This window comes from Mercurialis annua, linkage group LG7 (genome assembly GCF_937616625.2).
Source record: "Mercurialis annua linkage group LG7, ddMerAnnu1.2, whole genome shotgun sequence".
In the NCBI taxonomy this organism is placed as follows: Eukaryota; Viridiplantae; Streptophyta; class Magnoliopsida; order Malpighiales; family Euphorbiaceae; genus Mercurialis; species Mercurialis annua.
In genome coordinates this window covers 38493406-38615812 of record NC_065576.1, presented here as the reverse complement: position 1 = coordinate 38615812, position 122407 = coordinate 38493406, and the positions used below count along the sequence as shown (strand labels likewise).

Sequence of the window (122407 nt, the reverse complement as noted above, 5' to 3'; positions counted from 1 at the left end):
GAGACATCAATTGGTACTACTCGATGTGATATATACTAGGTTCCAATTTGATACAGTATGAAATCTTTAATAGCCAATGTTTTTATACTAAATTTTGAGAAAAATAGACTTTTTATAAACTATATAATTTATCTTAGAACTCTTTCAAAAAACAAATACGAATATTGTTTAACATTTAAAATATTTTGAAAATTTTATATAAACTTTTTAAAAGTTAAATGTTAACGTTAATTAAATAATAAAGAAATGTTTATTTGTTTTCTATTTAAATTGTAATTCTTTTTTTTTTTGAAAACTTTTAAAGATTTGTCTATTATAATTATTTTTTTATTTTTGAAACTTTATTATTCCCCTGTTTTTTTAATTGTTCATTTAGCTAAATATATTTGTCTATAATTACTTGTCCATTTAAATTTTTAAGATGATTTTAATCCTTATCCTACAAAATTGCCCATTATTAATAAATGATTTTATATTTTAATTTAAAAAATATTTATTGACTAATAGTGATATATTAGTAGTTTTTTTATAATCGAAGACAAAAGGAGCATTATTTTTGCTAGCACAATTTTAATTAAATGAACAATTAAAACAAACGAATGTAGTAATTTTTATTGGTTAATGAAGGTTTAAAAGAGCTGCTCCAAATAAAGATTTAATAATTTCAAAAGAATCTGAATACTTTATACTCCCTATCTATAATATTTATCATATTTCGCTATTTTACCTAGATTAAAAAAGTAATAAATATATCTTGATTAGTATACAGATTTACCAAATTGTTCATATTAATTAATATTAATTTTATGTTTGACTAGTCTTTTTAGTTTTATTAAGTTATTTAATGTTAGGGATAAACTTGAAAAAATAGCATCTTTTTTAAAATTCTAATGTGATAAATATTATGGACCATAGATAATTCTCAAATGCGACAAATATTATGGACCGGAAGGAGTATAACGAAAGTTTAGAAAGTGATTAATCGATCAAAATTTAGGTGTTGGAATGTGCACTTTCCCCTCTCATTAAAGGTTAAAAGGGTAAGGACGTCAAAAGTTATTGTGGCGGTCTGCGTCAAACAAAGATGACATTATGGTTCAAGATTCTCTTATCCATTCAAAGCAGCTAATTAATTGAAATTCATAAAGAAAAAATAAAATTACCAAATATAAACTATACACCAAGTGGTAGAATATATCCTATACATTTTTTTTCTTTTTTTGAGAAAATATCATATAACATTCTTAAAATAAAAAAAATACAAAAAGAAATTATATAATATTCAAAATTTATTTATTTATTTCCTTTAACGTAATTTTTCTCATTTCATTCATAATTACAAATAATCAACCTATCTTAAAATGAAAATATAACTCTCTAACAAATTATTTATTTTAAATTTATACATGTACTAATATTTTATTGAAACTTTTTATTTCTTAATAAATTTTATACTCTTTTATTGAGTCTTTTTATTACATCAATGCTCTTATTTTAGATTTTTAATTTAAAGAAACAAATCTTACGTTAATTAGAAATTTCAAGTAATATCAATTTGTCAAGAAATAATAGTTGATATATATATTTATATATATGTATATATATGTATATATATAATCCTTTATTGAATATATCTTTTTGAGATGCTCTCATTTTAGCATCTTGATTCAAAAGAACCAAACTAGATTACATGATTTATGAATCTCAAAATGAATATTACTATATAGCTCATTTATTTTTTTACAAAGGTAAAATTAATTAAGTAATGAAAACAGTTCTGCGCCTTTGTATTTTTCACTCACGGACAGAGCGCCTATTTAAAAAATGTCTAACATTAACTCGCGCTAACCCCCGCTAACAATTAGAGGAGGCTATCTTTGACCAAAAAAAATATCGCTAAAATTACAAAAATGAAAAACCGATTGAGATGCCAAATTTCATTTTCATTATCAACGTCAGCTAAATTGAAAGCCAATGCATGGCAGTTCACATAAATACATGAATCAACATCTTTAGCAAAGCAACCTAAGCTTGAATTAGTATTTCTTTTTGAAGAAACAAGAAAAGGAAAAAAATACATAAACAGAACTATAAGTTGCCAAGAAAAATCTCTCTAGCAATGCTAGAAGTACAAAAAAAACGTGAATTTAACACTATCAATCATAGATATTCTTGATAAATATTCAGACTTTACCTTCTCCAAAATACCTGGCAAAATCAAGAGAAGCAAGCCAGGAACCTACAAGGAGTGGAGATTTACATGTTTCAAAATTGAGAAGGGGCAACAAGAAGCCACCACCACCATTTTACAAATCTACAAAAGAATGACAAAATCGATGAAGATATGTACGTGGTGCCTGAGTGCTGATCACTCTCGCGCCTTCAGACGAGCTTTTCGTGCTGTATGGTGTTCTTGGATCGGCTTGGTCCCCATATACGGATTGTTTGATCATCACTTGCTGATGCCAGGATTTGATGCCTTTTAGGGTTCCAGCTCACAGAGTTCACTGTCATTAGATGCCCGGATAGAACCTCAATTGGCTTAGGGTTTCCTCGATTCCATATGTACACCTGCCATTTAACATATTTTAAGTTTCCGTTTTCCTCGAGAAATAAAAAACTAACAGTATGAGAAGAGCTCATGCATTCGGTTCGAAATGAACCAAAACGAATTTGTTTTTTGTTCAAAACCAAACTGAACCACATTTTATGATATGTACAAACATTTGCAAACCAAACATGACTAGTTTCAGAGTTTTTGTTTGGTTAATTGGTTTGTACAAAAACTTAATTAAAACATTTTTACTATCAAAACCGAACAGAAAACTAATTCTTTTACAAAACTGAACCAAAAAAAATTTCGGTTCGGTTATTCGACTTAGTTCGGGTTCGCACACTCCTAGCTGGCATGCTCCTACTGTCAAACAGGTGCATCAAGCCATCTACTAAAAAACTGGGATATTTAACGACCCGCAATGACAAAATGACAACATTTTGAATTGTTTTGTTTAAAATATACTAGGACCAATGAACAATGTAGTTTTGGCAAAATGAGGCACACCTGTGAGTTTTCACTTCCACTGGCAATAAATGAACTATTCAATCCTCCAAAGCAGGAACGTATGACGTACTTGTGTTGTTTATGGCCTGTATATCTCAATGGTTTCTCCCATTTACCAGCAACATCCCACATATGGATCTCCTGGCTGTTGAGATTCACTATAAAGAACTTGCTATCATTGGAAATTGACAGAGAGGTGACCGGATGTTCCTCGGAGATGACGCGTTCGGCATTCGTGACCAAGTTGAATATCCGAATGTCCTTATCAGAAAATACACTTATAAGATGTTCCCCATCTGGGGTCACAGCAAGATCCAAAACCTTGGGCATACGCGTGCCCCTCCATGCTTTTATTTCGTTTCCATCACAATCCCACATGCAGATGCCCTTTTCCGGATCAGAACTGCCACATACAAATCGCTTTGAGTCTGGAAACCAAGCACATGTGCTTACAACGAAGCCAGGATCTCCAAATGTATGCTTGCATGTACCTGTTTCCACATCCCACAGCTTGAGAACTTCCGCATTTCCACATGTTAGCAACTTTGTATCATCAGGACTCCATGACACGAATGATACCGGATTTTGGTGGCTTCGCAACGTGCGCTTAGATGTTAGCCTCCCATCTTCCAGTACCTAGAAAAAGAGATCAAGAACTACAGAATTAGCCAAAACTAATAAATACATCTTTCAGCATAAACCCAAATAATAATTTCAAAATAATGTAAAAGGTGAGTTGCTTAATGTAAAGTATTTATTCAATGTAAGCTGAAGCTCTATAGAGTATGAAGCTTCTAAACTAAACATGAAACTTTGGAGCATGGAATTTTTTTCAGCAAAGCCACTAAAATGACTAGTCACTGGTCCTGAAAACTGACAGACCATTTACACTACCACCAGCCACTCAACTCAGGTAAACCCAAAACCAACTGTCCAATTTTTCTTCATCATTAGCTCTATGATGAATTGATTGGCGGAAGCTTTTTTATTCCATTACGCAAGGAAATAAACTAATCCGCTACCTCAACATGAGCTGCGTGGCAGCGTAGCCATATGCATGATTCTTTCTCATCTAGGATTACCAAATCTATGAAGATAAATTAAAAATACTAAGTGGTAACTACAAGAAAAAGTAACTTTTGTGGCTCTTTTCATGTCATTTAGTCTAAAAGCGAAAGATTTCTGGATAAATCAAAAGTAGATCCATCCAGATTTCAAACAGTATATATTCTCTTGCAAAATTTAGTTGCAAACACAAGCTTCTTTTAAGAAAAAATAATTTGAATCTGGTGCTTATGCTTCTTGTACGCATTTCCATGAAATAAAGTATAAGAAGGGTACCTGCCAGATGATGGCTGTGCAATCACTTGATGAAGAGGCCAAGTAATTTCCATTATTAGAAAATTGTATGAACCACACTTCATTCTCATGCTCAGTCAAAATCTACAAAACCAATAGACATTGAGGTTAAAAAAGAATAAGGTTGTATTACATCGTAGAACAACAACCACAGTCATCACCATAACATCAACAGCATGAACTATCATGCATCCCATCACAGCCTAAGTTTTGATGAGTGTTTAAACTTTAAAGCATATATGACGGTCAAGGACTGCTAAGCTAACACATAAGAAGAAAATATTCCAGAGCTATTATCTAATTTGGATGTGCACATCCTACCCCTCTCACCCAATCAAATAAAAGAAAAGTTTGCAATGTTGAAAAGGACATATGTGATCTAAGTGGTTGCTCACATGATGACCTTAATAACACTACTTACTAATATTCTCCAATACGGCTCTCCCAACTCAACTTCTTTATCAACATACCAGTCTTATTTTTCACCTTTAAGCACCTCATAAGGTTTGTAATGTCTCCAAAGGATATAGATAGAAGGATCTTTTCAAGTAAGAGCAACATAAACTTGCCACGGGTAATATTAAGAGTTAATTGCAAATTACTCAGGTAGTCTTCATTAGTTAAAAAGAAATAAAAGTATAGTCTTGATGATTTTTTACAGCAAGTAAAAGCTTGTAAAATGAGTCAGAGAAATCCCATTTTGCTAAGATAGAAAATAGCAAAGACTTAACAAGAGCTAAGAATATTCAACCAACCAAAGGTCTAGATCTACTAGTCACTTTGGTAATGATTGGAACCAAGCCTGCCCATCATTTACGTGTCCTCTACACTCTACAATTTCTATCATCTCCCACCTTTCAATATTAATTTAGTAAATAATGATCAATCTTTTTTAAAAAAATATACATAAAAAAACTGTATTAAGCATAAAGGGAAGACGCATTACTACTGCACTCTTTGCAAGCACAACTTCTTAGTTAGTTAGTTACTGTTTACATCAACATAACTTCTGATTTACTGTGTATTCTATGTACTTTTCATTGTTATAGATCAAGTACAAAGGTGAAATTCGATTTGAACAGTAAATTATGTTATTGTGACATAGATGTTGCAGGTTCACACAGCAGCAAGACCTCCCCAGCAAAACTAGGGAAACTGGCGTGCAACGAAAATGTCTCGCATTTTGCAAGGCATAAGACATGCCAATAGAGAAAGTTGACAGCTATAAACTAGCAACACTAGTAAAAATCATGGCTTGCCTTATGCAACTAAATTTCAAATGACAAATATGCACCGAGTGCACATATGAATTACAGACCTACACAGATACTAAATTTATAGGGGCAAATGAATTCATCTCATTTTAGTTCTCTGAAGTTTATTTCATGAAATGGAAGTTAGCATTAAAAAGATCCCAATAGACGCTATTAGAAGTTTACAGATCTAATACTTTGACAAGTTCAAGACATAAAAAAAATTAAAATTTTCACGATACTAAAAATAAATTTCCAGCTCCTATCTTAATCATTTGTTTTTGGCCATGGCCTAGGACAAAGACCCATGGTGTCCCACCAATTTTAAACCTTTTACACTATCAAACATTTGAAAACTCCAGTAAGTATGTTTAAAGCAGCAATTAAAAGTCTCTATGACTATGTAACAGCAGCAAAGTATATATATTACCTTAGTACAATGAATTGATAGAATGGATAATTTGTAATTTACTATAATTAGTTTTTAAAAACTAGTGTACACGACTAACATTTTTTAGAAGTAAAAATTCAATGGCAACCCAGAAAGCACACCTGAATAGTCTCAGTGGGAATCTGTTCTCTTGTACAGCAATGGTCTTCAAATAGTGAAATTGCCTCCTGTGAATTATGATACATGCATGAATCAACTTGAGCTGCAATAGCAGATTCAACCAAATGTTCTAACCTTCTTTCGGGCAGCACAGTTGGAGGAGGAAGCAATTTTTCCAGCTCAATCAACAACCGTTTCCGCATCTCAAAGATAGCATTTTCATCTACTTTACCTAGGTCCATTTCCTTCAAGCAAAGAAGACTATACGCAAGATTACGAATATTCTCCTTGCCTAATCGAAAAGCAGGAACCTGCTTCCGCAAGACAGCCAGCGCTTTAGTATCATCCCCACGACTCAAAGACTCCAATAAACATTGCTTAAACACAAGAAAAAAAGCTGAAGCTCTCGTCTCATCCACCAACTCCTTAACCGCATTAAGCGTATTAACGCACCCATTCCAATTCCCCTCGAGTATTTGTGACTCCAACAACTCGAAATCCATAGACTTGTATAAAATCCCGGATTCTAACTCCAATAAAGATGCGGATTTTCTATAACCCAGAGAATAAAGACTCTCAATTATAACTCTTACAAATTCACTTCTCTTTATCACACCTTTTCGACCAATTTTATTACCTGAATTCTCCATCAAACACCTTAATTCACATACGCTTTACCTCGATCATAAATTACGCCCTCTTGCCAGTAGATAGATTCTATTTAACAACAAGAAAAACAATCCATTCACAACATTATTCAAGAAAATTCAAGACCCAACAGTTCATTTATGATTTGTCATAAACCCAACAAAAACACTAAAAAAAATGGCTAAAGCAATAAACTTTAGCATTATAAAGAGAGCCCACATGCCTGGAAGACACTGATAAATATAGTAACATAAAATCTTGAAAACTTATATTTTCAAAATAAATACAGTACTTGGGAATTTAAAGCTAAAAAATGGGCAATTGTAGTTTCAAAAGAATGGTATTGTGTAGAGTGAGTGAGACAGAGAGCTGACCTTAACGGAGATTTTGAGAAGAAATTATTCATCCGTACAGAAGTAGTGTCCTGAGCTGGGATGGATTCGAATAAAGCCGAATTATTTTTGCAATTTTACAGGAAAAGCAAGAAGCTGGAAAGTTGATACCTAGAACAGTTTAATGAAACGATGTCGTTTTCTCTTTGTTTTTTTGGACAAAATGTTTGGAATTGGAATTGGAATTGTTATTCAATTTGTCTTCTATTCTTCCCATTCCAAAATACTAATAGAATTTATTTGGGCAAAAAGTACAAAATAACTATCATAATTTCTGATTTTGTACAAATATCACCCTATAAAAATAAAATAAAATATTAGCGCTCGTTTCAATTCTTTAATGCAAACAAATTCAGACAGTAACAAAGATTTAACTCTGTTATAGTTTAAGGTAAAATGTACAAAAAAAACTTTCATATATTTTGTTAGAAACAAAATTTTAATGAACAGCATTTACAAGCTTGTTGAAAGGAATATTTTTGTAAAATATTCATTTTTGCCAAAGAAGACACCTCATTTAGCAAGTGAATGTGTGCAACTTGATCACAAAGTCTAGTAACATGCTGAAAAGAACATTACTCTCATTCTAACTAGCTAAACAATCTTCAATAACGAGTTGAATATGATCAATAGCAACATTTATTTTTCTAAGTCGACCAATCACATTTGCAACATTAGATTCGCAAATGAGATTATAGTATAAAAGCATGGCGGCAATGTCCAATCCTAAATGAACAGCCCGAGCTTCAACAAGCTCTATGTTTGTAATTCCTTTCAAGAGCAACACACCACATTGAATAATCATGGCAAACTACACAAATAACGGAAAGACCACGCTAAAGTGAGAATGTTGCATCTGAATTAATTTTCAGAACTGAAGAGGGATGAGGCATCCATGCCTGGTACAAAGAAACACTATCCAGTATGTCAACTTGTTGAATTATAGAAGTACCTGAAATGAGGCTCTGAATACAGTTGAAATGGCCAGGGAAACCTGCTGTTATCATATACTAAATTATTCTGATCATTTAAGAAACCCTCCACCTTAGGGGGGATAGAGCAGAGCAAAATTTTATGCCAAATTATGTCTTCCTCTAATCCATTTGCCTGAATGGGTTGAGGTTGCCTTAACATCTCCACAACTCTTTAATATCAAGACTTAACGGAGAAGAAACCATCTTTACTTACAGGCCAAAACATCTTGTTTGGTGGTAGCCGATGACTTATAGGAAGTTAAAGAATATTGGTTATTTCTAGAGCCGGGAAGCAGTTGGTAATCTTTGCAACATCCCAGATGGAGTTGCCTTCGTTGTCTAACGCACCCCATTAATTTTCTTACAACTTTCTCAATTTAATGAGCGTTTGGTATGTATTTAAGATATTGTTTTTTTTTATCTTCATTGTATTTTGCTTCTATTCGTGATCAAAATCGATCCAAACTTTGCAAAATACCAATACTTGGATCTTGCGAAATTTCCATATAAACTTTAAATGAAAGAACATTTTCCGCATTGTTGATATTCGGATGTCTCGACATTTTTAAAGAGGTTAAACTGTTTGAGACAAAATGCGCTTGAAAAATTTAGAAGATGTTGCAATATGTTGTGAAATACTTTTATGAATATGAAATTTATTTACACAAAAAAAAGAAACAATGACAAAATTAACTTTGCGTTTAATTTCTACCGTGAAACAGTATGCATTATATTGTTTTCGACCGTTAAATTAAAAAGACGAAAGGTCGCATCACCTTTATGAAGAAATCATACAGGGACAATAATTACCTCTACATTTATTTTCTACCCTTAAACAGTATGCAAGATTTTTTTTTACCGTTACATTAAAAAGACAAAAGATCGCATCACCATTACGAATAAAAAAACAAAAACAATAGTTAATTTCGCATTTAATTTCTACCGTGAAACTGTATGCGAAATTTTTTTCGACGTTTAATTAAAAAGACGAAAGGTCGATCACCTTTATGAAAGAATCAAATAAGGACAATAAGTACTCTACATGGACAATAATTTTCTCTACGTTTATTTTCTACTATTAAATGATATGCATAAATTTTTTCATTGTTGCATTAAAAAGACAAAAGATCGCATCACCAATACAAATAAAAAAAAAACAAAAATCTGCATTTAATTTTTATCGTGAAACAATTTGCGGGATTTTTTTTACCGTTGAATTAAATAAAAGAAAGGTCGCATCACATTTATGAAAGAATTAAATAAGGACAATAATTACCTATACATGGATAATAATTACCTCTACATGGACAATAATTATCACTATATTTATTTTCTACTGTGAAACGATATTCGGGATTTTTTCACCGTTGGATTAAAAAGACGAAAGATCATATCACCTTTACGAATAAAAAAACAAGAACAATAATTAACTCCACATTTAATTTCTACCGTGAAACAGTTTGCGGGATCTTTTTTACCGTGAAATTAAAAAGACGAAAGGTCGCATCATCTTTATGAAAGAACCAAATAAGGATAATAATACTTCTATATGGACAATAATTATCTCTATATTTATTTTCTACTGTTAAACGTTATGCGGAATTATTTTACCGCTCGATTAAAAAGACGAAAGAATACATCACCTTTATAAATAAAAAAACAAGAACAACAATTAACTACATATTTAATTTCTACCGTGAAACCATATGCATATTTTTTTTGAAAGTTAAATTAAAAAGCCGAAAAATCGCATTATCTTTATGAAAGAATCAATTAAGGACAATAATTATCTCTACATTTATTTTGTACTGCTAAATGGTATGCGGGAGTTTTTCACCGTTGGATTAAAAAGACGAAAGATCGCATCGTTTTTACGAATAAAAAAAATAAAAAATAATTAACTCCACATTTAATTTCTACCGTGAAACAGTTTGCGGGATTTTTTTTCGAATGTTGAATTAAAAAGACGAAGGGTCGCATCTTTGTTGTGAATGAATTACATAAGGACAATAATTACCTCTATATGGACAATAGTTATCTCTACATTTATTTTCTACCGTTGAACGTTATGCATGATTTTTTTCACTGTTGGATTAAAAAGACGAAAGATCACGTCACCTTTACCAATAAAAAAATAAGAAAAATAATTAACTCCGTATTTAATTTCTACCGTGAAACCGCACGCATGGTTTTTTTTTTTTTTACCTTTGAATTAAAAAGACGAAAGGTCGCATCACCTTTATGATAGAATCAAATAAGGACAACAATTATTTTTATGAAAAGAAAAACAACAATAATAATTACCTTCTTATTATTGTATACTAAAAAGTCCTTATAAATTGGTATTATTTCAAAAATTAATATCTAACGCTCTACAACACTCTTCTTGTATACTAAAAGATCTTTATCAAAATGAATTTTAATTTTGGCGGTCCAATAAGCTCATCAAGTTCATCTTCTGATGATGATAATTCGCTTGGATTATCAAACGAGTGATATCAATCAATGTTACATATTCTAGCAACTAATAATATTATGAGCAACTATTATCTAACTACACAAAGCATGATATGCCTCAACATAGTGGATCGATTTCAGATCATCATGTGGTTTAACGAGATCGTGAATTGGCTGACATGAATTAATTTCATTTTTTTTTATAATCCAACATATGATGAGGAGTATTTTCGTCGTCGTTTTCATATGTCGGGAAGTTTATTTCTTCATATAGTTGATGTTGTCAAAATTCATAACTCATAATTTTGAACAACGACCTAATGTTATAGCTACTGGAAGAATGTGGTTATCGGGTCTACAAAAAATAACAGCGGCATTTCGAATATTGGCTTATGGCATACCCGCTGATGCAATAGATGAATATGTAAAAATTGGCAAGTCTGCAACAACTGAAAGCTTGAAGTTATCCTGTCGTGCTGTTGTTGAGATTTTTTCACAATAATATCTAAGAAGGCCTAATAGTACCGATGTTGCTAGGATGCTCCACATTTGTGAGGAACGTGGTTTTCCTGGAATGTTGGTTAGTTTGGGTTGTATGTATTGAAAGTGGAAAAATTGTCCAACTGCATGGGCTGGACAATATGCAGGTCGTAGTGGATCACCTACAATAATTTTAAAAGTTGTTGCTGATACTGATAATGATCTATGGATATGACACATCTCATTTATGATCTTACAGAAGGTAGAGCTCCTCCAGCACATTATGTGACTGAAGGAAAAGAGTATGATATGAGTTATTATTTAGCTGATGAGATATACCTAAAATGGAGCAATATTATTCAAACAACTCATGAACCTCGAAGTCTTAAGATTTTTTTTTTGCAATGAAACAAGAATCATGCTGAAAAGATGTTGAGCGTGCTTTTGGAGTTCTACAGTCACGTTTTGTATTTGTAGCAGGACCAGTACGTTTCTAGAGAAAAAACATCTTGTATGATATAATGACAATGTGCATTATTCTCCACAATACGATTATTGAGGATGAACGTGACTTAAGTGCACCAATTATTGATGAAATACAATCTTCAATTACAGATGTTGAAATGGTAGTCGATGACAACTCCCGATTTCAAAAATTTCTTACTCGTCATCAAGGAATTAAGATAAAACTGCCCATGCATTCTTGAAATAAATATTCATATTCTAATGTTTAATTTTAAAAATAATGCATATTTGTGTTTTTAAATTAAATTTGCGATTATAATAGACTACTTTAATTTTAATTTTAATATATGTTTGTGTTTTTTTAATAAAAGTGACAATTGTAATAGACTACTTTAATTTTAATATGTAATATTATGCTTTATAGTAAATATCTTTGAACTTTTTTTTAGTATTGATAAATTATTGCTATTTTGTAATAAATGTCTTCAATAATTTTTTTTAATTTTTTAATAAATATAGTAATTTAATATATTTAAAAATATATGAACATATTTAGAGAATATAATATTAAGATTAGTAATAACGACGGCGGGGGAACACGCCAAATAGAAAAACTAACATTGGGTTTAGAGATAATCAGGCTCAAAATATATTTTAGTATAAATAAATATATGAATTTATTTTATAAGTATTGAATAATTTATTATTGTAAATGTAAAATTTTCAAGTAATTTGTTGGATAGAAATATGCTGAAAATATTTTTTTAGTATAAAAAATAGAGTCTACTATTGGATATGATTTGTAAAAAAATTATATTATTTTGGCTCTTACTATTAGAAATACCATTAGAGGCTTATTTTCTGTTTTTTAGACTTTCAAATATATTTGCACCTGACTTTAAATGTTAGTGGTATATTTGTTTCCTTTTCTCCTTAAAAATAAAGATTCATCTAATTAACAACGATGACTCCTATTAAAAATGTCCTAAAGGATGTTTTAAAACATTTTGACAATTTTTTGTGATAAATTAAAATTTATGTTGTACTGAAAATAAGATAAAGTTTAAGCCTAATTACTTAAAAACCACTCACCTTATAACTTTTTTTTCATTTATACCATGACCTAGGAAAATTTTCAATTGTACCCTATTTTAAATTTTTATATTTCGTTTATACCCTAAAAATAATTTTTTTGATAATTTAATTAATTTAAAGATGAAAATATTAAAAACAAGATACATAAATGATTAACATTAACATTTTATTAGAATATAAGGACTAATTTAAACTCTTTTTTAAAAGAAAATAAGTCAATTCAACTCATTAGGGTAGAGATGAAATATAAAAATAAAAAATATGGTACAATTGAAAATTTTCCTAGGTCATGGTATAAATGAAAAGAAGTTATAAGATGAGTGGTTTTTAAGTAATTAGGCCTACAGTTTATCTTAGTATTTGTTAGTACATGTAATATTGATGTTCTTTTAGTAGTTTTCCCTATTTGCAAATATGCTATTTTTAGATCTATTTTTTTGTTTCAATAAGTTTTCTTAAGGTGTTTGTTTGGATTTTATTTTGATTGATTTTTAAGGTCTTTTGGCACCTCTTTGATCCGATGTTTTAGATCGCTCAAGAATCTTTAGCGTCCGTTCGAGTTTTACATCTATGTTTTTGTAGATTTAAGAATGGAGAAGTTTATAGATCTATCTTTTTAGAATTTTTTAGAACATGAAAACCGAAAATACTAGCTTTTGCGGATATAAGGGATTCTTTGTAAAGTCGGACAAAAATATATCCAAATACTCCGCTCAACGGAAGCATAAATCTTCGATGTGTTAAGATACGGGATCCATGTCTAGATTTTTCTCCTTTTCGATTTGTTTTTTGTTTATCTTGGATGGTGGCTTAGTCTTTGGTAGTTCGAGAATAAATCAGGATGTCATCAATGAAGACGATAACAAACTGATCCAAAAACGGCTTGAAAACCCGATTCATCATGTCCATAAACGCTGCTGGTGCGTTAGTCAACCCAAACGACATGACCAGAAACTCGAAATGCCCATAACGCGTTCTGAAAGCAGTCTTAGGCACATCGACATCCCGAATCCGAAGTTGATGATACCCGGATCTCAAGTCAATTTTGGAAAAGCACTTCGCACCCTGCAACTGATCAAACAAGTCGTCGATGCGAGGAAGAGGATATCTGTTCTTGATGGTAGCCTTATTCAACTGCCTGTAGTCGATACAAAGCCGAAGGGAACCATCCTTCTTCTTAACAAACAGAACTGGAGCACCCCACGGAGAAGTACTCGGTCTGATGAAGCCACTGTCCAAAAGTTCTTGTAACTGCTCCTTTAACTCCTTCAGCTCAGCAGGAGCCATCCGATACGGCGGTATCGAAATAGGACCAGTTCCAGGAACAACGTCAATGCAGAACTCAATATCCCGATCAGGTGGTAATCCAGGCAACTCCTCTGGAAAAACATCAGTGAACTCATTCACTATAGGGACAGTGTTCATACTGCCCACCTCAGCATCCATGTCTCGAACCACAGCTAAGAAAGCTTGACAACCCTTACTCATCATCCGCTTTGCCTTGATCGCAGAAATCAGATTCTTCGGTGTCTCTGCCTTTTCCCCTTGAAAAGAAAAGGGTAGATCACCTGGAATCCGAAACTCAACCGACTTCCCTCGACAGTCGATCGAAGCATAATGGCGTGCCAGCCAATCCATCCCCAAAATCACGTCAAAAGAAAGAACATCCAAAACAACTAAGTCAGCACGCAAATCTCTTCCATGGATAACCACGGAACACGACGGATACACCACGTCCACCACCACACAGTCAGATAAGGGAGTAGAAACAGATAAAGGTTCACTCAGACTTGTTGGTGTTACACCCAACTTAGCAGCAAAACACGTTGACACAAAAGAATGGGTTGCACCCGCATCAAATAAAACAAGTGCATCTACGAAAGAAATCTGAAGAGTACCTTGCACCACTGCGTTAGATGCATGAGCATCCTGAGGAGTCAAGGCAAAAACTCTGGCCTGACCCTGACTCTGCTGCTGAGAGCTCTGCCCGGTACCATAGCTGCTAGAACCTCTACCGCCGTTGCCACGGCCTCCAAAACCACGCCCTCCAGAACCTCGGCCCCGCTGGCCACCAAAAGAAGCAGCAGGTTGAGAAAACCCTGCTGGTGCAGAGAACACTGGTCTCTGACTCTGATAGGATGGCTGAGCGACACTAACTGCCGACATCTGCTGCCCAGATGCCTGACACTCTCTGGCAAAGTGACCCGGCTGGCCACAAGTGAAACAACCTCCTGGTGCTAAGCGACACTCGCCCGGATGTCGACGTCTGCAGTTCTGGCAGAAAGGAAAACTAGCACCTCCGCTGTTACCGCGCCCAAAACTGCGGCTGCTACCGCTGTTGCCTGAACTGTAGGTGTACGGCTGATAACTCTTCTTGACACCCCTCTTCTTGTTCTTGTACTGAGAAGGTGCCGATTGGTAGCTACCACCACCACTCTGCTGTCCAGGGCCAGAAGACTTCTTGGTCTGAGAAGGACCAGAAATATCCCCAAACTGCAGTAACGAGCTCTCCATACGCCGAGCATTGTCTACTACGTCCGTAAAATCCCTGCGTGTCTCAGTCAGCAAACTCACAAAATCGCGCCCTAAGCCTTTCACGTATCTGTTGTTCACCCTCTCCTGATCTGTCTGCAAGTCCGGCGCGAACCGACCCAACCTCACGAACTCTGTCGTGTACTCGGATACTGACCTATCATCCCTAGTAAGTGAAAGCAATCTGTCTCTGTGACCCTCTGTCACTGAAAACGGCAAGAAGAAAGCTCTGAATCTCGCCACAAACTGAGCCCAAGAGATGGTAGCCATGTCAGCATGAACAGAACTACGAAACCAGTCCCCAGCTGAACCCTTCATTGACATCTCTACAAGAACGACGGTCTGACGCTCCGTAGCCTGCAGTCGCCGAGCATTCTGCTCAACCTCCTCGAGAAAATCCAGCGCGTCTCCGGAACCGTCAAACTCCGTTGGCTTTAGCCTCATGTAAGCCAATACCAGATCCCTGTCAGTGGTTCCAACACCACCAACTACTGCACCACCAGCCTGTGGTTGCTGTTGTTGGGCAATCTGACCCAAAACCGCATACTGATCCTGCAAAGCGACCTGTCCCGCTTGCAGCTGAACCTGGTTGAGTTGTAACGCCGCGACTCCAGCCAAAAACGTGTTGAAGTCGAAGTCGCCCAACTCAGGTTGTGCCACACCTGGCGCTTGAGCACCTCCTGCAGCACCGCGTCCTACGCCTCTGCCTCTACCTCTGCCAGCTTGGCCTCGGCCACCACGACCTCGACCAGCTCGACCCCGACCAGCTGGGCCTCTGCCTGCTAGTCCTCTACCAGCATGAACCTCCGGTTCATTCTGATCCACCTCCATTGAGATCGCGTCATCAGCCTCAGCATTTTGCTGAGCCGCAGCACGAGTACGAGTGTTCATTCCTAAGAACGGAACAAGAACAATTTAAATAACACATAAGATTTCATACCCAAGCATGAAATAAAACAAACACCAAGTAAGATTTCCCGAGAAATCAACAGCAATATAATATATTCACCCAAGTGAAAATAGCAATAAATCAAGCAATAAAGCAATTAACATACATAATTGACTCACGACATTCCTATAGGAGTAGGCAGAAAGTTTTGAAAACAAAAGATGACGTTTCAAAGACAAGACTCGAATCCTAATTTCCGCAGTAGTTCCTAGGGTAAATTAATCACTTAACATGCCAAATAAATCAACACTTAACATTTAAAAGGCCTTGGTTTGAAACCAAGGCTCTGATACCAACTTTGTCACGACCCATTTTCATGAATCGCGACCGGCGCTAGGGTATGGGTATGGTTGTACCAAAACCCGTAGCTAGCCTTACGGATAACCAACTTATATCATTTAAAACAATGTACCTGCAGAAAACCACATGCTCGGGGGCAACCGAGACTCCAACCTAGTCTAGCAGTACATATAAACTACATATATTTAAAGTACGCTTAATCTCAAATAAACTCCAACATGGCAATATAATATAAATGCCATAAACACTGTAATCATGCCAAAAGCGATAAGGTAATAGTTGGACCAATCCAACAAACAATAGTCTAAAATATAAACGTATAAGACTAAGACATAAATACCAATCCTACTACTGCGGTCTAAGAGTTCAAAAATAGTTCGACTCATTTATTCTGAAATAAAATAAAGAACCTCCGAGAATGAAGAAACGGAGATCGACCAAACGCTCAAATCATAAACCTGGAAAATTTGGAAAAACAACGGGGTCAGATTTACTGAGTAGAATTTATATAACCATTTACATTTATTAAGTTAAAAACCTTTAAAAACGTTTAATAAAACATTTTCATTATGGATTATCAATGAAACCCTAAACCACAATTCTAAATCCATTGTCGTGTCGGTGAGACGTATCTCAATAACCGATCCCCGACTATCACTTAATAAATAGTGAGCCCAGGAGACGTATCTTCCACCGGTGCCCTCACTAAGGTGAGACGTATCTCAAACCTACCTTAATACCATAATCATTACCGGTGCGCACGCAGTCCCGATGATGCCCATCGAGTAGCACGTTCCAAATCAAATCCACAATGCGAGAAAACAGTTCGAAAGCTGTTTATACATATATATACATACAAAATATAATAGTTGCTTAATAAAGAGGTAAATAGAGATATAAACTCACTGCTTGCTAAATCCACGTGATCCTGACAAGCACCTAACTCTGGTTCGCCTCTGAAGTACGAACAGTCGACGGGTCTAAATAAAATATTAAAATCATAATTAAAATCAGACCCTAACTCTAAAGAGTACTAGACAACACATAGGACTAGCACAACGCAAAACCAAACCACATTTAATAAACACTTATCTTAAATGCATACCAAATATAATTCAAGTTATAGAATACAATCAAATTAATTATATATTAAATTACAATTTTAGTAATTTAATAAACAAATTAATTTAACCCAAGTTAAAATCCGTATCAGTGAGTCAGCCGAGTTATTAAAAACTACCAAGCTTCTTCCCACTTGTCGGGCGACCATAGTCTAACCCAAACAAAACTTATTAATTTTATAAATCCGAGTTTATAAATTAAAGATACTTGATAAAACAATTATCTATATTAAAATAGAATTTAATATCTTATAATTCAAGTAACCCAAGTTACACCCCAAAAACTTAATTAAATAAGTCATAAAAGTTTAGGGACTAAATTGTACTTTAGCCAAATAGGGACTAAACTGTACTTTAACCACTAAGGCTAAATGGTACTTTAGTCAATTATAAAATCCAATAAATTTCCCATTCTTAATTTACTAATTAAAAATCAATTAGAAGTCCCAAAAGATAAAACATAACTTAAATAAACTTTTAGAAAATTTTAGGAGCTAAATCGTAAATTTGCCAATTTGGCAATCAATCAAAATTAAATATAGTTACCCATGTAATTAATTTAATTTAAGTTATAAATTTTTTAACGTATTCAATTTGTCTATTTAAAATCAAAAGAGTTCAAGCTATTATTAAACAAGATTAATATGTTAAAACTAACTTGAATAATTCAATTGATTTAGGTAAAACAATGCAATGATCATTCATGATATTTAACCATCTCTTTTATTTCAAAAGAACCACTTTCCCTCTAACTTAATCTGCCAATTGCTACAACTTCATAAAAGCTATAATTCATAAACAAGAACAAGAACAGAAGCATAACAATGGCAGCGAGTTTAACATTTTTGACTATGAAACCGTGTCGCATACGCAAGCAAATAACAAAGAGATCCACGATATAACAATCATCCACCAACATGAACCAAAGACAGTATCAAGAACAAAAGAAACGGCAGAAACATAACATGAACGTTTCGAAATCGAAACGGCGACGAAACGGGAGTTTGGTACGTACCGTTTGGAGAATAACAAGCTTGATGATTCAGAGATGGGATGAGGTTCGAATGACAAGATAAACAAAGCCTAACATTAACAAAATTTCATGCTCATGAGATTCCAGAAAGCGGTAGTCATATGAATCCCAAAGCGATAAACCGAACGGCATTAAAAACAAGAGATTCAACGTACCAATTTGATATGAAACACGTAAGGATTAACAATAATGAAGTCGTCTGATTGTAGTTGCGATAAATCCACCGATACGATGCTAGAATAATGAGGCTACGAGTTAACAACGGCACGAGACGATATCGAACATCAATCAAAGAAAAGAACAAAGCGAAGATACTTACCGGATTGGAAAGGATGAAACGAATGAAGGTAGGTGAGGTCTCAGATTTGCTAAGGAGGAATGGTGGCTGAGTTTTTTTTTGTTAAATGTTGAAAGAAAATATTAGGTTAAAAGAAGAAAAGAAACGTGAAATCATAAATAGGAAGATGATTCTGCAAATGGTTTAGGAACCAATTTGTATGGGCTTTAAAGGCATGGCCTATTGGCCTATTATGTTACAACAAAAACAAATGGCCCATAGTTCACGTGAACCATAAGAAGAAGTTTGCATGCATGGCTTTTTCCTTTTCTTTTCTTTTTTTTCCCTTTTTTTTTCTAATCAAAATAAATACTTAACATATCTAATTTAGTAATAATAATGATAATTTAGATAAAGCTTGACGGAATGTAAAAATTGATAATTAAAATAAAAAAATAATTTAAAAAAAATAATTTAAAAATACGGGATATTACATTCTCCCCAACTTATTAAAAATTCGCCCTCGAATTTAAACACATAAACAAATAACATAACAACAAAAGTAGTATAGAAATAATCAACTAAAACACATAAACAACGATACACGTACCTCAAGGAAAGAGGAAAGGGTAACGTTTCCGCATATCGGACTCCGTTTCCCAAGTGCACTCCTCTACAGAGTGATTACGCCACAGAACCTTGACCATCGGAATCTCCTTGTTCCGCAACTTACGCACTTGCGTATCAACAACCTCGATTGGCTGTTCCTCATAGGACAGCTCCTGGTCAATCTCAACACTCTGAGGCACAATCACATGCGAAGGATCGGAAATACACTTCCTCAACATAGAAACGTGAAACACAGGATGCACCAACGACATGTCTGGCGGCAGAACCAGACGATATGCCACAGCTCCAATCCTCTCTGAAATCTCATAAGGACCAACGTACCTCGGTGCCAACTTTCCTTTGACACCAAAACGAACCACGCCTTTCATAGGCGAAACCCGAAGAAACACAAAGTCTCCCACCTGAAACTCGATGTCTTTTCTCTTCGGATCAGCATAACTCTTATGCCGACTAAAAGCTGTCTCCACTCTCCGTTTTATCAACGGTACCTTCTCTGAGGTAATCTGAATAATCTCAGCACCAGACAACTTCCGCTCGCCGACGTCTTCCCAGCAGATAGGAGATCGACACTTGCGTCCGTACAAAGCCTCATAAGGTGCCATCTCAATGCTCGCATGGTAACTGTTGTTGTAGGAAAACTCAATCAACGGCAAATGAGTATCCCAGCTACCCTGAAAATCAAGAATGCACATCCTGAGCATATCCTCCAATGTCTGAATAGTCCTCTCAGACTGACCGTCAGTCTGAGGATGAAAAGCTGTACTGAAATCCAACCGAGAACCCAAGGACTCCTGTAACGCTTTCCAGAACCTCGAAGTAAACACAGAACCTCTGTCTGAAACAATCGAAACCGGTACACCATGCAAACTGACAATTCTGTCGATGTACAACTGAGCCAACTTCGAAGTAGGATACGAAACCTTGATCGGAAGGAAATGAGCTGACTTGGTCATACGGTCAACTATCACCCAGATGGAATCGTACCCCTGTCGAGTACGTGGTAAACCAACAACAAAGTCCATGGCAATCCGCTCCCACTTCCACTCTGGAATAGGTAGTGGCTGTAGATAGCCAAAAGGTCTCTGATGTTCCAGCTTCACCTGCTGGCAAGTCAGACACTTGGAAACGTACTCTGCAACATCCTTCTTCATTCCGCTCCACCAATACGTACCCTTGAGGTCATGGTACATCTTGGTAGATCCTGGATGCACACTGTAAGCTGATCTATGCGCTTCCTCCAGAATCTGGTCTCTCAAACTATCTGAATCCGGAACGCACAGTCTCGAACCAAACGTGAGAACTCCGTCAACAAAAACAAACTCGGAATTCCCATCCAGATGGATCTCGTCCATAATCCGTTTCAATTGTGGATCCTCAGCTTGTAAAGCTTTAATCCTATCAATCAAAACCGGCTGCACTTGCAGATGTGCCAACAAACTCCCGTTCTGAGAAACCTGAAAATCGTAGCCCGAAGCTATCAAACCATGCCACTCTCTAACCATAGGTCTACGTCCAACCTCAGAAATATGGGCTAAGCTGCCCGAAGACTTGCGACTCAAAGCATCGGCCACCACATTAGCCTTACCAGGATGGTACTGAATAGTACAGTCGTAGTCTTTCAGCAACTCTAGCCACCTCCTCTGTCTCAGATTCAACTCTTGCTGATCAAAGATGTACTTCAGACTCTTGTGATCAGTGAAGATCTCACAAGTCGCACCGTACAAGTAGTGCCTCCAGATCTTCAGAGCAAAAACCACAGCAGCTAACTCCAAGTCATGAGTAGGGTAATTCACCTCATGCTTCTTCAGCTGACGAGAAGCATAGGCGATCACCTGTCCATGTTGCATCAACACGCAACCTAAGCCAATCCGAGAAGCATCGCAGTACACAGTAAAACCCTCAATGCCAGAAGGCAACGCCAAAACAGGAGCTGTAGTCAGAATCTCCTTCAGCTTCTCGAAACTTGCCTCACACTTGTCGGTCCACTCAAACTTAACACCCTTCTATGTCAGTTTAGTCAAAGGTGCAGATATTCGAGAGAAATCTTGCACGAACCGACGGTAGTAGCCAGCTAACCCAAGAAAACTTCTGATCTCGGTAACTGACCTCGGCCTTTGCCAATCCATAACCGCCTCAATCTTTTTCGGATCAACCTTGATCCCATCCTTCGACACCACGTGTCCTAAGAAGGTAACCTGTTCCAGCCAAAACTCGCACTTTGAGAACTTAGCATACAACTGATGCTCTCGCAAGTTCTGTAGTATCGTCCTCAAGTGATAAGCATGCTCCTCCTCGCTCCGAGAATAAATCAGGATGTCATCAATGAAGACGATAACAAACTGATCCAAAAACGGCTTGAAAACCCGATTCATCATGTCCATAAACGCTGCTGGTGCGTTAGTCAACCCAAACGACATGACCAGAAACTCGAAATGCCCATAACGCGTTCTGAAAGCAGTCTTAGGCACATCGACATCCCGAATCCGAAGTTGATGATACCCGGATCTCAAGTCAATTTTGGAAAAGCACTTCGCACCCTGCAACTGATCAAACAAGTCGTCGATGCGAGGAAGAGGATATCTGTTCTTGATGGTAGCCTTATTCAACTGCCTGTAGTCGATACAAAGCCGAAGGGAACCATCCTTCTTCTTAACAAACAGAACTGGAGCACCCCACGGAGAAGTACTCGGTCTGATGAAGCCACTGTCCAAAAGTTCTTGTAACTGCTCCTTTAACTCCTTCAGCTCAGCAGGAGCCATCCGATACGGCGGTATCGAAATAGGACCAGTTCCAGGAACAACGTCAATGCAGAACTCGATATCCCGATCAGGTGGTAATCCAGGCAACTCCTCTGGAAAAACATCAGTGAACTCATTCACTATAGGGACAGTGTTCATACTGCCCACCTCAGCATCCATGTCTCGAACCACAGCTAAGAAAGCTTGACAACCCTTACTCATCATCCGCTTTGCCTTGATCGCAGAAATCAGATTCTTCGGTGTCTCTGCCTTTTCCCCTTGAAAAGAAAAGGGTAGATCACCTGGAATCCGAAACTCAATCGACTTCCCTCGACAGTCGATCGAAGCATAATGGCGTGCCAGCCAATCCATCCCCAAAATCACGTCAAAAGAAAGAACATCCAAAACAACTAAGTCAGCACGCAAATCTCTTCCATGGATAACCACGGAACACGACGGATACACTACGTCCACCACCACACAGTCAGATAAGGGAGTAGAAACAGATAAAGGTTCACTCAGACTTGTTGGTGTTACACCCAACTTAGCAGCAAAACACGTAGACACAAAAGAATGGGTTGCACCCGCATCAAATAAAACAAGTGCATCTACGAAAGAAATCTGAAGAGTACCTTGCACCACTGCGTTAGATGCATGAGCATCCTGAGGAGTCAAGGCAAAAACTCTGGCCTGACCCTGACTCTGCTGCTGAGAGCTCTGCCCGGTACCATAGCTGCTAGAACCTCTACCGCCGTTGCCACGGCCTCCAAAACCACGCCCTCCAGAACCTCGGCCCCGCTGGCCACCAAAAGAAGCAGCAGGTTGAGAAAACCCTGCTGGTGCAGAGAACACTGGTCTCTGACTCTGATAGGATGGCTGAGCGACACTAACTGCCGACATCTGCTGCCCAGATGCCTGACACTCTCTGGCAAAGTGACCCGGCTGGCCACAAGTGAAACAACCTCCTGGTGCTAAGCGACACTCGCCCGGATGTCGACGTCTGCAGTTCTGGCAGAAAGGAAAACTAGCACCTCCGCTGTTACCGCGCCCAAAACTGCGGCTGCTACCGCTGTTGCCTGAACTGTAGGTGTACGGCTGATAACTCTTCTTGACACCCCTCTTCTTGTTCTTGTACTGAGAAGGTGCCGATTGGTAGCTACCACCACCACTCTGCTGTCCAGGGCCAGAAGACTTCTTGGTCTGAGAAGGACCAGAAATATCCCCAAACTGCAGTAACGAGCTCTCCATACGCCGAGCACTGTCTACTACGTCCGTAAAATCCCTGCGTGTCTCAGTCAGCAAACTCACAAAATCGCGCCCTAAGTCTTTCACGTATCTGTTGTTCACCCTCTCCTGATCTGTCTGCAAGTCCGGCGCGAACCGACCCAACCTCACGAACTCTGTCGTGTACTCGGATACTGACCTATCATCCCTAGTAAGTGAAAGCAATCTGTCTCTGTGACCCTCTGTCACTGAAAACGGCAAGAAGAAAGCTCTGAATCTCGCCACAAACTGAGCCCAAGAGATGGTAGCCATGTCAGCATGAACAGAACTACGAAACCAGTCCCCAGCTGAACCCTTCATTGACATCTCTACAAGAACGACGGTCTGACGCTCCGTAGCCTGCAGTCGCCGAGCATTCTGCTCAACCTCCTCGAGAAAATCCAGCGCGTCTCCGGAACCGTCAAACTCCGTTGGCTTTAGCCTCATGTAAGCCAATACCAGATCCCTGTCAGTGGTTCCAACACCACCAACTACTGCACCACCAGCCTGTGGTTGCTGTTGCTGGGCAATCTGACCCAAAACCGCATACTGATCCTGCAAAGCGACCTGTCCCGCTTGCAGCTGAACCTGGTTGAGTTGTAACGCCGCGACTCCAGCCAAAAACGTGTTGAAGTCGAAGTCGCCCAACTCAGGTTGTGCCACACCTGGCGCTTGAGCACCTCCTGCAGCACCGCGTCCTACGCCTCTGCCTCTACCTCTGCCAGCTTGGCCTCGGCCACCACGACCTCGACCAGCTCGACCCCGACCAGCTGGGCCTCTGCCTGCTAGTCCTCTACCAGCATGAACCTCTGGTTCATTCTGATCCACCTCCATTGAGATCGCGTCATCAGCCTCAGCATTTTGCTGAGCCGCAGCACGAGTACGAGTGTTCATTCCTAAGAACGGAACAAGAACAATTTAAATAACACATAAGATTTCATACCCAAGCATGAAATAAAACAAACACCAAGTAAGATTTCCCGAGAAATCAACAGCAATATAATATATTCACCCAAGTGAAAATAGCAATAAATCAAGCAATAAAGCAATTAACATACATAATTGACTCACGACATTCCTATAGGAGTAGGCAGAAAGTTTTGAAAACAAAAGATGACGTTTCAAAGACAAGACTCGAATCCTAATTTCCGCAGTAGTTCCTAGGGTAAATTAATCACTTAACATGCCAAATAAATCAACACTTAACATTTAAAAGGCCTTGGTTTGAAACCAAGGCTCTGATACCAACTTTGTCACGACCCATTTTCATGAATCGCGACCGGCGCTAGGGTATGGGTATGGTTGTACCAAAACCCGTAGCTAGCCTTACGGATAACCAACTTATATCATTTAAAACAATGTACCTGCAGAAAACCACATGCTCGGGGGCAACCGAGACTCCAACCTAGTCTAGCAGTACATATAAACTACATATATTTAAAGTACGCTTAATCTCAAATAAACTCCAACATGGCAATATAATATAAATGCCATAAACACTGTAATCATGCCAAAAGCGATAAGGTAATAGTTGGACCAATCCAACAAACAATAGTCTAAAATATAAACGTATAAGACTAAGACATAAATACCAATCCTACTACTGCGGTCTAAGAGTTCAAAAATAGTTCGACTCATTTATTCTGAAATAAAATAAAGAACCTCCGAGAATGAAGAAACGGAGATCGACCAAACGCTCAAATCATAAACCTGGAAAATTTGGGAAAACAACGGGGTCAGATTTACTGAGTAGAATTTATATAACCATTTACATTTATTAAGTTAAAAACCTTTAAAAACGTTTAATAAAACATTTTCATTATGGATTATCAATGAAACCCTAAACCACAATTCTAAATCCATTGTCGTGTCGGTGAGACGTATCTCAATAACCGATCCCCGACTATCACTTAATAAATAGTGAGCCCAGGAGACGTATCTTCCACCGGTGCCCTCACTAAGGTGAGACGTATCTCAAACCTACCTCAATACCATAATCATTACCGGTGCGCACGCAGTCCCGATGATGCCCATCGAGTAGCACGTTCCAAATCAAATCCACAATGCGAGAAAACAGTTCGAAAGCTGTTTATACATATATATACATACAAAATATAATAGTTGCTTAATAAAGAGGTAAATAGAGATATAAACTCACTGCTTGCTAAATCCACGTGATCCTGACAAGCACCTAACTCTGGTTCGCCTCTGAAGTACGAACAGTCGACGGGTCTAAATAAAATATTAAAATCATAATTAAAATCAGACCCTAACTCTAAAGAGTACTAGACAACACATAGGACTAGCACAACGCAAAACCAAACCACATTTAATAAACACTTATCTTAAATGCATACCAAATATAATTCAAGTTATAGAATACAATCAAATTAATTATATATTAAATTACAATTTTAGTAATTTAATAAACAAATTAATTTAACCCAAGTTAAAATCCGTATCAGTGAGTCAGCCGAGTTATTAAAAACTACCAAGCTTCTTCCCACTTGTCGGGCGACCATAGTCTAACCCAAACAAAACTTATTAATTTTATAAATCCGAGTTTATAAATTAAAGATACTTGATAAAACAATTATCTATATTAAAATAGAATTTAATATCTTATAATTCAAGTAACCCAAGTTACACCCCAAAAACTTAATTAAATAAGTCATAAAAGTTTAGGGACTAAATTGTACTTTAGCCAAATAGGGACTAAACTGTACTTTAACCACTAAGGCTAAATGGTAATTTAGTCAATTATAAAATCCAATAAATTTCCCATTCTTAATTTACTAATTAAAAATCAATTAGAAGTCCCAAAAGATAAAACATAACTTAAATAAACTTTTAGAAAATTTTAGGAGCTAAATCGTAAATTTGCCAATTTGGCAATCAATCAAAATTAAATATAGTTACCCATGTAATTAATTTAATTTAAGTTATAAATTTTTTAACGTATTCAATTTGTCTATTTAAAATCAAAAGAGTTCAAGCTATTATTAAACAAGATTAATATGTTAAAACTAACTTGAATAATTCAATTGATTTAGGTAAAACAATGCAATGATCATTCATGATATTTAACCATCTCTTTTATTTCAAAAGAACCACTTTCCCTCTAACTTAATCTGCCAATTGCTACAACTTCATAAAAGCTATAATTCATAAACAAGAACAAGAACAGAAGCATAACAATGGCAGCGAGTTTAACATTTTTGACTATGAAACCGTGTCGCATACGCAAGCAAATAACAAAGAGATCCACGATATAACAATCATCCACCAACATGAACCAAAGACAGTATCAAGAACAAAAGAAACGGCAGAAACATAACATGAACGTTTCGAAATCGAAACGGCGACGAAACGGGAGTTTGGTACGTACCGTTTGGAGAATAACAAGCTTGATGATTCAGAGATGGGATGAGGTTCGAATGACAAGATAAACAAAGCCTAACATTAACAAAATTTCATGCTCATGAGATTCCAGAAAGCGGTAGTCATATGAATCCCAAAGCGATAAACCGAACGGCATTAAAAACAAGAGATTCAACGTACCAATTTGATATGAAACACGTAAGGATTAACAATAATGAAGTCGTCTGATTGTAGTTGCGATAAATCCACCGATACGATGCTAGAATAATGAGGCTACGAGTTAACAACGGCACGAGACGATATCGAACATCAATCAAAGAAAAGAACAAAGCGAAGATACTTACCGGATTGGAAAGGATGAAACGAATGAAGGTAGGTGAGGTCTCAGATTTGCTAAGGAGGAATGGTGGCTGAGTTTTTTTTTGTTAAATGTTGAAAGAAAATATTAGGTTAAAAGAAGAAAAGAAACGTGAAATCATAAATAGGAAGATGATTCTGCAAATGGTTTAGGAACCAATTTGTATGGGCTTTAAAGGCATGGCCTATTGGCCTATTATGTTACAACAAAAACAAATGGCCCATAGTTCACGTGAACCATAAGAAGAAGTTTGCATGCATGGCTTTTTCCTTTTCTTTTCTTTTTTTTTCCCTTTTTTTTTTCTAATCAAAATAAATACTTAACATATCTAATTTAGTAATAATAATGATAATTTAGATAAAGCTTGACGGAATGTAAAAATTGATAATTAAAATAAAAAAATAATTTAAAAAAAAATAATTTAAAAATACGAGATATTACATTTTCATTAGTCGTTTTTAAAAAAAATTAATGACTTCGGGTATGGCGATTGAAAATGAAATTTGGAAATACATCTACGATCAGCACAAATCCAGCATATAGGTAGTTAAATCGACCATTAACACCAACGGAAGACTCATGAATGTGCATTACACCGATTTTGGCATATATGCTACTGGCCATATAATGACTTGTGCGCATGCTCTTAATATTGCACGAAAAACTACCATATATGCTCATAGAATGGATGATAATCAGAATTTCCAAGTTAAAGCTATTATAATATTTACTTATCCTCAGTGGGATATCGTAATACTAACGATTAAAACTCAACCTGGTATGTCTTGGGAAACCTTTGCAGATGATGGTTCATTAAGTATTGTTCAAAACTTAGGCCATATTGGAAACAATTGCAATTTGTATGGATCATTCTATCTCGGCAAAGTTACATATCCTAGCTATAACGATGCACTAGTTCCTAGCCAGGATTCTCAAAAGTGTAGTGATTTCAAGTTTACTCTAATAGAGTCCCCTGCCGGCCCCTAACACTAAACTGTTGGAGATTTATGGACTTTTAACGCACACATTAGTGCAATTTGCTGAGGTGCAAGTTATTTTTTAACTAATGAATGAGTGACACGTCAACACTGTGTATGATTTTGGGAAAAAAATGAAAGTGGGTGTATTTTTATGAGAAGTTTTAAAGAACATGATTAAATTTGGAAAACGTGTAAAGTTGGTGAATTTTTATGACAAAATTATTTGTAATTTGTTTGATAGTTGAGGTTGATATTTAGCGTTTTAATTTAAAATTTTATTGCTAATAATTATTGAACAATGGTAATGTTTATAAATATGAATTAATTTTAGACTATTAATAATTTTATTATTTTAATTGATTTTAAATTAGTAAATTGTGTTATAAAATTGGAATATTTGTATGATTTTGTTGAAATAGTTTATTTACGGCAAAAAAATTTATTGAGTTTTTATCTATGTCTATAAATTTTAATTCAAGTTCGACACGACAACCCGTATCAAGTTCGCCCCCCTTCACTTATTTTTCTGGCTACGCTATTGGAAGAATTGTCCTACACAATTGATTTAAAGCGTTTAAATAACATTCAAGCACTTTCTATACATTATTTAAAAATGGGAAAAGGTGCAAAAATGACCCTAATGTATAGCCCGTGTCTCATGTTGGCACCTCATGTATTTCGGATCTCAAAAAGGACCCTAACGTCTTGAAAAAGTGTCAAAAATGACCCTTCCGTTAACATTTCCGTTTAAGGCCGTACACATTTATGTTTAACGTCGTCCATGTTTTGTGTTTATTTGATACTTTTTCGCAACGTTAGGGTCATATTTGAGATCCGAAATACATGAAGTGCCAATAAGATACATGAGGTATACATGAGGGTCATTTTTGCACCTTTTCCCTTTAAAAATTAAGGAACACGCCCGAGTCATATTTACACTATCTGCGTTTGCGAGATATGTATCTCTAACATGTTTTAACATATTAACGTGAATATCACTTATTTCATTGTAATCATTTAGTATTACCATTCCTACAACCTTTCCTTTGTTATTATATAACAGACTACCTAAACAGCCAGCGCAAATCCCTAAACCGTTAACATGCATCAATTGAAGTAATATGTGACATTCTTCAAGAAGTGTATCATGATCTCCAACAATTGAGTGTCGGTGGGCGGACTGCGGACTCTATTAGAGTAGACTTGAAATCACTACACATTTGAGAATCTTGACTAGGAACTGATGCATCGTTATAGGTAGGATATATAACTTTGTCGAGAAAGAATGATCCATGCAAATTGCAATTGTTCCCAATATGGCCTAAGTTTTGACCAACACTTAATGAACAATCATCTGCAAAGGTTTTCGAAAACATACCGGGTAGAGTTTTTATTTTCAGTATTACGATATCCCATTGAGGATAAGTAAATATTATAGCAGTCTTAACCTGAGAATTCTGATTACCATTCATTCTATGATTATAGTAGTTCTTGATGCAATATTTAAAATATGCGCACAAGTCATTATATGACCAGTAATATCTATGCCAAAACCGGTGGAATGCATATTCATGAGTCTCCCATTGGCGTTAATGGCCGATTCAACTATCCATATGCTGGATTTGTGCCGATCGTAGATGTCTTTCCAAATTTCATTTTCAACCGCCATACCCGAAGTCATTTAAAAAAAATGGCTAATGAAAATAAAAAAGAACCAGCAGCCAAAAGCGGTGGCGGAGCCGGGCTTCCGCCCTGCCTCTGACGTCGATTTTCTTAAGAGACTACTGACCTTTTTGCTACTCCGCCATGGTCCGTCACTTTGCTTACAACCCGTATTTTTCTTTGGTTTTCTTCTAGCTATTTGCGCGGACATGATGCCGAAGAAAATGTTGTCATTTTCTGCTCAAGTGGTAAGTACATTCCTACAAGGGGTATGCATTTGGTTGGAACTAACCCGAACTAAAAGATTTAAAAATATCTCAAAACAAACCAAATCAGTTGATTCTATTGTGCTTTTCTTTTTTTTGGTTCAATTTGGTTTGTAGCAAAATTAAAATGAAACTGTTATACTTTTAAATTCAATCCAAATCGAAAATCAATTTTTTTCTATAATGTCAAACCGCACTAAACTTGACTTTTTGGTTCGGTTCGATTATTCTAATGTATCCGGTGAGTTTTTGATATGAAAGTGATTGCAGGCAGATGCTGGTTGTAGAGCCTTGGGAGCTCGAACAGGCATTCCACACCGCTCAGATCCACGATTGGCTCCATTTTTGCTCTAGGCGCTTCTCCAACTATTTAAATCTTTTCATTTTATCATCTCCGTGTACAATATTTACCACTAGACTCCTTTTGGTTATGACTTGCATATATGATAAATTTCTATAGAAACATAATAAATCGAGATGTAGTTAACTACGTCGAGATTTGAACGCGTCGTTACATGATAAAGATAAGTTAACATTTCGTTTGTATTTGTACTAATTTATGATTAGTATAACTTGATAAGTTGTAGTAAATCTTATATTTGTTAATTTAACTAGCCAAACTAATTGACCGGGTGAACAATACAATTTAAAGAGAAGAAAAAAGTTGAACTTTTGAAAGTACAGGCAAGTGATTTTTTAAAAAAAATTAGTAATCAATTAAACTTAAATGACGAGAATTGACAACTATTTTTTTTACGGGAGTGGCTCTCCTTAAGTTTTTAATTCCTCCATTTTTCTCCATTCCACGGTTAAATGATTTACACCACATTAAAATTCATCAACGGTATTAAAGCTTTTAAATAACATTTAAGCACTTTCTATACATTATTTAAAAATTAAGGAACACGCCCGAGTCATTTTTAAACTATCTGCGTTTGCGAGATATGTATCTCTAACATGTTTTAACACATTAACGTGAATATCACTTTTATCATTATGATCATGTAGTATTACCATTCCCACAACCTTTCCTTTGCTATTATATAACGGACCACCTAAACAGTCAGCGCAAATCCCCTAACCGTTAACATGTATCAATTGGAGTAATGAGTGACATTTTTCAAGAAGTGTATCATGATCTCCAACAATTGAGTGTCGGGGGGCAGGCGGGGGCGGGCTGCGGACTCTATTAGAGTAGACTTGAAATCACTACACTTTTGAGAATCTTGACTAGGAATTGCTGCGTCGTTATAGTTAGGATATGTAACTTTGCCGAGAAAGAATGATCTATACAAATTACAACTGTTCCAATATGGCCTAAGTTTTGATCAACACTTAATGAACAATTATCTGCAAAGGTTTTCGAAAACATACCTGGCAGAGTTTTTATTTTCAGTATTGCAATATCCCATTGAGGATAAGTAAATATTATAGCAGTCTTAAACTGAGAATTCTGATTACCATCCATTCTATGATCATAGTAGTTCTTGATGCAATATTTAAAATATGCGCACAAGTCATATGACCAGTAGCATCTATGCCAAAAACGGTGGAATGCATATTTATGAGTCTTCCGTTGGCGTTAATGGCCGGTCTAACTACCCATATGCTGGATTTGTGCAAACCGTAGATGTCTTTCCAAATTTCATTTTCAACCGCCATATCCGGAGTCATTAATTTTTTTTAAAACGGCTAATGAAAATAAAAAAGAACCAGCAGTCAAAAGTGGTGGCAGAGCTGGGCTCCCGCCCTGCTTCTGACGACGATTTTCTTAAGAGACTACTGACATTCCTGCTACTCCGCCATGGTCCGTCACTTTGCTGATTCGCAGTTGAATTGTTAATAAGGGTTAGTTTTTGGTTGAGGTGCTGTGTTTTTTGTGGAGAAGAAGAAGAGACGCTATAATTTTTTTATTTCTTTGGGTTAATCGACGTCGTTTTAAACAATTTTTATTCTTTTAAAATGAGTTAAAACGAACCCATTTTAAACATTACTAAAAAACGTGTAAAGTTAGTAAATTTTTATAACATTACTAAAAAAAAAGTTATTATTTTTATTTTATTTTTAAAATTTTAAAATAAAACAGAGAACGCCATCAAATTCTCAATCCAAAAGTAATTAAAACAAAAACAAAAATTTGGCGTTTTATAAAACGGAAAACCGTTTCTACATTGACGAAGACGAGAGAATTTGGCCACACTAGTGATCCAAGTCAAAATGAAAAAAACAATACGTCAAACACACGCACTACACAAAAGCGTGGAGGAGACAAGTATGATGATTTCCCAAAAGCAGCGTGTAGTAGTATTAGCTATAGCAACACTCTACCATACCACCAATTAATGCTCTTCTCCTACCTCTTTCTCATCTCTTTCCTCTTCTTCTCCGCTCTGTCTCGCCATTTTTAAGCTTACACTTCCACAGACGAGCGAGTGGCTTTAAAAAAAGTGTATAATTGTTATTATCTGTACTGTAATTGACCTGTTTAGATCTTTTTAACCGCATTTTATGGATCTGTAACCCTACCCCACGCGCATTCTTTTTATTCTGCTTCTCTCCTAGGGTTTAGTTTAGTCAGCGGTGTTTTGTTTTAGCTATGCTTTGTAATGTGAGTGCTTCTGGTGGTGGTATTAGTAGTACTGCGCAATGTGATGGGGAGGTTCGCCGGAACCCTAAGTACATTAACTTCTTCCGGTGGATCTCTGACGAGTGTTGTTGTGTTGAGTGGAGTTTGGTTTGAATTGATTGGAGAGAGACGATGGTTCCGTGTTTTACTGCTCTGGTTCTTCTTTGCTTGCTTACGTTTGTTTCTACTTCTTGTTTAGGTAACTAACTCTCGTCGTTTTGTTATTTGAAGCATGTCGTTTGTTGTTTATTCGAATGTCTTACAGTTTTAAGAAATGTAAGCTGCTTTGACTCGTGTTAGTGGCGACTTACTGAGCTTAGTTACACTATCTTAAGTGCAGTTGTGTTTGATTCTGTGTGATTGTGAAAGTGAAGCATGTGGTAGAACAATGTATAAGGTTTAGCTCATCCTTCTACTTTTCTTGAAGTTTTAATTGCATTCCTATGTTTGTTTGAATTCAGACTTAAATATAATTTATATGTACTTTTTCTTAAGATAGAGATATCTATGCTCAATTTAGGGAATTTATCGGATTCTTAAGAATTTTCTTTTGTAGGAACTTAGCAGAAATAACATTGCAGCTTCCGTTAACATTTGATTGCCTTTTCCCGTTCCTCTATTTATAATTGTTATTGTGTTCTTGTTTTGCATTTGTGGTATATGATATATCTATGCATGCATGGCCAGATATGCTTCTATGTTGCAGTCGCAGATATAATTGCATGTTACTCTTCTGCTTTAAAAATTTCCCAAAATTGTTTATCATGAAATTCTTGCAACTTACGTCATTTTTCATGCCTTTCAGGGCATCCTTTACTGCATATGCAGTTGCGTTCTTCTTCCCATCCAGGCTGGCACTTATTTATGAAGGAACTTTTAATTGAAAAAGGTAATTTCAGATTTCCTTAACTAAAATAGATGAAAGGAAGATAATTTTTTCTATGGCCCTGGTAGATGAATTCCTCTCTTTAGTTTTGACTTAAAGAGCTTTCTCTAGATGATTGGTGTTTACGTATTCTACAGGTTCCCATTGTGGCTTCAAAGTGTTTCTGGTTATAGTCTGACATACTATATAGTTATGCAATAATTAGTCTATGAGAGAGACTAGAAATGATGCTTAAGAAATTTCATTAAGCTCGGATACAAAAGGAGTTGATTTTGCTCTTCTCTGGCCGTCTATGAGGTCTTCTGGCTGTTTTTTTTGTTAATATCATACATTTGTTTGTCCTTGAAGTTTAATTGTTTTAAATTGCTTTCTGATGCTTTTGAGGTTGATCGGAAATGATGTACTCGGCATACCCTAGGACAGTGCTTTAACCAACCAATGCTACAGCAACAATGCTGATCATACTGGCTATGTTGTGCAAAAGGAATCATTAAATATATGAATTCTGCTTCTTTGTCTGGATTCTCTTTTGTTTGTTTGTTTGTATATCTGATTTCCCCTTTTCAATCATAATAATTGTTTTCAAATCCCAATTGATGACACTTGTAAATCTGCTCTATGGAATGATTTCAGTGAATGCACAGTTTGCTCGATCACAGCCACCTCTAATGCATGTGGTTTCGCCTTCATTTGGCCCATCCACTGCACCTGCATTCTCTCCAGCTCATCAAGGTAATACATATAATTAGAATTGCAGCATTGTGCTGTAATTTTAATGGTAGTTATTGCTAATATTACACCTTCTATTGCAGAATCTGGCTCCAGTCCTCGCATTGCCCCCTCACCAAGACGCCGTGGTCATCATCACCATCATCACCGTGTGAAGCCTATTATTGTTGCTCCATCCCCGTCAGAAGACCAAGGTAATATTTGGATGTGAAACTTAGTCGTATATCTCTGTCAGTTACTTAAACTTTGTAATAGTGACAAAATAATTTCTGGCAGGTTGTGATCAAGTTTGCATTGAGCCACTTACAGCAGCTCCCTTCGGTTCACCTTGTGGCTGTGTTTTTCCTATGAAAGTCAGGCTTCTTTTAGATGTAGCTCCTTATGCTATTTTTCCTGTTATGAATCAGCTAGAAATTGAGGTTGCAGCAGGCACATACTTGGAACAAAGTCAAGTGAAGATAATGGGCGCTAGTGCTGATAGTCAAAATCAGGGGAAAACTGTAGTAGATATAAACTTGGTTCCACTTGGAGAAAAGTTTGATAATACCACTGCAATACTGACATATGATAGATTTTGGCATAAAAAGGTGCCTCTAAATGAGACTCTTTTTGGTGATTATGAAGTGGTAGCCATTAGTTATCCAGGTAATAATCTTCTTTGTCCTATTTCCCAAAGTCTTGCTTGACTTAACATCATATTGTTGTGTCATGGTTATGATTGAAGATTTTGTATCAGGCATTCCTTCTTCACCACCCTACCCAGATTACATGGGGAGTGGCCCAAGTGGAAGTGCTGGCAATCTTCCCATCACTGCAAATTTTGTGGGCAAAAGCCAGAAGATGAATTTTAGAACTATTGCCATCATTGCCTTATCAGCTTTCGTAGTTTTACTGGTTTTCTTTGTGGCTGTCTTCGTTTTAATAAGGTGGAGAAAGATCGGAAGACCATCAAGTGCTGTTGGTCCTGGATTTGCATCTTCTATAAACAAAAGATCCGGTATGTCCTTTTCTTATATTTATCTTTAATGATTCAATGTTGTTACATCCGGGTATAATTATAAGAATTTCTATTCTCATATATTGTTATTTCTAACTCTTGTTTAGTCTAAAGTACTTCCTGCTATTATTGGATTTAACGTTCATCATTTGCAATAGGAATTATGGAGCACGTGTTTTTTGATTGTATTTAATGTGGATTCAACTTAGTCATAACTAACATAAAACATTAATACGGGTTAACTTGTTTCTCATTGATGGTTCTTTTGTTTCCTGTAGTGAAGAAAGGCCATTAAAAAAGATTATAAACCATGTAGTAGCAAAATTTTTGTTTCATAGAGTCCCTTTTGAGTTGGATCACAGTGTTCAAGTAGTTATGCTTCTCGATATATTTTTTGTACAAAATGTTGATGCTATAAGCTGCTCAAACCATGATGTTCTCAAAATTATAAAACAAATCACATGACCAAGTTTGTTACATTTTGGATAATCACATTAATGTAGGTATTGGGTCCTTCCTGTCAAGTAGCATTGCAAGCTCAAATTCAATGTCTCTCATGTCAACCATGCCTATGAGCGTGCTTTCTGTTAAGACATTTCCATATGCTGAGCTTGAGAAAGCAACAGAGAAGTTCAGTTCAAAGAGGCTTTTAGGCGAGGGGGGATTTGGACGTGTTTACCATGGCAGTATGGAAAATGGAGCTGAAGTTGCAGTTAAACTGCTTACACGTGACAATCAGAATGGAGACCGTGACTTTATTGCAGAAGTTGAAATGTTGAGCCGCTTGCATCACCGCAATCTTGTGAAATTGATTGGTATATGCATAGAAGGACGGACACGGTGCTTGGTTTATGAAGTTGTTCACAATGGCAGTGTTGAATCACACTTGCATGGTATGTTCCCTCAACATCAGTTGGAATGTTGGATGATTGCTCCATAATCATTTAATCATATCGACTGCAATTCTTCTTTTCGATGATATATTCTCCGAACAGTTCTTTTTCGTGAATATTTTTAGAACAAGCTTTACAATAAATTTAACTCTCTTGTGATTCCCCTTCATCACTACTTCAGGCTTGGACAAGGATAAAGGACCTCTTGACTGGGATGCACGGTTGAAAATTGCCCTTGGAGCAGCTAGAGGATTGGCCTATCTTCATGAAGATTCTAATCCTCGTGTAATTCATCGAGATTTCAAGGCTAGTAATGTTTTACTTGAAGATGACTTCACTCCCAAGGTCTCTGATTTCGGCTTGGCAAGGGAAGCTACTGAAGGAAGCCATCATATTTCTACAAGGGTCATGGGAACTTTTGGGTAAGTTAAAGTTCCAAGTTAACCGATCAGTTAGTTTTTTGTTTCTCTATGATAAAGTCATGGAAATTAAAAATACTCTTGTTTGAAATTTTAAAAACACCCATATGCAGAATTTAAACCTTTACCTATGACTAAATGTCGGAAATTTCCCCTTTCTAGGTATGTTGCTCCTGAGTATGCAATGACAGGGCATCTGCTTGTCAAGAGTGATGTATATAGTTATGGGGTTGTATTACTTGAGCTTCTGTCCGGAAGAAAACCTGTGGACATGTCACAATCTCCGGGACAGGAAAATTTAGTTACCTGGGCACGCCCATTGCTGACCAGTAGAGAAGGACTGGAGCAGTTGGTGGATCCTTCTTTGGCCAGAACTTATGACTTTGATGACATGGCTAAAGTGGCGGCCATCGCTTCAATGTGTGTCCACCCTGAGGTGACTAACAGACCTTTTATGGGAGAAGTTGTTCAGGCTTTAAAGCTAATTTACAATGACATGGAAGAAACATGTGGAGACTACTGCAGTCAAAAGGAGTCATCCGCTATAGATTCCGACTTTAAAGGCGATCTAGCTCCTTCCGATAGTAGTTGGTGGAACGCTGGTGGTTTATCTCCTCGATTAACCTACGGGCAAGCCTCTTCTTTCATAACAATGGAGTACAGTTCAGGTCCACTTGAAGATATGGAAAACAGACCGTTTTCAGCTTCAAGTTTTGGCGGTGATCGGTTGAACTTAGCTATTAGGCAAGGGAACAGATCAGGTCCTTTGAGAACAGTGCGAAGTAAACCGTCATTTTACAGATTAAGAGGGAGCATGAGCGAGCATGGAGGACTCCTTCCGAAACGAAATTGGAATGATGGATTTTGGGTATGAAAATTGTGGAGTGGTTTCAAAGTGTACAGAGCCAGAGGACCAGACTTGTCGTAACGGTCTTTGATTGATTGATTGATTGATGTAGTTTAGGATATTTGGGGAAAATCTATGCGAGTTTAATACTATTACTGCTGCTACTAGTACTCCATGTTTGAAGAGACCCTTCCCTTCTGATTTTAGAGAAAATCTGAATTCATTGTTTTACACAAATGCTGGAGATGTCCATGTATTATATAGTCGCATCTGTTTTTAATTGTTTCTGGTGCTGTATCAAACTTACAGTGGACTTTTGGCTCCAATTGTTTGAACTGGAAATCAATTCTAATTCTTAACAATATCTTTTATTATTATTTTCTGACTATGTGATGAATAATCTTTTTTAGGAATGTGCATTGGTTCTAATTGTAATGAATTTTAATTGAATGGATTTGAAATTTTTATATTTTTCTATATTGTATTAAATTTATGAAGTATTTTGTTTAAATTGAATCAAATTGGACTAGTCGGTTTGGTTAATTTTCGATTTGGTTCAATTTATATCAAAATCTAACTTATTTTTTTTTGTTTTTAAAATTGAATCAGAATGAGAAATTGTTTTTTATTTTTTAATATGAAACGAACTCATTGAATTTGCCGTTGGGTCAAATTAATTGATAATAACATTTTGCATTTTCAGGTCAATTAGCTTTCTAAAAGTTAATAGTACTGTTTCTAATTAATCTAAAGTAAATAGGGATGTCTTTAATTGATTAAATTGGTTAAATGTAAGTTAATCGATTGTAATGTATAAATTCAAGAAAGTTTTAGAAAATTTAATTTTTTTTAGTCGACCTAAAAATTTAGAGTATTATGCTTAATTAATTTAAAAATAAAAAATAATATATTTAATTGATTAAAATAGCTGAGAATGATTATTTGATTCCTGAGTCATAAGTCTAGGGACCAGATTGACCCCTTTGCTGATTTACCTATCATGTCACCAGTTTAACGGTAATTTACGTCCTCATCTTCCCAAAACGTAAAACAAAACCAGCAGGCGGCCACAGGTGTTAGTACTATCAAATCAACAGCTGCCTTCCATTTGACTTTCATTAGCCAGTGAAGTAATTAATTACTAAAATGCTAATCCCACACCCCACGCCCACCGTGGCTCTCAATCTCAAATCACACTCTTCTTCTACTGCACGTCAACGCACCAGGTCTTCGTCCTCTCTTCTTCTACTTGTAACGCTCCATTTTCCATTTACTTGCTGAAATGGCTAAGAAAACGTTTGTAATTTGCTTATTTTAGAGACATTACAATTTCAGGAGGATCAGAATGTCGTCGGATTCTCTCCCTCCGCTACCGGAGAACCGCGTTGTTGTGAGTAACTGAGTGTGACTTATTATTATTTGATGTTTTTATATGAATGAGTGAATTGAGTGTTTGTAGAGCAGTTAGGAATTGGAGGAGCATCGGTGGATTTCTTGGCTGCAGTGGCGTCTTATCCTAATCCCGATGACAAGATGAGAACCACCAGCTTGAAGGTCTTTCTTGTTTTTCTTGTTTTTCTTTAGTTGAAAAACGACGTCGTTTAATGATTTGGTTATAGGTTCAAGGAGGGGGCAATGCAGGGAATGCTATGACATGTGCTGCTCGTTTGGGATTAAATCCTAGGATCATTTCTAAGGTTCTTAATTATCTCATTCTTCTTTATTTCATTTAATTGCTAATTTTTTGTTTCTCCGAAAAATCATGAATTATTCTATTTAATTATTTATTTCTATGCTTGACTGTGTTTTTTTTTTAATGAACTGAGTAGATTGCAGATGATAGTCAAGGCCGAAGTATTCTGGAGGAATTTGAGGCTGATGGTGTGGATGCTTCTTTTCTTGTGGTGAGCTCCCAATTAATGTACTCAAATCTCAATTTTCATTCCATTTCCATGTTTGGTTTATCATTATTTATTTTTACCTCATTATCTTCTGTATGAAACTTTGTTTTATTTACTACTACTTTTTAATTGTTTGCTGTTCTTATTTCTAGGTTGCCCAGGGTGGTAATTCACCATTTACCTATATTATCGTTGATAACCAAACGTGAGCACTCTTACTTATATTAGTTATGGAAGGTAGAAATTTGTATTGGAGTCCTAGGTTCATTTACTCTAGATGGTTACATCTAGATAGCAAAATTAGGTTGGTTGTGTAGAATGCCTTGTTATGGCAATACACATTGCTCTTCTAGTATTTAGATTCCTGATGCTTCTCCAGTGCGTAAATTTAGCATGTGATAAACTGATATCTAGATGTCAATTTGATCACAAATTATATGGTTTTTACCCTGTGGAAGCTCTTTTCTTGACAGCTTATCAGTTAGAGCTTTAATCAATAGTCTATTTTTCTGCCAGTCAAGGTATCACTTAATTTTTTGAGGCTTTAGAATGTTGTCGGGCTGAACAGAGCAGTCCCCTTGCTTGCCTTTCGAAATAAGGCCATCTGGATTTGGTCAACAATGTAATTTTAGTCTGCCAATTTTTTGAAATTACTCCAGTTTAAGTTGAATTCAGAATGCATGGTCAAAAGATTTGCTTATTTCAATTTAATGTATGATTGTAATTATATGTGAATTTGTTAAGGAAAACTCGCACTTGTATTCATACTCCTGGAGATCCTCCCATGATACCAGATGATCTGTCTGAATCAAGCCTGTCCTCTGCACTGGATGGAGCAAGAGTTGTTTATTCTGACGGAAGGTTGCCTGAAACTGCTCTAGTTGTTGCACAAGAGGTAAAAACTACCATAATTACTGGTTGTGCTGGTGCTTTTGTTTCTAATAAATTGTAATCTTTTTTAGATTTGTATGTTTCTATCTGGAGGCCAATGATTAGTTACAAATGCAATCTCTCTTATTTGAGTACTGCAGTGTCTCCTACTTGATGTCATGTGGCTGCCTTTTAAATCTTACCTTGCCTTTAAAATTGGTCCTTGTGGGAACTGTTTTAATAATGCAATATCTCTTATTTGATTAGTGCAGTGTCTGGTATTTGATATCATGTGGCTCCATCTCATATCTTTCCTCGCCTTTTCAAAATTCAATTGGTCAGTCTTTGAAACTTCTGTAACAGGAAGTTGGGAGGTTTTGTTTTCTTCATGAGTATCTTTAGCTATTTTTGGACTTTCACATTTCAAGCAAATGGTTCCTAGGGCCTATATAATCAGGGAAAACAGCTAAGCAGAACCCTAAATACTTCACATATTTCTTATATTTGGTTATAGAGTTAAACCTTACCAACATAGTGTCTATTTCGCTAAACTAATGCAGTTTGCGGAAAAGGTTTTATTTATTGCATAAATATCATTGTCACTCTTGTTTTTCATTTGTGGAGCAACTTCATTTATACTTTTAGCATCACCTATTTGAAGGTTACTGTAAGTTGTATAATATATTCAGTGCAGGCAAATCGCAAGAATATACCTATTTTGATTGACGCAGAAAGGAAAAGGGAGGGTTTGGATGATCTTTTGAGTTTGGCTACTTATGTGGTGTGCTCTGCCAAATTTCCACAGGTAAGTTTATAATTATTAGATGAAATAACATTGACAAGTGACTCCCTTTACAAGGGATTATTTGAAATATTAGTGCCGGCAATCAAGTTTAACTTAGTTCTTACTTCTTCTAAACTATGCTAAAACTTATTGTCATGCATTTATCAGAAGAACTATGGTTTCATAGAGATGTTGAAAGCTTGAGACTAAATTTCCGCTCGCTCACCAACAAAGTTTATCATTTTTTGTTGTGCTTCAGCTAAAGTTTTTTATTTTCAATTAGGGCCTTTATTTGTTTTTCCTGGTTTTTGGATGGTCACGAGAGAGAGATTCCAGAGCTTTTTCTCTCTCTTTCTATTTTCACTACTATTTGACTGTGCATGCTTGATCCACTGTAAGCAACAGTTCAGTGTTTCATTCTTGTGTTTCTGTTTCCTCTTTTAATTCTAAGTTTTAGAGTTCTTATGAAGATTCAATATATATTTTAAGTTTAGCTTGCTTCCGCCTGCTTTTTCTGGAAAGCTGGCTTCTCACACAGTCTTTGTTGACTACATGAATTTGTTTATTTGGCAGGCATGGACAGAGGCACCATCTATTCCAAGTTCACTTGTTTCTATGCTTTTGAGATTGCCAAATATTAAATTCGTGATCGTGACCTTGGGTGAGGAAGGATGCATAATGCTCGAGAGAAGTACAAATGGTGAGTATATAATAATCACTACTTCTGATGAGGATTCTACGCCTTCAAGTTAAGGCTCAGAATACTGGCTGTTCATATTTCTATTGTGTTTTTGGTAGAGGCTTCTGCATCAGAGGAAGCAGATGCAGATAAATTATTGAAGTCGCTGAAGCAGAGAGTGGATGATTCAATTGCCATCCCAACATGTTTATCGTCGGTAATTTGCTTCTTACTAAAGCCACTTTGACTCTTTGTTCCCTAATTTTAGTCTTCTATTGCCACAATCAAAGTTGATGCACTATGACAAAATTACAGTTCATCATGAATTATCTGATGAAATCATGATAAATTCAATGATCCTTCCTGAGCTGAACCCTCCATATCAAATGTGGTGATGTTCCTGTTTCTGTATGTTCCAGAAATTTTTACTTGACTTTTGAAGTTTCTATCGAGTCTAACCTTTTAATTTTGCTTCTATATATATGTATGTTTAATTTGAACAACAGCTAACTTGAATTTAATATAGCGTTGCTTGCAAAACCTAAATGAATGCTGATCAACAACGCTGTAATATAAATTTCTTTGTTGAACCAATGCAAGCTTCTGAAAAATTATCTGTTTTCCTGAACTTAGAATCAGGATAATTTGCCTATGCGACCAAACTATGATTCTTTTCTTTTAGCTTGGTAATATTCTGACGGGCACTTTTAGAGTCAAGACAGTGAATTGTGTTTGCATTTGATTGGCATTAATGCAATTTCATGATCTCTTCTTTCCAGTCATTGACGAAGATAAGAGCAAATGGGATAGGAGCAGTGACTGGGAGGTTGTTTATAGGAACGGCTGAGAAGGTACCTCCAGCAGAGCTTATTGATACAACTGGTGCTGGCGATGCTTTTATTGGGGCTGTCGTTTATGGTATGTGAATATAATTAATGTCGGGATAATTTCATAATTTCCAAATGAAAAATAGATGATATTTATGGTCAGAAGAAGCTATTACCATGCATAGAAGTAAGCTGTTCCTTTCTCTGCCCCCTGCGGGTCATTTGCTTTGTTGTTATGAGTAATGTCGCATGGAAACAGAAAAAGAAACGTGAAACGGAAAACATTGAAATGGAAACACGAAATGGCAATTTTTACAAAAATAGGCTATGAATATAAAACGCTGAAAGATAAGATTCACCAAGTTTTCTATGCAGCATAGGTTCTGGGTTGTCCTTCCTTCCATTGTCGCGCACAATACTTCTAAGTTTTTTAGGATATCTAGCTGAAACTTTGACATTTAGAGACATCTTGTACTTCAAAATTTGTTCTCATAATTTACAATGATATAGTGTCTTATAGGTTCCATAGTTGTCAAGTTCTATTTTCTGCTCTTTTAGTTTAAACTGTACATTAGCGACATTTGCTGTTCATTCATGCACTTATAATTGATATGGCCCTGAAGGGTCTAGAACTTATTTTTCTTTGGTTTTCTTCTAGCTATTTGCACGGACATGCTGCCGGAGAAAATGTTGCCATTTGCTGCTCAAGTGGTAAGTACATTCCTACAAGGGGCATGCATTTGGTTGGAACTAAACCGAACTAAAAGATTTAAAAATATCTCAAACCAAACCAAATCAATTGGTTCGATTTTTTTTTCCGGTTCAGTTTGGTTTGTAGCAAAATTTAAATGAAACTGTTATACTTTTAAAATCAAACCAAATCAAAAACCAATTTTTTTTCTATAATGTCGTACCAATCTGAACTTAATATTTCGGTTTGGTTCGGTTATTCTATAGTGTATTCGGCGAGTTTTTGATATGAAAGTGATTGCAGGCGGCAGCTGGTTGCAGAGCCTTGGGAGCTCGAACAGGCCTTCCACGCCGCTCAGATCCACGATTGGCTCCATTTTTGCTCTAGCACTTCTCCAACTACTAAATCTTTTCATTTTATTATCTGTGTACACTGTACAATATTTGCCAGTAGACTCCTTTTGGTATTACCAAAGTCTATGATTTGTATTAGTGTATATAGGATAAATATTTACAGAAACAGAATAAATCGATATATAGTTAACTAAATTGAAGATTTGAACCTGTCGTTACATGATAAAGATAATTTCTGTTTTTGAGGAAATAATTAATTAGAAATATCCGAAAACAAAGAGAAGGTTAAAAAATCTGGTAAAGTCGAAATCCAAACTGAAACATCAGATATAGAATTGGACGCCCGAGCAAGAGTATGAACAACCATATTCGCTAATCTCCTGATATAACATAGCGAACTATCATTATAGTCCTTGAAAAGATTTCTGCACTCGTCAATAAACACACCAAGTACCAACATAAGAACGATTCTCCTGCAATGACGAGAAAGCCTGAACAAGAAGCAAATAATCTGTTTCAAACCAAACAGTGTGTTAAGCCAATGTTTTAACTTTTAACCCATGATAAAGATAAGTTAAAACCAGTAAAACTGAGAAATTACTCTTTCTAACTGGACTAATTTATATATATGGACCAATTTAGTACTGATTTGGTTTATATTTGGACTAATTTATGATTAGTATAACTTGATGAGCTGTATTAAATCTTATACTTTGTTAATTAAACTGTCCAAATTATTTGACATGGTGAACAGTACAAATTCAAGAGAAGAAAAAAAGTTTAAGTTTTGCAATTACGGGCAAGTGATTTTTTTATTTTTTTTAAGGTTTAATCATCTAAAAACATCTCACCTTTTTGACTGTTTTCGTTTATGGCTCCATCTATCGGTCAATTTCTTAATTTTATTTATAGCCATTTATTTAAACTGAAATATTAAAAAAAAATCAAATATACCATTCGTATTACTTCATGTTTTAATTTTTTTATGATCAAAATACAAATTTTACAAAATGAAGTAATACAAAATACATATTTGAATTTTTTTTCCACTCTAATTTGAACAAAGGCTACACTTAAAATTAAAAATTGAGAAAAGAGGTTAAAATTGAAGATTTTAAAAGGGGTGTGTGTGTGTGGGGTGGGAGGTCGTAGACAAAAAAAATAAAAAAGATAAAATATTTTTTGAATGATAGCACTTTTTTTTACTATAGTGATCAGTTAAACTTAAATTGAAGTAAATTGGTACCTATCTTTTAATTATATATAATAAGTTTGCTTAAAACAAAAAACATTTTCTCTAAACATTTTCATTTGTCATAAGCAAGCTATAAGCTCCAATCAGTTTAACAAAAGTTGGTGTAATTTACCCTCCAAGCATGCAACAGACAAACATAAAGGATTAGCTTAACATAACATAAAAGGTTACACATAAATTTCCTCCTTTGAACAAGCTAACAAAATACTCCTAATTAGACACCTAACATCACAAGACATCTTCATAATGCTAATTTTCCTACACAACAAAAGCCAAGCACTGCAAAACTCAGTCACAATTACAGCAAACTATCAGCCTTGGCAGGCAACCTTCGGAAGAAATTCAAAGCCCTGCAAGGCAATTTGTTCCTGAACCTCGGTGGCCTCAGCATATACATCCCCCACAAAATCACAACCACCCTTATAGGCACTGCATAGAACCCAACAGCAGCAAACAAACACATCATCACAAACAAGAATGTTGCTCTTGGATCTCTCCAGCTCAGCAATGCTTGTAACCTTTCTCCTTGTGTTGCCATGTCACCTACCACTGTCTGAATCCTCCCCGCCACGCTTCTTAGCCTATCGTACCTCATTCTTATTACCTCCGCGCTTCGACTCGTCGGGAACGAATCAAATTCTTCATCTAGCTCATCAGGATACACACTCTCAGCATGAGACAGCCTTGTATCCATGTGGGGCGGGTGACGCGGTCGCGATCGGTACCGCCAGAGCCCGATGATCGCCATGTGAAGCAACACAGCAGGGATAATGAGCTCTGGCATTGCAACCAGCAATAGGAAAGCTAAGAGGAACAAGGTGGAGAAAACCGGTCTCTGCCAGTTTCGCATCGACTCGAGCCACCTGCCGATGGCTACAATGCCGGAGAGGATATTTATTAGTCTAGCAAAGTTAGCCTTGCTTCTTCTCATGCTCCACATATGAGAGTCATGATCAAGCATGTACTCCACCACTTCTCGCCCGAGCGGCGGCTCTGTTCGGCTGAGCCGTGATGCAACCACATTCATAGCCTGATATCTCAAGATCTCCAATTGATTCACACTCAAGGGCTGTATATAGTGCATCTTTGGTAGCAGCGGCAGTGTGTACATATGAAACATGTTAGCCATATTTGCACAAGAAAACCTTACTGCTAAATGAAGCTCACCCATCTTCTTCACTCCAGTAGGATGTAACATAAGGAGAGGATAGGAGTGAGTGTAGACCCTGTCAGTTTCGAGAGTTGAAAGTCGAATTCTAACTTTTCCGATACGAGAATCACGAGCAGCGCCAACGTTGTTGATGGCATTCTTATCGACATGGCAATTATCAAACACCCCAATTGTGATAACTGTGCAAGGATCAAACACTTCCCAAGTGTATTGCTCATTCCATTTTGGTGATAAACTGTCTACAACTGTTCTTGTTCTCACCCATTTCTGACCGTACTTCGCGACGCAATAAGCGTCTGCTGTTTCTCTTTTCCCTTCCTTGAGTTTGGTTGGCATAAGTCCTGATGCACCCAAAATTCCCATCTCAAGCACACCAATGTGAGGCTTCCATAACTGTTTAGCAGTCGGTCGAACATCACTGCTATACATTGTGGCCTCATCAAGCACATGATAGCCCCCATCCAGAGACATCCTAAGGTGAATCCTAGACCCAAATCTCGTCATGATTTTCGACTCAACTGCACTACCAAAATGACTATCAAGATTGAACCACCTCGAAACCACTTGTTTATCGTCATAACGCCTCTCAATGGCAGTCATTGGAAGCAGAAACCTGCCAACAGCCTCTTCTCTGCCAGGTCCAACCCGATCCTCCACAGAAACTGCCAAGTAATCCTCAAACGGCTCAGCAACAACAAACACTAAATCTTCGTTCCAATAAGGACTCGACATGCTCCGGTTAGGGTTAGGCCCTGCTATTTTCGTCCTCAAAACCTGGTTCCCCACCAGAACTTTGACATACAGCTCCGGAAACCTCATCATCGCAGACCCTTTATCACCCGGAACAATATCTTGAGCCTCAATAACAGACACCCTCAAGTACCAAAGTTTAGGAGACAAATAAACCTTGGATTTGATAGAGCAAAGTCCATCAAAATGAACATTTGCAGCCTTAGAATGCCAAGCCTCACCAAAAGCTTCATCAGCTTGAGTCCCAAACCATATAGAAACCATAACTTCACCACCTTTAGATTTATCCCCTTTCTTATCCTCCATCCTATACCATTGAGGAGCTAACTGACTATCAGGCGGCACTCTTTTCGGAACCTCATTCAAATCAAACCAAACACGCCCCAAGTAATCATCTTTATTACCCTCCTTAACAAAAATCTCCACCATTGATGACTGTATGCAATCTTTAGAGAATGCAAAAACTTGGTCCCACTCTATATTACTCGAGCCAACTCTCTTAGTAATCCCTCTATAGTTCCCTAACTTCACCTCAACAACAATCTCACCACCACCAAACAACATTATCTCTCTAGCTTTCACAACTCTAACATAAAGATACTGCATTTGCTCAACAAGATCATAAGTTGCACTAGTCTTATCTTTATTCAAATGACCACCACCAAGGTGTGGGCTGGTTTCTTTCAGAGAGAACTCAGTACCACCACCTCCGCCACCGCCTCCGGCAGAACCATAAACAACAGGACCAGGACCAGTAGTAATAACAATAGGTTTAATCATCTCACCTTGATTTGGCTCCAAAGGTGGCAGCTTTGCATGGTTTTGCCCTTGGTTTTGCTGTATTTGCTTCTTGTTTTCTTGAATCAACTGCTGCTGCACTACAGCTTGAATCTGCTGCTGCTGCTGCTGCTGCATTTTCTTGTTTTTCTTAGACCCAGAACCAGAACCAACACCACCACCAACATTTTCCTTAACATCCTCTCTACAACTAACATAAACCTTAAAACTTATCTCACCTCTAATATGAGAAAACAAACTCCTCTTATCCAAGCTATGCAACTGAGCCATTTCCTCACCTTCTTTAGCAATACAAGAGCCAGAAACCCTCACCTTCCCCAAGAAATTCTTACTCGTAGCAGACCTCTTCTCATTAAACACATTCACATCAATGCTTCTGTAAGGAAGATCAGCCACATCCTTAACACTGAACACAAGCTTCTCATTCCAAACCGGGTTCAAATCTTTATACTTCACCTGAGTTCTCAGCTTCTGGTTCTCAAACTCAACTTCTACAAAAGGTGACGAGGACCCTTCACCGTCCTTTGGCATTAAGTTGTGTGCTGCTATCACCTCCACCACCAGCTTCTCCTTTGCAGCAGTGGGATTCTCCATGGCTGCTTGGTTCTTGAGTTTTTAGAGAGAGAATGGGTTTTAGAGAGAGAAATTGGGAGGCTCAAAAAATATGATGGGAAACAGAAGGGCGTGCTGTGCTGCAGAGTTATTCTGTGTGCATTGGTGACAGTTTTCGAGAAATATGAGAGTTTTTTTGAGTTTATGGAAGGTTAAATGTGTTTGAGTTGTGGAGGTGTGGTGCACGTACCAATTAGAGGAGAGGAAAAGAGTTACTTGTCCAGAGTGGATATTGTGGGACCTGTGTTTTCAAACATTCTTAATAACGTTAACCTGTCTACGTGTGTAATGATAGTAGGGTGGTCAACGGGAGTTTTTGTATTATCCATATCTTAAACAAAAGGCTAATAGTAGTAAAAATATTTAGTAGTGATTAGGCTAATCTAAAAATTTGGTTTATTTTTTTCCTAAAAAGAAATGGTTTATTTCAATCATAAGTCATCTAATCGTCTAAAAATAAATAAATCCATGTATTAAGATTTTATAACCACTTTCAAATTTTAATATTTATTAGTAAAAAAAATGACAAAAAGTATTACTTGCAAATATATTCCTAAATTAAATAATATAGCTCAAATTTAAATCTTTGGAAGTTACTAAATAAAGAAGATATGGTAGTTAATTAGATGATATATTTAAAAATTTGTAGTATTCAACATTATCATTTTAAAATGGCCAAATAATTAAAAAATCAAACGTTTACATAAATTTTTATTTATATCCAAATCTTTCAAAGATGTTTGTATCGTTCTGAAATATGAGTTTTTGTTTCAAACATGTTTAACCCTTTTAAAAGTGTTTAATTTTTTATTTGAGAGATGAACTTCACAGCATGCCATTAAATGGATGAACATTTTTGAAATTCATATTTCGGAACGATATAAACACTTTTGAAAGTTTTAGGTATTTGTGAAACAAAATTCGATGTTCCAGGACAATACAAATGTTTTTGAAAGGTTTAGCGAAACTTTCGATAAACGTTTGGCCATTTTTAGTCATTTGGCCTTCTAATAAATCTCGTTAAAGCATAAAAAAATCAATAATAGAATAGAAACAAGATAAAAGGTACAAAAAAAATCTTCAGATTTTTTTAAAAATACAGATCAGCCCTTAAATTGTTCTGGGCACAAAAAAACCCTCATTATTTTTTAATTGAACAAAAAACTCTTTCGTCCATAACTTTAACTAACTGTCGTTAACTTGCTGACGTGTCATTAAAAAAAAGTTATAAAATACCCTTTAACAATTTTATATTTATAATTTTTTTTGCATTATTTCACCATCTTCTTCTTAATTAACTTTAATTTTTTTTTTTGGTAAGCTCATCCGGTTTCCAAGGCTTCACCCTGACTAGTCCGGATCCGACCCGTGTCGCGCACCTGGCATGGTGGGTGAGTCTACCAGTGGGGATTTTCTGCATTCATAAGGACTCGAACCCGAGACCTTGTTTAAGCGATATCAAGACACTTACCACTTGAACCAATTTTTTTTAAATCCATTAGTAACAATATCAAAACACAATTAAACCTAATTAAATAAATTAAAAATCAATAAATTTAATTAAACCTATTAAATCTAAGTAAACAAATTAAAACCTAACTATTTTTTAACTTAAAAATTAAACCACCGTCACCCGGCTCTTTCGGAACAAACGTCCGTCGGCAATGTTGGATTGATTCTTTTTCATTTTTAAGCCTAATTTTTTTTAAAAAAAAAAATGACCTCCGCTGGCCGAAGGTCGTGGTGTGTTGAGAACAAACCTTTGAAGGTCTGTTCTCAACAAACATTCAACTCAATAGCTCAAGGTTTGTTCTCAACAGACCTTCGTCTGTTCTCACTTGAGAATAGACGGGTCTGTTCTCACCTGAGAATAGACGGGGTCCGTTCTCACATGATAATAGACCACGACCTCCGACCAGCGGAGGTCGTCTTTTTTATCATTATTTTATGATTTAAAAATATAATAATTAGAGTTAATTAGGAAGAAAAGGGTGAAATAATTAAAAAAATTATAAGTATAAAACTAGTAAGTACTTTAAACATTAAAGGTATTTTTAAATTCTTTTCTATTGCCACATCAGCAAATTAGCGGCAGTTAGTTAAAATTATGGACAGAATGATTTTTTTTGTTTAATTGAAAAATAGTGAGGATTTTTGCGCCTAAAAAAGTTCAAGGATTAATCTATGTTTTCAGAAAATCTTCGATTTCTTTTGGTACTTTATGTCTAGAAATAATAAAAATGCTACTTAGCTATAGCAAAAGCAAACATAAAAACTATACATTTGACTTGTTTATATAGATGAAAAATATTTTATTTAGAAGCAAAACATTCTTAAATAAATGAATTTAATTATTTAAAATAGGTCTAATCACAAAAAAAAACTCTTCATTTTTAGCTTTTTTTCAGTTGCACCCTGAAATTGCAATTTTGTCCACCCAAATTCGAACCTTTGGATTTCGATTTCACCCTCAAGTACTAATTGATCTCTTCTCCATTTGGAAAAAGTTGAAATAAGTCATTTATTTTTAACTTTTTATGTGGAAAAGAGTTCAAACAAGTACTTTATAAGGGTTTTTATGAATTTTTCTCGAGTGAAAAAAAGTCCAATTTGATTTGAGAATGAAATTAAAAATCAAAGATGTAAATTTGGGTGAATTGGACAAAATTATAACGGCAGGTTGTAACTGCAAAGAGGACTGAAAGGTGGAGGATTTTTTTTGGTGATTAAACCTTTAAACTAATAACCAAAGTTACAAAAACAAGTCTGGATACAATATAAAGATAAATTAGTTCAACTGAACCAAAACTATAGATTCCAAAATCTAAAAAAAATAATTTGGTTGTATTGATTGATAAATTACACTGTCATTTAAATTTTAAATATACTAGTAAATCACAATGTCATTAAAAAACTAAACCGAACTCGAGTGGGGATTAATATGAATGTGGAAGGCTTAAAGGTGCCATTTCATAGTTGGAACTCGTTCAGGACACCTCATGATCAGATAAAAAAAAAACCGAACAGGTTGGTTGAACTATTTAGCTATAAAAAGTGGAGGATATTAAACTCCATAAGTCACTGAATTATTCCAATGTTATAAAAAGGGTACTAAATTTGAAATCGTTAAAATATAATCACTAAGTTATCGGATTATTTCTCAGGGAGGTCACCGTCTTAACAGAAGGTCATTAAACTTATCGCAAATTATAAAACGGGTACTGAGTTATACCATTTTGTTAAAAAATGATACTGAATTATATACCTTTTTGTAATTATGGCATGCCACGTAGGACAAAACGCAAAATGTTTAGTGCGTTTTGCCTCGAGCGATATCCCGTAAAATAATTTAATAACTTAGTGACTATTTTTTTTAACGATTTGAAATTTAGTACCCTTTTTGTAATAATGGACTAGCTCAGCGACCTAGGGAGATTAATATTCAAAAAGTGGAAATCTGGTTAAATTGGGCGGGACCGGACTGAACTGGTTGAGGTCGTTCAACCGATTAGACCATAATTTATGTCTAAAATTTATTTTTAAGTGTAATTTACTCAATTTATCGAACTAACAGTGAAACCGGTTGAACCAAAAGCTGGTCGGGTTTGATTTTTTAAAACACTGAAATCACATTGTGGTTAACCCAAAGCAAGATTAAATCTCATTTTTGCTGAAATTTTATTCACTTAACTAGATAAAGTCAATAGAAGAGAGGCATTGAAGTAATATTAAGTCAATAGGCAGGACAGAGTGCCTACAGAGAATCCCATAAGATTATGATTTTTAAAGTGAAAAAGAACAACATCTCTAACTCTTCTGTCTTATTTACATTTCTGACCCGAAGTTCGATGTCTTTTTTCCTAATAAAAAACTCACATAAAACATTTTGGGGTATTGCGTATTTGTCCTCTGTTTCTTTTCGAAGAATGTTTTCTTTTGTCTCTTCGCACCTTCTTTGGAGCGTATTACGCGCTCCCTTGTAAGTATTACGGCATTACAATAACACTCTTTTTTTTTTATCAAATTATTTTGACATGTCGAATTGTTTATTATTTTTTCTGCTCCGGTTAAAAAGAGACATTCTATTTTTACATATTCCATTTTTTTTGCCAGAGATAACAATATATAAAATTATAAAAGAATGACCATCCCATGAAAAAAATGAGCTATTTTTTAAACAAATAATAATATGTGGACTTTGTAGCTACTATACAAGCCATCCAAATACACATCCATTTAACAAATTTAGATAAACCAAAGTTTAAATAATTTGTTAAACAAACGGTAGAACGATAAATTAAAATAACAATATTAAAGATGACCAAGACACGTATCGTTGGTAGAAATGATATGATATTATAGTAGTACCTTGTGAGTTTATGGCGCCATGTAGTAGCGTAAATTGAAAAACTATCCAGAAAAGATTTCCCACCATAGCATACCTGTTTATTTATTTATAAAATAAAATAATAGTTTAGTGTAATCATACCTGATGTTGGAGGAGGCTTCCCGAATTATCTACTGAAAATAGGAGTTAGGGCCCCTCTTATAAAAAATTAAAAACTCTACAAAACAATAAATCAACTATGTGATATAGTCACCCACAAAGAGGAAAGAAACACCCAAATGGAAATGAAATTATTATGGTCCGTGATTACGCATATGTATTCTCCAACCTATTATTACCAATAAATTACGTTGATAAGAAGTATCATGACCATACAAGATTATTGGATATACTATTTAAACTGCAAAATATCAATTAATTCAAAAAATTATTTCAATTAATGAAGAACCTTATAAAAAATATAATAACCTCACAAGAAGTACAGAACCTCACAAGAAGTACAATAATCTCACAAGGAGTACAAAACATCACAAGGAGAACAATAACCTCATAAGGAGTACAAAAACCTCACAAGGAGTACAAAACCTCACAAGGAGTACAATAATCTCACAGGAGTACACCAATATATTCAATATCCTTGTCAATATTCGCCTTATCATAATTTAAGATATTTGTGCATTTGATTAATAGCAATGAATGATGAAATATATAAAATATGAATTCAAAAATGAAAATTAAAAACACATTTTCTCATGTTTTTTTTTTAAAACAATTGGTCACTATCAACTAATATAAGTTAAGAATCAGTTTTTATTTTTGACATATGAAATAGTTATCGAAAAATGTTCTACAACAAATAATCAAAACCATACCCATCAACACTTCACGGCCAAGTTATGCAATGCAAAAATCAAATTTAAAAAGAAGAAAAGAAAGAAAAAAAGTTATGAATTTTAATCCAATTGAATGATGAGTTAAAAAACTAAAACAATGAATAATCAATAGTTAGAGATGGCGTTTCAGAAAAAAAAATTTGTTATCTTTAAAATATAATATTGAATAGGGCTCGACCAGATGCCTTTAACGATTTTTTCGGCATATTCATTGTTGGATAACCGTTAAAATTAAATAAACAATATGATGTGTCTTTATAAATTATATACCTTTTTTATGAATAATATTATATACTTGACGTTAATGAAAATCAAATAAAAGAAGGTCTAAGCACACGAATAATGCATGTAATTGTTGTTATAATCTAGATTTAGTGACAAAAAGAGAATAATAGAATCATAAATTATCAGTTTTGAAACAACAGTCCGACTATATTAAAAATATTAAGAACTTAGAATCATAAATGTATATCGTATTCACTGTGTCAATTTATAACAAAAATCTTAGCCTTTTTTTTATAATTAATAGCTACTAGTTTAAACACAAATTATAATACTATTATCAATATGGATAAAATAAAAAAAAATATACTTCTTTCCAATAGAATTTTTCATTTTGCCTTTATCACACAGTTTTAAAACAATAATTATAATTTATTAGTTTTATAAAAAAAAACTATTTGTTTTTTCATATCCCTATTTAATATAGGGTCCAATTGCAATTTACTTTTAATTTACTCATTAGTGGATTTTAAATAGGGGTAACAAAGGAAAATTGAGTATAAAAATTAGTTATTTTCTGAAAGTGGATTTTTGGGATAATTTGTTTTTTCTCAAAGTGGACAACTCTATTGGGACAGAGAGAGTAACAATTAATGTTTTTTAATCTATGTGTAAAAGTCAGTTGTCCTTTTTTAAACGGTACGGAAAGAGTAAACTTACAAATTTATTTTTTTATATAAACATTAAGTTATACGGTTTTTTATTTTATTTTTAATCTTTTAATTCTCTTGTTTATTTTTGATATAAGGCAACTAAGTCAAATGACGTCTTGAAGAAATGCTCTGGCAAAGGAAAACTAAGTCAAATGACATAATTTATAAAATTAAATTTTAATTTAGTTCTTAATATTTTTAATATAAATATAAATATAAATATAAATTATATTATTATGAAATTTAATAATTTAATAAATTCAACTGTCTTTTTTAATTTTTTGAAAAATAGATTTTGTAGTATTTAAAATTCTTTCAATTTTAAGAAGTAAGAAAGTCAGAAAAATAAGAAACAAAACAAATTAAAACTAAAAAAATTAAAGTTATTTAAAATTAAATTAAATAATATTTAAAATTTATTTATCGGAAGTTCCGTCTTTTATTTTTAGTCGATTTTGACATTTTTATTGTAAATTCACTCGGATATTCGTTGGGTTTTTAATTGAATTGAGAGAATTGAATATTTTTTTTAAAAAAGTGAAAATGGCTTAGGGGTATTTTGGTAAAAAGTTGGACGGTGGGTAGTAATTTGGGGCGGTAAATAGTAGTCCACATATTTTTCTGCCGTCTCAATTCCGGTATGTTAATCATTATAGAAGCATAATGTTTACAAAATTAAACAAATTATTTCGAGCATTAGTATTCAAAATCACAAGTTTGACATTACTTTATTGTTTGTGCCAAGTTTGAAGGACAAACTGAGCTTGTTTAATTTTTTTTTGTTATAATTTTTTTTTAATATTGTGTATTTTAATGAAATCTTAAGCTTTAAAACAAAAATTGTATATTTTAATCTATATTAGAGATGTTGTACTCGTTGAAATCAAAGTAAATATGTCAAAAGATATCTTGGATTTCTTACTTAATATAGACAAAAGATTCCTCTACACAATTTTGATGTAAAAGTCATGGATTGAGCTGACTTCACTGGTTCTATGTAGACGTTACTTATCTTCATTATATACGTCTTTGGTGTATTCTTCACTCATGCAGTGGAGTAATACTTCTCTAATATATCATCACATGTTATCTATTGCTCTCTCAGTTTAATTTTTCTGTTTTTTTTAATAAAATATTTTAAAAAATTGGAATTGGTGATTATATTAAATAAGGATATAATAAAAAAAATTTAATAAAAATTTATTAATTGTATTTTTCAAATAATGTGATAATAAAAAATTAAACAATTATATTAAGACGAATGCAGTTTTAAATAGACTTTAAAAATTTAAAACTTATATTCAAATTACAACAATTTATAAATTAATTAATATTGAATTAAATAAGTACTATGTAATACCCCAAAAGATTTAAATTATTTAATTGGACCACGTGGCAGGTGATTAGTCGCCGGGGTGGCGATATCGGAAAGTTTTCTGAAAAATTAAAATAAACAAAGTTTTAGTAGGTCGGTTTTGAGAAAGTAGTGATGCGGAAATTAATGTTATATTTCAATACTAAAGTTGGAATTGGAATTAAAAGAAAAAATATCAAGAAAAGCCCCAAAAATAAAGTGCAGGGACTAAAGTGATAATTTAGCCACTATGTTTCGAAAATGGAAATTTTGGGTTTTGACGGGAAAATATTAATATTGGGATTCGTATTATTTATCGGATATAAATAATACGTATAAGTTATAGTAAAAGAACTTATTAATTTAGCTATAGATTAAATCGTATAAAAGAAAAGTTTAAAAGATAAATTGTAATAAAGAAAGAAGAGAAGGATCAAAGTGAGCTTTTAACCAAGATATATATAGTCATTTCATTTGAACGAAGAAGAGATCAGAGAAAGAAACAGAGTCCAGAAGCTTCATTTCATCGGTTACGATCGTTTCGCCGCCGTTTTTCCGTCCGATGTCCGATTCAAGCGATTCAAGCAGCGATCTCTTCAGAATCGAAAGCTCTATCGATCCTAAGCTCCAAATTAAGATAAAAATCTCGAAATTTAGTGTGGAATTCGAATTTACGGGCTGTTTAGCGGATTTAGCAAAATTGACGTATTTAAGTCGTTTTTGACATTTTGAAGAAACTAGGATACGGGTTTGGTGGAAAACGGGGTCGAGTATGAGCGTGGGATGTCGGAACGCGTCAAAATGCCTGGAAAAACGAGTTTTCCGGGGGGAGACTGCACTCGATGTGCGAACGCACACTAGTGTGCGGACGCACACCAAAGTGTACGGACGCACACTACACTGTGCGGACGCACAGTGCCTTTGTGCGCCCGTACAGTGGGTCCGGAGGACCAAAATGAGCTTTTAGCCCTATTTAACCGGGATTTCGATATTTTTTAATAGTAGACCCTAAAATTTAATTAAGGACCCCGATAATTTTAAAAGTAAGGTTTTAGCTCGACGTTTTCGATAATTAACGATAACGGAAAACGCTAAGGATATTATACGTTTCTCGAATACGAGAAGCAGAGTTTGAGATATATCGTGAATACGATAAAAGGAATATCGAGTTCACGAATAACATTAAAAATGAAACTAAATCCTAGAACTTAAAAGTATTATACATGTAAAAACACGAGATTAATATCTAACTATTAAACGTTAACTAATATGTATCAGACGTACGAGGAAGCAGTGAGGGCACTAGACAAGGACTAGTACGAGCATACCACCATATCGACTACATTATAGAGTGGATAGTGGTCACAGTGAGTTGCACTTTACTTTTGTGTATTACATATTAAAGTTATTTAATATTATATTTTATATATACGTGTATTGTTTATACGCATCGCATAATACATGATTTGATTAAATGCTATATGTTTCTATCAAGTTTATATACGAGGAACTAGTATGCGATCCGAAGAAACTAGCTATCTATTGGGTGTCAATAGGCTGTGTGATCAGCAGTATCGAGTCAGTCTAGTGTGTTTGCATTTGAGAAATGATTTGATATATACATGTATGACATTATATGATATGATATAATATGAATATGAATTTCGAAGTTGGACAATGAATTTGATACGAGTGAGCACTCGGCTACGGTGTAGTCTGTAGTCCCCGTATCTAATGAGTTGGACTCACACTTTGGGATTAAGAGATAGATCGCGATCGACGAGGTAGAGTGTGAACACTCCCTGGTCGGACTATTTGGATCAGTATGATTTGATTATTTGAAAGTTGTGTCGCATGCTAGGATATTAGTTTTAAATGGATCAAATACATGTTTATATATTGTTTTATATTATTGTTTTCTTGAAATGCGATGCTATGTTTTTATATTAATACCGTTAGTAAATTGCAAACTCACTCAGTATTTTCTCAAATACTGACCCCTCACTTTGATGTCTTTCAGGTGCTTAGCGTCTGAGCTTAGTTAGAAGCCAATTTTGGAATCTGGAAGTCAGTTATGTATGTATAGTCATCTGACTTCTGTGAATGCTGTAGTAGTGGTCTAATGTTGACAGAGTCGTAGCCTAGACAACAGTACATTTTGATTGTACATATTACTTGATGTCTTATTTATATTTTTGTAGGCTACATGTTTTATGTTTTGTTCACGGCACCAGGTGTCAGTGATAAGTTGGTGCACTAACTGATGCATATAGTACCGCGAGACCAGTTTGTACAGGGTACGGTAACTAGAGCCCGCGAGGGTTTTGAACAGTTAGTGTAAATATTTGATCATATGTTACATATGCATATTTGCTTCCGTTGTTTGATATTAATTGTTTATTATTTGCGAAAAATTAATAGTAGTTTTAGGCCTGCTACGGATTTCAGAGCTATCACTTTCATTCACTAGCGTCGGTCTCGGCTCAATAATTTGGGTCGTGACATACTATAACGAAATATAATAATTGATTATTATCTATAATTTATTTTGAATTTAAAATTATGAAATTTGAAGAATGAAAAAAAAAACTCACAAGCATAACACTTGATTAAATATTAATTATAGTTTTTATTATCATGTTTTTGATGTTACATATTTAATTAATAATTTTTTTAATACATCTCTAATAGTTATATTTTAAATTCTTATCATATCAAAATATTATATATGAGTGGTGTGCATTCTTTCAAGCCAAATTTAAAGTTTATTTTATTTATGAAATCGAATTGAACTAAATTTATAAAATTATAAAAGAATTCGAATAGGATCGAACAATACCTGTCAGTTTGTTTGACTCGTTATCATTTGGTTTAATTTTATTTATACTAAAATTAAAATGGTTTTCTAATATTTGTATATTTTAATTCAAACCAAGCTATTCTTTTTATTTTATATTATAATCTTAATGTCTTAAAAATACCATATATTTACTTCAAAGATCAATTATAACTAAATCTCTTAAAATCACTCCATTTTATACGTTTTAAAAATTTATATGTCAATTATAGCTAATTCGAAAAATAATCTGATTTTTTTTACCGAATTAGGTCCTTGGCTGCTGCCTTGATAAATTTTTTAATTACTTTTAAAATTGGTTATAATTAACATACAAATTTCCAAAATGGCTAACGAGGTGATTTTAAAGTAGTTAAAATTGACATTGAATATAATAGGGTTAATGTCGAAAAAGATCACGAATTTTACACGTTTTCTCATTTTAATCACGCAGTTTAAATTTTTTCATTTTCATACTCGAACTACCATTTTTTCTCAAATTCATGCACAGTGCTGAGGTGACACTCATTCATTGATATGAAATGGCCTCCACCTCAGCAAATTACACCAATGGAGCCGTGACACCTCAACACCATGCATGAATTTGAGAAAAAGTTGCAGTTCGTGTATGAAAATAAAAAAAATTAAACTGTATAATTAAAATGAGAAAACATATTAAGTTAGCGAATTTTTATGACATTAATCTAATATAATAGTTTGATACTTTTAAATATTAAGTTTTTATTATACCAAACCTAAAATTTAACCGGATTCGATTTTTTAGTTCTGTTCTATTTAAGAGTATACCACTATCTTTTTTTATAATAGTTAGGAAAAGAGAACGTTTGTGGAGAATTTGAACTCACAGTCTAGCAGTTTGCTGGCATTTGCTTGTACTACTTAAGCTATATTTCATTGGTACCATTCTCAATACATCTGAATGAGGTGATTTTAAAGTGGTTAAAAATTGCTTCTTCTCCTTCCTAAGCTGAATACATTTTTTGTAAAAGGTGTGGTGGGGTAAAGATTTATAAAACACTGAGTGGTCTCATCTCAAACAGAAAAAAGAAAGAAAGTTAACTTTTGCAAGGAAGAAACCATGGAGGTTATATGTATTCTAAAGAAATGTGTAAAAAGGAGAGTATTTGTATAATATAATGTATTGTCTATCTGCCAAATCAAAAGCAAACTTGTCCCTATTTCTATATACCCTTTTTTCTTATTGGGCCTTTCAATTTACTCTATTTTCCTTGTCATGCATCTGTCTCTTTCTTTTGCTAATTCTTTGACTAGGGTTAGACGTTATACTTATACCTCACTAATTTTGCCATTTTGATGGGTTAAATACTTTATACCTCACTAATTTTTAAAATATTTCAAACAAATGCTAGGTATTTATTTGTTTATTTAAGATCAACAAACATTATTTTTTATTTTAAAATGATTTTTCAGATCTAATTTTTATGATATGACTACCTAGTTAAAAGTATTTATCACGTCAGCAAAAATGTATGTTAGTTTATGTGGCATACTACTGAATTCTTAACACGACGAATATTCTTATTCATATAGAGACATCTTTGATCTGAATTTTTTTTAAAAAATAAAAGTTAAAGTTTGGTAGCTTTAAGAAAATAAATTAAAAATTAATATTTTTTTTGAAATAATTTATAAGTCCAGTGACCACTTTATATATTTAACCCCAATTTTATAGAATCGCAGCTTACTTAAAAGAGGGACCAATGTCTATGACTGTGATCGAGCATGTAACTCAGAATGGTTAGCCTGCACCTATAGAAGCCAACATTTCACACATTTTATAGTAGATATGCACAACCATCGATTTAAATATATTTTTATTGAATCTTTAATTTATGTCAGATTTAAACCGTTTTGTTCTTTTAAGAATTTTTTTTTTATCATCTATACCTTGCCCTACTTTAATTTAAATTTATTATCAAAATGGTTTCTCTTAGTAATTTGAATTGAAAAAAGTTATGAAGTCCTTCTCTAATAGTTCCGACTTGTAAGAATTTAATGACTTATATAATTATAATAAGATATTAATGATTCAATTCTAATGGTTAATGAAAGGTTATGAATTGAATAGTTATGACTATTGGTAAAGGTTATCACATTAAAGGGTTGTAACCATTGGTGTTTTGATGGAAAGCCACCATTAGTCTATAAATAAGAGTTGGTCCTCTCTCTACCCTTAATCACAAAATTATAGCAAACACTAAATACTTAAAGATTAGAGTATCCATCATTAAGATAAGGGCAAAGGGAGAGAAACCATACTCTATTAAGCATGGATCAAGTTATGTCTTCTTCATTAATATTAATGGTGTGAAAAGCGTAAATCTCTAGATTATAGGAATTATAGTTTTCGTGTGGTATCGGAGCAAAGGTTTAAGAAATCATGTCTTTTCATAATTATTGCTAGTATGAATGCATGCAATAATAAATTATTTATTATGGTATTATAAATTAAATTAGTTAATATTGTATGCATGATTTGGTTTGAATTATTGACATTAGTTTTTAGACTAATTTCTATATAAAAGATTATGCCTGAATTAAGTTAATCTTTCAATGAAAGTTTGATGGAAGTTTTGGAACTGATTTAATATTTGCGCTGCACAATTGTTTGCACTGTTTCGTGACACGCGGATTCATAAAATGAAAATGGATCAAGAAATCGGTTTGAGCCTTGAGGTTGTTTGATTTTGTTAAAATGAGTAAGAAACATGCGCGCATGAAAGAGTGCAATTCTTCATTTAATTCAGTTTAAGGGAAAAAGGGTCAGTTTGACCCGTAATGTTTCTTTTCCTTACCAAATTAATTGTAAAGTTTAAACACTTACAATTAAATCCGAAATAATTTTATATTTAATTTATGAAGTTTAAATTAAATATTTAATGAAAGAAAATATATTTTAAATATATTAATTAAAGACTTTTGAAATTTATCTTAGAAAAAATTTGTTTGTCACCAAAGTGGCCAAATTTTAAAGTAATAAATTTCAAATAATAGTTTATAATTTTCAATTACTCATAAATTTTATGTTTAAATGACATTATGATTTTATATATTTATGAGATTGAAATTTATTGTTATAAAATATTTAGGGATCAATTCAAAGGTTGATTATTTGTTTTATAATTGATAAACATAATTGTGGTGATAAGTATGTCATACTAATCTTATTTTGCATATCCAAAGATAGTAAAATTAATTTTAGTTATGCATATGTAATTGCCTATCATTGTTTACATAAGTATGTCTTAGTATCACCCAAAGGAGAACTTTGATATATTTATGTTTATTTATGCAATAATGGAATAAGCATTAATGTATAAGTATTTTATGTTATTTTTATTTGCAGTATCTGTACCAATTTCTCTTCATTCGCATGCTTCATCTGTTCCATTATTTAATGGTTTGAATTTCTCTGATTGGTGCGAACAAATCCAGTTTCACTTAGGTGTTCTGGATCTTGATTTGGCACTTGAAATTGAAAAACCTGCTACTATTACTGATGAAAGTAGCAATGAAGAAAAAGTTTTATATAAAACTTGGGAAAGATCGAACAGATTATTAAGCTTAATGTTTATGCGAATGACTGTTGCAAACAACTTAAAGAGTACAATTCCTAAAACTGACAGTGCTAAGGAATTTAAAAGATTTATTGAGGAACGTTCTCAAACAGCTGATAAGTCACTTGCTGGCACATTGATGAGTAATTTGACCAACATGAAATATGATGGTTCACGTGTCATGCATGATCATGTTATTGAAATGACTAACTTAGCGGCAAAATTAAAGACCTTAGGAATGAATGTGGATGAGTATTTTTTAGTTCAGTTTATATTGAACTCCTTGCCTCCTGAACAATATGGTCCATTCTAAATGAACTATAACACCTTAAAGGATAAGTGGAATGTAAATGAATTGACCAGTATGCTTGTTCAAGAGGAGACAAGATTAAAAAGTCAAAGATCTCATTCGGTTCATCTCTTAAGTAATCAAGAAGCTGGAAAGAGTTATAAAAGGAAAGGTGGAAATGGCAAGAATAAAGGTTTACACAACCTGAATGAATCTTCTAAGGTTGCTCACAAGAAGGAACACGGAAGTGTTAAATGTCACTTCTGTGATAAAGTCGGACACTTAAAGAAGGATTGCCTGAAACGTAAAGTTTGGTTCGAAAAGAAAGGTAAGCATTATGCTTTAGTATGTTTTGAATCAAATTTTATTGAAGTTCCGCATAATACTTGGTGGATTGATTCTGGTTCCACTACCCATCTTTCTAATACGATGCAGGGATTTCTTACGATCCAAACTATAAAGCCAAATGAAAATTTCGTCTTCATGGGCAATCGAAAGAAAGCTTCTATTGGAGGAATTGGCACTTATCGTTTAAAGTTAGATACATGACATTATTTGGATTTATTCCAAACTCTTTATGTACCCACATTTTCCCGCAACTTAATTTCGTTATCGAAACTTGATGTAGCGGGATTTTATTTTAAGTTTGGTTCTGGATGTTTAACTTTAATGAAGAATAGTAATATTATTGGTTCTGGATTGTTATGTGATGGTCTCTACAAGGTTAAACTTGATAATTCTTTTGTTGAGACATTAATGACTTTGCATCATAACGTTGTACTAAACGTAATTTAGTCAATGAAAGTTCTGCTTACTTGTGGCATAAACGTTTATATCCAAAGAAAGGATACAAAGATTAGTAAAGAATGAAATACTTCCAAGTTTGGACTTTACTGATCTTGAAGTGTGTATTGATTGTATTAAAGAAAAACAAACAAAACACACTAAGAAAGGAGCCACAAGAAGCACACAACTTCTTGAAATTATACACACTGATATTTGTGGTCCTTTTGACGCTCCAACTTTTGGTGTAGAAAAATATTTCATTACCTTTATCGATGATTTTTCTCGTTATGGTCATATTTATCTATTACATGACAAATCTCAATCAATAAATTCACTTGAAATTTATATTAAAGAGGTTGAGAGGCAATTAGATAAAAAGGTAAAAATCATAAGGTCTGATAGAGGTGGTGAATTTTATGGAAAATTTGATGAATCTGGACAATGTCCAGGTCCATTTGCCAAATTTCTTGAAAGAAACGGTATTTGTGCTCAATACACAATGCCAGGAACACCGCAACAAAATGGTGTTGCGGAAAGGCGTAATCGTACTTTAATGGAAATGGTTAGGAGTATGATGAGTCATTCTTCTTTATCCTTATCATTGTGGATGTATGCATTAAGAACTGCCATGTATTTGCTAAACAGGGTTCCTAGTAAAGCAGTTCAAAGTACACCTTTTGAACTATGGTCAGGAAGGAAACCTAGTTTATGGCACTTACATGTTTGGGGTTTCCCAGCAAAAGTAAGAATTTACAATCCACATGAAAAGAAGTTGGATTTTAAAACAACAGTGGTTATTTTATTGGTTATCCAGAAAAGTCTAAAGGGTATAGATTTTACTGTCCTAATCATAGTACACGAATTGTTGAATCTGGAAATGCAAGGTTCATTGAAAATGGTGACATTAGTGGGAGCGAAAGAATACATGATGTTAGTATTCAAGAAGTGAGGGTGGAAATTCCTATACCCAAAGCTTCTGCAATTGTTATTCCTAATATTGTTGCTCAGCCCAATAACATTCAAGAAGAACAAATAAATGATGAAATGCTTCATGATGAAAATGTCAATAATGAAACCATAGTAAACGAACAACAAGAAGTAACAGTAAGAAGATCTCAAAGAGAAAAGAGATCTGCTATTCCTAATGACTATGTAGTTTATCTACAAGAGTCAGAAATGGACTTAGGAATCAATAACGATCCAGTTTCATATTTAGAAGCCATGAATTGTGATGATTCAGTCAAATGGATTGATGCTATGAAAGAGGAGTTAAAATCTATGGATCAAAATCAAGTTTGGGATCTTGTTGAGTTGCCTGAAGGATGCAAAAGAATTGGATGCAAATGAGTTTTCAAAACCAAACGCGATTCAAAAGGCAATATCGAAAGACACAAAGCCAGACTTGTCGCCAAAGGTTTTACTCAGAAAAGTGGCATTGATTACAAAGAGACCTTTTCACCAGTATCTAAAAAGGATTCTCTTAGAATTATTATGGCTTTAGTGGCTCATTATGATTTAGAGCTACATCAAATGGATGTCAAAACCGCCTTTCTTAATGGAAATTTGGAAGAAGAAGTTTATATGGATCAACCCGAGGGTTTTTCTATTAAAGAAAAGGATCATATGGTGTGTAAACTAAAGAAATCAATATACGGACTTAAAAAAGCTTCCCGTCAATGGTATATTAAGTTTAATGATACCATTACTTCTTTTGGTTTTCAAGAAAACATCGTTGATCGATGTATATACATGAAAATTAGTGGGAGCAAGTTTATTTTCCTTATTCTGTATGTTGATGATATTTTACTTGCTGCTAATGATCTTGGTTTGCTACATGAAACCAAGAAATATCTCTCTAATAATTTTGAAATGAAGGATATGGGAGAAGCCACCTATGTGATAGGAATAGAAATATTCCGTGATAGATCACAAGGATTATTGGGCTTATCTCAAAAGGCTTATATCAATAAAATTTTAGAGAGATTTAAAATGGACAAATGCTCAGCTGGTATAGTTCCAATTCAGAAGGGGGATAAATTTAACCTTATGCAATGTCCTAAGAATGAATTGGAACGGGAACAAATGAAGACCATTCCTTATGCATCTGTTGTTGGGAGTTTGATGTATGCTCAAACTTGCACCAGACCGGACATCAGTTTTGCTGTCGGAATTCTGGGCAGATATCAAAGTAATCCGGGATTAGATCATTGGAAAGCTGCAAAGAAAATTCTTAGATACTTGCAAGGAACAAAGGATTACATGCTCACTTATCGAAAATCTAAGCACCTTGATGTGATTGGATATTGTGATTCCGATTTTGCTGGATGTGTTGATACAAGAAAATCAACATTTGGCTACTTATTCCTTTTAGCTGAAGGAGCAATTTCATAGAAAAGTGCGAAGCAGTCCGTCATTGCTGCATGCACTATGGAGGCCGAGTTCGTAGCTTGTTTTGAGGCTACTGTTCATGGATTAAGGTTGCGGAACTTTATTTCAGGACTTGGAATTGTCGACAGTATAGCCAGGCCGCTGAAAATTTATTGTGATAATTCTTGTCACGACCCAAAATTGAGGGCCACGACCGGCGCTAGGGAATGGGAATTGTAGTTCCGAATCCCGTAGCAAGCCTGAAATTCACTAAAACTTTTTCGCAATTTTCATATAAAACCTGATCTTACAAACGGAAGCATTTAAACAAAAACACATTTATACACTGGTAAAAATCATACAACTTGCTCGGACTTATCATTTCCGTATCATATACGTACTAGCCCGGCATAAACTATTATTGTCAAAGTTACATCACGGGAATCTACCTCCGTGGTACAAAACATAACTATTGTAACCAAACCAAAATATGCACAACAGACAGCAACTATAAACAACGTACAATTTTTACTGTTCTACTAGGCCATGACACTAGTCAGACATTATACTACTGCAGCAGACATGGAAGTCAGAACTGTTTATTGGAACATTGACTTCCGGTCAAAAGGTGGACATCTAGTCAAGTCCGGATCGAGATACCTGAAAAACACACTATTGGGGGGTCAGCTATTAAGCTGAGTGAGCTATACTTTACTTACCATATTATCCAAATAAGCATCGCATTTTAAAAAAAAACATTTTTGTTTTAAATATTTATACAAACATACTTTCAAACAATTCCAACACATACAATCACAGCGATTGCAAACAATTCACTTAATACAAGTATTTGATCCGATCGAAACCTTAATCTTAAACTCCTTAACTTCTCCTAATCCGTATCATATTCGAATCATATCGTTCGAGTGGCCGGGTCCCGAGATAGTTCGACCGAGTTACCCGCTACCACGTGGCATAGTCCCGAGATAGTTCAACCGAGTTACATCATGCCACTACTTAATCCTAAGTTGTGGGTCCCGAGATAGTTCGACCGAGTTACCCATCAGATACGGGTCCCGAGATAGTTCGACCGAGTTACCTCGTATCTGCCACAATTATAGTCCTCCTTTCCGATACCCAAACATATTCCATTTCATAATTATAAATATGATCAACATTTAATGAGCTCATATCAAACGTATCTATGTACGAATATCTAGACTTCCATAAACACCGGTGATCACACGGCCTATTGATGCCCAATAGGTAGCTCGTTTCTTCGGATCATATACAAACTCACATAGGGAAATAATCGACAAGTCATAAACAAAGTAATACAATCCAAATATCAAACAAGTCAATCCAATAGAAAGTAGTTCAATCCATAAACAACCAAATCAAATATAATTCAATCCAATAACAACAACTCAATAAAATCAAAATATGTAATTTATGTGATGCATTTAGTAATAATAACGTATATAGTATATATAAAATAGTTTTAATACGATAATAAGAGTGAGTAAAATATACTCACTGCTTGCTATCCATAATCTTCGATAATAGCTAAGCGATGTCGCGTTCTGTACGTTCCGGGTTCCATTGGCCGTCGCCCCGTCAAGTCTACACAAATTCGATAATATCTCGAATTAATCACAATCTAACTATAATTAATTAATCCAAAACTAGGTTTCTAGCCAACTTCGGCTATTGAAACCGTTTACTTAAAACAGTCCGACCCCTAAAATATTTGACATTCTTAAAGTTCAGAACGTCCCCTACAACTTTCATTTAGGTCTCGGACTGAGATTAGCACCCAAAGATGTCGGAATTTGGCTCTGAAGTTAATAACTTGGGGCTGTCCAAATTTCAGAGCTGCTATACGCAACATAATGTTCTGATCTATTTGAGCCATTTCGAGGCCAAACTAGCAGAAACTTAAACTTAGACATTTATAGACAACATTTTTAAGTTTCCGTACCAACAAACGGAACGTAATTTGGAGTTATAAATCTCGCGATATTGCTCTCGCACTAAGGCTGTTTTGCAGGACAGTTTTCTGCAAAACATCATACTAGTTTGCGTCAATTCTAAAACCTATCGATAATATGCTTTCTTATTCATACAATCCCGCAACCACATACCATATTAGACGCTTCAATTTCCTGATCTAACACCATTAGAATCATTTAAACATCAACCTTTCATTAGGGTCGAACCATATCATCCATTTTTCTATCAAAACCTTAACAATCAATCTTGACTCAAATTAGATCTATATTCATTCATAATTCAGCTATACAACTCAAAATCAAAGGTTATACACATCACTTGAACTTCATATCATCAACTTATCATAGGGCCGAATGCCCTAGTCCAACTTCATGTCAAAATTTTCATCAATTTAATTCAATTTCTATAGCTAAAACATTAACTATTAATCATCATCTAATACATAGATAAACCGAACCCTAAGTCAACCAAACTCATCCAATTTCATCAATCTAAACTTAATCAAACTCAGAATTAAAAGCTCACCTTGGTTTTTGATGGAGGCCGAAGGGTTAATATTTCAAAATCACCATCACAATCCTTCATACAAGCTCCTATTCACCTTATAACAATCAAATACATAAAACCCTTAAATTAACTCCAAAACCGAATTAATAACTCTGAAACCCTAATTATATACTGAAATTATTACCTTAATTTGATACCATAGATCGATAGATAATCCTCTCCTCTTTCCGTTGCCGCGAAAATCAATCGATTTGGAGCTATATTGAAGAAGTTATGGAAGTTGGAAGAATTTTGACATGAAAGCTTCAAGGGAAGAAGATGATCCTATTTGAGAGCTGAGATTATTATGTCTATTTTCTGATTTGAAAGTCAATTAATGGCTTTTTATATTTATGACAAAAGTTCCACTTCAATCCTTGAAAATGCCACCTCCTTACCTTTTGATTCATAACTTTTCTTTCGTCCAATTTAGTCTGTCGATCGCTTAATTACTTAGACTCGATAAGTTATGTATTATTTATATCTAAATAAATAATATCACCTTAATACTTTATAATTCCATCTCCGATAATTTATTTTAGGAATTTTCGGCTAAAAACGCTCAAATTACATTTTGAGCTAAAATACACTTTTTCCAACTTTTTCGTCCTTATTTTCATTTGACAAATATCAATATCCAAATGAATGATATTAATATCTTAAATTTCAATTCCCGTCCATAATTTATTTAAATTATATTTTTCGGGTTATAAAATTCTATTTTCCAACTTCTTGGGGACTTTAACTTATTTTAACTTCCAACTTTTCTTACGATTTTCTTTAGTCCCGTCAAATTATTTTAGGCATTATAAATATTCAAATTTCTTCTTTAAACTTCAATATCTACCAATTCTCGTCCTTCTTTAAATATTTCCTTATTAAATCCTTTCGATAACTTCTTTACTAGCCGCTTCATTATTTTAAAGCGGACACGTGGCCTACTTTGACAACGCCAGACGTACGGGGTATTACAATTCTGCAGCAGTTTTCTTCTCTAAAAATGACAAGTATTCTAAAGGTGCTAAGCATATGGAAATAAAATACTTTGCCGTTAAAGAAGAAGTTCAGAAACAAAGAGTGTCAATTGAACATATTAGCACACATCTTATGATTGCAGATCCTTAATAAAAGGATTAGCGCCCAAAATATTTAATGAACATGTTGTAAGAATGGGTATTATTGGACGTCATTACTAGTATTGTATTAATGTTTATGTTAAGCTTATACAATTGACATTTTGAGCTCAATAATGTGTTTTTGATTTTCCTGTTTTCTATTTGGTATACATAATGATATAGAGTAATGTTGACAGGAATAGTCTTGAAATAAAGACACTAATGTTGGACCATTAATGTTATCCTTATTAAAGATCATGTTAAGTTGGGAATTGGTGTTGTGGTACATGGAAGGGACTATGTCGATAAAATGACATATGACCGCTATGACCCGCATTAATATTTCTACTTAATAATGATATTATGTTTAGCCAATGCAAGAGAGAGTTTAATACAACTTCGTGCATCTTATGTTCTTATTAAAATCATATGAGTCACGTGGGAGAATGTAAGAATTTAATGACTCGTATAATTATAATAAGATATTAATGATTAAATTCTAATGGTTAATGAAAGGTTATGAATTGAATAGTTATAACTATTGGTAAAGGTTATCATATTAAAGGGTTGTAACCATTGGTGCTTTGATGGAAATCCACCATTAGTCTATAAATAAGAGTTGGTCTACCCTTAATCACAAAATTATAGCAAACACTAAATACTTAAAGATTAGAGTATCCATCATTAAGATAAGGGCAAAGGGAGAGAAACCATACTCTATTAAGCATGGATCAAGGTATGTCTTCTTCCTTAATATTAATGGTGTGAAAAGCATGAATTTCTAAATTATGGGAATTATAGTTTTCACGACTCGCTCTTTATCTTAAAATAATATTATATAACAAATAAAGTTATTTGTTCCCCAAGTACAACGTCTCTCTCAAGTCTTTTTGGATAATTGTTTTTGAAAGTTATTGTACTCTTTCATTTTTTTATAATTTGATCACCGAACTTCATAACTTAACAATTGATTATTGTAATATGCTTTTAGCATTACTAAAAACTTACTTTTTGTGACGGATTTTTATCCATCATAAATAATTTGCGATGGAAAATGAAATCCATCATAAATTTGTGACGGATTTGTAACGGCAAATTTCATATATTAATAGCCAAGTTTACATAAATAAACATATTTTTTTTCTTTAGGGTAGAAAGAAGAGGGTATAACAACACTGCACTCAAGATTAGTACCGTGGTACACATATGCATGGGGTTAAAGTAGCACCATCAAGACATGTATATTATAAAGAGCAAGACTCCTCATATTTGATACAATCCACACTTTACTCTCTTTATTTAAAAACTAAATTATATGCCCTCTCATTTTTATTTTTGTCAACAATTTAATCCATCCATTTATTTTTAGTGTTAGTCAATAAAATCAAATGGTTTAAGGGTAAATTAATTTTTAAATCCGAAGGATAAAATTGTTGACAAAAATAAAGGTGAGTGATGAAATCGTTGTGAAAAACAAAAGTGGGGACCATATAGTTTCATTGACTTCGTTGACTAACATTCAAAATGGACAGAAGGACAAAATTATTGATAAAAAAAAAGTGAAGAGTTATATCGTTCAATTTTAAAACAAAATCCTAAACTATAAATTATATCAAATGTGAGGGGTGTTGTAATAATTTGCGCTATTATCAACTTTATAGGTAAAAACACAAGGAAGAAAGATAACCTTAGCTGATAGTAGAAACTTGGATCATACGTTTTCTCATTGTGATTGCAAAAACTGATATAATACTAGTTTTTTTATATGAGAAAAGTACATTAATCAGAATATTATAGCTGTATTAACATACAAGCAAAACAGAAACCATAAGAAATATTATAAATGTATTAATATTATCATCCTTATTAATGTGATTACATTACAAAAAAGGAAGTAAATACAAGAACCATTAGGCTGCTCTTCAAATCTAACAAGCATAAACAGGGAAATGATATGTAAATGATTAATTAAACACGTATATTCAAAAATCAAGATAATACTTGTTTTGCAGTTTAATTTTATTTTTGCAGAAATTAGGGTTAGCTGTTACTCTAATAAATCGTCTTCTTTGGTTCAGTTCTTAGGGCAAAAACACCCATTTTGTTTAATTTAAACTAGAAAACCCAAAACAACCTAAAATCAAATTAAAATCGAATTGTTATTACAAGATGAGATGGAAAATCAAATAATAAATTGAAGGTAAATATTGGTGGTTGTTAAGGGAAACGATGATGGAGAGAAGGAGAACCCCGTTTGAGGTAGGGGTGGACAAAAACACCAATCAAATTGATTAACCGAAATCGAAAAATCGAACCGAAAAATATAGTTAACCAGTTTAAGAGTTTAGATTTATGTTTTAATTTTTAATTTTTATAGTTATGATTTAGATTTAGAATTTGAAATTTTAACAGCCGGGGTTAACCAGTTTATTGGATAATATGTATATATAGAATTGAGGTTCCCTCAAGTTTATTTTGAACTTAAGTTGGTCATGTTCACGATCTACACCGTTCGTTATAAAATGAACGGTGTAGATTAAAAAAGTACAATTTTAATCAAATTGATGTACACCATTCATTTTATAATGAACGGTGTAGATCGTGAATTGACCCCTCAATTTTTAAATGAATTTATAGGAATTCCAATCTATTTATATATATCCTATACAAATTTTAATGATTAGAACGTGGAATTCTAAACATAAAAATATGTGCAAAAGAAAATTTTGATTTAGGAATATATTTATATTTTAAGAGAATATATATGAAAATTATTTTGAAATTTGTATTTTCTTTTTTATATATAGTTTGAAATTTGTATTTTCTTCTTTATATTTACTTTTTTATATATATTTTGAAATTTAGATTTTCTACTTTATATATAATTTGAAATTTGTATTTTCTTCTTTATAAATTTTGAAACTGAAATTTGTATTTTCTTCTTTATATATAGTTTGAATTTCCGTCACAAATCAGAAATCCATCACAAATATTTGTGACCGCATAACCGTTATAAATCTGTTTCGACTTGTGACGGTTTTGTGAAGAATTTTTTCCGTCACAAAATGCAGGTTTTCTTGTAGTGAAAGTTTCAAAATTCTTTGGTTTTATATTTTCGATCTCCATCCATTATCTAAGTACGCAAACTCATAGATATGGAAAGACTCACCATAACATAGTTAATTAGTAAGTTGCAAGCTCAATTAGTTAACTTCGGTATGGAACTTCCATAGAAATTCCAATCAGGATTTGATTCTGTTAAGACTTCTTGATCAAATGGATATTGTGTAACATACTCCTTAACAATTTTAGACTTAACTCATCCTTCGAGATAGACCCAAAATTCACCTTTTGTATTTGCTTGAAATAACGTGTAAAAAAATTATTAGGATTTAAGAAACAAGCTTGTATCCCTTGTAATTCATCAATTTTACTTAATTTAGATATCAAAAACTTTACAGAAGTACCTTACCTAGTGAGGTATCCGATTTTCTGGACTAGTACTTAGGCCCTTAGTTGAGCATAATAAACTAAGCTTGTTAAGCTAGAATATAAGGATTCTTTTAGACGGGTACTCTTACAAAGACTAATTATGGTAAACAAATTTAATATTTCAACCGTATGTTCAAGTAGTTAGCACATACCGAATTGTATAGAGCCTTGTATGGACTATCGTCTATCAATAATGCATTCTCTTTATTATACTCTTCACATTTTTTCCAAACATCGGTCAATCTCCTAAAATAATACACATGTTTTGACCCCCAGTCAGAAATTCTTCATGTACGATGAGCTTAGTCTTGCACCAAATTTATTATAATAAAGTAATTACTACGTCTATCCGCCACTCCAATTAAAAATTCAGAAGTCAATAAATTTTACTAGTCACATATAATAAGTACTAACCCGCATAAAAAAAACCCGATGCATAAACTCATTAAATTAACCAGAAATCAAGTGAAGCATATTTTCTCTTCAATCATGGACGGGGATGAGTATTGTTAAATATGAAAGAATATAAATAAGAAGTGTACAAGTACAATAATTTAGGGGCAAAACCATACTTTCTTTTTAATTTTCAAATACCAACTTCAAACTTCTCAAAGCAAAATTAAGAAACAGGTGAGAAGAACGCCTTAAGACAACTGAAACAAAAATTCAAACACAAAATTAATATAAAAAAAATGTATGAATTATATAATAAATGATAATGAGATTTGTATACTAATAATTTTACATATTTGACAATTTTCTTTATCATTATTCGTCGGTATTCCAAGCAAAGATGGAGCAAACCTTTTGTCTGCAATATCAATTAGAAGTCCATTCGAATCGAGGATGAGTAGTTTTTTCTTAGAACAACATATGGCTTCGATATGTGTAGCCATGGTAGTTCCCCAAAACAAAAGCCAAAGTCTGAGTACATATATTTTACAAGGTCCAAGGAAAAAGAAAAGTGGGTACACGTATTTCACATGTTACAAAGAAAAACATATTACTATTAAGGTTTAGTCCCCAGACCACACTAAAGAAACTTAAATGTTCATAAAAAGGTCACAATTCAGACTTTAAATACTTGTACCTGAAGATCGCAAGAAGGTTGAGGTAGAGGGTAAGCACACGTAGGTTCCTCTTCGAATGTCTCTGAGCCAAGGCGCTACCTCTATCACCATGCGATAAACTAGGTCCCATGTAAATAGTGATTTAGGATGATGCCAAAGAAGTGACAAGCACGGTATCTCCATCATCCTAAAAATACTTCTTACGCCAAGACTTGTATTTCAGATTAAGAAAGTAGTATGTTTTTACCAATGCTTCCGACTAACTTTATATTAAAGCAAGTTATGATATTTAGGGATGTTGAGCTATTAATTAGTTACAAATGTTGTGTCAATAACTTTATAATGTTGGAAAACTTTAGTGATTAGCCCCATATCATGATTTCCCCTTATTGCAGTCAACAACATTAACAAATTGTTTCCAAAGCTAGAGGCCATAATTAATACTTTTTATTTTCTTCGTCAGAATTAACCAAAGGAATTCAAAGTCAGAAATATTCATCGTCCCAGAGCTCTTCGACTTGGCATTTATTGTTGAAGCACAAACTCTCTGAAACAAAAATGGGCGAGAGACTTCAAGAAACTAGCTTTACTCCTACTAGCAGTGAAAGGTTTTTCCTTTTCGGTGGATACATTATTCTAAAATTGTGTATGATTAAAAGAAAGTCTTTCTGTAGAAACATCACCAATCCATCCAAAAATTGCATTCAACTCCCGGAGTTCAAGTATTTTTTTTATTACTTTAACAAAAAGTTAAGCGACCCATGGAAGCATCAAATGCTAATCTAACTGATGTAGATGCAGGGCAGACTGCATTTATAGTACTCCCTCCGTCCCACTCTAATTGACAAAATATGGAGTTTTTGGTGTCCCATTCTAATTGACAAAACTAACATAACTATAATTTTATTCTTTAATTTTCCATCTTTACCCTCATTTAAAACCATGTCTTTTATGGAAAATGGTGAGTATTTAATGAAAATTTGACTAATATATACTAATAGCATTAATTAACTCCATTATCAATAGAAGGGTATATAAATAATTTTCTATGTCATTTATTAACTTGTCTTGGTTATTGAAATATAGTTATTTTGTCAATTAGAATGGGACGGAGGGAGTAATTTAGAAGCGTTATTTTTAGGAATTTAATCAAGCTTAGATCTAAGTCTGATATGAATGCAATAAATTTTAGTTGAACAAAAACATAAAACATTGAACATAGAACGTTAAGAGTAGAAGGGGATTTAAGTTTGAAAATTTAAGACTATATTAAATGTGCCCAATAAACAGGCATTAATAACTTTTCAATAAACTATATTAAAGGTGCCCAATAAACAGGCGTTAAAACTACTGTTTTTCCTGCTCATTAAATTCATATTTTATTTTCCCCTTTTTGGAAATAATGGATTTTTTCTTCTGGGTTCTGTTATTTTCCCTTTTAAATTGTATATGAGTCTTGATTTTGGAGAAAATTACAGGGTTTTAAAGGTGGGTAGAAGGACTTTAAAGGCTATATTCTTAAAACTGGACCGAACATCGAACCAGTTTCATAAAAGGTTCATGGTTCGACTTGTTTAACCGGTTTGACTCGGATTTTTTAAGTTTAATGATTATTAATTATTAAATAAAAAAAATTGCAATGATATATTATTTCATAAATAAAAGTATAAAGACACTTATAAATAAAAATTATTATTAAATTTTATTATGTTTTACTGTCTATTTAAAAGAAAGTTAGATTTGTAGTAATTGAAAATAATAGAAAAATAAATAAATTAGCATCAGTGGTGCCCTACCAAAGTCAACTATAGGCTTAATTGCTTAAAAAACTCCTACCTTATATTTTTTTCGTTTATACCCCCACTTAGGAGAATTTTTATTTATACCCTATTTGAGGTTTTCTGTTTTCGACCCTACCCTAAAAAAACGGCATGCTTTTTAGTACACGGTGTCGTCCATATCAGCAAAATTCATTAAAATACACCGTTTCATTTGCTGACGGAGATTTTAATTGACCAAACCATGGTTATCATGTGGAGCAGGGCAAAAATGCACCGTTTCTTCATTTTCAACGTCTTTACCTCTTCTGCTAATTGTAGATACATACACAGAATTCTAAATACCCTAACATCCATATTACATAAATAACCGTCAAAATTCATTATATTTATCATTGTTCATATTTAATATTATATAAATATAGAATTAAAAAATTAAAAATTAAATCAATAGTATAAACACCATACAAAAACGAAAAAGTATTAGTTCCGTCTAATTTTTAAATTATTTTTTTGCTATCAATTTAAGTTATATATGTTCATGAACTTTTTTGTTACGATATTTAAAAGGGAAAATGTATAAAAATGACCCTAATGTATAATTCGTGTCTCATGTTAGCACCTCGTGTATTTTGAATTTCAAAAATGACCCTAACGTCTTGAAAAAGTATCAAAAATGACCATTCCGTTAACATTTTTGTTTAATGCCGTACACATTTTTTTTCATTTTTTTTATATTTTTTTTAATATTCTTTCACAACGTTAGGGTCATATTTGAGATCCGAAATACATGAGGTGCCAACAAGAGACACATGGTATACATGAGGGTTATTTTTAAACCTTTTCCCTATTTAAAATTATACTCTTAATTTATCTACTTTTATTTTAGGTGTGACACATATGGTTAATAATTAGTAATGTTTGACCCGTAAATATATAATTTATTTATAATAATAAATGTAAAAAGGAAAAATAAAAAATTTATATGAAAATCATATATATAAATTTGCATTAATAAATTATTGTTTATAATTAATTAATTAATAATTATTCTTTATATGTGAGATTATTGAGCCTGATTTTTAATTTATATTTATTGTAATTTATTTTTGAGATTATTTATATGTAAACATAAAAAATTAAGACCCAATTTTCTCGGATTAAAACTAGTGCTAGAAAATTAGAGTGTTAGTTCTGAAACCCGAAAAACACCTGAAATTTACTTTCACATCAATCCTCACTATATGATTTCGTGTATAAATTCTCTTAAAAATTATATTTTATCTTAACTTTTTTTCTTCTTTACATTAGCATAATTACTCTTTTTAAAATAAATATGTTTTACGGGTTAAGTTGTAATATTTGCTTTTCTACTATCTTTTTAGCAACGTTGTTTATTAACTTTACCCTTTAACCAGAGCTCATTTACTATAAACACATGCACATACAATTTTATCAAAAAAACTATTCACTGCTAGAGTAGCAAAATGGATATATAAATATACGTCAAAAATATGGACTTCCACGAGAAAAAAGATCGGAATACTCATAAATAAAACATTTATATATAATGTGTCAAGATATTTTTGAGTGAGTTTACATTATTATTAATAATGTTAAACTAATAAAATTAAATACTCATAAATAGAACATTTATATTATATATACTTTACCAAACATGAAACCGGATGAAACCTTATTCTCTAGAACGATACAATTTTATTTTGTATATATTGGACGTCCCTTCATGTGTAATTAGTTTTTTAATTTAATTCGGTTTTAGACATTATTTTTTAAGTTAAATTATAACAAAACGAACTGAAATAACCGAGTTGAAAATCCTATCCAACCAAAATTATCAAAGCCGTTTTTTTTTATTTTAGACATAATTTTTTCGATTAAATTATAATATCAACCACCAGAAATAATCGTACCAACCTAAAAAACCAAACCAAATTTGGTTTAGTTTTATATTTTAAAATATTGAACTTTGAGTTAGTTTGGTTATGAATATAATTTTTTAAAAGCTGTAAAATAAATTGAACCAAAATAATCAATCAACCGGTAATCCAACCAAATTGACGGGTTTGGTTTAATTTATAAAATTTACATCCTTAAAATTTTGGTTTGGCTCGATTAAAAAAAATAAACATTCCAGTTCGGTTTAATTTGAATTATTAAAAAAAATAATTTCCGGTTTAGTTAGGATTTGGACACATTCTTTTTATTAAAGTTTCATTATCAACCATCAAAATGAATAAAAATATTAGCTATTTGAAAATTTTAAATTCTTAAAATTTTGGGTCGATTTTAAGAATATAATTTCTTTATTCAGTTTGGTTTGGACTAAAATACACTTTTATGAATAAAATAGATAATATTTTTTTTTATTTTCTAAAAATAATTATTTAATTTTTCTTTAAAAAAATATTACTTTCTAAAAAATACTCCCTCCGTCCCGTTTAAGAAGTCCCATATTCCATTTTGGGATGTCCCATTTAAAAAGTCCCATTACTATTTTTAGGATGTTTTTCTATTGAATACCCTACTTTACCCTTATTTTAGTTATCTTAGAAGAGCTCTAAAGAAAATTCCACTATCATTAATAGGGGCAAAACATGAAAAAACATGAAAAGACAAGAATAATTAATGTTTTCTTAATCTGTGTGTAAAGTCAAATGGGACTTCTAAAGTGGGACGGAGGGAATACTTTTCATTGTAAGATAAAAATTTAAAATATTTTTTTAATAATCATTTATTTATTATTAAAAAAAGGGAATCATTTATTTCTATTTCAAATCCTTTTTTTCACGAACCAAACAGACGCATACTATTGTACGGCAGTATAGTCGTGCAATCAATTTTCTGTAATAAAAAGAAAATAGATAATTAGATTTGTTTAATTTTTTAGGATTGATTTTCAAGATCCAGATTATAAAGAAACGTGTTAGTATTGCAACGACAATGTTTCAACGGTAACCTTTCTCACGATGTCCCAACGGCTAGTTTTGGTTGAATATAAAGCGTTAGATTAGAATCAGATTGAAAGGTCGATACTGAAAAGAAATTCGACCGTTAGGGGAAAAAAATAGAGAAATTCGACCGTTGGCAAGAGTGAGCTCCTTGTAGCTATAAATAGATAACAATCCCATTCTCCTAATTCTATCTCTCACTACAAAATTTATGAGAAAAATGCTTCGAAAGAAATTTCCTTAGAGTAGAGAATCAACTGTATTCCATGAAGCAAGAGCCTTGAGAACACAAAAAAAGATGGCGTGAAGACATATTGTTCCACATCAACAACCCAGAAGGTTTCTTGATTCTCTATTCTTGGTTTGATGGATTCGTTTTCATATTTTGTGAATGCTTTTAATTTTTCTTACAACTCTTCAGTACATGTTTCTTGATGTGGGTTTAGTTTTATTGTGTTGATTTCTATTTGATTTGCCAAGAAAAGTAAAACCCTCTGATTTAACTAGTTTTTGATTATGCATTACCGTTGGTTCTTTGTTTTATGTAACTTGGATCACTTTTGTGTTCAACTAAAACTATTTTCTTTGTGCTCATTGCTAAGAAATTTGAAATGCTATACAGGTGAAGCCATGTGAGGGGGCAACAACAAAATGCAGAAGCAGAGAAGAAGAATTTATGTGATAGGAGTCTCTGTGGCCAATGCCCCAAAATGCAGCAGCAGTGGAGAATTACGAGGTTTGTTTCGGTTTCTGGTTTTTGGTTTAAAACTGAATAACTTTTCGGATTGCTCATGTGCTTGGAAGCAGTTTCATTTGATTTTTCTTAATGTACCTCCTATTTGATAAAAAGTTTAATCGTAGCTATTATTGTTTCAATTTTTGTCTTGCGATTGTGTTGATACACATGATTTGTTTTCAATAGATTGCAGTTATTATGATGTACAATTGAAACATACACTTGAAAATAAAAATGAAGTAATGCATGTTGTAGGGTAAAGACGGGTTTTATTTGTTTCTTGGATTTCTATTATTTCTAGGTATGCTCAGAGAAGACAGCCTATTGAAGCTTTTAGGATTTTTACTCAAATGAACAGAGCTAATGTGAAACCTGATTGGATTGCACTTGTTAGTGTCCTTAAGGCATTGATGACGTAGAACATTTGGGTTTTGAATTGGAGATGGATTTGGTAATTTCACTTCTTTCTAGGTATGCAAATTGTTGCCGCGTTAAGCTCACTAGATTATGTTTTAATCAGGCAACGATTCCAATTTGATCTTGTGGAATGCAATGATTTCTGGTTATGTGAATGCTTTGTCGATCATTTGGTCTTAATAGATTGTAGTCGAGTCCTGATGTTAAGTTTTTGCTGTTCTATCCAAATCCACAAGATGTGATCTGTGATTTTGTACTCATAAAATAAAACATCCCTGGTGTGATTTCTATGTTGCATCTGGAATACACGGTGCGAAATTCGTCGGTTCTAACATGTTTTAATAATATAGTTCATTTGTTTTGCTTTCTGCAAAGTGGTTTCTATTGCCTAACATTTATGTCCTTGGTCATTTGCATGTAGTTGTCTGCACTTAAACATGGACTTGAAGAAGCAAGGTTATCCATGTACGATCAGAGAAAAAGCTAAAATTCAAAAAAGAGACAGCAGCTTGAGATTCGCAGGCATCCAGGCTGAGGGATAGAGGAGTTCAGCCATCGGCTTGAAGCATTTGAAACTCGAGAAGATTCAAGGGGCCGAACTCTCCAGAATTGAAACAGAACAAAAGAGATCAAATGAGGTGGAGCAACTCAAAATCTCAGAATTTTTTCCTCATTTTGTTTTGGTATCCTGAGCAGGTAAAAGTTAATGTTGTTATCAAGTTATGTTTGTTTATTGAAGCCAAGTTAATTTAGCATGATTTATTATGCTGTGCCTGTGAGTTCAAGTTATCATTTCCGACAAAACTCTGTTGGAGCAGTCACGAAGTAAGGTTATGCAAGGCTATAAAGTTGCAGTTTCTTTGACAAAGGGCTCTAGATAAGATGAGAATGAAATATACACTTGGTATTTTGTTCTTTATACTTTTATTGCAGAGTGTTTGATTTGTGCAATGTACATTTTTATAGGCACCGCTTTGGAGAACATTGTCAAGGAATGAATCTCAGCTTGAGTTGCAGCATACTGTTTTGAATTCGCGTACTGGCTTTGAACTTTGAAGTCTGTTATCGGCTTTTTACATACTTATCAGATTAATGCATTATTTAGAGCAGAAGCTCATTTCAAAGAGCATGTATGAACTGGCTAATAGAATGTATGTTTCGATTACATGGTATGTTCCGATTTCTGCCACGAAGTAAGTTCATTACAAGGTATGTTTCGATTTCTGGGTTTTTGGTTTAAATTACAAGCAGTTTCATTTGATTTTTGTTATATTTGATAAACTGTTGTGATAGACTTTGCTTTGTCACTATTTCAAATTTTTGTTATTTGTTTTCATCACTTTTTTCTCAGTTAAGGGCTTCATCACTCGTTTCTTTCATGTAAAACCAATTTTTATATACTTCCTTCCCTTGTTTTTTTAAATTAATTTTTTTCTTTCAGGTAATCGCAAGATGGATATGATAAATTAGTTTTTATTTGCTGCAATGAATTATGATTAGGATTAAAATTAGGATTATGATTAGTAAATATTATTAGGATCTATGATAAGATTTAGAACTAGGATTAGGGTGATTAAGGGTACGATTAGTATTTTAGGGTTTAAGTATTAAGGACAAATAGGTAGGATTTAGAGTAAGGTTTAGAATTATAAGGATTTAAGTTTAGGGTTTATCATTAGGTTAGGTAGGATTTAGAGTAAGGTTTAGATTTAAAGTTTAGGGTTTATATCATTAGGATTATAAGTAGGATTTTAGAGTTATTAGAACAGAATTAGGGTTAAATATTAGAGTTAGATTTTAAATTTAGGGTTTATAATTAAGATATATAAGTCTTGTTCAGTTGTGGTGCTGAATTTTACATGAAATTAGTGTCAATTATCAAGCATTGTCCTGTAACTGAATTTCTGATTATTGTCTGCTTTTCTCGTCCGATCATCAAGTTGTTCTTGGCATTATGACATCCCATCATTTCCTGGCTACAATTTCCATTAGAGAAGAGGTTGAGCAGAGGAAAAAAATTCATGATCGGCTCTTATTAAGATTGTTGATTCATTTCTCCTGCAACAAACCGACATGGAGGAAGAGTATTTGTGCAATATAATGTTTTTGCCATTATACATTTTTATAGGCACCGCTTTGGAGAAATTGAGTTGCAGCATACTAAAATTCGCGTGCAACAATGTTTTCGGGTGTTTATGCATGTATCAATCAACGGAGAGAACTGTATTTTTCATAGATGCTTTGAGCCTGCATAATGTTTAAGTAGTTAACATTTTCTTTTAGCTTGCTGGTTTTTTGTCTGACTAGTTTTAAAATGCTAAACAGGTGAAGCCATACGAATTCATGTGATAGGAGTCAATGCCCCAAAACGCAGCAGCAGCGGAGAATTACAAGGTTTGTTTCGATTTCTGAGTTTTTGGTTTAAATTACAACAAGCAGTTTCATTTGATTTTGTTTGTACCTCTAATGTATTTGATAAATTGTTGTGATTAAATTTTGCTTTGTCACTATTTCAAATTTTTGTTTTGTGATTGTGTCGATACATATGATTTGTTCTTAAAAGTTGTAATTATTATTATCGTTACATATATGTTTCAGCTTGTTGTAATTTATGAATGGTTCATGCTTTTAGTCCTTGGTTGTTTTTCAGTATTTACTAAGCTTGAAAGTCAACTACTGCCTTCCCTTGTTTTTTTAAATTAAATATTATTGTCAATGTAGACTTTCTAAGAAATCAACAATCGTCCTTTGAACAGAATACAAAGACTCACTAATTTTTTTTTTTTGGTACAAGGGAATGAGGCAAAAGCCTAAAACAAACTAAGACATAATATTTCTAGAATAAGAAATCCCGTAGAGATCATGCATAATCCAGGGGACTAGGCTAGACGGGGGACTGTTATGAAAATTTAGCCCAATAATGTAATCATCGCTTAAGGAAGCCAAATGATCTGCAGCAAAATTCGCTTCTCTGAAGATATGGTGGATGTGGACTTCCCAATCCCGGCACATAAGCTCACGAATAGCTGCAACAATGTTTGAAAATTCCGCTGCGTCCGACCTACTCACTATCTTGTCAACCACTGACTTACTATCAACTTCAAGGATAACTTTACTCAACCCCAGATTCCAACCTAGCTGCAAACCATGAAGGACCCCCCTGTACTCCGCCTCCAGCACTGACCCTTCTCCAATCGTAGCCGAAAAACTAGCTAACCAACGACCGAGACTATCTCTGATAATACCCCCTGCCTTAGCAACATTAGTAACCGAGTTGAAGGCCCCATCCGTGTTAATTTTCATCCAATGCTCAGGAGGACACACCTAGCTGATCTCCACCTCATTGGTGTTCTGCCTCGGATTCGACTTCACCCTCTACTCTCCTGAAGATATCTGCAGTAACCTCACTAACTGTCGTCTTCTTATTTCCAATCACTGTGGTGTTACGCCAGTTCCAAATACACCACATCGCCACTCCAAACATACAACTCCAGTTCTTGTGCTGACTAAAATTGTAAGTAGAAGATAAGTTAGCAACCATCCAATCTTTGAACTCTAAGTTAAAGAAGGTATTCCGCATTGATGTTTCAATTAATCTGAGCCAGATTTGCTTCGCATAAATACAGTGTCGAAATACACTCCCTTGGAGCATAACATCTTGAACAAGATTCATCATGAGTTAAATGCCTTCTACTCCTCTCACTGTTACACATAAGTTTCTCATGTGAGGCAAGCCACAACAGATGTCTTATTCGCTCCGGTCCTTTCCACTGCCAAATAAGCTTCCAGCAAAATTCCTCATCATCCCAATTAGGAGCTTCAATATGATTGTATGCAGATCTAGTAGAGAACTGGCCCGAAGCTGAATAACCCCAATAGATAAAAATCTTTGCCATACCCATCGTTGGGAGGGATAAATTTTGCTATTTTAATAATCCAAGAGTTAGGAATAAAATCAGCAAACTTGTCCCACATCCATTGACCACTACCATCTACATAATCACTTACAGTTTGATCAACCAAGGAAAGGGGAATTGAACGCAACGCCACCTGCTGAAGAGTTGTGGTAGACCCTAGCCAAGGATCAACCCAAAACCGCGCAGTTTTCCCATCACAAATCGCCCATCTAATCCCCTCACAAGCTTGGGGCCAAATTTTCATTAAAGCTTTCCAGAGATGCGAGCTTCCTGCCCTTCTCCCCACGCTCGTAATACACTCTCTATTGACTTTATATTTGGCCGATAAAATCTGAACCCACAAACTGTTATCGACCAAGCTAACTTCATCAATAACGCATTATTCATCCCGGTCATGCTTTTGAATCCAAGACCCCCGTGTAACTTAGGTTGACAAACCGACGACCAGTTCACCAAACTCAGCTTCCTCCCATCTGCAGAAGAACCCCAGAGAAATTGACGACAGCTTTTTTCAATGTTATCACAGTCACTTTTGGGCAGCGCTAGGGTTTGCATGGCATAAATTGGAACCGCTGCTACAACTGATTTGGCCAACGTAGCTCGCCCAGCAAGAGAGAGAGATTTAACCTTCCAATTTGACAATCTGGCTTTAATACGATTCATGATACCACCCGTGTGTCTCTTAGTGAGCCTACCATGAAGAAGAGGGATGCCTAGATAGGTGCCCAGATCTGAAGTAATAGAGAAGCCAAGATTAGAAGCTATAACAGCTCCTAGAGCATTAGGGACATTCCTAGAAAAAAGGACTTTGGTTTTCTCCTTGTTTATTTTTTGACCAGAACTCTTGCAAAACTCAGAAAGGACCCGGTTAATAACAGTCGCTTGATTAGTAGAGGCTTCACTGAACAAAAGGAGATCATCAGCGAAAAACAAGTATGAAAGAGGAGGGCAGCTTCGGTTCATAACAAAAGGCTTCCAATTTTTTCCATCACATTCTTTATTGATGAGGTGAGCAAGTCTCTCAATACAAAGAACGAAAAGATAAGGGGATAGAGGGTCCCCTTGTCTCACACCACACGAGGGAGAAAACGGATCCAAAACACTCCCATTCCAAAGGATACTCATAGAAGGAGTGGAAATACATTTCAAAATAACATCTGAGAGGTAGCTAGGGATACCAACCTCATCCAACGTATCTTTAACAAAACTCCATGAAATTCTATCATACGCCTTCTCCAAATCTATTTTAATAGCCATAATCCCTTTCTTACCCTTCTTTACTCGCATGGAGTGCATGGCTTCTTGGGCTAGAATGACATTATCTGTAATATGGCGACCCGCAACAAAACTTGTTTGAGCTGGGTTTATAATATTGGGCATAATACTCTTAAGTCTATTCGCAATAAGTTTTGTAATAATTTTATAGGAGACGTTACATAAACTTATAGGCCGAAAAGACTTAAAGGATTCCGGATTTGCACCTTTCGGGATTAAGGTTAACAAAGTATGATTAACCTCAGAAGGAATTGGATCGCCATTGAAGATGCCTTTTACAAAGTTACAGAGACTATCTCCCACTATATTCCATTGGCTTTGGTAGAAGTAAGCGTGAAGCCCGTCAATTCCAGGAGCTTTGAAAGGCTTCATATCCCATAAAGCTTTTTGAATCTCCTCTGAAAGAACTGGGGCAGCAAGGCTAGAGTAGCTGGCTAAGTCAAGCTCAGGGAATTTACCTCTAATGGGAAAAGGAATATCCACTGCTTGGTCTTTAGAGAACAACCCAGCATAGTAATCAATAGCCATACTCTTCAAAATCTCTTGGTTCTCAACGAAAACACCATCAGAATTTTTAAGCACAAGAATTCTATTAAACCGCCTCCTTTCCGCAACTTTCTTGTGGAAAAAGTTAGAATTTCTATCTCCATCCAAAACCCACTCATTTCTGGACTTCTGAAACCAGAAAAGTTCCTCTTGAAGAAGGACCTCATCCAACTCGTGGGTGAGTTGTTGTTCAATATCATTCAGCTTTTGGGAATTATAGCGATCCCTAGCTTTTTGAATACCATGGAGGCGACTCAAGAGCTTGTCCTTCTTCTTAAAAATATTGCCAAAGCCATCAACGTTCCATTTCTTAGCAAGATCAGTAAAGTTACTAACTGAATTGGTAAAGGAAGTTGAATTAGTCCAGCTCTGGCGAACAATCTGTTCGAAATTTCTATCCCCGGTCCATGCTGCAAGAAAACGAAAAGGCTTAGTTCCTTCCCTTATAATGCGACTGGTGTTGAACTGAAGATAGATCGGATTATGATCTGAATGAAGTCTCGGAAGATGAGTATTAAAATGGAAGGAGAACTTCTTCGCCCAACCATCGTTACAAAGAAAGCGATCCAATCTTTTCAAAAGATTTCCCCTCCTCCACGTAAAAGGGGTACCACAAAACCCCAAATCAATCATCTCATGCTTCTCAACCCAACCTTTGAACTCCCCACATCCTCCAGGTCTACCCATTGCACCTCCCTTTTTCTCATTATCAAGAAGAGCTGCGTTAAAATCCCCTCCTAAAGCCCAAGGAGTTGATATAGAGTCAGCCAACAAATCTAAATCCTCCCAGAGAAGTCTTCTGAGATTAGCCGTAGGGCTCGCATACACCATAGTAAACAAAAAGGAGTTCCTCCCATCAATAATTTCCATATGAATGTAGTATTTGTTACTTTCTAGAATAGAAATAGAAGTCCCATATCTCCACAACACCCATATGCCACCTGAAAAACCGGTGGCTTCGACTCTATGCGAATAATCAAAACCAGATTTCTCAATGAAGTAGTCAGCTTTTGACCCACTGATGCGGGGCTCAAGAATACCAACCACATCAAACTGATGTTTTCTGCAAATCGTTCTAAAGGCCCTTCTGAACAATTTCGAACCAGCTCCTTGTACGTTCCAAACCATTATTTTTTTATTCTCAATCATTAAGAAAAATAAGAGGATTTATAGTTGGACTTCAGAGGTCCCATTCATATCAACATCTTCATCTTCCTCCAAAATGGTGTTCACCCCACCTTCATCAGTCATATCAATGTCTGCATCATTGATCCCAATTATCTGACTTGGGATAGGCTTTGGACCCAAAGCTAATTTATCAGCATCATTACTAATCAGGGGTCCCGGATCAACAAGTATCTGGGTATGCATATTCTTCAGAATTTGAGGAGCAACAGGATTAGGGTCAACATTGTTTTCCTTCGCATTCTTAAACTGCACTGTAACAACTGAATGATTTTGTAGATTTAGAGAGGTACTGGCTTTTTTGACTACATAACGATTCTTCTCTGGTACTGATGGGCCCTGGGCCTTGTTAACAGGAGCCATAACATTTGTAACATCACTTAAAACTGGAGGGGCATTAGTGTCTTTCTTTGCATGAGCTTTGCGGTCTGTTACTTTCCGGATAGTGTGCTGGAAATTAGGAACTAAATCAATATACTCCTCCCCCATATTTTGATCTTTACCCAAGTTAGGTAGATCCTCAACATTATCGCTTTCCAAAATTTGAAATCTGGATCCCCTAGGATTTATTCCCTTACTCGAATTACCAGTTTGGTAATTATTCTTTTTACCTTGCAAATTATTCGCCCTTCCTCTTTTACTAACCATCATCCATGGCCCAAAATTAGGGTTAGCCTTATCATCAACGTTGATCGCTAATTCACTCTGGTTTGCCGGAATATCTTCACCAGTCTCAGAATTGACTGTTTTCTCTCTAATAATGATCTCCGGGCATAGCTCTTTAACATGACCGAATTTTCCACAATTAAAACAAATCCTCGGAAGGCATTCATATTCTACCATTTGGACTTTACCATCTAGATAAAACTGTGCTACCAGCGGTAAGCTCAGGTCCAGCTCCACCGCGATCCGAGCAAACTTCCCTCTCTCGGCCGATTCCGTACAATAATCAATCTTAATTACCTTTCCCACCATCTGCCCGATATATCTAAGAACTTTCTTGTTGTAATAGTGGATTGGCATGCCCGGTAACCTAATCCATGCTTGAATACTCTGGATTCTATCTGCTCTACAGTCAAAATTTGGCCTCCATGACTGCACCGAAAGATAATGACCCAGCATCACCCAAGGACCTCCCGTCAGCACTGCTTCCACATCTGCCCCGCTCTTAAGCCTAACAAGAAAATAGTCATTCTCGAGATCGATAACATCAAATCCCTTAGTGAAATTCCACATATTCTCCAAACGATTACAGAGGTTTCTATACCCAATCGGTCTCCCAAGCAATTTCACAATCACCGTGGCTTTCCATTGCTTCGATAATTCCTCTTGAATACGATTAGAGAAAGTTATGGCAGGAACACTACCTTCTCTATAAATAACCACATCTGAATCTGACACAACAAAGTCCTCAAATTCCCCCGCCAGCGAATCCTCCCTGGCTTTATCAGATTGCATCACTTTGTCCCTGAAAGACATAACCGGTGGTCTGTTGGGTAATAAATCTTCTTCCCTGAACCTAGCCTTCTTGGTTGACCTATCTTCCGTTGAAGGTTCCCTGGGATCCTTTTCGAGAGAGTCGCTCATAATTGCGTATTAGTAAGAAGAAGTATCTTTACATATCAGACTCACTAATTTTTTCTTTCAGGTAAAAACCATTTTTATTTATTGTACAAACCATTTTTCTTTCCTTGTATTTTAATCAAAATTTATTGAATTTTCAAAGTATCTATGAAAATGTTCTAAATTTTCTTTCAATTCTGTTAATTTACTCCTCAAATCAGCAAAAGTGTTATAAAATCATGTTACATGAACACACCAAAAACAAAACATATAATTTAATAGAATCGGAGGGATGCTGGTGTCTTCAAATCATGTTGATATTTGATGAATTCGCATCTTTTTTTTTTACTTGAGTAGATTATGACTATGATTAGGATTAGAATTAGGGATTTATTTAGGTTTGGTTGGAATAGGTAATAGAGTTAGATTAGGCCGAGGGGTTTTCAATTTAAATTAAAATTAGAGTTTATGGTAGAATTAAGATTAGGATTAGGGTTTAGGGTGTTTAGGAAATTTTTAGTGTCTTTGCTTTTTGCATACATCAAAAACATGAGCTTAAATTTTTTTGTATATTTTTTGTATTACTATCGCATGACAAGCTATATTACTAATAAAATAATATGTTAAATCATGAATATTTAAGTACAAATAATTAAATATTTTAATTATATAATAACACAACTAACTATGCCTGATATCCAAAAAAATAGTGTTAAAGTAATTTAATTGTAGTTAATTTGGTGGGTTATTCGGTAGTGGTTGAATTTGACAATTTTCATCATCGAATTTTTTGTTGTCAAATATTTGTTTGGCTGTAAAATTGTGAGGTAGATTAATTTGACAATTTTCATCATCTTATCATATAAAATAGTTTTTTTAAGAGGAAATTACAACCATTTATCATAAAAAAAATAAAAAAAATTACAAAACTACATGTTGACTTTTCTCATTTACAAAAATATTAATAATATTTATAAAAGTATAAAAAAATAAACAATAATATCAAACATATGGTGTATACTGTGAACTAACATTATATCAACATATATCAACATTATACCAAAATTATACCAACAGTATACCAAAAGTGTACACATCAAAATATACTGAAATTTTATTATTACATCAACTTACACCACATCGCATACTTTAACCTAACAATATACTAAATTTATACCAACGATATACAAATTCTCTAGTTCATTACCAACTATAGTGAAAAGTACATATAAAAAATATACATGTTATCAACTAGAAAATATATATAAAAATTTATAATCGATATACCGAAAATATACTGAAATTATACTAATAATAAATCAAATATTATTTTTAAATTATCTGATTTATAGTTTTAGTATTCCAAAATTATACCATAATTATACTGACATTATACAAATCGTACATTTGTAATTAATTTTCATTTTTTGGTACTTTTGTAATTAATTTTAAATCAGTCGTATTTTTGTAAATAAAAAAAAGTTTACAGGTACTTTTGTAAATATTTTTAAAATTTTAGGTATTTTTGTCATCGTCCCTAAAAAAAATGGTGAAGATGTGCGAGCATGTCGAAGAACGATAACCGGGTGGAGAGTTTACACTCCCGAGTCAAGAAAGCATATTGAAAATGCTTGAGCTCAATTTTATTTTAAAAAACGTTTAAATCTAATTTTTTAAGGTCATGATTTTATATGTAATTAACCCATCTTATAATTTTTTCATTTATAACATAATTTAGGAAAAAGTTCAATTGTACCCTATAATTTTTATGTCTCATCCGTACCCCAAAAATTAAAAAAATTGACAATTCAATTAATCTAAGGATGATGATGAATATATTAGTAACAACTAAATAGAAAGACTATATTATACTATTTTTTTATTTGAAAAAATATAAATAAATCCTTTAACTTTAAAAATGTAAGTCCTAACAATTAATTAATTTTTAAAATTATATTAAAAAACTAATAAACCTTTAAAAAATGGAAGAATGAAACATTATTAATTATTAATAAATAATATAAATTTTTATTATTTGTTGAATTTTTTGAGAAAGAATGTAAAACCGAAAATAGGATATAATTGAATTTTTTTTAGGTTATGGTATAAATGAAAAAAAGTATATAAGGTGAGTGGTTTTTAAGTAATTAGGCCATTTTTTAAATATATTATTATTTATTTTTAGATTTTATATGCAGAAAAATCGAAATGTAATATCAAAATAATAGCAAATGATAAAAATATCAAAAAAAAAAATTAATTGTAATAATGTTTATTTCAATAGTTGCTAAGTTCGTATGAGTTTCTTGTATGTGGAGTTTTTTTGGCAAAAAAAAAATATCAAGCTCACAGCATTGCTTGAATAATCTTAGAAAGTAATTTGAGGTCAATTCAGAAAATATATCATTTGATCTAATTATTTAAAAAAACCTTATTATACAAATTAGGCCTAATTATTTTAAAAAAAACCTACCTTATAATATTTTTTCGTTTATACCTCGATCTAGGAAAAAATTCATTTGCACCTTTTTTTGATTTTTCGTTTTCAACTGTACCCCAAAATTTAATTTATATTAAAAACAATAAAATAGAAGGGTTATATTATACTTTTTTCGATTTAGACAAATACAACTATTCAAATAAATCCTAAAAATTTAATCGTTTTAAATTTTTTTATTTAAAAAACTTTCGACTTACAAATCCGCTACCAAAACCCGATAATTTTTTTATAAAAGATAAATATATTTTTTAAATTTTTTTCATGAGGAGCTAATATGGAGGAGGAGCAGCGGGCTCTTCCTTCGAAAAGTCGGAAATTATTTTATTAAATAAAAATTATATATTTTTACGTTTGTGTATTTGAAAGATTATAAAATTAATTTTGTAAAAAAAAAGGTATTTTTGTACTATTAATAATATTAAAGTCTAATTAGAATATAGGTCAAAAAATGAAAAACTATTTTAAATTTTTTTCTAAATGAAAAAAATTCAATTTGATGCTTTGGGGTACAGTTGAAAATGAAAAATCAAGAAAAAAAAGGTACAAATGAATTTTTTTCTAATATAAATAAAAAAATATTATAAGATGGGATCTTTAAGTAATTAAACCTACAAGTTACAACCAACCATGTGATAAATAAAGTTCATAGAGCTTATTTTATTAAAAAAGAATTGTCAACCAATACCGCGTAAATTTAGCACATCATCTTTGATGAAATATCATAATTATTTAGAATATAATATTATAAAAAATACAAAGATTATAATATATTTCTATTAATTTATTATTTTTTAATCATAAACTGAAATTAGATGAAATTGGAAAACGTGTATCTCAGCAGTAGCTTGACCTCGATACCTTATCTCGATCAATTCCGGGTAACAGATTTTGGGGGTTACATAACTTTTGCCCAAATTGCAATTTGGTTTAATTCATTACAAACTGTATAATAAAAAACCAACTTCCGGCGGTTTCTAAATGGATTCCGGCCAATTTTTTCCAATGTAGTCAGAGTCTGAGTCACCCTCCCTCTTTTGCAAGTCATTTAAAAATCACCAAAGTCTGCTTTTTTATTGGCCGGAAATTCATTCAGAAATTACCCGGAATTTATTTGAATACCGTCGGAAGTCGGCTTTTTATTGTACAGTAACTATTTTGTAACGAATTAAAGCTGAGTTAACAAATTGCAATTTTGGAAAAGTTCAGTAACCTCCAGATACTCATTAAGAGGTATGTCATTCAGGAGACTCGTTAACTTTGGAGTACAATTAAAATCCCCACAAAGCAAAACCCATACGGAGAGAGGCCCCTCTACTTTATCAGTTTTGTTCGAGAGGCTCCTACTTTAAAGTTGTTCACGTTCGGATCCCTGTAACATAATCGAATTTTGAGGCCCTTAATTGGACGGAAAAAATCGCGTGATGTCCAAACACAGTTAACGAGAGTAGAAGCAAAAATAAAAGCAACGTGGCAAAAATTTGTCCACTCATGCTCTACTTGGCATACGTAAATACCATCCTACACAAACCAAACACTCCCTTTCTCTTTTTCCTTTTATTTTATGTTTGGTTCCTAAGAAAATCTTTCAAAAATCTTTTACATGTTTTTAATCTTATTTTTCCTATCCTATTTCAGGTCATGGTTTGTTACATTTTGAATGTTTATACTCTGCAGCTACGACTTGACCGCAGCTTCCACCCTCTCTTCGTCATCTCCGACTCTTCCTCTTCTCAACCGCCGGTGAGAGTCAGAAACCTGTTAATGGCTTAAGTGAGACTCTTGAGCTTGAATCGTTGTTTAGCCTTTGTTGTTGAGTATAAATTACCGGTGGAGATGATGACACTTCTTTTCTCTCTTGTAATGGGTTTTGATTATTTTTTGTTTTTTTTATGGGTATGGGTTTTGTTTATTATTTTTCCTCTGCTATTCATGTTTTCCTCATATGAATTGTTAACTCTTGTCGACAATGGTGGTCGGCCTGCGGGAGTTAATCTTCCCTTGGCCCTGTTTGCGCTCTTGGAGGTGTCTGCGTTGCTGGCGGTAGCAGGTGGCGGAAGGGGTGCGTCGTTTTACGTTTTTATCACCGGTTTGATGAAGAGACAGTATTCTGTGGCGGTGGAGGTGCAGAGTGTGAATGAATTCTCTTATTTTTACCTGTCTTTTTGAAAAAATTACGGAATTATGACGGAGGAGGAGGTGGAGGAGGGGAGATGGTGGCGGTACGGTGAAGGAATGTGGCTGAGAATGGGAGAATTGGTTTCTGGTGTAAAAAAATTGTTCAGTTGCTTTTAGAAAAGTCAAAGAATGTAAAGGAAAAATAAAATAGAAAAAGGTTTGTGTAGAAAAGAAAAATATCCAGCGTGGATATTTTATAATTAGGTGTAAATTTGAATAATAGGTTAACGGCAATGAACAGTTAGTTAACTGCAAGTGACAGTCACGCGTTTTTTTCCGTCCAATTAGGGGCCTTAAAATTCAATCTTGGCAAGTACAGGGATTCGAACGTGAATAACTTTGAGATATGGGCCTCTCGAACAAAACTGATAAAGTAGAAGGGCCTCTGTATGGGTTTTGCCCCACAAAGAACAACAGGTGCCTTTCATCTTTTTGAAACCACATATAGGCCTTATCCAGAAGCGTCATGCAATCATCTGCAGATACCTAAATGGAAAAATTACAGAAATATGCCAAAAGCGCTGATTTATTTCAAAAATGCTAATAAGTTCCCTAATTGTTTTCATTGACTGCTAATTTGTCATTTACAATAAATACTTAAAAAGGATAACTTATTACAATTAATACCTACTTAATCCTAGCCCTTCCATCTAATTAGTTACGCCTCCATCCCTTTTCACATTTCCTTTGCCACCATCGCTGCTGTGACGATCACCATTCAAGCCCGACAATCGGCGTCTCTCCGATCATCCCCACTAGCCCTGCTCCAAAACACCATTATTAATGCAGCTAAACGTCCGATTAAAAAAGTTTCGCTCAACACCGCATCGTCAACAACAACGACGAACTCAACAATTTCAACTTCGACGAGATCTGATGAACATACAATACGACGTTAAAATACAGGTGAAAGTCAAGGTGATAGAGGTGGAGGAGGGCCCTCGAGAAAAGATGATATGCAATTTCAAGCACTTTAATCTCGACTCCCAGCTCATCAAACGACTCCATCGTCAAACGAAAGCTGAAGATCGAGGCTTGGTTCAGCACGAGGAAGACGAGTGCTGCATCAGGATTGCTCTCAGCCACGTGGGGAATCTCATTTTTTATTTCTGTGTGTTTCAAGAAAGAGTAAAAGATGTGCCTTTTTAAATTTATTTTGGTATTTTTCTGAGCGGTTTTGGCTGGGTATGTTGCTTGGAGGACGGTCAGATTATAGTCGGAGATTGAAAGTGCAATTTCCGATGATTCAACGCCGGAGAAGAAGCCATTGCAAGATAATAACACTAATCAAGAATTCAATGTAAAGAGGGTATGTTTATTTTTTTTCTTAATTAAAATCTTGAATTTCAAATTTGGCTCTTTATTTCTTTCTTGAGTTTCTGTTTTATATTTGATTTTTAATTCTTAATTTTATTTAATGCAGATGGTTCAAAATGGATTTTGGATATTTGTTGACATGGCTAGTAGAAAATACTTAGTGGAGAAATCTAAAGGAGATGAAGAAAGATGAGAAAGTGAAGAGCAGCTAGGATTTGATTATGGTTTTTTGTCATTTTCCTTCTATTTTGTTTCTCTTTTTTCTTTTTGTGGTAAAAGATAGAGATTAGAATTTCAGAGTAGGTACTTGTAATTTTCAGTATGTAGACAATCAGTTGATAATCTTTTCTGGATTGGAGCTTGAAAATGTTTGTGCATACGTTGATAATCCCCCCTTTGCAAATTATAAGAAATTGAATTAAAAGTGAATTTACACACCATGACTTATATTTTGTTCTTGTAAAAGTTTGAGTTTGATGATTCTGATGGAGTTGTTGATTATGACGGTGTTCTGTAATATTTAATAATATTAGTGTTGGTAATTATTAATTAGAAAGATTAGTTATGTAATATTAGATAAAATTAGCGTTAGTAATTTTTGTTTACATTTTTGTTAATGAAAAAGTAATTTCAGTTTAAATTTTAATATGAGTTTGAGATTTGATAAATATGAGAACTGGGTATAATTTTTAAAATGCAATAATTTCATTTTTTAAGTTTATGCAGCAATACTTGGCGTCGAGGTGGAAAAGTTGGATACAAAATTGAAATTCGGTTCGGTGCCACATATTTCATACATTTATGATACATATCAGATATATCACAAATACATTTATGACGACATTATATTGTTATTGGTTCATCTTTCTTATTTATAGATCATGTATATACATATTAGATACATCACCTGATACGTCATATAGATATACCACCAGTACATTGTAAATACATTACTGATATATCGTAAATACATCAATAATACTTTAATATACATTGTTGATACATCGATCGATTTTTATACTAGTGACCCATACAAGTATTAAAATTATATTTAATATGTATTATGTAAAATATTTACATTTTTTTATATAAACTCAAAGATTAACTTCAATTTATGATAAATTTTATGACAACATTATATTGCTATGGGTTCATCTTTTTTTTTTTTATATATATCATGTATATAAATATTGGATACATCAATGATACATTATAGATACATCACCTAATACGTCATTGATGTACCACTACATCGTGGATACATCAATCGATTTTTAAACTAGCGAAATAGCCCATACAAGTGATAATTATATGCTAACGCTAGTTCATCTTTGATCACAAGTCAATTTAATTATTACGCTCGAGAGAGTGTTAGAAAATGAGACCATGAGTAAAGCATTCCTTCTTATGATGCATTGCAGACTAAATTTTTTTAAAATTGTAAATTTTTTTTATAACATAAGCGTTAAGTTATGATACATTATAGATACATGTTTGATGTAAAATTTATACATTGTAATTTTTTTATTAAAATAGATGTATTATTAAAATTATATTTAATATGTATTATTTATGTATCGTAGATGTATTATTAAAATTATATTTAATATATATTATTTGTGTATTTTGATATGCAGTATGTATAAATAGTATATCAAAAACGTATTGTTTGTATATTTTGTACGCATTACATGACATCTATTGACATATTTTCTGATTTTTTGCTCTATTTTTTATATAATAGATGGCACAATAGTGTATTTAATATTCTAGATTACAGTAGTAGAGAAAGATATTATTTGTGTATTTAATATTTTTTTTGGTGTATTTTAAGATGTACCATTAAAGTTGTATATGAAGTAAATTGTGTCCGTTTGAATAGTTTTTAAGACGCATAAATAATACTCCATATTAAAATCATAATCTTGAGGCACATAAATAATACATATAAATAATATAGTTTTGAAACACATAAATAATATATACATTTATTATTTTTATCAATGGTGATAGATTTAATGAAGGGGATACATATTGTTATTAGTTCATTTTTTTTATATATCACATGTATATAAGATGTTATATTGCTATTATTTGATGCGTGAATTTTAATTAAAGTATGTGATACATATATCTTTTAATTTAATATATATTATACATACTGCTTAGAGACACTTAAGTAATACATATTAATAATTTATTTATTTATTTATTTTTGTTTTAGAAATAAGAAAAAATAATCATCAAATACGTCCTCGATACATATCTGATACATGTTTGAATAGTTTTGAAAAACTGACGCGTGACTAACGCACGTGTAAGACGCGCGTCAGACGCGCTTCTGACGCGTTTTTACAGCCGTTTCACGCGTTTTGACAGCTGTTTAGCAGGTTTTTTTTGTTTTTTTTGCTATTTGAGTAAGACATGTGTCTCTTATTTAGTGGTTAGATATAAAATGTAAACTTTTTAAGTTTTTAGGTGCTAATGTAATAAATGAGTTTAGTTAACATTTTTATAAACTTTATTAATTTTTTGTATAGTTTTGTAATCTTCTCTACCTAAATAAAGTGAAGTAATAATTTCTTCTCCAAGCAAATTGAAGTGCTAACGAAAGCAAGTTGATTAAAGCTACTTCGACGCAAACTGAACGCTTTCAGAACTAGATTCTTCTTCATCATGTATTAGAATTAGAAGAATAAGAGAGAATTGAAATCTTTATTAATGAATCAAAATCTCAGATTACAAACTATGAGTTAGGCTAATCACTATTTATACTATGCTAATGAACAAAGCAAAGCAACTAAAACAGCCTAACTAACTATGCTGACTCAGCTTATAATCTGTTACAAACAGAACACAGAAAACGTGTGAGTTGAGCTGGCATGAGCTGTCACTAATTCTGATATCATGCGTCCCCAACACAACAGAAAAACACTATGACGTAAAACAGAACGTTACTACCGAGTTACTTAAGGCACTTCTTTTTTATGTAAGGGAATAATAGAAAAGAAGAAGAAACGGATTTTTTATACAATCAATTGCAGAGAAAAATAAAACAAAAAATATTCAATAGATGGTTGACGCAAAACTACTAAAGGAAAGCCTGTATTATTAAAATGATATCAAAACGTATCGCGTACTTCCAGTCCGGCCTAAATGTGCATGAACGCTAGCATATCTTATAGTTCCTCTACCAAAGATAAATTCTGCAATTTAAGATTTAGCATGAAGTGCTAAAAAATCAAAAAGGGACAAAGATCCACACACCTAAAAACATCAGACCTCTGAGCAACATATAAGAACAAAGTTACTACAATTTCAACTATGCTGTTAGCTTAAACCTGAAGCACAAAATGCCAAGATATATAACAATCTATGTTTGACATGATTTTTATTCATGGTTCCACAGGGCCATAAATCATAAAGACAACATACGTATAGGATCAATCAGATATAGAGAATTCTGGCTTCACATCTCCATGCACAAACCTTTGTTGAGCAAAGGCTAGCATGTAAGAAACAGTATCTCATTGCAGTATGAAGGGAATGGAAATCTTAAAGATAAAAACTAAAGCATTAAGACACTAGCTCACCCCCTTCATATGAGAATCCAATTTACTATAAATGAATAAACAGGACAAATCTATAAATGAATAAACAGGACCAATTAAGCATGAAAACAACTATTACCATAAAAATGGTGGTTCTTATAGAGTTAGAAAATCTATTCATGGTAATTATTTTGTACAAGATGTAAAATTCTTGTAAATTTTTTACTGACATGCTGTAAAATTCTTCATTCAAGATGTTATCCAAAAAGTAAAATCAGCACAAGTGAGCTGATTGAGAATGAAACCACCGAGATGTGGTGATCTTTATACACAAGATGGTATCCACACAACACAATTGAGCTGATTGAATTAAACGAAATGAAAATTATATAGAGAAAAAACAACAGTCAAACAAACTGAGAGATTTGATTTGATTTGTGAACAAAAAAACGAACAGACTGCCGACAATTTGTTAAACAATGAAGAGAGATTTGATAATGGCAAATTAAGGATCATATAGATTCGAGAGTTTAAAGAGTGAGAGCAGAGAGAACTTATCTTTTTTAATTTTTTAATCAGCTGAAGCAAAACTGCCAGCATGAACTGAAGAACCAACTGCCATCATTCCAGCACCAATACAAACAACAGGATCCGCTCCAGTGAGACCTGCAGATGGAACGACAAGGGCAGTAGCAGAGTTAAGTCTGCCAAGAACACCAGCTTATGCAGAATTACAAATAACAGCAGCAACAGACCTATTAACGCAAGGAGCAGCGAGTAATTTGCAGAAACTTGCAGCTGTAAAACCCAAACTTCCAGAACTTTGAACCATAACATCAACACTTAAAGGGACAATAATAATTTGCGCAAACAATTGTTGCAAAACCACAAATTCTGCATTTCCATACCCGCCTTTTCCACAGTAAATGACTTAATGTGAAGAACATTAGACTCATCACAATACCAGGACAATGCATACTTTGCGCAGCAGATTTTTGTAGAGTGTTGATCAAAACTTGATGGGTATTTTGAAGATCTACCATAAGTTTTAAAGACGGCTAACCTGACATTTTCACTAATGAAAGAATTCAACAATAACATTTTCCCTTGATTAATATCTTTATAATCTCCAAGCAAATTAAAGTACTAGAAGTGACAAACCAAACTTTTTTTTGATTCTATTTTGCAATTACAATCAACAATATGAAAATTTACTACCATATTCCAAAATAAAAACACAATTATAATTCAATTGCATGGTGACCCTACGCCATATGAGATAGATTCATTATTAATTAAGATAATTCATATTTCGACAAACAACATAAAACATCTTGAACATCTTGGCTGAAAAGTGGATAGAAAGACAAGTGCTCATCCAGATTTTTGTTGTCGAAACGCAGAGTATCGGTAGTCAGGGTAAGAGCTAAGACTGAACAGAAAGATGTAACAGTCATGCTTGTTTGACGAGAAAGGACAAATGAAATTCGAGTTTTTGATGATAGACTCAAATAGACTTCATAGACAATCTATTCCATATTTGAACTACAGCCTCTTCGGGCAAGTATTCAGACATGTCTTCACTATTTACCAAAATTAGGTGAATATTTAACAGTATGTACTTCACACTCAAGAACCAACGGCGGCTTACCAAGGTCATAATTCTATTATGTTTAAATAAGTTTTAGGTATCACAACATCCAAATTTTGCCAACACAAACAAACTCATATTCATTCCAACACAATTAACACACTAGACATCTGTACTATCCTGCAATCATCTGCCGATACCTAAATAAAGTGAAGTAATGCTTTCTTCTCATAAGTCCCTAAAACAAAAGAGACCCAATTAACACTTTTATTTACTCAATATTATTGTTGTACCCTACTAAACTGAATCAATCAGAAAAGTAAAACAAAACCCAATACACAATTCTAAAGTAAAATGTAACACAACACTAACATAAAAACAGAAATGCTGAGCTTGCATTGCAACTACAGTTCATAAATAAATTCATAATTTCAATATCAAAGTAACTCTTTTTTGTTTTTGGCCATAAACAGTGTTAATGCAACTTTAGCTTAAAAGTAATTAAGCTTACTTCACACTGAAGAACCAAAATGATTATGCAGCTTTTAGGTATGACAACATCCAAATTTTGGTAAAACAAACTAACTCATCATACTCATTCAAACATAATTACATCCAAATTGGTTTAAACACATAATATATTCAGAAAATGCCAAACATTAGTCTCATTTCCATCTTAAATGGATTTCAATGAAGAAAAGCAGAAACAACATTAGGAATATAAAGCAACAGGACAACAAGGGAACATTACCAATCACTATTTAAAAATAAAAACACAAAATGAATAATTTCTTAAATCTTTTTGCTCATTTGCATGATTTAGTACCATTTTGATGACTTCGCCCTGCAGCCACATCACTGCACCATCTTCTCCCCCAAAAGTCGCACCTCTGTGACGCCCATAATCTCATTTAGGTAGTTGCTAGGAATGGCTGGTTTGAAACATCATCACCTTTGTCAAGTAATGCTAGGCTCTCCACATACCTATAACAAGCAATTGTGTCATTTCGACTGCTAAGATCCATCAAAGCCCATCTGCGTCGATTATTTATATCAGGCGAAGGTATGTATTGTCCTTCTCCAAACCAAGCCAATACTTCACCATTATCTCTAAACCCAACCCCATCTGCACTTGCTCTCCTCCATTCATTACTTAGTGTTGCTAACTTCATCCATTCACCAGTAATATACTCTTTCAACAACCATATATCGCACCAACTGAAGATCGCGACCCTTGACTCTCCAAATGCTTTGATATACAAACCACATTTGGCATCAGGCGTCGATATCTCTTGAAACATTTCGTCTCTTAAATCAAATACTACCACCACATAAATCATTGGCCAATAGAATCTGCCGTCGACAAAAGCTGATGAATTAGGATGTAATCGTCCTGCATGGTGGTGTGTATGGTATTGTCTACCAAACCTAGTAGTAGTGATTTTCTTCCAAGAATTAGAATTGAGTGAGTAGAGAACCGCATCATCAATAGAACCAACCCCTAACTGACCCAAAAACAATTTGTAATCATTGGTTCTCGAATCAAACCCAAACCCGAACAATTTTTCACACCTCGAACCAAAAAGATGAGCATCAGGTTCAGGTATGACCATGGATTTTCTAATACAAGGATTCCAAATAATGAGCTTGTCTATGCTGTTGTTGCTCCACGGGTATCCCTTTTCAGACATAAAACAGAGGCAGACAAGGCCATTACTGGAGCCGATCATTAGACATGGGCTGTCGGGTTGGTTGCGAATTGGTTGGAGAGGCACGTACTCATTGAAATCTTTGTCGTCAAAACGAATAGAGTATTTGTATTTATACTTACCAGAGTGAAACATAAAGACGTAGGGATCATGTTTGTTTGATGAGAAAGTGGAGATGAAATTAGGGTTTTTGATTATGGAATTCCATAACTTGCACACTGTAATACCCCTAATTTTCAAAATATGGAATTTTTGAAAATGCGGTGAATTGGAAATTAGCGGCGGTAGAGTACCGGCTTAGAAATTAATTTTCGGTGTTTAAATGCATGTGATTGATTTATTTGCGATATGTGATTAATTATTTAAATGTTTACGTGTGCATGGCTACGAAAATTGATTTATTGTGCATGGGTGGCATTTTTGTAATTTTCGGCCATTAATTGATAAAACCGATTTAAATAATTAAAACGTTAAAAAAATTAAGTTATAAATATGTTTGCTCAAAATTTGATCATATAAGAAATTAATTTAGTTCGGAAACGTTTTTCGAGAAAGATTTTACGGAACTTCGAAAACCGTAAAAATAATTTAAATAAGCTAAGATTAGCTTAACTTGGGGAGAAAGCAAGTGTATGTGAGGTAACACATGTTGGACACTTGTCAACATGCATGTAGCCTAAGAGTTGAGCTAATGATTGAAATTAAAAAAGGCAAATTAGACCCCACAACTTTTCAATCTAAAATGCTATAAGTGGAAATCTTTTCTTCCCCATTTTCTTAGGAGTAAAAAGTAGAATTGTAGAGAAACCCAAAAGTCACTCATATTTTTTTTGTCTTGGCCGAACCACACCCTAGGAAAATAATAGACTCCATTAATTCTTAACTCAAGCTTTTGAAAAGGTAAGATTAAAAGCTTTTAAATGGGTGTTATGTGATTATGTTTGTGGGTTCTCATTCTTCTCCTTCTTCTACGGTTTCATGCTTAAATGGGAGGTTTTAATCAAAGTTTTTTTTTATGATCTTTCTTTTAAAATATGGGTTATTAAGAGGAGCAAATAATTGGGTGTTATTTGTTTTTGAAAAATTTCGGTTTTGATAAAATTTTAGTTCAAGGGTTTAAAACCTACATGCAATCATGGATTGTGGCTTTAATGAGTAAGATAAAACATGGGTAAGAGTTGGTTTTAAAAGATTCAAAGTTTTTAAAGTAGTTAAGTGTTAAATTTTAACTTGAACAAGTGCTTTAACTAAGCTTAAAAATGCTGGAAATTTATATTTTAGTGTTAAAGCTTGATTCTTGAGGAAACTTAAAGGTTTTTAAAAGAAAAATTTAAAGGGTTAATTTGTGGTGTTAAAAGGCCGAATATTTTCATGATTAATCATGAAGTAGGGTTTTAAAATTTCATGTTTAAAATGATTTAAAATTTCTTAAGAAATTTGGTGGTTTCAAAGATCAAAGTGTGAAAATTTAATAATTTTTCTTTAAAACCGAAAATAATAAGATTAAAAAGGAATATTTATGAGATAAATTGTTTTGAGTTTAAAAGTTGTTAAAATGGGTGATCATGTGTGAAATGTGTCTAAGATTTTGAAATAAAAATTTGTGGGTAATTAATTTGTGATTTGCCGAATAGTGTTATGATTCTCTATTCCTTGATAATTTGTTGTGTTTATTATAATGTTTGCATGATTGTTTAGATTGTTTAAAAGATCAATTTAAATGTGATACATGATATAATTTTTGATAAAATGTTAGTAGAATTTATAATGTGGCCGAATATAATTCTATGATGGCATGAAAACATTATGAAAATTATTTAGTGGGTATGCCGAAATGTTTATATGTGTGATTTTATGATTATTGTAAAATGATTTGTGGGAATTTTCATGTTATATGTTGATAGTAGGAATTTATAAATTTTGTTGTAAAATTCTTGGTTGGCCGAATATGTCTTTGAAATTGCATGCTTAATTTTGTGGAAATTTGATTATGGGTATTTGTTGAAATTGTATGTATTGGATTTACATGTTAATTTTGAATAATAAATAGTTGTTAGCCGAATAAATGAAAATGCAAATAAATGATTTGTATTGTTTAAATGGCATGTTATTTGGTGATTAGATGAGATTGAAATTATGTTACATGTTATGGGGGTTAAATATTTGAAGTGATAAATTTTGGCTAAAAGCCGAATAAATCTATGATTTAAAAGAAATTTTACTTTTAAAATTTATTGATTAATTGTTGAGTTAATAAGCATGCCATGAAAATGTTTAATTGTTAAAAATTGTGTTATATGGTAAATTTGATATGTTGGCCGAATAGATGGCTATATGGTGTGTGATTGTTTAATTGTTTATGATGTGGTTAGTGTAGTATATTTAATCAAGTGTGATTAAATATTTTAGTAGAGTTAAAATTCATTCAATTTGAAATTGATTGGCTAATTTTGGTATAGGTGGTTTAGAGAGTGGGGTGGTGGTCGGTGAACCACTACCGGCCGGTAAACGGAGCACGGTGTCTCTGTTTAACCGAGCCAAGATTTGGTCGGGTTGAAACCGAACCAAAATGGACCAAGGCCAAGAGGGGGCCGAAACCGTAATTAGATCCCGGACTAGAACTTTGGACTTTTATTTAGACTTGACTAAATAATTTGGACCCAAAGTTAAAAAGTTAAAAAGGTAAGTAATTAATTAAAATTTGGTAAAAGGACAAAAAGGCAAGATTTGAAAGTATAAGGACTAATATGTCCTAAATGGATTTTTGGTGGATTTAAAAGGTAAGTGAAACCTTGAATTTATTTAATTAAAAGTTTTTAAGATTCTAAACTTTTAATTTGGGCTTGGACCCGAAAGATTCATATTTTTTAAATAAGTTGGAATTAATTAGTTAGATATAAACTAATTAATGTTTTATTTAATTAAAAATGGAAAATTTTAATTAAAGGATGTATATATGTATATTGTATTTTTATAAAAGAGGATTTTGGAATAAGGGTATTTTGGAATACGGAAAATTTATAAGAACCGAATAATATTTTTAAAATATGAGAATTTTTCCGAAAGGGTAAAATGGTAAAATTTACCTAAGATTTAGATGGACCAAATTATGAATTTAATTGGATTCCTAAGATTGAACCCGATACGTAGTTTGTGTACGGGCCACGATGTCGATCGTGATGGTTAGTGAGAAACGTTTTGATTATCAAACGTTTAGAGAATTGTCGAAAGGTCGATCTCGGAATGCGAGGCATTCACGGGGCAATAATTGAATAATTGCCGAGGAGCTAAATGGGGATTAGCGTGCGTAAATAATTGTGGAACGACAGTCTGTGAGTTTGCATTATTACATGCATACATTAAAGTAATAAAATTACTATTATTACTTTAATGTGGAAAATTAATATCATAAAGCATTTTAAATATATCGTATATTTATTTTGAGTAAATAAAATTATTATGGAATGAGTCTATGAAACGTGCCATCCTATTTGGGCTATAATAGGACTATGTGATCACTAGTTATTGCATGCATATTTATTTTTACGTAAAGAGGAATGTACTGTGTGAATCTAGACGACGGTCTAGAAGTCTGAGACGACGGTCCAGACATTGCGGGAGAGCTTCTAAGACGACGGTCTAGAACCCCGAACAAGTTAACGGTGACAGAACGATAGAGTTCGGCCGATTGATTTAAGAACTAACGGCGTCATGGAACACTTAATGTTATCGGTCGTTGAGTTCATGAGAAAAGTTGGGAACAGTCTAAAGAAAGGTTTAGAACTGTAAAGGATAGTGGAAAATAAACTAGAGTCGAGTGAATCTACGGGTTCAGCCGACTAGTTTATTAATCTAAGTCTGAAAGGAGACTTAGAGGAATATGGATTAGAAATTGCATTTCATTTTCAAAAGCTTTTACGTTTCTGTGATTGGACCGGTAGTAATTATTTAAATATATCTATTTTATAACGAGTTAAGTATTTAATGTGTGTTTGTAAGATGTCAACTCACCAGTATATCTGACCCCGTTGTTGTACCAATTTTTCAGGTACGTAGACTGTCATTTTGGTGAGGCTTCATATTCTTGTTTCGTGAAGTCTCTATTTTGGGCGATGTGGTATTTTGTAAATACTTTCCTATCTTAGCGCTGCAGTAGTAATGTCTAGATAGACGGAACTCGTTAGCATGCTTTAGTTTGCGATGAATTGCCACGATAATACTCTGTTTAATTATCATCGCTTTGTTATTATTATATTTATATATGCATGCTTATTATGGTTATTTTGTGATGCCTCTCGGGTATTTGAGATACCGAGATAAATGTGGAAAACAGTAAATGAAACTGTTGGCATCGAAACAAAATGTATATGTGGGCCCGACGTGGCATAAATGAGATTTGCATGTCTTACCCTAAAAACGTTTTGAAAAAGGGTTATAAAAGTTGACATGTTGTGAAAAAGGAAAAGAGGTCCCATGAAATGGGTGACCTAGTATTTACGTTTCGGAATTTTAAAATGTATGATTTTATTCCGCGAAAAATTTATAGTGAATTTCGAAACAAATTTATATGAGAAAACTTTTTTAAAGAAAAGTTAAATTGTTTTAATGGGAAAAATGGATTTTATTTTAAGGCTTGCTACGGGTTTCGGAGCAACCACTCCCATTCCCTAGCGCCGGTCTCGATCCGAGAATCGGGTCGTGACAAAGGTGGTATCAGAGCAATGGTTGATTAATTGGGCCATTGCGTGAAAAAGTGATTTTATTTTCGAAAAGAGAATCGAAAATTTTGAGAAATGAAAAATTGTGATTTTATTTCGATGTGCGAATCGAAATTTTTGATGATGTGGCGTTATGTGAAAAGTTGAGTTGTTTATTGAGTTCCTAGGAAGGAATGAGTATCCCTAGGAAATCTACTGCAGCAAAATAGGAAATCGATGTCATGTCTTGACTAAGTTATCGTTTTTCAAAATTCTATTCCGTAGAGTTCCCTAGGAATTGAATTTGTGATGATGTGATTAAACGATAATGTGATTGATTGCAATTATGTGATTTAATGCTTGAGAATGTGATTTGGTGATTAATTGCAATTGTTTGATGTGATAATTGGGAATGTGATTTTGTGAATATTTGCAATTACGTGATTGATAATTGAGATTTGATTGGGTTATTGAAACCGAAAATTTATGGTGTAATTGCTATGTGAAAAATGTGCAAAGTGAGTATGTGATTTAATTTTTGCATGGTGTGTTGGTTGAACCGAAATGTGTTCGGTGATAATGTGAAAATTGTGATAATTGTGATTGTTGTGTGTTTAATGTGCACGGGATTCACATGGGTTTTATTTTGTGACAGTATGTCTAGATTTTCGGATAACATGTCACAAGGGAATCGGTATGTTGCGGATGCCGGATCGGTCAATGTAAACGTAGAGCAGTTTTTGAGAAGCGTGACCCCGGAAACCGCAAATGCTGAAAATGGTAGTAATGCTATTGGAAATGGCTTTCAATCGGAATCGGTTGGGTTGCAACCACCGAACCCTAGCTTTAGAGCCGATTGGTTCACCAAGGGAGTGGACAAGTTTAAGGAGGCTAAGATGAATGCTATTGAGGCTAAGGAAAGGGTTGCCGAAGCCTTAGATGATGTGGCTAGAACCGAGAGCCGTGAGAGGTATAGGTATGTGTTGTTGGGAGGTTATCTCGATACTTTGACTAGGGGAAGCAAATCGGTTCGAGAGTATATGGAGGAATTTATGAGGTTTAATTCGGCGGTACCGGATTTGATGATGAATACGGAGGATGTTCATTCCCGTTTCATTTACGGTTTAGGTGATGAGTTTTATGGATTGTTGAATGAGAGGGCGAGACCACTTCCGTACTTATACGGACGTGCGTTAGCATTAGAGGAGTATATGTTAGCCCGAGGAACACCACCGCAAGCTTATTTTTATCCCTATACCGAGAATCCTATCTTTGGAGCGATGATACCCGATGATGAGGAGCAAGAGGAGGATCCGGAAGAAGATCCGGAGGAGGATCCCGAGGAGTATGTTCCGTTGGATTAGGAGTGAGATTTAGATCTCGGGAGTAGCGACAGGTATTCTTTAAGATTAAGTTACGTTTTAAGTTTAAAGATTAGATAATTGGCAAATAGAAATAATAGTATGATAAAATGAGTAGAAAACAAAATAAAAATGAAGCATGAATGAAAAAGGTAAAATGGAAGTAGTAAAATATATTTACTCAATGAATTAGTAATTGGAGTAATATAGTGTATAAAAAAAAAATATGGAGTATAATTCGGTTGTAGAGTGGAATGTGAAAATTTGTAGTAAATAAACAAAATAATGGAATAAGATAAAAAGAAAAGGGCAATAGAAATCATAAGGGAAATTTAGGATTGAGAAAATCTTAATTATTCTCGGAGTACAAATCCAAAAGTAACTTACAAAAATTTTTCTATGAAATTTTAAAGTTTGTATTTAAAAACGGTATAGCAAGCTCGGACCCAACATAAAGTATTTGGCATGCATGTAAAATTTTGAAAATGCATAAAGGTAATATTTACATTCATCATGAAAATAAAAATTTAAAAGAGAAATGCAACTCTTTGATAGTGAGAGCCGTCATTATCCCGAGCTACGGTTATATGAGAAGTGATGAACGAAAATTTTATGTTTTCAAGAAAAAGTTGTGTCGGCCAAAATATTATATAAAAAAAAAATATATAAATTTTTGGAGAATTTTAAAGTGAGTAAAAACGGGTAAGTACTCCCGGAAATAATGAAAATTTTGTATAACTAAAATTTTTATTTTGGTTAAGTATGTCAACTTCTAAAATCTTTAGAATAATGAGAATGAGTTATTTCTAAAGAAAAATATATGTATGAGTTGGAATGTCTATAGAAAAATATTTAAAATAAATAAGGAAGTAATAGAAGATAAAAGTGGTATAGACATTATATGGTTATCCTAATTGAATATAGGATAATTGGGTAGTTAAGTGATAACTAGAAACTAGTTAAATTTGACTATAGAAATCCCATGAAAATATTAAGATTTGGGGTAGACGTTATTTTGGTGGTATGCTTAAGTTATGATTAAGTATAGCCTTAGCGAGTGTGTTTTAGTATGTGAGAATTTCCGTAAAAGAAATGTTGTGGTGTGAAAGGTAGAGTTACCTTTGAGTCGGAAAAAGTTCCGAGTTACGGAAATGGAAATGAAAGGTATAAAGTTGAAAAGAAAAAGGATTATGAAAATTCGAGGACGAATTTTTATAAGGGGGAGTGAATGTAATACCCCTAATTTTCAAAATATGGAATTTTTGAAAATGCGGTGAATTGGAAATTAGCGGCGGTAGAGTACCGGCTTAGAAATTAATTTTCGGTGTTTAAATGCATGTGATTGATTTATTTGCGATATGTGATTAATTATTTAAATGTTTACGTGTGCATGGCTACGAAAATTGATTTATTGTGCATGGGTGGCATTTTTGTAATTTTCGGCCATTAATTGATAAAACCGATTTAAATAATTAAAACGTTAAAAAAATTAAGTTATAAATATGTTTGCTCAAAATTTGATCATATAAGAAATTAATTTAGTTCGGAAACGTTTTTCGAGAAAGATTTTACGGAACTTCGAAAACCGTAAAAGTAATTTAAATAAGCTAAGATTAGCTTAACTTGGGGAGAAAGCAAGTGTATGTGAGGTGACACATGTTGGACACTTGTCAACATGCATGTAGCCTAAGAGTTGAGCTAATGATTGAAATTAAAAAAGGCAAATTAGACCCCACAACTTTTCAATCTAAAATGCTATAAGTGGAAATCTTTTCTTCCCCATTTTCTTAGGAGTAAAAAGTAGAATTGTAGAGAAACCCAAAAGTCACTCATATTTTTCTTGTCTTGGCCGAACCACACCCTAGGAAAATAATAGACTCCATTAATTCTTAACTCAAGCTTTTGAAAAGGTAAGATTAAAAGCTTTTAAATGGGTGTTATGTGATTATGTTTGTGGGTTCTCATTCTTCTTCTTCTTCTACGGTTTCATGCTTAAATGGGAGGTTTTAATCAAAGTTTTTTTTTATGATCTTTCTTTTAAAATATGGGTTATTAAGAGGATCAAATAATTGGGTGTTATTTGTTTTTGAAAAATTTCGGTTTTGATAAAATTTTAGTTCAAGGGTTTAAAACCTACATGCAATCATGGATTGTGGCTTTAATGAGTAAGATAAAACATGGGTAAGAGTTGGTTTTAAAAGATTCAAAGTTTTTAAAGTAGTTAAGTGTTAAATTTTAACTTGAACAAGTGCTTTAACTAAGCTTAAAAATGCTGGAAATTTATATTTTAGTGTTAAAGCTTGATTCTTGAGGAAACTTAAAGGTTTTTAAAAGAAAAATTTAAAGGGTTAATTTGTGGTGTTAAAAGGCCGAATATTTTCATGATTAATCATGAAGTAGGGTTTTAAAATTTCATGTTTAAAATGATTTAAAATTTCTTAAGAAATTTGGTGGTTTCAAAGATCAAAGTGTGAAAATTTAATAATTTTTCTTTAAAACCGAAAATAATAAGATTAAAAAGGAATATTTATGAGATAAATTGTTTTGAGTTTAAAAGTTGTTAAAATGGGTGATCATGTGTGAAATGTGTCTAAGATTTTGAAATAAAAATTTGTGGGTAATTAATTTGTGATTTGCCGAATAGTGTTATGATTCTCTATTCCTTGATAATTTGTTGTGTTTATTATAATGTTTGCATGATTGTTTAGATTGTTTAAAAGATCAATTTAAATGTGATACATGATATAATTTTTGATAAAATGTTAGTAGAATTTATAATGTGGCCGAATATAATTCTATGATGGCATGAAAACATTATGAAAATTATTTAGTGGGTATGCCGAAATGTTTATATGTGTGATTTTATGATTATTGTAAAATGATTTGTGGGAATTTTCATGTTATATGTTGATAGTAGGAATTTATAAATTTTGTTGTAAAATTCTTGGTTGGCCGAATATGTCTTTGAAATTGCATGCTTAATTTTGTGGAAATTTGATTATGGGTATTTGTTGAAATTGTATGTATTGGATTTACATGTTAATTTTGAATAATAAATAGTTGTTAGCCGAATAAATGAAAATGCAAATAAATGATTTGTATTGTTTAAATGGCATGTTATTTGGTGATTAGATGAGATTGAAATTATGTTACATGTTATGGGGGTTAAATATTTGAAGTGATAAATTTTGGCTAAAAGCCGAATAAATCTATGATTTAAAAGAAATTTTACTTTTAAAATTTATTGATTAATTGTTGAGTTAATAAGCATGCCATGAAAATGTTTAATTGTTAAAAATTGTGTTATATGGTAAATTTGATATGTTGGCCGAATAGATGGCTATATGGAGTGTGATTGTTTAATTGTTTATGATGTGGTTAGTGTAGTATATTTAATCAAGTGTGATTAAATATTTTAGTAGAGTTAAAATTCATTCAATTTGAAATTGATTGGCTAATTTTGGTATAGGTGGTTTAGAGAGTGGGGTGGTGGTCGGTGAACCACTACCGGCCGGTAAACGGAGCACGGTGTCTCTGTTTAACCGAGCCAAGATTTGGTCGGGTTGAAACCGAACCAAAATGGACCAAGGCCAAGAGGGGGCCGAAACCGTAATTAGATCCCGGACTAGAACTTTGGACTTTTATTTAGACTTGACTAAATAATTTGGACCCAAAGTTAAAAAGTTAAAAAGGTAAGTAATTAATTAAAATTTGGTAAAAGGACAAAAAGGCAAGATTTGAAAGTATAAGGACTAATATGTCCTAAATGGATTTTTGGTGGATTTAAAAGGTAAGTGAAACCTTGAATTTATTTAATTAAAAGTTTTTAAGATTCTAAACTTTTAATTTGGGCTTGGACCCGAAAGATTCATATTTTTTAAATAAGTTGGAATTAATTAGTTAGATATAAACTAATTAATGTTTTATTTAATTAAAATTGGAAAATTTTAATTAAAGGATGTATATATGTATATTGTATTTTTATAAAAGAGGATTTTGGAATAAGGGTATTTTGGAATACGGAAAATTTATAAGAACCGAATAATATTTTTAAAATATGAGAATTTTTCCGAAAGGGTAAAATGGTAAAATTTACCTAAGATTTAGATGGACCAAATTATGAATTTAATTGGATTCCTAAGATTGAACCCGATACGTAGTTTGTGTACGGGCTACGATGTCGATCGTGATGGTTAGTGAGAAACGTTTTGATTATCAAACGTTTAGAGAATTGTCGAAAGGTCGATCTCGGAATGCGAGGCATTCACGGGGCAATAATTGAATAATTGCCGAGGAGCTAAATGGGGATTAGCGTGCGTAAATAATTGTGGAACGACAGTCTGTGAGTTTGCATTATTACATGCATACATTAAAGTAATAAAATTACTATTATTACTTTAATGTGGAAAATTAATATCATAAAGCATTTTAAATATATCGTATATTTATTTTGAGTAAATAAAATTATTATGGAATGAGTCTATGAAACGTGCCATCCTATTTGGGCTATAATAGGACTATGTGATCACTAGTTATTGCATGCATATTTATTTTTACGTAAAGAGGAATGTACTGTGTGAATCTAGACGACGGTCTAGAAGTCTGAGACGACGGTCCAGACATTGCGGGAGAGCTTCTAAGACGACGGTCTAGAACCCCGAACAAGTTAACGGTGACAGAACGATAGAGTTCGGCCGATTGATTTAAGAACTAACGGCGTCATGGAATACTTAATGTTATCGGTCGTTGAGTTCATGAGAAAAGTTGGGAACAGTCTAAAGAAAGGTTTAGAACTGTAAAGGATAGTGGAAAATAAACTAGAGTCGAGTGAATCTACGGGTTCAGCCGACTAGTTTATTAATCTAAGTCTGAAAGGAGACTTAGAGGAATATGGATTAGAAATTGCATTTCATTTTCAAAAGCTTTTACGTTTCTGTGATTGGACCGGTAGTAATTATTTAAATATATCTATTTTATAACGAGTTAAGTATTTAATGTGTGTTTGTAAGATGTCAACTCACCAGTATATCTGACCCCGTTGTTGTACCAATTTTTCAGGTACGTAGACTGTCATTTTGGTGAGGCTTCATATTCTTGTTTCGTGAAGTCTCTATTTTGGGCGATGTGGTATTTTGTAAATACTTTCCTATCTTAGCGCTGCAGTAGTAATGTCTAGATAGACGGAACTCGTTAGCATGCTTTAGTTTGCGATGAATTGCCACGATAATACTCTGTTTAATTATCATCGCTTTGTTATTATTATATTTATATATGCATGCTTATTATGGTTATTTTGTGATGCCTCTCGGGTATTTGAGATACCGAGATAAATGTGGAAAACAGTAAATGAAACTGTTGGCATCGAAACAAAATGTATATGTGGGCCCGACGTGGCATAAATGAGATTTGCATGTCTTACCCTAAAAACGTTTTGAAAAAGGGTTATAAAAGTTGACATGTTGTGAAAAAGGAAAAGAGGTCCCATGAAATGGGTGACCTAGTATTTACGTTTCGGAATTTTAAAATGTATGATTTTATTCCGCGAAAAATTTATAGTGAATTTCGAAACAAATTTATATGAGAAAACTTTTTTAAAGAAAAGTTAAATTGTTTTAATGGGAAAAATGGATTTTATTTTAAGGCTTGCTACGGGTTTCGGAGCAACCACTCCCATTCCCTAGCGCCGGTCTCGATCCGAGAATCGGGTCGTGACACACACACAGCTGAATTTCAAAACAGATTTGACAGGCAATCGGCTTAATATTTGAACTATAATCTCTTCCGGAAAATACTCACACATCTTCTCTGTTTTTTTGGTTGTTTCAATCTAATTTAGAACATGTTTATACAAAACTACAGCGTCTTTTGTTGGCGAAAACCGCAAGTGTACGGTGTCGCAATTAGTAATACTCGGTAAGACCGAGGTCGAATCCCACAAGGATGAGAGGTTTAAAGTGAACGAAGTCGATATTGAAATTCAATTCGGAAAGCAAACAACGATTGGATAGAGGATTTGGAATTTGAACAATTAAAACATTAACTAAAGTAAACACAATTACTAAACAATTTAACTAGCAAAAAGCAATAAGCAAGCGATTGAATGATTGAGATAAAATATGGATAAACGAGTTTGAGGGTTTATACTACGATTAACCAATTACTATCAAGGGGTCAGACTATGGCTTCTAAACGCGAACCGAGTTTTTTCTAAATCGCAACTCCCGCTCTCTCGAGCCTCAAAGAGTTACAAAACCACAACTAACTAAGGTTAACCTACTCTCGTAGCACTAAACACAATTAGAGGCAATTAGCAATTAAACACAACTCATAGGCCACCTAATTGCTAACCCACTCTCATGGTGTTACTAATTAAGCATCTAATTAATTAATTCCAATTAATAAACCCTCTCTCAAGGTGAAAATTAATCTAGCAACAAATACTAGGTGATCAATCTAGAATAGGCATTAAGCAATTAATTAGAACACACAAGCCAAACCCTAACCCAATCTAGCAATTATTTCAACCATCATATCAACCCCCAAACAAGGGGGTTTAGCCAATCATACTAAACATCACATTAACTACTAAATAAAGAGAAATAGATAAGAAATACTTACTTAGAAGAATAAGATTGAATTTAAGCACTTGCATTCAAAGATAAATCTTGTTCTTACAAAGCAATAAAAGCTTCCAAGCACCAATAATGGTAGAACTATGGAGGCACAAAACCCTAAACTATTCTACTCCTAAAAGATGACTAAAAGTGTGTAGAGAATAAGTGTTGTTGCATCATACCCTAATTTGAAACATAAAGTAGTACTTATAGTGTTCTCAAAAAGGGAAATAAAAACATCCTACAAAAGAGTGTTGGGCCAAAAGAGAAAGTGTGCATAAGCCTTGTCCTTTTCTTCAGATTTTCGATTCTAACTTTAAGCCTTTGCACGAATCGTGCAAACCAACTTAACATGGGTGCACGGATCGTGCAATATCTCTGGGAACAATCTGCTTCTGCTCTACTTATGCACGATTCGTGCAAGGTGTTGCACGATTCGTGCAACCCTCAAACTCCACAACCTTGAACTTCAAAACTTCATAACTCAGTGTAGAAATGTCCAAATGAGTTGGTTCTTGAACCATTGGAAAGCTTAGGATGTTTACTTTAACTCTTGTGAAGAACACAAACTCATTAGAGACCTCTAACCTATCCAAATTGGTCAAATAGTGCAGAGGGGTCAGCTTTTCAGAATTGCAAATGAGTTTTCGCCTCTCTTTCGTCGACTTTTCCATCTTTTGCACCAAAATGCTTCCGCAATGCTCCCAAGTATCTGAAATACTAAAACATGCAATAAGGCATTCGGAATACCATAAAAACATGACAAAACATAATAAAAGCATGCGGAAACGACACTCTAAATAGGAGTAAAATACTCCTATCAAACCTCCTCACACTAAATCTTTGCTTGTCCCCAAGCAAGAAATGAACTAAAGTAAAATACGATGTTAACTAATCATGGAGACCTTGAACAAGCATCAACAAACAAACTCCCAATCAACAATGACTCAAATGCAATCGTCTAATATCAACAACCGCAAATGATGCAAACAAATGATGAATGCAATTACAATGACATACTTCAATGGCAATTAGACTACACTTGCATTGGCTAAGGTTCTTGTTGAACAAATCAAGTCACTAAGATCATCTATGGGACATGCATGACTTGGTCAAGTGAGGGCAATCATGGCATAGCAAACATAGGCATCAATAAAAGCATATTAATTCTCACAAGATTCACTATATCACACAAGTGTTTGGGTGCACAAATTTAGGCTCAAGAATACGCTAATTCACCATAGGCTTGCTCTTAGTCCGATTCTCCACTACTTAGTTCGGTAATCAATCACTATCATATGGGCTTTTATTCGGGTTGTAACTTGTCTAGGGGTTAAGGGGTAGGTAAAGAGGGATAATTTGGCTACAAAAATTGACTTGACAACTAGATCATTGGTCACATTATTTGTCTAACTTGGGATTTTCTTGCACAATTGAACTTCATCTTCATTTTCATGCCTTTTATTCAACTTTTATTTTTGCTCTTTTTCTTGATCTTTCTTTATTCTTTCTTTCTTTTGCTTTTCTTTCTTTTCTTTAGGCACAAGTTTACTTCTTTTGCTCATGTTTTTCCTATTCTTCAAGCTAGACAAACTTCTTAATAATTATGAGTCATTCAAGTCACATTTTTGGGGTATTTTAAAGGGGTAGATTGTTGAAAGGATAGTGTGTCAAAATGTGTTGGAAATTCAAAGAAATTGGTCTAAGGCTCAAAGGGGTGATCTAGTGGTAAGGGTAGACTTTTTAAGTGGTCTTAAGAAAAATGTTGATCCTAATGCCATACTCATTTAGCAATAGACACTCAACTATATAGTCTTAAATGGACACCGAGCAAGTTCTAGGAATGTAGTTACACAACACACAAGAAATGCATTTATGGCTCAATCATTTTTAGAAAAGAATGTGGTGTTATGCAATTTCTTGGTTCCTATGTTCTCATGCCAATCATGCCACTTTTGTTCACAAATGACACAAAATTTTCAAAAATGGCACATCATGCATCCATATCTCAAAACAACTATTATGCTCACAATTGTTTTCACCAAAGAACATTTTCACCCAATTCCCATCAAACATGTCATATGAATAGCATTTCATTAAGCAAGCATCACTAGAAGTTGTCTAAACTAGAAAACGCATTCATGCCATTATTGACCGGGAGATGTCAAGAGTTGATAAATTTTCAAAATTCGCCAACAATCACAAACATCCATTTCATTCACTAACAAGCTTAGAACAAATATTTAGCGGAGGCGACTCGACAACGAAACCACTAAAACAACAAACAAACAAACTAAAGCATAAAACAAGATAAATTTCAACAAAACGACATACAATTGACTAAACCCTCCTCACACTATTTCAAACTTAGTCCCTAAGTAAGAAATATAAAAACAAAATTGTATGAGTTGAGTTAGAGAAATGCAAATCTTGTTTAGTCGAACGCCGGAGGTTCCGCAGATGGTGTAGGGTGGTGGCCGAAATTTGACTTGAAGAAGAAGAAGTGTAGAGATGGCTTGAATTTGAAGGCTTGAGATGGAGCCACCTCATCTCTCCAAGTGAAATGTGTTTCTTTTTAATGGGCTTAGATCATGCCACCATTACCATCCAAGTGCCTTAATGATGGACCAATAGGAAAATTTCAATTCCCCCTCTTTAAGTTGAATTGCACGGATCGAGACATGCTTGGTCTTTGTGTTGCTCGATCCGTGCACAAAGCTCAAAACCATTCTGCTTCCTATTTTAGTGGTGCACGATCCGTGCAACTGAACTTAAAGGGCTTGCACGGATCGTGCAATACACAGATTGGGGGATTCTGAATTTCTTCTTTTTCGCAACTCTCCTACGCACCACAACCAAAATACACCGGCGTTATCTTGAACAAAAAAAATAGAAATTAAACACATAAAAACATGAAATTAAAAGCTAACAACATAAGACTAAAGCTAAGAAATCAAACCTCTCGGGATTGCCTCCCGAGTGCGCTTTAGTTGGAGTCCAAAGCTAGACTCTTCGCGTAAGATTGTTAAAAATACAACCTAACATGCGGAAGTCGTCTTGGTAGCATCTTCTCCCTCTTTTGCCTTGTTGGCTCCTTCAAATAAAGCTCATATAATATAGAGTATGCTTGTACTCTATAACAAAGAACATGAGGAGTATGAAGCATCTTCATATATTTGATATTATTTCCGTCATACTCGGAATCAAACCCCTCCAAGAATGGATCCTTATAATCAAAGGATTTGTTGAATTCCTCGTAGAGTACCGTAATACCAAATTTCTTCTCACTTTCATCATTTACGCTCTTGGGACAAGTAAGTGGCTTGGAAATTGGAGCTTCAAGTTCAACATCCTCACACTTTTCTCTTTCAATCTCTATGTGAACCTTTGTGGGAGGATGTTCTACTAAAGCACCATCATCTTTCAAATCTATGGCCATAACATGTTGTGTTGGAGTAGCTTCAACTGCAGCTAGGAATCCTTCTTGGTTTGTCTCTTGCAAATCACTAGCAAACCGAGCAACTTGTATCTCTAGGTTATGAAGATGTGTAGATTGAATTTCATGATGTACCTCCATTCTATCTAACAACTCCATGATCTTGTCGATTTTTCTAGATTCATCAAACATTTCATCTTGTTGAAAACCATGTGATTGTTGCGGTTCATTGCTAAAGTTGGAATTGAGGTCCCATTGGTTTTGATGTGGGTGATAGCTTGAATCGAAATTCAAGTTTTCATTGAAGTTCTCCCAATTGTCGCTCCAACCATAGTTCGGAGGATTGTGCCACCCCGGATCATACATGTCGAAATAAGGGTCACTAGCTTGCCATTGATCACCCATATAATTGACATGGTCATTCCAATTTGAATAGAGTGTAGGACACTCGGCTCCGGTATGACTAAAATCCCCACAAATGTCACAATTTGGATTCCATGCCATTATTTTCGCCCAAAAAGATTCACCATAAAACTAATATTTGAAGATAAACCAACATACACACAAATTTCCTGCACAACCACAAACAAGAACACCGAGCGTAAACCACGAAAAAGCAAAAATGAACAGTAAAAATAAAAACAGAAAATAAGGCTAACTCGACCGAATTTCAAAATACTTTCAATCAATTAAACGCAACCTCATCCCCGGCAACGGCGCCAAAAACTTGTTGAGAATAAACCCAACTCGTAGTAAATCCGGAAGTCGGATGTCGATCCCACGAGGACTAAAGGTTTAAAGTGAGCGAAATCGTTTATGAAATTCAATTCGGAAAGCACAAATAAAGATTGGTTTTAGGTAACAATTCTAACAACTAAGAATCAACTAAACGCTAAGATGCAATAACTCAAATAGCACTAATTATCAACGATTTAAAATCAATAAGAGGAAACGTCAAGGGATTGGCAATCACACCTAGGTCATGCATTCATGGTTGGTCAAATCGGAAGTATTTCAAGGGCCGAGTGAAGTCTAATGCGTCATTCCCGCTCTCTCGAGCCTCAAGGAACAACAAAACCGCTACCTAATCACCTAATCAATACCAAGCTCACTCTCGTGTTACAAGGCATAACCAAACAATTAACTAGCGATTAATCAATCAACTCTAGGGCCACCTAAGTTCAAACCCACTCTCGTGGCGCTCTAAAACCTAGGTTTTCAATCCTATTAGTCAATCTAATCAACCACCTCTCGGTGCATCAATCAAACTCTAAACATGATTAGGGTAGCTAATCCTAAACAAGCAATAAGCAATAGGAGTAAAACATGAGTAAACAACATTAAGAACCAACCAATCATACAACCCTAGGCTATCATACCAACCCCCTAACAAGGGGCTTAGCCACTCATGGCTAAGTTCTCAATACAAGCACTAATCAAACAACTAAACATTAAAAAGTAGAGAAAGATTACCTTAAGTAAAATGGAAGAACAATAACTCATAAAAGATAATGAAGATTCCACAATAAATAAGCTTGCATTAATCAATAAAAGACCTTGTTCAATCAAAACATTAAAAGCTTCACTTCACCAACAATGGTGGAAAGGATGGAGCACACCACTCTAAAGAGATTCTAAGCTATTTTTAGGAGGCAACACAAAAGGAATAAAAATAATGAATGTTGCATAACCTAATTAGAATCATAAAGTAGTACTTATAGTAGTCTCAAAAAGGAAATAAAAACATCCTACAAATGAGTGTTGGGCCAAAAGAGGAAATGTGCAAAAGCCTTAGTCCTTTTCTTCAGATTTTCGATTCTAACTTTAAGCCTTTGCACGAATCGTGCAAACCAACTTAACATGGGTGCACGGATCGTGCAATATCTCTGGGAACAATCTGCTTCTGCTCTACTTATGCACGATTCGTGCAAGGTGTTGCACGATTCGTGCAAACTTCAGACTCCACAACCTTGAACTTCAAAACTTCATAACTCGGTGTAGAAATGTCCAAATGAGTTGGTTCTTGAACCATTGGAAAGCTCAGGATGTCTACTTTAACTCTTATGAAGAACACAAACTCATTAGAGACCTCTAACCGATCCAAATTGGTCAAATAGTGCAGAGGGGTCAGCTTTTCCGAATTGCAAATGAGCTTTCGCCTCTCTTTCGTCGACTTTTCCATCTTTTGCACCAAAATGCTTCCGCAATGCTCCCAAGTATCTGAAATACTAAAACATGCAATAAGGCATTCGGAATACCATAAAAACATGACAAAACATAATAAAAGCATGCGGAAACGACACTGTAAATAGGAGTAAAATACTCCTATCATCTTTCCCCTGCTCTACTACCAAACCCTAATTTTCAATAACCTCTATTACGAAATGTTTCCTGTAAATTTTTAAAGAAAACTGTTTGTGCCTTTGAGCGTGTGTGGGCGTGTCTCAAATTAAAATTTGAAAAATAATCAAGCAATTGTAAACAATTTTCAAATGACAAAAAAATCTAAACGGTTCATAAAAAAAATCTCGTGAAGAACATTTGAATACAAAAAAACATCATGTAATTAAAAATCTAAATATCAACACTGTAAATAAAATTACAACTGAAAATAATGTCAGAAATACGAAATTGAAAACAAGATAAATATAAACTGCGTGCAAGTGATTTCTTAAAAATAAAGTGTTTGACATAGATATTCTTTTGAGAGTTTGAGTTTGTTGATTTTGCTGAGTTTTTTTAAGAGGAAATTAGACCCAGCACTGTTACAATCCAACTTAATTTGAGAATTACTGTTTTTAAAGTCTGTGTTGAGTAATACTTTCAAAAATTGTTACCTACGATCTGCTATTAAAAAATTACGTTGACCGTTTGATTTTGCCGCTCCTCGAATCTTCCATTCATTGTCATCAACGCTGCTGCTCCTCTTTATTTCTTCGAAGAAGAAAAAAGAAACAAACGGTTCAAAAACGGCGATTGTTTAATTGGCGAGACATGGAATTTCTTCTTTTGCTGGTGAGATGGCGGCGATGGTTGCTTAGAATCTGTTATTATTAAATTGGATTGGGAGTTTTATGATTTTGTACAAAATGGGTTGGTTCATTTGTTTGCGGTTTGTGGGCGTGTGGATTATGCTCGTAAGGTATTTGATATGTGTTGTAGTGAGCGTGATGTGATTACTTGGACTGCTTTGATTGATGGGTATGTGAAATCTGGTCAAATTTTGATTGCACAAGGATTGTTCGATAAAATGGCTGAGAGAAACTCTGTTTCTTGGAGTGTCATGATTTCTGAAATTTCTGGGTATGTTCAAGTTGGCTTGATTTTTGGGATTTCTGGGTATGTTCCTTGTTGGATTCGACCATATGCTAAGGTTGTTGGATTGTACTGTAAATTGAAAAGAAGAAGCGGTAAATTTGGTGTTTTTTTTTATTAACCAATAAATTAATATGCTTTGCTACATTTTAATTGATTGGTTGAATATAAATGAAAAAATAGCACTTTTTGCATAAAATCTCAATCCATTTACATATAAATATGGACCATCGTTGATGTAATTGTATTGCTTTGGCTAAATAAACAACATTGCTCAGGAATTCACGTTTGTATCAATCGCTTTTGGCTAGAAGTCTAATCCCTTGTTTGTTTGTTTTCTGGTTTGTGTTTTGTGTATTAAAAGCAATTTGCCCAAAAAGAATAAATTTTAATTAAGAAAAAGACAGCACCTAAAGGAACAAATCTTAAAAAAAAAGGTAATCCGTTCAAAAAGAATCAAAATAAACTGAATGACCAAATTTCGAAATTGGGCATAAATACCCTTTAAAATCAGTGTATTTGTGGAGGAGTTTGAAGGAGTCATATCTATTCGAAGAAAATGACAAGAAAATAAACTCTCAAAATGAGAAAGGCTTAATGGCAAAAAAAAATTCAAACCTTTACGACTTATTATAATTATATCCAAACTTTTTAAGTTTTGTAATAATATCTAAATTGCATTATTTTGTTGTAATAATATCCAAATTGCACTTTTTATGTGAATTGTTTTGAGTTTTTTTCCATTTTTTTGGGAGTTTTACTATATTATTATACATCAAAATATAATAATAGCATAATATATTAATTGAAAACAACAAGTTTAGCCATCAATTTGACTATTATTGCTACAAAAAATGCAATTTGGATATTATTGCAACAACAAAAATGCAATTTAGATATTATTCCAAAAATTAAAAGGTTTGAATATAATTGCAACAAATCGTAAATGTTTAGGTTTTTTTTACCATTAGGCCAATGAGAAATAATTATATTAAGAAAAACAAGAAGACTCACCTTGAAGAAATAATTACTCATTTAAAGAGTAAACATGACTAGCGTTCAAAATAAGGGTTTCACCCTAAAAATGTTAGTTTCGCCAAATATAATGAGATTGTCTAAATTAAAAACTAAGATAAAGAAAAATACAAAGAACACTGAAAAAAATCATGAAATCTTGAAACCAAAAAATATGAAAAAAAGGATGAACATCAAGAAAAAAAGAGGAATGATAAATAAACAAGAAATTTAAAATCAAAATATATGAAAATTAAATACTTAAAGATAAAACATAGCAGACCAAATGGAAAACAAGTAGCAATGCAGTAGTAAAGAGAAGAACCCGGAAGTAAAAAGAAAATACTCGACGAGTTCCAAATAAGAAAAGTTTAAAACTTTGAATTAAAAAGAATAAAGGTTTCGCCCAAAATAAAGACTCCATGCACAAAAGAGGGTCCGTCCAATAGTTCCACCCGAAGAAAAATGAAAGTTCGCCCAATAAGGGTTCCACCCAAAGAAAAATGAAGGTTCGTCCAATAAGAGCTTCACCCAAAAATGAAAGTTCTCTAAAAATGAGGGAACATTCAAAGATAAGGGCTCATCCAGTACAAGGGCTTCACCCAAAAATGAAAATTCATCCAGTATGAGAACTTCACGCAACGATGAGGAGTCAAATAAAAACTTTGTATATAAAACAATAAAAAAAAAAGTCTCGCAAAGAGAATGGGATTCGCCAAAGGGACTTTTCAAGAAGAATCTCAACAAAGAGAAAAAAAGAGAATAAACAAACAAAAATTAAAA

At 33.8% G+C, this 122407-nt stretch overlaps 5 protein-coding genes, 2 long non-coding RNA genes and 1 pseudogene across 12 annotated transcripts; 5 read left to right on the top strand and 3 right to left on the bottom strand.

Moving 5' to 3' along the window:
- Window positions 1-2075: 2075 nt before the first annotated feature.
- On the bottom strand, window positions 2076-7386 carry LOC126657524 (WD repeat-containing protein WDS homolog). The gene is made up of 5 exons (XM_050352229.2): window positions 7246-7386; window positions 6226-6940; window positions 4403-4504; window positions 3062-3697; window positions 2076-2571 (listed from the first exon to the last, which is right to left on the bottom strand). The coding sequence occupies exons 2-5, from the start codon at window positions 6871-6873 to the stop codon at window positions 2383-2385; spliced, it is 1575 nt and encodes a 524-aa protein (XP_050208186.1). The 5' UTR covers window positions 6874-6940; window positions 7246-7386; the 3' UTR covers window positions 2076-2382.
- Window positions 7387-10802: 3416 nt separating this feature from the next.
- Window positions 10803-11881, top strand: LOC126657154 (uncharacterized; annotated as a pseudogene).
- A 20565-nt stretch (window positions 11882-32446) lies between these two features.
- LOC126655550 (receptor-like serine/threonine-protein kinase ALE2) lies at window positions 32447-37998 on the top strand. The gene is made up of 9 exons (XM_050349776.2): window positions 32447-33049; window positions 33656-33739; window positions 34370-34468; window positions 34549-34659; window positions 34742-35110; window positions 35202-35462; window positions 35966-36355; window positions 36537-36777; window positions 36937-37998. The coding sequence occupies exons 1-9, from the start codon at window positions 32983-32985 to the stop codon at window positions 37646-37648; spliced, it is 2334 nt and encodes a 777-aa protein (XP_050205733.1). The 5' UTR covers window positions 32447-32982; the 3' UTR covers window positions 37649-37998.
- Window positions 37999-38644: 646 nt separating this feature from the next.
- On the top strand, window positions 38645-43928 carry LOC126656447 (uncharacterized). 2 transcript variants are annotated; one of them, XM_050351019.2, is made up of 13 exons: window positions 38645-38847; window positions 38957-39011; window positions 39086-39175; window positions 39241-39318; window positions 39451-39525; window positions 39675-39727; window positions 40267-40417; window positions 41087-41197; window positions 41750-41876; window positions 41975-42072; window positions 42635-42773; window positions 43341-43393; window positions 43677-43928. In XM_050351019.2, exons 1-13 carry the CDS (start codon window positions 38768-38770, stop codon window positions 43758-43760), a joined length of 1194 nt encoding a protein of 397 aa, XP_050206976.1. In that variant the 5' UTR covers window positions 38645-38767; the 3' UTR covers window positions 43761-43928. The 2 variants fall into 2 exon arrangements, with proteins under 2 accessions (XP_050206976.1, XP_050206977.1); XM_050351020.2 differs by having other exon boundaries at window positions 38755-38847; window positions 38940-39011.
- Window positions 43929-45114: 1186 nt separating this feature from the next.
- On the bottom strand, window positions 45115-48434 carry LOC126656542 (FT-interacting protein 3). Its single transcript, XM_050351132.2, has one exon. It carries the CDS (start codon window positions 48292-48294, stop codon window positions 45280-45282), a length of 3015 nt encoding a protein of 1004 aa, XP_050207089.1. The 5' UTR covers window positions 48295-48434; the 3' UTR covers window positions 45115-45279.
- Window positions 48435-61366: 12932 nt separating this feature from the next.
- Window positions 61367-62590, top strand: LOC126657152 (uncharacterized). Its single transcript, XM_050351795.1, has 2 exons — window positions 61367-61382; window positions 62067-62590. The coding sequence occupies exons 1-2, from the start codon at window positions 61367-61369 to the stop codon at window positions 62588-62590; spliced, it is 540 nt and encodes a 179-aa protein (XP_050207752.1).
- Window positions 62591-66041: 3451 nt separating this feature from the next.
- On the bottom strand, window positions 66042-68629 carry LOC126656440 (uncharacterized). Its single transcript, XR_007633226.2, has 4 exons — window positions 68424-68629; window positions 68258-68333; window positions 67257-67342; window positions 66042-66391 (listed from the first exon to the last, which is right to left on the bottom strand). It is a non-coding gene; the product is annotated as an uncharacterized LOC126656440 (long non-coding RNA).
- Window positions 68630-78798: 10169 nt separating this feature from the next.
- LOC126656438 (uncharacterized) lies at window positions 78799-92675 on the top strand. 5 transcript variants are annotated; one of them, XR_007633224.2, is made up of 6 exons: window positions 78810-79044; window positions 79328-79441; window positions 80280-80554; window positions 80825-81067; window positions 82184-82252; window positions 92480-92675. It is a non-coding gene; the product is annotated as an uncharacterized LOC126656438 (long non-coding RNA). The 5 variants fall into 5 exon arrangements; XR_007633221.2 differs by having other exon boundaries at window positions 78799-79044; window positions 80825-82252; window positions 92519-92675; XR_007633219.2 differs by having other exon boundaries at window positions 78799-79044; window positions 80825-82252.
- The last annotated feature ends 29732 nt before the right edge of the window (window positions 92676-122407 follow it).

Coding starts and splice junctions, on each gene's coding strand:
- LOC126657524 (XM_050352229.2), bottom strand. CDS start 6,873: ATGGAGAATTCAGGTAATAAAATTGGTCGAAAAGGTGTGATAAAGAGA. Junction 4,505..6,225: donor TTCCCACTGAGACTATTCAG/GTGTGCTTTCTG, acceptor TTGGTTTTGTAG/ATTTTGACTGAGCATGAGAA. Junction 3,698..4,402: donor GCACAGCCATCATCTGGCAG/GTACCCTTCTTA, acceptor CTCTTTTTCTAG/GTACTGGAAGATGGGAGGCT.
- LOC126655550 (XM_050349776.2), top strand. CDS start 32,983: ATGGTTCCGTGTTTTACTGCTCTGGTTCTTCTTTGCTTGCTTACGTTT. Junction 34,660..34,741: donor ATCCCCGTCAGAAGACCAAG/GTAATATTTGGA, acceptor AATTTCTGGCAG/GTTGTGATCAAGTTTGCATT. Junction 36,356..36,536: donor TGTTGAATCACACTTGCATG/GTATGTTCCCTC, acceptor TCACTACTTCAG/GCTTGGACAAGGATAAAGGA.
- LOC126656447 (XM_050351019.2), top strand. CDS start 38,768: ATGCTAATCCCACACCCCACGCCCACCGTGGCTCTCAATCTCAAATCA. Junction 39,319..39,450: donor ATCCTAGGATCATTTCTAAG/GTTCTTAATTAT, acceptor TGAACTGAGTAG/ATTGCAGATGATAGTCAAGG. Junction 43,394..43,676: donor TGCCATTTGCTGCTCAAGTG/GTAAGTACATTC, acceptor AAGTGATTGCAG/GCGGCAGCTGGTTGCAGAGC.
- LOC126656542 (XM_050351132.2), bottom strand. CDS start 48,294: ATGGAGAATCCCACTGCTGCAAAGGAGAAGCTGGTGGTGGAGGTGATA.